Below are 102,822 nucleotides of genomic sequence, written 5' to 3' on the forward strand. Positions count from 1 at the left end.
GAAAAAATGTCTTGGCTGTGGAACCAAACTTCAGTTTTGGACCTGACAACCCTTCCATGCTGATACCTCAGCATGACAAAAAGTGTCTCAGGCAACAAAGGAGAGAATACTTTTGTTGCTGTCCAAATGGATGATTAGCACAATTTTAAAACATAAAGTAGCCATCAAGAGTGCTAATGTCACTAAGGGTGTGAAAGAAACAATGATCACAGGCAATTGAAGAGGCAGAAAACAAAAAGCAGCCAGTGACAGCATTTTGGAGGTAGTGATATGTGGACAAGCTAAGGCTGACCTGAAAGGCACCCTTGGAATGAGGCTAGTAGGGGGTGGTTTGATAAATTTAAGAAGAGAAGTGTTTGTTTATATATTAAACAGTACATTAGACATGTACTGTATATAAAAAAGGTTAAAACAATCATTTGGGGGTCTGGAATGGATTAATTCAATTTGCATTATTTCTAATGGGAAAACATGATTCAGTTTTCAAACAAATCGCTTCTTGAACAGCCTTCCAGAATGAGTTAAGTTCAAGAACTGAGATTCCACTGTAAAGTTGAAAGTTTTTAAAGATAGAATGTGAAAAATAATTATAAAATGTATATGTACATTTTATATGTGAAAGGTGCAATAATAGCCTAGACAATCTGGTGGGGTTTTTTAAATCCTCACCCAAGTATATTTTTTCAGTATATTGCTTTTCAGAGGGAGTGGAAAGGAGAGAGTGTGAGGACCCACCAAGACAGAGGCAGGCCCCTAGGCCCCAGGGCAGGACAAAAGGCATACATGAGTGACTCAGTAAACTGCAGAGGGTGGAGGCAGTTCCAGGAATTAACTTAAATTGGTGGGTTTGACAAATACCGGGTGCACTCAAGCTTCAGGCGCCTGTGCTTGAGAAACATCCTGAGCCCACCCTTCCTAAAGAATTTACAGCCCTTACAAGGACAATGATTGCTTGCTCACTGTAACCCTATAAGCCTGTTGTAAATTTGGATCGGGGTTCGAGTCAGAATTCCACTGCGTTGGATACAACCGAACCCCAGCTAGCTGGAATAAAAGTCCCTTTTGCTGTTACATTATCAGCTCTGGAGTGATTGTCTTTCCGCTGCATAGGGGATCTGATTCTCGGACATAACAAGAGAAAACGAGAGGGAGAAAGAGAAATATCGATGTGAGGGGTGAGACAGACACATGGATTGTTTGTCTCCTGCATGCGCCCCAACCATGGCTGGGGATCAAGCCTGCAACTGAGGTACGTGCCCTTGGCCGGAATCAAACCTGGGACCCTTCAGTCTGCAGGCTGATGCTCTAACCACTGAGACCAACTGCCTAGGGCCAGCCAAGACGGTCTTGCAGAAACAAAAGGCTAGAGGATGGAGAGACCTGCCTTCCTGTGAGTTATGAAGACAAAATTAAACTTTTGTCACTGAGACAAAGTGGTATACACTATAGTTGAAACTTCAAATCAGAATGGAAAAATAATGCTTCAGTAAGTGGTTTTGGAAGGGCTAGCTATCCAAGTGGAATAAAATCTGATTCTTTCCTCCTACCATGCGCACAAATAAGTTCTTGTGTGTAAAGGACCTAAACATTTTTAAAATTATAGAGAAAAATTTAAGAAAAGGAGAGGCCTTTAAAACAGGATTAAATAATATACAAACAAAACCCAACAAAATAATTAGTCCATGTCATAATTTAAATCCTTTGTACATGATACCATAACCAAAATTAAAAGATATGCCATTGACAGCAGCTCCAAAAATGAGCTAATATGAAATGTACTTTACAGGAGAAGAAACAAACCAAACCCTGAAGTATAGGATAAAATGCTCAAACCATTAGTAATTACAACAAAATAAAGACATATCACTACACTATTAGGCTGGCCAAAAAAGGAGCAGGGCGTAGAAATCTAGATGATGGCAAGTGTTTTTGGTCATGTGGGGATACAGGATCCTAATGATGGAGGCTGCTTCCCTCCCTGTTCACAGTCTGAAGGTCTTTGGCCAATCCAAGGTATGTGTTCCAGTAGTACAAATCCATCTAGTGCAGGATCAGGGTCACAATTCTCAGCTCCCCACCTCATCTGTTCTGACCAACACCGTGGTTGCCTTCTGTCAGTCCCTGCAATTGGCAGGGGAGAGGGTAGGTTTACATCCTAATCTCCTTGACTCTGAGAGTATAGCTTTTGAGGTACTAGCTTAGATGCTGTGCATCTCTAGTTGCATGGTCCAGCACCTAGGTGGCTGCAGTGAGTGCCTCAGTCATCTCCCAAAGTGGGTGGGAGCTTGGTGCAGATGGGGTGCCAACCACGAGAGAGAAGTTGTTTTGGGAATTTGAGAAGGTATACATGTTTTGTGTCCCAACTCAGTCCATGCTTTGTACCCGTTACATCCTCCCATTATATACACCTCTACTACACTATGAGGCCTCCTCCACTGAGAATGAAGGCATCCTTACTCTTTACAAGTGTGACCAGAGTCCCAGTTGGTGGCCAGTACTGATATGGCAAGAGTTAGTGACATGAGATAGTCCCTTCTGCTGGATTCCTTTCACTTTAATGCCCCTTTGGACAGTCTGGGCTGTTTGCGTGGTGGGGTAACCTCTGACCTTCATTCCCAATGTGATAGTTGTGGTTGTTTCTGTGCTCACTGAAATGTATTGCTGGCATATCAGTTTAGGGAAACCCCAGTTACTTCTAGGTTCCAGATACAATAGCCTACTACCATTACATACTAGCAATCCTAGTCCCTGATGGTTAGTTATAACCCCAATCATGATAGTTACTTTTCTTTGTCTCTTAGGCCACTGACAAAGAACAAAGAGTAGGCAGGTGGTCATCACAGCTTCCACCTAACAGGAAAATTGCTGTGACTCCTGAAAGAATTGTCTCCACTCCTATCTCCAGGAACTAGGACCTATAATCATTGAGAGCCCAAGGTTATCCAATAAATGAATCAGAGGAGTATTCCTAAGTTTAGTACTTTTTCCTTCAAACTTGAATTTCAAAGAGACCAACCAAAACTTTTTTTAAGTAGTGAGACATTTGAGGTGCAACACCTTGTCCTTCACCTGAGAAGAAATGTCCTGACATGCCCTCGACCTTCTCAGTGCAATGGTTACCCTGGCAAATGGCCATAGATTCCTCTGAGAAAGGATTGGAGAAATACTTACTGTGTACTTTTGTGATGGAGTTACAGGAACTTCACTCTAGTAACTGAAACCCAAGTTTGACTGCCTGCCGCCACAAAAGCCAAACTTGTGAGACAGATGCTGGTAAAAAAGGAAAGAGGTTTATTCAAGTGCAAGTAACCTGAGAAGATGGGGGACTCTTGTCACAAAGCCCATCTTCACATCTCAGAGCAGGGAGAGGTTTTTATAAGGAGGAAGAGGGAAAACAGAACAAAGAAATTAAGGGGAGGGGGTTGAAGAGTTCCCTACATGCAGCTAGTAAGTATCTCAAACTAGTCAAGTGATGGTTTGGTGTGCATCATCCTGGTCTCCGTCATCCTGGTTCTATGGTTGAAAGTCAGCAAATCTCCCAGGACTGGGGTGACTGAAGGTCGGAGTCTGCATCTTCTGAAGTCAGTTCCTTGGATTCTTATACAAACATGCTGTTTATCTACAAGCTGCATTAGTCAGAGTCAGCATTTACAGAAACAATGTCAAAAGAATGGTGGGGTGGGTTACAATTCCCCACAGTTACACTCTAGGGCAGCAATTTTCAACTGGTGTACCACAAGAATTTTTAAAATCTGCAATACCTGACTATATAATCAGTGGCACTAACCTCTTTTCCCTTAGATTGTCAAATTAAAAAAAAAATGACAGCCAATACAACAATAGCTGTCTGGTGTGAATGAATAAAAATTATACCTACTTTTTTTTTTTTTTGTCAGATTGGCAAAAAATATTTTTGGTGTGCTGCAGAATTTTGGTAACTAGTTTATGCGTGCCATAAGATGGAAAAGATTGAAAATCTATGCTCTAGGGAAACTGACCTTCCTTTCAATCAGTGTGCTCTGTATCTGTAAGTTTAAAGCTGGGAACTGGTTGTGAGACCTTAACTTTCCATTGAGGTGGAAGACATCTAGTTAATTAATTCTCAGGTTTTTCTCTGTTTATATAAATAAATCATTTACACCACTGCTAGGGAATCGTGATGTATCAACTATAACCTCAGATCTCTACAGGTCAAAGCACCTTGAACACCACTCCAACCCTGCTGGTCCTTAATTTGCTGGGATAGTAATAATTGTGAGTCAGAGGTGAGTGCCCCATGTCAATAAATGATCTCTCCACTCTTAAATCCTACCTTCCTTAGATAAAGGAAGGTACCTTATCTAAGGAAGGTAGGATTTAAGACATGCTCCCCAGGTCCTATAATTTTTACACATTTTACACATGCTCCCCAGGTCCTATAATTTTTGCTATGTAGGTATTTCTTCCCAAAGTAGGGTCCGCATTTCTCTCTCCAGGCTATGCTGGGACCTGACTCTTGGTATCAGCCTGGAGGCAATGAGAAATAACGAGTGGGCCTGAGGAACAAATATCATCTTATAAGGCATCCCCCTCAGGTAAGTCTAATCCCCCTGGTAATGTGGAGGGGACTGTTTCTGCCATTAGAAAGGGCTCAGGGGAGGTGGGGGTGGAGTAGGGAAGGATTCAAGATTCTCAGACTATCCACTCAGATACCCCAATTCTAAATCCTTGCTCTGTATCTGGGCCTGAATTTTATACCAGACTTTCTGAAGCTGCACATTAGCCCTCTTTGCAGCTCTGCCACTCTTATCAGACAGACCCGGAAGATTTTCAGCAGTCTTCCCTGTGGTGGCAGGAGCTAAGGCTCTCTGGCTTTCAGTGAAAACCTTAAGTTGGAGGATGACTGTCATTTACTTTTTGTAAAATGACACGTTATTGTATTTCATTCAAGTACTAGAGGGAAAATTAATCTCAGATGGGTCACTGACCAAGAGAAAGAAAGAAGCAGAACTAATAGACAGTCTGGGAAGGTGCACAAAGTTTACTTCCCAATATGGACGTCACACCTACAGCTAGAGAATGTATTTTCTTTGCACTTATACAGAGAACATTTACAAAAAAAGAAATATACTTGGAAATAAAAGTCTCAGTAAATGTTGAAGAATTAATATTATTCAAAGTATGTTCTCTGGCCACAGTAAAATTATGTTAGAAATAAATGACAAGAATATAATTAGAATTTTTTAGTTTTTGAAATTAAGAACTACAAAATAACCACATGTCAAAGAATACATTGAAACAGAAATTTGATTATTTTTGAACTAAATGATGAAAATATGTTATGACTCAAACCTGCAGAATGCAGCTAACCCAGTATTAGGTGAAATTTTATAGCCCTGAGTGCCTATACTGGGAAAGAAAAAATGGCTGAAAATGAATGAGCCTCCACCCATCTTAAAATGTTAGAAAAAGAACAGGACATTAATTTAAAATTGAAATGAAATATAAAACTTTTAAGTTTATAAAATAGAAAAATGCGTGATAAAAAGGAACAGTAAAGGTTAAAATTTGGCATTTTGACAAGACTAATAAAATTGACAACTCCCCAGCAAGACTAACAACAAAAAATAAGAGGTTGCACAAAAAACCAACAGTGGGAATGTGAAAGAGGAGAAAAGCAGAGTATTATATGCCAAGAAATTCTTAATTTGGTTGACATAAATTCTTAGGAAAGGATTATTCACCATAAGGAATAGGAAAACTGAATAGTCCTACATTCATTAAAATAGGCTTGAAGAGTTGAGTTTCCCCCAAATTGAACAGAGATCTGTAGATGGCAAAAAAGTATATGAAAAATGTTCAGTATCATTAGTCACTGGGGAATGCAAATTAAAATCATAGTTACTAGTATATGTAAAATTTTAAAGATGAAAAATAACTCTCATGTATTGCTAGTGGGAATGTATATGGTACAGCTAGTATGGAAAATATTTATCGCACATCAATCCTATTTCCATACATTTACCCAAGAGTAATAAAATTTTATGTGTACCATGAGAAAGAAAAGCTCCATTTGGAAAAATGTTCACTGACTGACAGCTTCTAAGCCTAACCCTCTTTGCTCCCCTTCTGCCCCGCATTGGGCAAGCAGACGAGACCAGGCCCCTCCTCCCTTGGTGGTGATGGGAAGTTCCAACCCAGAAACCTCTGCCCATGCTCAGGAGCCCTCACTCTAGCCCAAACGTCAATCACCATAAAAACCTCAAGCTGCCTCCTTTCCTTGATCTTTCAAGCCATTTTGGGGCCTGCTTGGTAGCCATCCTGGTCTCCCTAGAAAGCCTCATTTTGTGAGTAAGAAGTCTTTTCTTGGTGTTTGGGTGGCGTTATCAATCTTGATGTTCAAACCAAACTTGGCAAACCTGCTTCTGCCGGGGGGCCACCATTTCCACAGAAAGGCTGTACATGAATGTTTATAGGAACTTCATTGATAATAGCCAGAAACTAGGAACAACCCAAATGTTCATCAGTTGGTGAGTAGATAAACAAATTGTGGTTTATCTACACAGTGGAACACTACTCAGCAATAAAAAAAAAATAAAATCCTGATACATGTAAAAGCACAGATGAATCTCAGAAGTGTTATTCTGAATGAGAGAAGCCAAGTCACTAAGGCTACATACTGTACGAATCCACTTATAGCACATTATTGAAAATGCAAAACGGAAGAAACAGAAACCAAATCAGCAGTTTTCTGGGCCTGGGAGTAAGGAGAGGTAATTGAACACAAAGGGGCACGAGAGAATTTTTGGGCTGATGGAAATAGCCAGAATCTTGTGGTGGTGGAATATGATGTATATTTTTCAAAATCCACCAAACTGTACACATATAAAAATTTTTCCCCAAAAGAAAACTCTAGGCTTCACTGGTGAGTTCTACTAAATATTTAATAAAACATTAACTCCAAATCTTATAAAAATTTCCAAAGAACAGAAATAAGTGAACACTCTCCAACATCTTATTTTATTTTTATTTAAAATTTTTAAAAAATATATGTTTTTTTATTGATTTCAGAGAGAGGAAGGGAGAGGGAGAGAGAGAGAGAGAAACATCAATGATGAGAGAGTCATTGATTGGCTGCCTCTTGTAGGCCTCCTGCTGGAGATCGAGTCTGCCACCTGGGCATGTGCCCTGACTGGGAATCGAACCAAGGTCTTCTAGGTAATAGGTCAATGCTCAACCGGTAGCCACACCAGCCGGGCCTCTCCAACATTTTATAAGGCTAGCATAAATTGATACTAATACCCGACAAAGACATTAAAAGAATATTAAAGGCCGGTTTCAATTATGAACGTAGGTGGAGAATTTTTTAAAATGTCAGTAAAACAAATCCAGTAATATAAACAATATATCATAGACAATATATCACTGTCAAGATAAGTGTATCGTAAGAATGTAAGGTTGTTATATTAGAAAATCTGTCAAGAGAATTCACCATAGTAGCAGGTTAAAGGATAAAAATCATGATCACTTAAAAGATGCTGAAACATTATTTACTAGACTTCATTATCCATTTATGTTGATAAAAAAATCTTAGCAAACAAGGAATAAAGGGGAACTGTTATTTTTGAGAAATGTATCCATATAAAAGCTACCACAAAGCATTCTTACTTGTACAACACTGAAATATTTCCTTTTATAATCAGGAACAAAACAACCCACCATTACTTCTGCTGTTTTAACATTTTTATTGGAGAACTGGGCCTGAGCAACAAGGTAAATAAAAATAAATTTTATAGTGATTGGGAAGGATGAAACAACAGTCTGTTCTTTTTGGAAATAAGATGTTAATGTATGTAGCAAATCCCAGATAATCTTCAGGTAAACTATTAGCATAAGATATTTTACAACTTGGCTGGATATAAAATGAACAAATTTAAATCCTTTTTTCTATTCTACATGCCAACAATTTACAAAATGAAATAAAAGAGACTGTAATCACAAAGAAATATAAAAGATGCAAGTACCTAGGAATAAATGTAACAAAATGTGTGTACAATGTTTTCAGGTAAAATTATAAATCTTGATTAGAGCATGCAATGGAGTAAAGAGTCTCTTCAATAAATGGTGTTGGGAAAATTGGACAGGTACATGCAAAAGAATTAAACTAGACCACCAACTTACACCATATACAATAATAAATTCACAATGGATGAAAGACTTAAATATAAGTCACGAAACCATAAAAATCCTAGACATCTCATGTAATAGTCTTTTACCAATACATCTCCTAGGGCAAGAAAAACAAAGGAAAAAATAAACAAATGGGACTACATCAAATGGAAAAGCTACACAGCAAAAGAAACCATCAGCAAAATGAAAAGGGGACCCACTGTATGGGAGAACATATATCTGCCAACGATATATCTGATAAAGGGTTAATTTCTAAAATATATAAATAACTCATACAACTCAACAAAAAGAAGACAACCCAATTAAAAAATGGGTAGAGGACCTGAATACACACTTCTCCAAAGAGGACATACAGATGGCCAAGAGACATATGAAAAAATGCTCAATGTCATTAATCATCAGAGCGATGCAAATTCAACTACAATAAGCTATCACCTCACACCTGCCAGAATGGCTCCATCAACAAATCAACAAATATGTGCTGGCGAGGGTGTGGAGAAAGGGGAACCCTGGTACACTGCTGGTGGGAATGCAGACTGGTGCAGCCCCCATGGAAAACAGTGTGGAGGTTCCTCAAAAAATTAAAAATGGAGCTGGCTTTTGACCCAGCGATCCCACAGCTGGGAATATATCCTAAGAATCCTGAAACACTAATTGGAAAGAATATATGTACCCCTGTGTTCGTAGCAGCACAATTTACAATAGCTAAGATCTGGAAACAGCCCAAGTGCCCATCAGTAGATGAGTGGATAAAAAACCGTGGGACATTCACACCGTGGAATACTACGCAGCTGTAAAAAAGAAGGATCTCTTACCCTTTGCGACAGCATGGAAGGACCTGGAGAGTATTATGCTAAGTGAAATAAGCCAGCCAGGCAGAGAAAGACAAGCATCACATAATCTCACTTATATGTGGAATCTAATGAACAAAATAAACTTATGAACAAAATAGGTCCAGAGGCATGGAATAGACTGACAGCTCTCAGAGGAGAGGGGTTTGTGGGAGATGGGAAGAGATTAACCAAAGAACACACATAGATATATGCATAGCCTATGGGCAAAGGCAATAGTGTGGTAAAGACCTGGGGTAGGGTGGAGGCTAGGTGGAGGGGGGCAAAGGTGAGGGGATGGGAGGCATCTGTAAGTCAACAGGAAATAAAAAATTTTCAAAAAGTTCTCTTCAATGAGAAAAAAGCAGGTAAATAATAGAAAATAGGTGATGCTTCATAAATAAAAAGGGCTATATAAAAATTTATTAAAACCATTATTATTCAAGAATGTGCATATTAAACCATGGTGAGAAACCACTGTACACACTCAGATTGGCAAAAAATTTTAAAAGCTCAGAGTTACAAGTGTTGTTGAGGGTGTGCCACAGCAAGTTTCTCAGCCCTGAGGAATATTAGTCTGTTCCTTTAGAAAGAGTCTGTTATTAAATGGTAAATTTGGAGAATTCACATCACCATTCCTAAAATATGTACCTCTGAGAAGCTCTTGGGCATGTGAAACATGACATAAGAACAAGGTTGTTCATAAAAGCATTGTAGTAACCTCAATTTAGAAACATCCTCATCTGAGGGTTTTTTCCCATTGCTTTTCAGAACATCCCAAGTGTTCATAAACGGTAGAATGGATAAATATGTGGAGGTAGAATCATATAAAAAGAATAATAAACCAAGAAGATAAATAGACATTGCAACACCATTGATGTATCTCATAGAGGTTGAACAAGACGACAGAGGAACAGATGTGGTACCACCCCATCTATGTCCAATTCAAAAATAAGCAAAACTAAATTGTATTGTTTACAGATGTACCCATAGGTGGAAAAACCATGAAGCAAAGCAATGAATATCATGAAATTCAAGATTGTGATTACATATAAAGTGGATTAAGAGAATTTTGATCATGAAAGAGCACACACGTTCTTTCTGGGGACCTTTGCTTCAAGAGCTTGCAAAAACTGTCCTCCTGTATAGCTCATTTCTCACCTTTTCTGTTTTTGCTTCACAAATTACATTGGTGTCCATTAATATAGATCTCTAGTCATTTTATGCATTTGTCTTTTAAATCATATAGAAAAAAGGGTAAAGACCAAAAATATGATTATACTGATTTTTGAATTTACCTATGCAGTTATGTTTACCAGTGTTCTTTCTTTGTGTGGCTTCAAGTTACCACCTAGTGTTTTTTCATGTAAACCTGAAGGATGCCCTTTAGCACTTATGAAGAAGGGCATGTCTAGTAGCCATAACCTTCCTCAGCTTTGGTTTATCTTATGTTTATCTAATTTGTCTTCATTTTTGAAGGATAGTTTTGCCAGGTATAGAATTTTTGGTTAACAGTATTTTTTCAGCACTTATTAAATATGCCATCCTTCTATCTTTCTGCCAAGCAATCTTCGACTGAGCAATTGGCTGTTAATCTTAATAAGGATCCCACTTACATGATGAATGACTTCTCTCTCTCTCTTGCTCCCTGTCACTATTTTCAAGATTCTCTCTTTATCTTTAGCTTATATTTTAATTATAATATGCCTTGGTATGGGTCTCTGAGTTTTCCCTATTTGGAGTTCATTGAGCTTTTTGTATTTAAAGACGCATGAATTCTATCAATTCTGGGAATTTTCTGGCCATGATTTATTCATATATTCTTTCTGCCCCTTTCTCCTACCTCCGGGACTCCCATAATGTACTTTTGAATTCTTATTTTTTTATAGATTTTTAATCCTTATCTGAAGATTTTTTCCCATTGCTTTTCAGAGAGACTGGAGGGTGGGGGGAGAGAGACACTGATGCGAGAGAGACACATCAATTGGTTGCCTCTTGCCTCCGGCACATGCCCTGACTGGGGCTGGGGATCGAGCCTGCAACTGGGGTACGTGCCCTTGGCCAGAATCGAACCCAGGACCCTTCAGCCCGAGGACCAAAGCTCTCGCCACTGAGCAAAACTGGCAGGGCACGTTTGAATTCCTCATAGTGTCCCACAGGTCCCATGGGCTCTGTTCACTTTTCTTCATAACTTTTCTATCTGCTCCTCACACTCAATACTTTGAACTGTCCTATTGTCAAGCCCAGTGACTTTCTTCTGTTCAAATCTGCTGTAAAAACCCTTTAGTGGATTTTTCATTCCAGTTATTGTACTTTTCACCTCTAGAATGTCTGTTTAGTTTCTTTATACACTGCTTTATGTTGAAGCATTTTCCTCCACTTGTTTCCTTTAGCTCTTTGTTCACAGTTTCCTTTAGTTCTTTGACTATATTTAAGACAGATGAGCACCTTCTGTCTCAACCACGAGTGTGGTGGGGGCAAAGCAGTTCCTCCAGGAGCTGGAGAGAGAGGCACCGCTTAATGACTGTGTTTCTCATGTGAAGGGGATGAGAGGAGGGGCTCAGGAGGCCAAGGAAGTGGACAGGTTGGGGCTTCAGTTTGCAGCGCTGGTGCTGTTAAAAGGGAGGCCCCCACCTGTAGCTGGCTGGCTGTGTGGGATGTGGACCACCCAGCTCTGACCTGACCCCTCCATTGACCAAACTGGGGAGGAGTGAGTGGCCTCTCTCCTCCCTACTCCCCTAAAGCATTTTTTAATATTTGATGGGGGGGGGGGCAAGAATAGAAGTGTTTGTCTCTCCTGAGTCAGAGGGAGGTGGTCCTACTGCTCACTGATTTATTCCCAATCATCTGCCTGGGTTTGTCTACATTTGGGTGTGTTTTTTCTTTTTTTAACAGTTTGTTGTATCTTTTGGGTTTTTCATCTAACTTCTGTTGACCTCATTGCTCAGAGTGCAGTATTAGGGAAGAAAATTTATACTTCCTGCCCTGGAGAAATGAGGAGTGGCCCCAGTTTTCTTTCCCCATCCATCCCAAGACCATGGTTTTTGTTTGTTTGTTTTTTCACCAAAGTGGCAACTGGGTCAATGTAGGGAGATAAAGCTGGCTTCAGGGGTGGAGGGGCTCCCTCCACCTGCTTCTCCCTGGTTTCAACTGGTGTTAGTGTCCATGAAAAGACAGTATTCTCTCTAAAACAATAAGGGGGTTATGGGCCAGGGGGAAATGTCTGGCTGCTGGCTCCCCTGCTCTCCCTTTCCTCACCCAGTATTTTTCATCATTAGAGGTGTGGGGGGAGAACTGTTGTGATTGAATGTAACTAGCCCCACCCCTGCTGGAGCCAGTGCTGGGGGGTGACACTCTTTCCTTCTCTTCACCTTTCCCCCAGCTAAAGAGAATTTGAACTTAGGGGACCCTTGAGCCTAAAGAGGCCTTAACTCTGAGGAAATGTAGGGGGGGCCCTCTCCCAACCTATCCTCCACCTCCTGAGAGTGCTCAGTGTTTACACCCCCGAAGCTGCCCAGACCAGGGACTCAGGCCCTACTGCTCTCCTTTCCTAGGTCATCTTCCCAGGCCCTAGCTGTCCCCCATGCTTCCCAGGGTTAGGGTGGGTGCAGGGGTCAGTCTATACCCCCTTGTCTGCCTTGTACCTGTAACCTCCCCCACCCCCCACCGTGATTCCCGTTTTAACTGCCCTGTAAATACTCCTCCAATAAAACTTGATGTGTGTTCAAAAAAAAGACAGTTGACTTAAAGTCATTGTCTAGAAATCAGGGTCAAGGTGGCAAAGTAGGTAAATGTGGTACTCACATCCTCCCACAACCACATCAAAACTACAGCTAAACTACAGAAAAACCATCCTGTAGAACACCTACAATCTAGTTGAACAGAGGTCCTATAACTAAGGATATGAAGAAGAACCCATGTCGAGACTGGTAGGAGGAACACAGACTTGGAACAGGCTGGTCCCATACCCACGTGTGGTGGTTAACAATTGGGAGGTATATCTCGGTTGTGGAGGCCCCCGCTGAGGAGCGAGAGGTCCCAATCCCGCACTAGGCCCTCCAGCCCAGGGTTCCAGTACCAGGAAGAGAAGTGCCATAACTTCTGGTTGTGAAAACCAGCCAGGACTGTAGCTGAGTGAGATGGAGGCTACTGGAGTCCCAAGTGTTCCTCTTAAAGGGCTAGTGCACAGACTTACTTCAGACTCACTCCCTCTGAGCTCCAGCACTGGGGCAGCAGCTTGTAAGGCACCAGGGACATTTGGGGAGAGACTGAATTGTCCAGTGAGGGCTTGAGGGGCAGCTTTCTCCCAGACAAAAGTGCTGGCAGCAGCCACTGATCCTTTGCCACTGTCCCTGTCCCCACTGAGCTCTCTCCCCACAGAGCCCACAGGCAGGCACCATATCTGAGTCTCCATCACCCGGCTGACACTGTTTGTCCAGCCTTAATGATCCTTGCAGGCCCACCCAAGCCATTTCCAGTGGTTTTTCCATACAAACAGTCTGTCTTAGCTCTGCTGTGGATTTTCCTAAATTCCCTCAAAGGTTTACAGACCCCAAACCAGCATAGAGCGTCAACATGCCCCATACATCTTCCTAAGTGGCTTCAAGCTTGGCAATAGCAGCAGCCAGCCTTTGTTTATAGCCTGGCCTCTCCTGGGCACCTCCAAGCCCAGAACTAGTAGCAGCCATCTACATATCACTTTGTAGTCATGCCAGGTAACTCCGGGTAGGGCATAGGTGGCAGCTAACCTTGGCCTATGAGGCTGCAGAGCCAGTACACCCAGTAGATGGCTTCAGGCCATGCCAAAGCACCACTGAACCACATCAACAAGTGGTACACTCAAGGGGTGGACTCATCAAGCATGAGAACCTCACAGAAGCAAGTTCTACTCCGTGGGATTGGCCTCTGCACAGCAGATCCTCCACTGTGGTTACAGTTAGTCTTCACAACTGATGGGCCTGGGAGTAAACCTCTCCCATTGACATGCCAATAGCAATCAAGGCTCAACTACAATAGCAGGGTGCACACAGCCAACACAGGGGGGACCCCTGGAGTGTCGAGCTTGGATGACAGGGGAGAATATGCCACTAGGCCCTAAGGGACACCTACTACATAAGGTCACTCTACCAAGCCCAGGATACATAGCACCTCTGCCTAATACATAGAAACAAACACAGGGAGGTAGCCAAATGAGGAAATAGAGAAACATGTCGCAAATGAAAGAACAGAACAAAACTCCATAAAAAGAACTGAACTAGATGGAGACAAGCAACATACTAGATACAGAGTTCAAAACACTGGTTATAAGAAAGCTCAATGACCTTACAGGAAGAGTGGATGAACTTAGTGAGAACTTCAACAAAGAGATTGGAAACATAAAAGTGGAGATAGAAAATATGAAAGAGAACCAGTCAGAAGTGAAGAATACACTAACTGAAATGAAGAATTCATTACAGGAATCAACAGTAGAGTAGATGAAGCAGAGGATCACATCAGCGATTTAATGATATAAAAAAGCATAATAAAGAAATTATATGCATAATAGTATAGGCAGGCCTGGGAGTAGGGCAGATGCAGGGTGGAGAGGATCAGTAGGGGGAAAAAAGGGGGAACATCTGTAATACTTTCAGCAATAAAGATAAAATAAAATAAGCATTAAAAAAAAGCAGAAAACACCCAATCAGAACAGCAAAAAGAAAAAGAACAACAACAAAAAAAGGAGGATATTTTAAGAAACCTCTGGGATGATTTAAAGTGAACCAATGTTTCCTGAAGGAGAAGAGAGCAAGGAAAACCTATTTGGAAAAAAAATGATGAAAAACTCCCCTAACCTGGTGAAGGAAATAGACATCTAAGTCCAGGAAGCACGGAGAGTCCCAAACACGATGAACCCAGAGAGGCCCACACCAAGATACATCATAATTAAAATGCCAAAGGTTATAGACAAAGAAAGAATCTGAAAAGCAGTTAGTTACCTAAAAGGGAGCTCCTATAAGACTGCCAATTTATTCTCAACAGAAACTTGCCAGCCAGATGGGATTGCCATCAATATTCAAAGTGATGAAAAGCAAGGACCTACAACCAAGATGACTCTCTCTACCCAGCAAAGGTATCATTTGGAATTGAAGGAAAGATAAAGAGCTTTCCAGACAGAAAAAAGCTGAAGGAGTTTATCACCAGCAGACCAGCACTACAGGAAATGTTGAAGGGTCTTCTTTAAGAAGATAATGAAAAAAAGAATCTGACAAACTAACTAGATCTAGAGACATTGACGCGTGCAACAGACGATCATATTTCATGGGAAAGAGGGAAGGGGGGTGGAGGGTAAGAAGAGGTTAACCAAAGAAGTTAGAGGCATATATGCATAACTAATGGACACAGTCAATAACAGAGTGAAGGCCTGGAGAGGGGTGGGAGGGAGGTGGAGGGGGTCAATTGGGGGGGAAAATGAGACACATGTAATACTTTCAACAATAAAGATAAATTTTAAAAAAATTTATCGAGGAAATTAATGAGAACAACTAGACACTTAATGGAAAGGTCGAGGAACTTATTGAAAACAGAATAAAAGAGATAAATATCATAAATAAGAACCAGGCAGAAATGAAGAATATGAAATCTGATATCAAGAATATGCCAGAAGGCATTAAAAGTAGGCTCAATGAAGCACAAGATAGAATAAGTGACTTAGAAGATAATGTAGACAATAACCACTCAATTTTCTACCTTCTAACCACTCAATCAGAGCAGCAAAAAGAAAAAAGCACTTAAAAACTATGAGGACAGTCTAAGGGAGATTTGGGACAACATGAGGTGAAACAACATTTGCATCATAGGAATGCCAGAGGGGGAGGAAAGAGCAAGGGATAGAGAAATTGGTGGAGGAAATAATGACAGAAAACTTCCCTATGCTGGTGAGGGCGAAAGCCACACAAGTTCAGAAAGCAAGAGGGTTCCAAACAAGAGGGATCCAAAGAGACTCACTCCAAGACACATCATAATTAAAATGGCAAATGTTAAGGATAAAGGGAGAATATTAGGGCTGCAAGAGAGAGAAAAGCAGTGACCTATAAGGGAACACTCATAAGGCTGACAACATATCTCTCAACAGGAACTCTTTAGGCCAGAAGGGAGTGGCATGAAGTTCTCAAAGTAATGAAAAGCAAGAACCTGCAACCAAGACTGCTTTATCCAGCAAGGTTATCAATTAAAATTGAAGGTGAAATAAAGAGCTTCCCAGACAAAAGAAGGCTAAAGGAATTCAGTACCACCAAACCAGCATTACAAGAAATGCTAAAAGGACTGCTTTAAAAACAGAAGAAATATCAAGAGAAAGGTACATCAGCATAAAGGGGAAAAATGGCATTAAATAAGTATATGTTAGTAGTAACCTTAAATGTAAATGGAATAAATGCTCCAATCAAAAGACAAAGGGTAGCTGAATAAATAAGAAAATAGGACCCAAATATACGCTGTCTACAAGAGACCCACCTGAGAGCAAAAGATTCACAGAGGCTAAAAGTGAAGGGATGGAAAAAAATATTCCAAGCAAAAGGAAATTAAAAAAAAAAAAAAGCTGGAGCAGCAATACTTATTGTGACAAAGTAGACTTCAAATAAAGACTGTAATTAGACACAGATGGTAACTACATAATACTAAAGGGATCAATCCAACAGGAGGAAATAATCCTTATAAATATATATGTACCCATTATAGGAGCAATTCCTATTAAAATACCAACAGCACATTTCACAGAGCTAGAACAAAATTTTCAAAAATTCATATGGAACAATCCCCCCCCCCCAATAGTGGCAGCCATCTTGAGAAAGAAAAACAGTGTGGGAGGAATCACTTAACTGGATATCAAACTGTACTACAAAGCCACTGTAACCAAAACGACCTGGCATTGTACAATAGCAGACATGCAGAGCAATGGAACAGAAGGGACCCCAGAACTAGAGCCACAACATTATGGTCTGTTAATATCTGAAAAAGGAGGCAAGAGAATACAATGGAGTAAAGACAGTCTCTTCAATCAATGGTGCTGGGAAAACTGGACAGGTACATGCAAAAAAAAAAAAAGAAAAAGAAAACTAGACCATGAACTTACACCATATGCAAAAATAAACTCAACATGGATAAAAGTCTTAAATGTAAGCCACAAAATCATAAAAATCATGGAAGAAAACATAGGCAGTAAAGTCACAGACACCTCACATAGCAGAATTTTCACTGATACATCTCTTAGGGCAAGAGAAACAAAAGAAAAAATAACTAGGACTACATCAAAGTAAAAAGCTTCTGCACAGCAAAAGAAATCTGCCTCAAAATACAAAGGAAACCCACGATATGGGAGAACATATTTGCCAAGGATGTATCTGATAAGGGGCTAATTTCCAAAGTGTATAAATTACTCATCAAACTCAACAGAGGAAGACAAGCAATCCAACTAAAAATGGGCAAAATACGTCAATAAACACTTCTCCAAACAGGACATACAGATGACCAAGAGATATATTAAAAAATTCTCAATGTCATTAATCATCAGAAATATGCAAATTAAAGCCACAATGAGGTATCGCTTCACACCAGTCAGAATGGCTACTATCAACAAATCAACAAAAGACTTGTGCAAGCGAAGGTGTAGAGAAAGGGGACCCTAGTGCACTGCTTTTGGGAATGCAGACTGGTGCAGCCACTGTGGAAAACAGTATGGAAGTTCCACAAAAAATTAAAAATGGAACTGCCTTTTGACCCAGTGATCCCACTTCTAGGAATATATCCTAAGAATCCCGAAACACTAATCAGAAAGAATATATGCACCGCTGTGTTCATAGCAGTTTACAATAGCTAAGATCTGGAAACAGCCCAAGTGCCCATCAGTAGATAAGTGGATAAAAAAGCCGTGGTACATTTACACCATGGAATACCATGCAGCTGTAAAAAAGAAGGATCTCATACCATTTTGGACAGTACGAATGGACCTGGAGAATATTATGCTAAGTGAAATAATTCAGGCAGAGAAAGACAAACATTACATGATCTGTGTCCATAGGTCATGTATACATGAATCTAAGTTCTTGATTAATACCCCCCCACTCCCCACCCTACCTTCCCTCTGAAATTTATCCAACTGCTCCATGGTTCTATATCTCTCTATCTATCTTGTTCATCAGTTTAATTTGTTCATTAGATTCCACATACAAGTGAGATCATGTGGTACTTTTCTTCCTCTGCCTGGCTTATTTCATTTTACATAATCTTCTCCAGGTCCCTCCATGCTGTCCCAAAGGGTAAGAGGTCCTTCTTTTTCATAGCTGCATAGTATTCCATGGTGTAAATGTCCCACAGCTTTTTCATCCATCTACTGGTGGGCACTTGGGTTATTTCCAGATCTTAGCTATTGTAAATTGCACTGGTATGAATATAGGGGTGCATATATTCTCTCTAATTGTTGTTTTGGGTTTCTTAAGGTATATTCCTAGAAGCGGAATCACTGGGTCAAATGGCAGTTCCATAGTTAATTTTCTGACAGGTGTGAGGTGATGCTTCATTGTGGTTTTAATTTGCATCTCTCTAATGATTACTGACTTTGAGGATTTTTTCATATGTCTCTTGGCCATCTGTATGTCCTCTTTGGAGAAATGTCTATTAAGGTTCTTTGCCCATTTTTTATATTTATTTATTTATTTATTTATTTATTTATTTATTTATTTATTTATTTTTAAACATATTTTTATTGATTTCAGAGAGAGGAAAGGAAGGGGAGAGAGAGAGATAGAAACATTAAGGATGAGAGAGCCATTGATCAGCTGCCTAGCCCGCAACCCGGGCATGTGCCCTGACCGGGAATCGAACCCCGATCTCCTGGATCCTAGGCCGATGCTCAACCGCTGAGCCATGCCCGGCCGGGCATCTTTGCCCATTTTTTAATCGGATTGTTTGTCTTTTTATTAAGTTGTATGAGTTCCTTATATATTTTGGATATTAACCTCTTATCAGATATGTAATTGGAAAATATGTTCTTCCATACAGTGGGCTCCCTTTTCATTTTGTTTAATGGTTTCTTTCAATGTGCAGAAGCTTTTTTTTTTTTTTTTTTGATGTAGTCCCATTTGTTTATTTTTTCCTTTGTTTCCCTTGACCTAGGGGATGTATTGGCAAACATACTGCTCTGAGAGATGTCAGAGGTTTTGCTGTCTCTGTTTTCTTCCAGGATTTTTGTCATTTCATGACTTACATTTAAGTCTTTTATCCATTTTGAGTTGAATCTTGTGTGGTGTAAGTTGATGGTTTAGTTTATTTATTTATTTATTTTTGCATGTACTTATCCAGTTTTCCCAACACCATTTATTGAAGAGACGTCTTTACTCCATTATATGTTCTTTTTTTTAAAAAAATTATCTTTATTTTTGAAAGTATTACAGGTGTCCCATTCCCCACCCCACCCCCGCCCCGCTTGATCTTTCTCCATCCCCTTTCCACTCTCTCCCTAGGCCTTCACCCCGTTATTGTCCATGTCCATGTGTTATGCATATATTCATATAAGTTCTTTGGTTAATCTCTTCCTACCCTTCCCCTTCCCTCTTCCCTCTGAGATACGACCATCTGTTGCATGCTTCAATGTCTCTGGGTCTATTTTGTTTGTCAGATTCTTTTGTTCATTAGCTCCTTCTTAAAGAAGACCCTTCAACATTTTATGTAATACCGGTTTGGTGGCGATGAACTCCTTTAGCTTTTTCTTATCTGTGAAGCTCTTTATCTGATCTTCAATTCTAAATGATAGTTTTGCTGAGTAGAGTCATCTTGGTTGTGGGTCCTAGCTTTTCATCACTTTAAATATTTCTTGCCACTCCCATTGCATGTTCTTGCTTCCTTTGTCAAACATTAATATACTGTAATGGCTTGGCTCGATTTCTGGGTTCTTTCTTCTGTTCCACTGATCTATACGTCTGTTCTTGTGCCAGTACCAGGCTGTGTTGGTTACAGAGGCTTTGTAGTATAACTTGATATCTGGCATTGTGATCCCTCCAACTTTGTTCTTCTTTCTTAAGATTGCTGCAGCTATTCAGGGTATTTTTTGGTTCCATTTACATTTTTGGAGTATATATTTTAGATCTGCAAGATTCCACGTAGCCCGTGGACTTGGACACACCCACAGTTGAAGCAGCGATGGGCCTCCAGTTGGCCCCACTGCAGGTTCCAGGGAGATTTCAGAGCTCACAGGGCTCAGAGGTGGGGGCAGCCCAGGCTCTGCCGCCCCTGGGAACTTGTTCATCCAAACAAGGACTCAGAAGGCAGGAAGGGCCAGGCTACTGAGGCCAGGCACAGAGACACCCAAGGGCCAGGTGTGAACCTGATGGTGGTGACTGAGGGCCCAGGGCACACAGGGGCGGAGCAAGTAAACTCCCTTCAAACACGACTCCCTCAGTGTTCCTAACAACCCTGGGAGGGGAATGTGTTGCCTCTTTCACCACGAACACCCTGAAAGCTGATAAGTCGCAGCGCTAATTTGCACCATGGAACAAGCGTCCAACCTGTCCGTCACCCACCACATTTGCATCCAGGGCCTGCCACCCTGGGCAGAGACACATCCGGCAGGCATGTGGGTAGGATGCTCACTGAGGAGGGGTGGCAGCTTCTGGACCAGCCCCACAGCACTCGCTGAGTCTGGCACAACGTCTGAGCCCCTCTCTCTGTGTTGAGGCCCAGCGGCACAGGGAGGGGCAGCGGGGGGAAGCGGGGCCAAGGAGAGAAGTCTCCTTCACAAAGCGCGGTGGGTGCTGCCCACCCCACGGGAGGGGGAAGGCAGCAGAGGAGGACCTGTGGGCTGGCCCTGGATTCTGTGGGTGGGGTGAGGGCCTGACATGAGTCTATCCTAGCCCAGCTCTTTATGGGGCCCAGGCCTCTTTTGGGCCTGCAAGGCTTTAGCCCCATCCCACCGCTGCCGCTGGACCACCGCCCTGGGCCTCAGCTTGGTGTCATGGCTGCAGCTGGGGCCGTGCTCAGCGAGCCTCAGCTGTCCCACCCACCCAGAGCCGAGGCAAGGCAACAGCTTAAACTTGGGGAAGAGGCCCTGGCCGGGAGGCAAGGGGGTGAGGGCAGGGCATGGCCACGTGGGAGCAGAGCTGGGACAAGGCAGCTCTGCAGACAGGGGTCCCCTTCCTGCTTCAGCTCCTGTCCCGCACTGTTTGCTCATCTCACTCCTACCTCCGGATCGAGCACTCTGCTCTGATTGTGAGGTCTCCACCAGTGCCCAGAGCAAGGTGACTGGGGACCCCTGCCTCAGCCTGGACCTCCAGCTCCCACCTGCCCTGGGCCCACACACAGCTGGGCCCCACTGCCCCTGCTGGTTGTGCGGGTGAAACTGGGCCACAGTGTGTTAGGAAAAGTTTCCCAGGCGATTGTAAATCTGCGCAGCATCTATTCCCTCAAGGGTCCAGCCATGGTTGGGAGGGAAGATACAGTAGTTGTGGGGTGTCCTTGAAGACTGTGGTCCCTGAGCCCAGTCCCCCAGCCACAGCAGATGGGTCCTACTCCTTCAGTTGGACAAGATTCCACCCCACAGAAATCTCGAAAGGGACTTGGGAACCTCCACACCCACTGTCATTTCCCGTGTACCCACCTTGAACAGGAGTGTCACCATTTCTCTCTTGCAACTTCCTTGTTCCGGCCTCACCCCTCCACCCCCTCCACTTCAATCACCCCACTGACACTAGAGGATGCTTCTCCTGCCAGGAGGCCCAGAGGTAGACAGCCTGTCTTCTGAGGTCAAGCCTTTTCCGCTCCTTTCAGGCCTCAAGCCTCCGGCCTCAGGCCAGCGTTGGGAGCAGAACTGACAGTGGGATCCCTGGGGATTAGACAGCTGTGCACCCCCAGGAGCAGTGGGAAGGAGTCCCTGTCAATCTGGAAGAATGGACTGAAGGTTCAAGGGGCACCCATAGCACCCATGACCTCCCACATCCTTCCTTCCTCTCAGGTCCCCTCTCCAGGGAGCAGCACAGACCCGAGTATGGAGACAGAGGCCCTTAGAGCATTTTCACACAATCCATCTTTATTCATAACAGATACACAATCTCCCAAAGGTGTCGCCCCTACCCCCACCCCCAGGCCCACCCCCACCCTAACCGGCCTTCCCTCCCTCCCTGCCTCCCACCCTCCCATGTCAGTAGAACAGCCAGGATCAGCCCTGGGATGAGAAGGAGCCCTTGACTCCTCTGGGGGACAGCCAGGTCACATCTAGTCTGGGATCCTCCACGGGCTGGCAGAGGGAGGGACTCCCCACTGCTCCATACTGGCTGCAGTGCCGCTTCCTCCAGCTCCCTGTGACAGACTCGTCACACTTTCTCTTTTGAGGCTGTGAGGGGCCAACCAGCCCCAAAGCCACTGTTGGCCTCCCGCAGACCCCGAGGTAGGCCCCTGGCAGGGGGGTCTTCTCAGCACGGGCTGGGCTTCCAGCCAGAGCGCGCTTCCCGGGCTTGGAAGCTGGAGGTGAAGCTCGCGTGAGCCCTAGTGTCTGACAGAACTGGGACTGGGCAGCTCCCCGGGGCCCCCGACCTCCAGGGCGCACAGGGCCCGAGGCAGGGACAGGACTCAGAGAGAGCTGACAGGGCAGCAGGCTCTTAGGAGAGGCCCAGAGGAAGGCCAGGCTGGGGAGGTCCTCCTCATCCGCACTGGACCTGCCCTCTGGCCCCAGAGTCTCGGCAACAAGCGAGGTGTCTCTGGGAATGGAGGCGTCCCTGGGTCCCAGTCCAGAGTAAGCCTGCCCGTGACCCTGGGGAGGAGAGGGGGTGCCTCGAGCAAAGAGTGGTGGGTACTCCTGACGTCCTGAAGAGACAGCAAACGCCTTGGGCCTGGACAGGTGGGCCTCTGCTCGGCAGTGACTTTGACGGTCCTTGAAGTCAGTGTCTGGTGGGCAGGCTTTGTCACTGACCCCGAGCTGGGGGCCATGGTCACGCCTCTGGGCATATTGGCCAGCTGCAGACTCAGAAGGACTTGAGTCCAACAGGGGAGCGCCGTGACTCGGGGGTGCCTGCCCACCCTCCTGCTCCTCCGAGGCCAGGAGTCGCTTCTCTAGCAGCTGGGGGAAGAGAGGGACAGTGACTGGCTCTGCACACAGGTGTGCGAGGAGGAGGAGTGTGGGTGATGGGACAGTGGGATTGGGGGGAAGGGGGCGCCACTGTGATTCAAATACAAAACAGACATGTGGCTCTCCTGCCATCCCCTGGGCCATATTCCCAGCTGAGTGTCCTTCCCTCCCCTTCCTTCCCACCCTCTCTTTCCTGTCACTCTCTTCTCTCCATAGTCCCCTCCTCTTGTGGTCTTGCACTGCACCCACCCCAGGGCTGGCCTCTCAGCGGGCCGTGCCTACAGGCAGGGTGGGGTTGACAGAGTCCAGTGGGCCCTGTTCTGGGTTGCTCCCTGCCTTGGTTTACCTGGGTGCTCCCTGGGGTCCCCCCACCCCTGAACTACCTGGCATCCCTCCCTCACCTAGGGCCTGTCCTTTCCTCAAACTCACCTGGGGTCCCACCTCCCCTGGCTCACCTGGGAAGGAGTCAGTCCTTCCTCCCGATCCAACTCCCCAGCTAGGGCCAGGGGATCCTGCCGCGTGTCTGGGGAAAGCAATTGTTTTACGAATCCGAGGTGAATGACCTCATCCACCTGAGACAGAAGGAAGAGGCAGTGAGCACCCTTGGCAGGGAGTAACCTGTGAGTCAGCAGGACCTGGAGGACAAGCGAGAAAGCAAAGACCCACCCCATCCTCCTGCACACAGTGGGTGTTTTACTCTGTCACAGTCATCAGCCACGCACAGACACACATAGAGACACCACACAGGCAGACACACACACCCATGTACATGCAAAGACAAGGGCACAACCACATACACACAGATAGCACACACCACACAGAGCACACATACAACACACACACATGCGCACACAGACACACACACACTCAGGCACCAAGCTCAGGGACAAAGAAGAGACCTCAGGCCCTGGGTGCTGGAGTCCACCCTCCGGAATCCTATAGACCCCAGAGCTCAGAGCCAGCCCACCTCGGCAACGAAGTCTTGCTGGCAGCACAGCTGGTCCAGGTAGCTCAGGAGACCCTTGTCCGGCAGCAGGTCCTTTCCTCCATCCTCCCATTCTCCACCTGGCTCCCCTGCGGCTGAGTGGCCCAGCCCCAGCAGCTCGTCCATGAGGTCCATGTACTCCTGCACGGCCGCGGGGGGGATCCCATCGGGTGACTCGGTTTCTTGGGGCCACTGGGGTGTGCGGGCTCGCTGGGCCGTGGGTGCAGCCTTCCTGGGAGTGGGAGCTGGGCAGAGAGGGAAGAGGAGGGGGGTGAGGGGATAAGGCTTCCACCTCCTGAGCACTCGATGGTGAGGGCAGTGTTTGGGGGCATTAACATGAGTGTGGCTGGGTCAGGACCACCTGAAGCTGTGTGACCGTGTGAGGGGACAGGGCCCAGGGGAGCATCCAAGAGAGTCCTGTGTGAGGACATGTGGAGCCACCGATTCTCCAAGGGGCCCCCCACCCAGCCCGCCTCTCAGCAGACTTTCTGTTGGGTCCTCTGACAGGGAGGTGGGAGAGGGGTTAAGAAAATTGACCAGGTCCAGACCCCATGTGACAAAGGGCGGCTAAGGCTCTGGCTCTCAGGGCTGTTTCAGTTGAAAGACCAGAGCCCCTTGAAGGAAAAGAACTGATGTGGTGGGACAAGGGCCTGCCCTAGGCCCTGTTGCTTTGGCCAGGGGTCCTGGGGGATCCTGCTGGTGTACCTGGCTGTGGGCCCACCACTGGGGCTCGGGGCCCCCGAGGATCAGGTCTCAGTGGGGCTGGAGGAGGCTGTCCCTGTGCCCCCTTCTTTAACTGCAACTTCTGAAACCGCATTTCCTCCTGCGCCTCGAACTCCATGAACCTGGGGGGTGAGGGGCACGGGCTGAGCTGAGACGGAGGCCGCCGGGGCGCAGCGCAGGCAACAGCTGATGGAGGGAGGGGAGAGCCAGGGCCTTGGGGCTGTCAGGGCCGGGCCACCGAGGACGCAGGAGGCGGGCTGGCGGGGCACTGGGCTGGGCACCTTCGCCCCAGCCTATCTTGGGCCTTCATGTCCAGCCAAAGAAGGGTCAAGATCAGAGGAGGGTGGAGCTCGCGGGGGAGGTAGGACAGAAGCACCTGCGCTCTGAAGGTGAGGGAGAGCCTTCCAGAGGAGAGAAGGGCCTCTGGGCTGGGAGGACGGTGTGCTGGCCGCCAGCCCTCTGCCCAACACCCTCTCTGAGGAGCATCATCACAGCTGGACCCTGCCCTGCAGTGGGCCCACCACCCACTGCAGTCAGCTCCCCTCCCCACAGCTGTTGGGAACAAGGCCCCTGACTCACTTGTCTGCCATCTCGTGATAGATCCTCCTGTCAAAGTTGCTTTTGCCCTGCCACGCGTGCACGGCCCGCCACATTCCCTCCTCCAGCGCCATGGTGGGCTTCAGGCGGGACAGGGACCGGAGCTCTGGGCTGTGTGTAATGCCTCAGGGTCAGTCTGGGGCTACAGCCTGCCCTCCACCCGCCTGACCACCCCAGCTCTGAGGAGCACATGTCCTCAGCCCTCCCAGCATGACTGAGCGCTGGCCGGGGAGGGGGAGGCGTCTGTGTGTGAAAGACAACCCGTCCCGGCTACTGTGGTTCCTGCCTCACATTCGCGCCAGCCATGAACCTGGACTCGAGGCTGACCGTCCACTCCCACCCTATAGCTGGGACACCACCCACAGACCTTCCTGCCAGTATCCCGGGGTCAGCCAGCCTGCACGCCCCTCCCACGTTCCTCGTTGAGGTGAGAGCTCCAGGTGAGCCCTGCGCCCTGCCCAGGGCACTCACATGAGAAAGCAGGAAAGAGCTTCCACATCAGGACTCTGGGGAAGGTGCTCCCGGGCCAGGGCCTTGAAGCACTGCCAACGTCGGAAGTTCACGTACACACTCTTGGGGTTGCAGGAGTCATCTGGCGAGGCCTTGGGCCAGGAGGTGCCCTGGCCACCTTCCCTGGAAGCCCCATGTGGCCGTGCCCCAGGGTTCATCGAGGTCACGATGGGGGCCAGCTGGGCAGCTGGTGGTGGAGCTTGAGCTGGAAGGCTGGGAAGCCAGCCTCCCTCGCTGGCGTAGGTGGCCCCAAAAGTCGACGTGGGCATAATGGTTTCCACCGCAGAGGCCTCCAAGAAGAGGGGTGCAGGACACACAGCACCCTCACAGTGGGCCCCTGGAACATTCCAGTCGAGGGGGGCCTGACTCAGGACAATGATCTGAGTCTGGGGGTTCGGTGGTCGGCCCCCTTCTGACCTGACCTGGTCCATGATGTTGCAGGTTCCAGTCCCAACCGGGCCTTGACCAGCGTCTCCTGCCACGAGAGGTGTCCTGGGCAAAGCCGGCAGCACCGAGGGGTGGCCAGGAGGGAACGACAGGGTCGTGAGTAACTGCAGATGCTGCTCCCAAGATGGCCTGTGTGCAGGGCCAGCACTGGGCGCAGGAAAGGCCTGTGCTGTGAAAGGAGTGGTGGAGGCGCCAGGGTTCAGGGGCACATCCGCTCCCCACACTGCAGATGCTGTTGAGACAAAGGGGATGGGTGAATGGAGCAGGACAGCCAGCCAACGGGACTGAGGCGCTCTGGGTCCCCTTTAGCCACCGGGAATCAGAGCAGTGAGTCTCAACACGAGGGCCATTTGGATGGGGCAAACTGTGGAACTGGCAAATATCCTCCAGTCACTGTCATGCTCTGACCTCCAGGTGAGAATTGTGCCCCTGGAGAGCCTGGTCCCTGACCACTGTCTGTGAGAAGGATCAGCCCAGCCAGCGCTGACTGAGAGCCTCCCTAAGGACTCCCGGGCACCCGGCCCTGCCAGCCTCAGAGACTGTCGCCCAAGACATGGCACTGGGCAGAAATCCACCCTATGGGAAACAACCCTACACTAGCGGTAGCGACCTTGTCCAAGGTTAGTTCTAGGCTCCCAAAGGGCCTTTGAGGATTGTAGGTGTCTGGACACATCCCCGCTCAGAGGCACTCAATGTCCAGGGGAACAAGCTACACACCACATGCCCCTAATTGCTCAGGACAGGCGTCCTTGGACATTCACTAAGGACACAGGGGAGCACCTTCCTGCCTCTGTGCTACTCCCCTCGCCCCCTTTCAAAAGGGAACCGCCTTCACCGACCTTCCAAGGGAAACCAACCACGCTCCACATCCGTTTTGTGTCCCTGAAGCAGGACCTGGACTATGGGCAGAGCCCTCGTCTCAAAGGTAAAAGGCCCGGCAGGGGGTGCGCCCTGAGATACACGACAAGGGGAAGTGGGTCTGAAGAACTGAGCTGCCACAATGCGGGAACAATTGGGGACAACTCGGGGGCACCGAGCCCCATGTTGGTGGAAGTTACCCGCTGCCCTGCCCCTGTGGAATCCGAGACAAGCAGCAGCTCCCTGGGCTGAGAAGTGAGCTCTGGGCTGGAGGCAGTGGAGGAGCCCTGGGCTGCAGCCGGTGGAGGGCCTTCCAGCCCAGCCCTCGGGGAGGTCATTTCATTGTAGACTTGGCCACGGACCGCCCCACTGGACAACTTTCTGGCTAAGACCCCTCTTCTCACTGCCCCCATTGGCTCTAGCACACTCAGCTCGCATCCCTTAGAGAGAGATGGTGGGGCAAGCTCCAGGAGCCTGAAGAACAGCACAGAGGACTAGGCTTTCCTGTGACCCTCCCTGTGCCACCACCACGACAGAGCCCACCACTCCCTCCACACACACATGTCCAAGTGGCTTGTCTCCCTTCTAGAAAGAATCCATGTGCCTGCTGCCGCCCCTTCTCCACACCCAGGAATTTCTCCGGAGTCACCCCTATCCACCTCTGAGGAGCCCTCCTGTCCAGGGCTGTCACAGGTTTCCACTGGCTCCCAGCCTCCCTGGGTGACAGGTCCTTGGAAGCCCAGTGGTGTCTCCTTGCCCTACTTCAGTTCCAACCGTGTTCCCCCAGCGGAAGTGTCACCTTTTAATTCCAAGTTTTGAGGGACAGTTTCAGTTTTTAAATCACTGCCCCCCTCAATCTATAGGCTTACCTCCTACTGAAGCCATCCCCACAGGCTCAGGCGCTGGCCACCGCTGCCTAGGAGCCTCCACAAAGAGAAAATGCTAGCACAGGACCCAGAGAGTGACCTGCTCCAACAGATGCTCAGCATCCAGTGGAGGGAAGGGTTTGGATTTAAACAGCAGAATGTAGGACCCCAGACATTCTACAGCGGGGGAGGGGCAGGGGCAGGTGGGCCTGGGTGGGGGTGGGAGGGGAGACATTCCATGGAGGGTCTGGCAGGTAGGCAAGAACCAGCAGTTCCTTTCAGATTTTACGTGGCTATAGGATTGCTGTGTCTCTTTAGGCAATTTACACAGTGGTGGTTTTAGTTTTATTTAATTTTATTTTTTTAAAAATATACTTTGATTTCAGAGAGAGGACGGGAGAGGGAGAGAGAGAGATGGAAACACCAATGATGAGAGAGTCATTGATCGGCTGCCTCCTGTACCCCCCCACTGGGGATCGAGCCCACATCCGGGGCATGTGCCCTGACCGGGAAATTGAACCTCCATCTCCTGGATCCTAGGTCGATGCTCAAGCGCTGAGCCACATCAACCGGGCTATACTGGTGTTTTTAGATTCACAGCACAAAGGCTTTACTCAATGTGACTTTATTTCAGTTCTTGATCCATTCACCTAGATTTGGGCCCCTCCACCTGCTTCCTACGTGGCTCTCTGCTTACCTCAGCACAGGCTCCACTTTCTGGACAAAATTCAGAACATACTCCTGAGGAAATAATGGGAACTTATGGCCGCAGGGGACCCAGTCCGCAGACCCAGCATGTTGGGTGCTGTGGGCACGTCCTTCTTAAGGAATCAGGTCTGTGCCCCAGGTGCCCTCCAGCGCTGGGGCTCTGCAGGCTGCAGCCGGCCCAGCCTCACCAACGATGCCCTTTGCTCCGGTCCATCAGGGCAGCGCCAGTAGCCTGCACGGCAAGACCAGAATCACTGCTTTCTGCTTCTCAGTATTATGCTGTTCAGTGTTTAATATTTTTACCTTTTGAATGATTTTAATGTAACGTTTTATAGAAATAATGACTTTGCATAGTTCACAAACTGCAAAATGGAAAATGCAGTGATGAGTCTTTCTCCCACCGCTTTCTCCTTTTGCAAATGACCAGGAAGAGGGTCAGATGATTTCTGTTTCCTTGGAACGTATGACAAACTCAGGTCAGGGAGCTGATTCTGCTACTACATATACATGTTCCATTGCCATCTGCAATTCTGCAATATAATATGAAAAAGGAGGGAGGGGAGGGAGAAATTGTTCCCGTGCTACGGGCTATGTCGCTGGAAACTGGCCAGGCTGTCAAGTGTCATAAGCACAGCTCTGCGATGGAAACACCTGTGAATCAGCATTTACTGAAAAGCCGCCCGTCCTAAATAAATGCACCCAGGCAAACACTCCCGCACAGCGAGTGCGCCTGGAAAACCTCCAGGAACGGAGTGAGGCGCAGTCTCTCTCGAGTGTTTCCCGGGTCTAAAGTTCTTGGCCAGAACTGTGTGGTGGAACCCCCAGACTCGCCGGGAGGAAGGCCCCCTCCTTAGACACCAGGGACAGGCAGCGCGGAGGGCCTGGGGCGCTCGCCCGGCGCAGGGCATGGGCTCTGGGCGCGCCCCTCCCAGACCCGGGAGGGCGGCAGCTGAGTGCGCGGGTTGCGCGTTTGCAATTCTGAAATCGCAGGAGCTCGCTGCACGCTCGCTGGTTTGCACGACGGAGAGTCAGGGAGGCTCCGGAGGACCAGGACCTGCCCTCGAAGCTTCCCAGGCGCCCGCCCCCTGCACCTCTCTCCTCTCCGGCAGGGGCGCCTGGGCCTTCCCAGGGCGCCTCGCGCCAGGACGCAGGGGCACGCCCCCTGGGGGCGGGGCTCCGTCCTGAAACGGCTCCCAGCGTCCGTTGCGGCGGTTGGCTGTGGTTGGTGCGCATGCGCTTGCGCGCACCTAGGGTCCCAACGGCTGTCCTGGCCCCGCGGGGCTCCGGGCGCCGGGCCTGGCATGGAGGCCTGCGGAGTCCGTTAGGTGACCATGGAGGTGAGGGGCGCGCGGGCTCTTCACCCCTCAGGCGTCCCCCCTTCGCTGTTGTTCGCCCTGTGGGCTGTTTGTGCCGGGTCTGTGTTCAGGTGACCCCGGGAACTGGCCCCGCGGGCCCCTGGCTGTGCGGGGGGCGGGGCGGGGCCTGCGGGGCGCCGCGGGGCTGACGGGGCCTGCGAGCCGGGCACCTGCGGGCAGTCCGGTGTCCCCTACGTTCTGCCTGAGCGCAGCTCCTGGCATTTCTTCCGAATTTGAAAACCGCCCTGCGCTCAGCAGGCAGCGGCTCCGGCGTCGGACGCGAGAGGAAACGGGCGCGTCCCCGCAGCTGCCCGACGCCGCCTCCGGGGACACAGCCGGCAGGTGCCTTCGGGCTGCGGCTCGTCACCCACAGAGCGACCCGCTGACCCGGGGACGGGCTGCTGTCCCACAGGGCGCTGCGAGCGCGGGGCGGGGCTAGTTCCCGCTCGGTGGGCGTCCGAGATGTGCCCTCAGATGCGTGGGCTCGTCTGTCAGCGGGTCTGTGGTTCGGGGTCGCACCCGTGTTCCCGGGGTGCGGGGCGAGGCTGAGCTGGAGCGCGTCGAGGGGGCGCCTGTGTCCTCGGGGGCTGGCGGGTCGGTGTTGGTCCTTGGTGTTGGGAGGGGTGGGGGCACACTCACCTGTGTCCCCTCCTGTGAATTCGGGGATTTCTCTAGTAGCCTATGAAGGATTCTCTGCATTTGCCGAGGGCAGTGTTAGGAAACGTGCTTGTGCTCATTAGCTCAGGCCTGTGACCTGTTTGTTTTGTATTTGGGGAATGTAGAAGGATCATTGTGTATGCAGGGCATGTTGTATGGTTATGTGTATTTCTTTTTAATTTAATTTAATTTTTAAATTTTTATTTAAAATATTACAACTGTCCCTTTATCTCCCCAATGCCCCTTTCCACCCCGTCCCATCCCCCTCTCCAGTCCCTCTCCCCACCATTGTCCATGTCCTTGGGTTGTGCTTAGATGCATATAAATTCTATGGTTACTCTCTTCCCCTCCACCCCACCCCCCCACATTCCTCAGTCTGATCTATGCTTCTATGTCATTGAATCTATTCTGTTCATCAGTTTATTAAGTTCTTTGGATTCCACATATAAGTGAGATGATGTGATGTTTGTCTTTCTCTGCTTGGCTTATGTCATTTAGCATAATTTTCTCCAGGTCCATCCATACTGTCCCAAAGGGTACAAGAACCTTCTTCTTTACAGCTGTGTTGTATTCCATGCTGTATATGTCTTTTTGTGGTTTTCAGCAGCTGCCTGTGCCTGTTTCATTTGCTGAGGGCAAATCTATGACTATTTTACAGGACAGATGGGTGTTATATATGTTGGTGTTGGGTAGTGTTTGTATGATTTGATGTGGTGTGCTTGTGACTGTGTATTCTGCAAGATGGAAGAGTTAATTCTGTGTGAGAATTTGGGAGTGTGGGGTTATGTATGTGCAGGTAGTGTGGCATTACATGTATATTTGGGACATAGGGTATAGGATGATATATTTGCATATTTGTTGTGTACTGGGGGGTATGTTTGGGGCTTGTGGAGTGTTGTGTGTGTGTTGAGTTTGTGTGTGTATTTGAGGGCTGTGGCTGTTTGGAGGAATATTTGCTGGAGCTACATGTTTGTATTTTTTAATAGGGGCCTCTAAGGCTTACATATTTTGGGAAGTGAGTATGTGTGTATCTGATGGAGAGATGGGTTTCTGTGTTTATACAGGGGAGTGGGAGAATTATATCTGTATGTATGGGAAATGGTTTGATGTGGTTATTTGTTAGCATTTGTGGATGTGAGAGCTGACTCATTACCTAGCGGTAATCTGGTATTTGGAAGTTGTTTCATAGGTGGTTTGCTGGAGATGTTTCTATGTGTCTTGTGCATGTATACTGGTTTGTGTGTATATTATCACCAGGTGCATGGATTGTCAGTTTTTTCATCAGGTATATATGGTTGTTAGGCATATTTAAAGTATATTTTATTTCTTTGGAGAATACTAGAGTGTTTGGTAGTAGGTAGTAAGAGGTGGTCTGCCTATATATTCAGGATGAGGGTAGAAAAAAATGTGTGTGTGTGTATGTATATATATATATATATATATATATGGTGTCATATGTTGGGAGAGGAGAGGAGGTTGTATTCTGGAAGGTGGCATAATGAATAGTGTTTGAGGGATTGCTATATTCAGGGGCTAGGAATATTTGCATGTGTGTGTGTTTGCATGGGTGTGTGAGAATTGTGTATGCATATTAGAGTTTAGAGATTGACAGTGTTTTTGTGTTTTGCCTGTATCTGAGCGTGTGTGGTGTATATTCATGAGTGTCCTGTGGGTGTGTGTATTTGGGATTTGTGAGTGTATCAGGAGGCTTTGGGTCCTCTTTGTGTCTGTTCCAGAATGTAGTGCTTGCAGAATTAGGTGGTGTTGCTTGTATGTGTCTTCTCAGTGTGTGTGAGGTGGACTTATATGTATTTGATAAATATAGGTTGTTTGTGACTGTGTATGTATTTGAGTTACTAGAGCTTTTGATGGGCTGTGTATTCTAGGGAATGTGAGAGTTCACTTTGTGTGTTTGGGAAACGAGACTATAGGTTGTGTGTGTGTGTGTGTGTGTGTGTGTACACGCCTGTGCATGCGCCCACATTCAGGAATCATGGAGAATGCATATTGTAGGGCTGGGGGATTGCCTGTGGATGTTTTTGGGTGGCACAGGAGACAGTTGTGTCCTTGGAGGTTTTAGAGAGTCTGCCTGGGTAGGTATCAGTGTGTACATCTGGGTGGTATGTTTGTTGCACATGTTTGTATTCAGGCCCATGTTGTATGTGTATATATAGCTGTAGGTGTAGCATGTGAGTACACAGAGTAATTAGGGTTTTGTTGGTAAACATTTAGGTAGTAAGAGGTGGTCAGTGTGTATATTCAGTGAAGGTGAGGGTAGAAATATTTGTGTATGTTCATATATATATTCCTTTTAGGTTCTCTGCCTGGGGTGGGAATTGAGGGTCCTACTCAGTGTATAAGCGTATTGTGTGCACATATCATATGAAAAGGGATGGGTGCACTGTCATTAGCTCATCCTAGCCCGGGATTGTTGATGGCACACCTCTCTCCTGGGCTCTGTGTTCAGTGACTTCAGGTAGGTGCTTGAAATGAGTCATGCTGGGAATATTTGTACCAGGTACACACCACACAGAGTGTTCCCTGCAGCCCACTGGCAGGGTTATTGAGCATTCACCAGCACACCACTAGTGAAAGAATTCCCAGGCATCGGTGGGCATCTGTATGGGAGGCTCTATGTGAATTGTGAGCGAGGCATCTGGGGCTGTGGGCCCTTGTATGTGTGCATGAACCCTGGTCATTGTAAATCATTGCATTGCTCTTAATCAGGTCGGTTCACATTTTTAGGGCCAAAGAATTGCCGCAAATGTTGGTGATTTCTGGCCCCTCTTCATGCAGATGGGTTCAGGGGTGTCTTTTCCTTAGGCAGATGGATACTTCTTTAGCATTTGTATGGTCCTGGCATCAGGGACCCTAGGTAGGTGGGCCTGGTAGACGGATAGCCCTGCGGAGCAGAACCTTCACAGGCGTGTTACTGGTGTGACAGTCAGCAGTCAGGAAGTCTTGGAGCTTCCTGGACAGGAGATCAGTTGGCCAAGTGATCCTGCAGGCAAACTCGCTAAGATTCAGCTGGACAGCTACAGGTATTGTGGCCCTTCTAGAGTACGGCTGGTTGGCAACGACACCCTTGACATGGGGTCTAGTTGGTGAAAGTCTAATGAGTTTAACATTTTATATGTATATCTTCTGAAAATATCCAATTTAAAACTAATATTTTTCATTTGTGGGATCATCACTTGATTTTATTTTTCCATAAGTCACTAGACTTTGATGATATTATTATACAATGTCTGTATGCCTTACAACAACCTAGCAGGCTTCTTTGTTTTGTTTTGTTTTAATCAGTTCTTTACAGTTTGGGCACTTGAATGACAATGAATAGGTGCTGAGTCACGTTTTTTTTTTTTTTTTAGTTTTTTTAAATATATCTATATTGATTTCAAAGAGAAGGAGGGAGAGGGAGAGAAAGAGATAGAAACATCAGTGATGAGAGAGTCATTGATTGGCTGCCTCCTGCGTGACCCCAACTGGGGATCAAGCCCGCAACCCAGGCATCTGCCCTGATCAGGAATTGAACCACTATCACCTGGATCATAGATCGATGCTCAACCACTGAGCTACGACGGCCAGGCCTTGTCAAGTATTTCTAAAGCTTCTATTCTTCCACCCAGGTCCTCTGGAGCACCACCTCCTGTTTTTAACATATTTTATCCTAGAACCACACAGGATAGTTAAGTAAATTAATAGACTTTCTTTCTAGGAGGATTAAAATCTCTGCAAAAATTATTGGTGCAGCTTGACTCTAGAAAATTATGTTTGTCATGTAAGGCCAGTTATTAACTGACATGTCCTTTATTTCACAGACGTAACAGAGGAGAAGTCTGGAGAATACTTTAGTCCCATATATAAATCTGGCTTCTTTTTTCTTCCCAGTCATTTCCAAATAAGAGAAAAATCAGAGCTGGCTGCCGTGGTCTCTGAGCTGCACATGAAATGAATAATAGGCCAGCTTTTATATTTATTTATTTTTTATTTTAGTTTTTAAAAATTTATCTTTATTGTTGAAAGTATTAGAGATTTCCCCCTATTTTCCGCATTGATCCCCTCTACGCCGCATCCATCCCCCTGCATGTCTCCACACTATTGTCTGTGTCCATGGGTTATGCATAGAACCCATATGCAATAAGTTCCTTAATTAATCTACTCCCACCAACTTCCCCACCTTCACCTTCCCACTGAGATTCATCAGTCTTTTCCATGCTTCTATGTCCCTGGATCTATCTTGTTCTTCAGTCTATTTTGTTGATTAAATTCCACATATGAGTGAGATCATGTAAAAGTGAATCAGGAAGAATCAGAAAACCTGAATAGCCCAATAACAACTGATGAAATCAAATCAGTAATAAAAAACTCCCAGCAAACAAAAGCCCTGATCCAGACAGATTCACAGGGGAGCTTTCTAATTCTTTAAATTGTAGATAGTTTACTAAAAATTTTTCTTGCCCAGCCTGGCTGGGCGTGGCTCAGCGGTTGAGCGTCGACTTAGGATCCAGGCAATCGGGGTTCGATTCCCGGTCAGGGCACATGCCTGGGTTGCGGGCTCGATCAATGACTCTCTCATCATTGGTGTTTCTATCTCTCTCTCTCCCTCTTCTTCCCTCTCTCTGAAATCAATAAAGATATATTTTTAAAAAAAAATTTTTTTCTTGCCTTTTGCGATTGGTCTGCAGTGCTGTGAACTTCCCTCTTAGGACTGCTTTTGCTGTGTCCCATAGATTTTGGGTTGTTGTGTGTTCATTTTCATGTTTTTCCAGGAAGTTTTTGATTTCTTTCTTGATGTTATTGGTAACTCATTCATTGTTTAATAACATGCTATTCAGCCTCCATGTGTTTGAATGTTTTTGGGTGTTTTTACTGTAGCTGATTTCTAATTTAAGGCCCTTATGATCTCAGATGGTTGATATGATTTCACTAACATGTGGTCTGTCTTTGAGAATGACCCATATGTACGTGAGAGGAATGTATATTCCACAGCTTTGGGATGAAATGTTCTATAAATATTAATTAAACCCATCTGATCTAGTGTGCCATTTAGTCACTGTTAATTTTTTGTCTGGAAGATCTATCCAGTGAAGTCAGTGGGGTCAAGTCCACAACAAGGACTGTATTGCTGTTGATCTCTCCCTTAAAGTCCTTAAGGTTATTATTGATAGGTCCTTATTTATTGCCATTTTAATTCTTTATGCCTATGTTTCTCGATTTCTTCTTATTATAGCAGTCCCTTTAGCATTCTTGCACTGCTTCTATTTCTACTTCTAATTATAGCAGTCCCTATAGCATTTCCTGCAATAATGGTTTGGTGGTGGTAAACTCTTTTAGCCGTTTTTGTTTTGTTTGTTTTTTTTTGGGAAGCTCTTTATTTCAACATCTCTTTTGAAAGATAGCCTTGCTGGGTAGAGTAGTCTTGGTTTCAGATCCTTGTTTTGCATTACCTTGAATACTTCATGCCATTCCCTCCTGGCCTGCAGAGTTTCTGATAAGAAGTCAGCTGATAGCCTTATGGGAGTTCCTTTGTAGGTAACAGATTGCTTTTCTCCTGTTGCCTTTGATATTCTCTCTTTGTCTTGAATTTTTGGCATTTTAATTATGATGTGTCTGGGCGTGGGCCTCTTTGATTTCTTCTTGCTTGGGACTCTCTGTGCCTCCTCAACTTGTGTGACTTTTTCCTTGACCAAGTTAGGGAAGTTTTCTGCCATTATTTCTTCAAACAGATTCTCTAACCCTTGCTTACTTTTGACTTCCTCTAGTACTCCTATGATGCGAATATTGTTATATTTCATGTTGTCCCACAGCTCCCTTTGACTGTCCTCCTGTTTTTTAATTGTTTTTTTCTCTTTGAACCTCTGATTGAGTGATTTTTTTCCTACTGTGTCTTCTAATTCTCTTCTCCGATCCTCAGCTTCCTCTAACGTGCTGTTTATTCCTTCCAATGTATTCTTTATCTCTTAATTTCCTTCATAGTTTCCATATCTTTTTTCATGTTGTTGAGCATCCTTACAATCAGTATTCTGAACTCTATATCCAATAGATTGCTTATAGCCATTTCATTTATCTCTTTTCTGGAGACTTCTCTTGTTCTTTCATTTGACCCTATTTTTTTGCCTCCCCATTTTGACTGCCTATTTTGGGCTTGTTTCTGTGTATTAGGTAGGCCTCCTTGGACTCTCAGTCTTTTTGGACTGTCTCTGGAGCGGGCCAATGTCAGATGCTGTTTGTGGCTGGCCTTGAGTACCCTATTTGGAGCTATCAACAACCCAGGGCTTGAGGTCCCTTCTTTTGGGGCTGGGTGCATTTGGACAGGACCAAGATTCACACCAATGTGTGCTTTTCCAAGGCCCAGGTGCAGAAGCAGATCAGGCAAAGACTCAAAGCACTCTAAGGTCTGCCTCTGCCTGCAGGCTGATTCACTTGATTCTCTTAACAAACCTTAGGCTGTAGAAAATCCAGGTGGTAGTGTAACAGGTTTTTCAGCAGGGTTGGGACAATTGCTTCCTCCTCAGGCAAAAGCTGCTTGGAAGGTAAATGTCTTCCTGAGAAAGATGTCCTCTGCAGTATGGGAGAATGGCTCGGCACAGGAATCCAGAGGGGTGCCCTCTAAGATCTATCTCCAGAGTCCACAACCCTAGATTCTCCTCACATAGTTCTAGTCTACTCTGCCCTCCTTATGCTGGAGCCCAAGATGAGTGGCTGCAACAAAACTTTATGAGTTGGCTCTTTAAGACTGTACCTACATTTCCAGCCATCTCTCCCTGGCAGACACAAACCCTGCTGCTTTCCACGGCCAGATGTTATGTGGGCACCTTTCTCAGTTCTGGTGCTCTTGGCTGGGAAGCCCAGCCTGGTGTTTTGGCCCCAGATTCCTCAGTGGGACCCCCCTCCCCAGCTGAGCTATTCCTCCAGACCTTGAGTTGTTACCCGTGGGAACCCAGCCAGCCTTCTTGTGCCTCCACACTTACTTCCAGTCACTATGTGGTGTCCATTTTTCATCCCTGGTTTTGAGGGTGCTCTCTGGCTCATCTTTAGTCGCTGTTGATTATTCAGGATGGTTCTTCTATATTTTAGTTGTAATTTCAGTTTGGTCCTGGGAGTGTGTCCGTGTAGCTTCCACTCAGTCCACCACCATCTCTAATCTCCTACCCTGTGTCTTTTGATTGGAGCGTTTAAACCAGTTACATTTAAGGTTATTATTGATAAGTTACTTTATTTCCATACTTACTTTGGTCTTTCAAGAGGGTCTTCCTGGGAGCCACCAGCCAGATCAAGTAATAATTCTCCGGGAATGGAGGTTTTAAAAAGCTCCAATGCTGACCTGCTCCTTCCAGTGTGCTGTTTTTCACTGTGACTGGGGTCTGTTATTATTATTTTTTTTAATTTATTTGAGAGAGAGAGAGAGATTTGTTGCTCCACTTATTTATGCATTTATTGGTTGCCTCTTGTATGAGCCCTGAACAGGAATTGAACCCACAACCTTGGTGTATTGGCATGATGATCTAACCAACTGAGCTGTCCAGCCAGGGCTGTTAGTTTTTGAAAGTACCATGCAGCTGGAGAAAGGGGATAGGACTACTGCAAGTTAAAACATAAGGCATTTTGTTCTTACTGATTTTCTGTTGTTTTCCTTGCATAAGCACTCCCCAGCTTTCTGCAGAGTTTTAGCTAATTTCCAGGGTTCTGAGCAAAGATTATTCTGACAATGTTTGCTAATTGTCTTTATAGAGGAGAGTTTTCTGAGTATTTACTCTGTCATTGCCACTGACATAACTCTTCCTGTGCCTTTTGCTATGTTTCCATAATTAATCATGTCCTTATTTTCTAGCACTAGAAAATGTTCCAGCTCATCTATATGTGACCTGGAATCAGCCACTTCTCCAAGGAGACCTAATCCCTATTATTAAGAGTACACACATGCACACACTATAAATAAGCTAAAGATGTCCCTGTATGTTGGCCCCTACATTAGTCACAGCAGGCTGAGACTATTAGTTGAAAGTCTGCCAGTACCAAACTCAAATTTTTACCTCTCCAGTTACTTTAAATACAGCCCAAATAACTATACTTTCAGCCATTTAGAGATTGCCTGCTTGGCAGACCCGATAAAACTGCACCCAACATCTGCTAGCCACAGATAAGACGAATCCTGGGGTATAAAAGACCCCAAGCTGCTGCTGCTCTTTGGAGTGCTCTTGCCCAGAGACTTTCCATCTAACTGCAGAGCAGCAGCATCTAGACGCCTCTCCCACTTCTCCCCCCGGGGTTCCTTTGCCTTCTTCCCTTTCTGGGTGGTGTAGTCCTGTGCTGCTGGCTCTGAAAGGTCTCTTGTTGTGAGGGACTTCCTCCTTCAGGCAGCCTGTCATACTGCTGCCCAAATAAAGCTGTCATGTGCCCCTGCCATCCCATAGTCTTGCCTTCTCCTTGATAATCCCCTCCCCAAGCCCTCAAACTCATTTGAAGTGGCACTGAAAATAGGATTTTGGTTATGATCAAGGAATTGGCGTGGGATCTATTCAGTCAGTAGGACAATCAATTGGCATTTTGTTCCTGAACGGTCTTAAGTAGTTGGGACTCAAAATTTGAAATACCTCTGCGTCATTTTGGATGGCATCACTCTTTTCTTTCAGCACTCTACATTTTCACAGTCTCCTGTGTCTTATTAGCCTGGCCGTTTTCACAGTCTCCTCCTGTGTCTTATTAGCCTGGCCGAGAGGTAGCACCAATTTGAGTGCACCCACACCATTAGGACTGATTATGGGGACTAGAGACACCGAGTCATCTGGGACAGATGGTCATCCTACCTGCCTGGGTCCTCTGGGGACAGGAAGTAGATACTGTAAATCTTATGGAATTGAATAGAAAAAGAGCAGTGCGCCCTTCTGGACTGAGATTGGGCTACATCCTGGCTGTGTATCAGCTATAGCAGGAGGTGCTTTCTGTAGTGGGCTGATGATTTGGGGTGCTCTGAGGTGAAAGGATGCCCTCATCCTGTGGCCTGCTGTGCTGAGTAAAGAAGCAGATAAAGCTGGACGCCAGGTGGGGAGACACCTTTGCAAGTAGCTCCCATGCCTCTGGGGTTGCAACAGGATCATGCTGTTGTGGATGTCGTCTTTCTAGCTCCTCCTCAGTGCTTAGGCTGAGCTGGCCAAAGCAGTACATAAAGTGACTAAAGGCAAGGAAGTTTATGTCCTGTACTTCCCAGGACCCTGAAGGACACAGCCATTTGCTGAACAGCTATTCCAAACCATAGACAAGGTGCATATTGGGACTCGGTTGCTGTTTGTCACCAGCGTACCTGAGAACCTGCCTGAAGAGGAGACAGGAGCCCAAGACTCCCAGAGCAGACCCATCACAGGGGGCACCCTGGGGAGACTGACTAGAACCCTTGAGGGAAAAGACAGCACAGTGTACTCCAATAGTGACAGATAATTTACCCTCTGCTTTGCTGGTTACCACTTGCAAAATAATAGAAAAAAAATGACAGAAGGGAAGGGTTAGGGGAGCATCCTTTTGTTTGGGGGATGAGACCCATCCCTCTTGCCCTAAGGCTCAGTCTATCCTTAAAGACCTCACCCAGAAACCTAAAGAAAAAGGGCCACCTGGTGGGAAAAGGATAACATTTTCCTACCAGTTCGGGTGCTCAGTATGCCACAGGACCGGATAAGGTAAGGCACTGAAGGATTACCTGTCACATGATTTAGGTGAGAAGGGATATTGATTCCCTCACCTCACTTTTAGTTTCCTGGAGTGGTTTGTGCTTAAAGGCATTACTGTGGGTGGAAGCTAACAGCAGACAGAAAGCTGAACAAGGCTGTTCTTGTTAGAGCACCTCTGCCAGATAGCATTACCTTAATGATGACATTCACAACAGCATAGGTAAATAGTTTGGAGCTAACATCTAGTCAGTAAAAATTTTGCAGGAGAATCTGCCACGATTTGCTTTCACCTTTGAGGATCAACAGTACACCTTTATCTGATGACCTTTCAAGTACTTAACCAGCTCTGCAGTAACAGAAGGGATTTCCCAGTGGGACCTGGCTGCCTATTCCAAATCCCACCAGAAACTCAGCTTTTGCATTATATGGATAACATTCTCCTCACTGGACTAAGACCCCCACAGGCCATTACAGCCGTAAGTGAACACCTCACTGAGAAGGATGGAGAGTTGCCCCCTTATGGTACAAGGCCCCTTCTAATCTGTTAAAATGTTGGACTACATTTGCAATTCAGAGGTGTGAATTATTCCCAATCTGGTAAAAGACAGGCTCTTAGCACTCAACTTCCCACATCAGTAAAGGGATCCAATCAACATTTGGTGGGATGCTTGGATTCTGGCTCCAATACATTGGTTCCTCTAGTATTTGCTGACTCCTTTCTATCCATCACCTGTAACTTTTCAGTTGTTAAAACTGAAACCCTTACTGGCACGAAGCCAATTACCTGTGAACTAAGATTCCTATTATGTCCTGGGTAATGGTAAAGTTCCCTATAGAATTGGATCAGCAACAGAGGCCTCCTTGTTAAAATGGAAATGGTATCTACAGCACTGAGTTAAACTCAGCCCTACTAGATTGTCACATCCATGATGAAATAGCCAGACACCCTGCCACCCTGTTTAACTTGCTGGGACCTCCAAAAATGCCTCTGCCCCTTGCCCAATGGGGGTTGGAAGAAGGATGGTTAGCACTTTAAAAACAAGAAGACCCATGGTTGCCCAGCTGGCGTGGCTCAGCAGTTGAGCATCAACCTAGGATCCAGGAGATCACAATTTGATTCCCGGTCAGGGCATATGCTTGAGTTGTGGGCTTGATCCCCAGTAGGGGACGTGCAGGAGGCAGCTGATCAATGACTCATCATTGATATTTCTGTCACTCCCCCTCTCCCTTCCTCTATCTGAAATAATAAAGACATTAAAAACACACACAAAACCAGTGGTGTTTCTTTACCAGTGAAGTGAGCAGGGGACATAAGGGAGGCAGACAATGGACAGTTGCAGCCTATTACCCCTATTCAAATACTCCAATTTCCCCACATGCATTACTCCAAGCAATAGAGCCCACCCTTGACAAACATTTTCCTAGGGCTCCCATTTTCACAGATATGTTCCTGGTTGGTGGCTAATGGGCTAACTACTTGATTGGGACTTTGGTAAAACCAGGGCTGGAAAATACAAGGCAGAGACATCTGGAATAAAGAGATATGGGGAAAAATGAACCAGATTGGCTCCCATTCTACCCATTTGGGTGCATCACATACTTCGACTCCTACAAGACAAGACATGGAAGAGGCAGGATACAATGCCAGAGCTGATAAACTAACCAGTCCACCCAAACAGGAGGGCGAGTCCCAGAGCTTTATCACTTCCACCAGTGGGCACATAATGGGCATCATTGGATAGGGTGGCAAAAACAGATTGTTAATAGGGGAGATGACCCAGCAGACAGACATTTACACAAAGCCATTAGGGACTGTACCACATGCCAGAAACCTAGATTTTAGGCCTATCATATGGGAGAAGAATTTTGCAGAGGGCCACATTAGAACCTGCAGATTGACTTCATCGTGTTGCTCTTAGCAGCAGCAGGAACCACTGACTTTGCCTTAACAATGGTGGTTACCTACACAGGCCTTCTATTGACTTACCCATGCAAGGCACCTACATCTACTGTCAGTGAAGGGTGAACAAAACAGCTTTCACAGCCTTTGAGGGTAAGATCAAGGCTCCCACTTTACTGCAAAACAAATACAGAAATGGGCACTAGAAAATGAGATTACAAATAACCTCGGCAGGTGTCACAGGAATCCATAGTGGATTTTAAAACAGGCCCTATTGAAAGGGTGTGGAGGGCAATGTCAGCAAGTGGTCACAATGCTACTCATTGTCCTGATCTCATTAAATCCACACTCCTTGAGTCCATTAAGTTCATCCACCCTGGGCATAACTACACCATATTTCACAACAACGGAGGGGACTACCAATAGAGATACTGCAACCTCTGCTGGTTATATACACCCACACCAGACAGCAGAATGACCAGTTTCTGTGGGCATGGTCCCCCTGCCATTGCATCTCAGAACAAAGGAACATCCATCGGTACCCTCACCATTCTATTCTCCCTCACAGGAAGTCCAGAGCCTGACCACTCCCCCCTTGATCCTGATAAGGACCTGATGTGAACCACTGTCTTGGGGCCATTCTCAGCCTGAGTTGGCTGATTGTCAGTGTGAGCCAAGTAAACCACCACCTCCACCTGGAGAGGCCACGCACATACTTTGTGGAACCAACATGGACCTGCTCCTGACATCCAGGAGATGGCATTAATCACCCTCATACCGGGTAACAGCAACTGGGTAGTGCTCAGGGGACAATCACCTCCCCTACTCCTGGTTGCAAGTTACATCTGACCTCTGACTAAACCATGCTCTGCTGCTGTGCCACTTCCTTACCTGAGAAGTTTCTACTGACACCTACCCATGTCCACACCAGACAGACGCACTATACAGGTAGGACTGGGAAGATCGAACCACTCCATCATCTCTTGGGGTTGGTGAATCAGGACTGAAGCTAACACGTCTCCTCCTATCTCCACTACTGCCGGCAACACCCTTTCTGGCTAAGCCAGACTCTACCATACCACTTGTGACTCCCAGGTCCCCGCTAAACCCTGTAAGGCCAAATTTTACTTCAAATTAGATGAAATCCACCATTGTTAAATAGTGCCATCAAACAGAGCAATGGGGTGCTACCTATCTAGTTTCATATAAGGAGTATCTAGAGACTGTGTACCCAGTATCACAACAAGGATGCTTATAGTTAGTGCAGTCAAACAAACTCTAATTCAGAGAGAATACCAACAAACCTTATGGGATTACAGAGATAAATTCTGCCTTCCACTAATCCCTGAGATGACAAATATAACTCATGCCAACAATGTATTCTCTTAAAACTCTTGGCCTCTCTTTTCTATTCATTACAATGATCTCTCCCCCTCCAATCTGAGCTTCATTTATAGAGGCAGAGATTGTGTTAACAAAGTCGCCAAAGGCACGCCACCACGGACTACCTCCCTGGATGCTAGTCAGTATATACAAGGAAGGCAATATATACAACATACCATTACCTGGAGTTAGACATCTCTAAGAAATTAGAGATTTTAACTTATAATAATAGAAATTATAAGTGCACCCACGTAAGTTCAAACTTGTGTTGTTCAAAGGTCAACTGTATATACATACTTCAAATCATTATGTTGTGCACCTAAAATTAGTACAATTTTATATGTCAATTATATCTCAACTTGAATAAAATCTACAAATCTCACCTTACAGAAGATAGAAGCAATAATGAAAAGACCAGCAGTGAAGCTAACCTGGGGGAAAATTTATTGGTATAGTCACCACCTCCCAGGGGGCCACCCCTGAGGCTTTGAAAGTCTCCCCTAGCATGGAGACAATGGAGCAGGTGGTCCCACAGTGAAATAGCAACATTGTAATAAACAGGGATAGAAATGGGCCAAATGTAAAGTATATAATCGATGTCCATTTTTGAAATAACTTGGCCACCTGCGAGGATCCTGCGTGTGAGTGCCTCGTAGTTCAGGATCTAATTTGGTGCATGGCTAAATGAACTTTTCCCCCCAAACTGCCTAGAGTCCTTGTGAAACTTATCCCATGCCCATGGAAGCACATCAGTGCTACTTATTATTGACAGTTGGAGGGAAATTCAGTCACTAAGGTACACCAATTTGAGCAAGAAGGAACATACAATTGTCTGCTAAGCCAAACCTGCATATAGCCTTAGCCACAGCAATACCCATCTATACAGATCTAACTTCATGCTGGGATTGATTCCAACAACCTGATTTTAGTACACACAGCATTAAGCCTCTCCCCTGGCCAAACTCTCCCATAAATCTCACTCAGCAAGACGAGTCTATTCCCCTCACCATTGACACCCAACAAGAGCATCAACAATCCAACAAATTTATGTGAGACTAATCACACAAGTGTGTGGGGAGCAGTGGGCTGAGTGCATAACCGATTTAGCTGACCCAGGTACTGAGTGTGCGGTGGAGAACACCCAAGCCCATCTGACTGTAACATTGTACGCTCCTGTTCCCACCACACAGAATTGCACTAGAACCACACAAACGTACCTTTCCTAGGAACAGAGTATACAGGCATCAGAGGGGGCCTGGTGAACCTGAAAGAGAATCAACTTTCCTTCCCTGGATCACAAGCCATCCAACCCTGCAACATATTTCCTGCGCCTGATTTGGCTCAAAATTCTAGTAGGCTTTTTCTCAGCAGTGGACACTCCCCAAACATACTTGTTTCTGCACATTATGCTAGACACAGCTCTCCACTGCCACAAACGAGCTCTTCTAGCAGTCCCCTGGTACTAACCTCTCTAGCTAGGATCACTTATTGTGGGGACAGTAGAAACAGTCTATGTGCAGGACACCTCACATCAACAAAAAGAAACACAGATAACTGTACCCAAGGAATTATCCACAGAAATAAATGGTCCAGGAACTGGAGCTGGAGAGAATCCCAGTGTACTTTAGGGACCATGTGTTATATAACTTCATAGCCCTAGATTACTTATTAGCTGTGAAGTGGAGCTGGGGGTGGGGGGGTGGGGGTGGTTCTATGCACTTGCTCACACATATTGTTGCATGTGGCTCATCAAGTTTTACAGATAGCCTGATTTAGACTTCAGCCTCCAGAACTATTATCAGAGACATGTTATCAAAGGTGCCACAGTGTCAATGTCAATGTCTACCACTAAACAGATTGAACAAGTCAGTCTTCTCCCTTTCTGATCTATTCTCGGGGCTTTCCCCCACTAAGTGGGCCAACTGGCTCCAAATAGGATTTGAAATTCAACTTTGTGTCCTTGTAGGACTTGGGGTCTTTACAATGGTTTATCACTCGCTCCAAACACAGGCATTACAAAGTAACACATTATAAAGCAACACGGAGCCAGGGGACAGGCCCCTATGTAAACAAGCGGAAGATGCCCTGTGTGCTGTCGGTCCTGTGTACTGACCCTTGTGCTGCTTCCTTCTTTACAACAGTCTCAAACCTCTAGCTCAGAGTCTGTTGGTACCAGACTCAAATTTTTATATATCCAATTGCTTTAAATATACTCTAAATCACTCCATTTTTAGTCGTTTAGAATCTGTCTGCTTTGCATACCCTGCGAAATTGTACCAAACATCTGCTAGCCATAGACAAGACCCTTTGCTGTTCATCAGAGCTCTTTGATCAAGAAACTCCTTGTTACGGGCTGAGTCATGTACTCCCCAAATTTGTATGTTGCAGTCCTAACCCCCAGCACCCCAGAATGTGACTGTATTTGGAGATAAGGTCTTTAAAGAGGTAATAAAGGTAAAATGAAGTTGGGTCCTAATCCAACCTGACTGGTGTCTTTTATTTATTTATTTATTTATTTATTTATTTATTTATTTATTTATTTATTATTTATTTTTAAAAAATATATCTTTATTGATTTCAGAGAGAGGAAAGGAGATGGAGAGAGAGAGATAGAAACATCAATGATGAGAGAGTCATTGATCGGCTGCAGCCCACAACCCAGGCATGTGCCCTGACCGGGAATCGAATCCTGATTGCCTGGATCCTAGGTCGATGTTCAACCGCTGAGCCATGCCCAGGTAGGCCTGACTGGTGTCTTTTAAAAAGAGATTAGGACACAGACACACACAGAGGGAAGCCCATGTGAGGACCTGGGGAAAAGACTACCGACAATCTGTAAGCCAAGGAGAGGTGCCTCAGGAGAAGCCAGCCCTGCCGACACCTTGGTTTAGACTTCCAGCCTCCAGAACTGAGAGAGGAATTTTTTATTGTTTATGCTGCCAGGTTTGTGGTACTTTGATACAGCAGCCCAAGCAAACCAATACAGTCCTCATCTTGCTGCTGAGCAACATCATCTAGACACATAAGCCCCCTCTTCGCTCCTCAATCCTCCAGGATTTCCTTTGCCCGGTTTCCTTCTGTGTGGTGGCCCCAGGCCACTGCCTCTGGAAGGTCTGCTGTGAGGGACTTCCCTCTCATGCAACCCATCAAAGTGCCACCCAGATATAGAGCTCATGTGTGCTACGCCATCACCCAGATGTAGAGCTTGTGAGTGCTACTGAGATCTTGCGGTCATGCTTTTTCCTTGATCGGCCTTGAACCCTCAAACTTACCACATTATATCTATCTCTATATCCCCTTTTTGAACACACATACATATTTCTGTTTTGGTGGCTGAGTTCTATCTAAGCAGATCATCTTATCTGAGGTCCCAGAGTGTTGAGAGAGTCCATAAAGTCATTCCTTAGCCCAGAAGCTCCAGTTGTTGCCAGTTCCCCAAAATAATAACCAGAGCAACTGCTTGTAATGAGTTTCTACAGTGTATTAGATGTTGTGCTGATTTTTAATTTTTTTTATTTTTATAGAAATGTATAAGTTTATTTGGGTTCAGAAACAGGTAAAATTAGTAAAGTAGTTTAGTTGTACATGTTGGAAATAAAATTATAAAGGAAGACAAGAGAACTATTAACATAAAATAATGTTTTTTTCCCTTTTTAATGAATTTATTGGGGGAACACTGGTTGACAAAATTATACAGGTTTCAGGTGCACAATTCTACAAATTTATATGTGGTTTACCGGAAGATGTCACAACTGTCTTCTGAGTTAAGTACTATTATTCTCATTGTACAGCTGAAACATCTAAGCAACTTAAGGTACACACAAAGGTATATAAATGTTAACTAACTTGCCTGTTGTATCAAACATCAATATCTGGCCTGATCCATGCCTGTGTGAGTACAGAGCCTAAGTAAATTATAAAGACACGCAACTTAATCCCACAGTCTTTCAAAAAGTGGGTTGTAATGTTCTCTGCACTCACCCAGCAAACATATCATGAGAGGCTGCTAAAAATATATCATACTTGTATAACATGTATCTTTAAACATGAGGTAGGTAGATTAGTCATGGCTAAATAGGAAGAAATACCCAAGCCCCTAAAGTCACCTTGACGTGCATTCTGATTGCTGGAGCCTTTCTCCGTCCTGCAAACGCATTTCAAAGTAGAACTATAAGGTGTTAGTATCAAAGGACTTAAAGCTAGACGGGGCCTTGAAGGTAATCCAGTCCACTTCTCACATAGCTTTGTAAAAACCAAGGCCTAGGAATGGAGACAGACTTCCCTAGAGACCTAGGGTGTTAGTAGAAGAGTTAGGAATAGAACCTAAGCTCCTTACATAGTAATAAAAATGATAATTAAAACAAAATAAATTATAACACTAGCTATTATCACTTTGGGGGTGTCTGCAATATGCCCTGTATAAATATTTTATTTAATCCTTAAAGCAATCTTTTAATATAGGTATTATTGTCTCCATCTTAAAGAAGAGAAAAAATTTATAGGCCCAGGATCACACTGGTAATACATGACAACATCTAGGTTTGAGTCAAGCTCCCCTACAGAGTCATGATTCTACGCTTTCCTACTATTACTTTATCCTAATTTTTGCCCCAAGTTTTATCCATGCTATTAAAACTGTAAAAAGTAATTGAAAATGATACCAATGAGACAAAAGCAGGATTAAGACAAATAGATGTATTTGATGATATCAGAAATATCTCTGCAATAGCTAGGCTTTATTCTTGTCTCAAGGAAAGTCGGAATGGGAATGGTGCCTGTGCGCATGTTACCGCTTCAGGTTGTGAAGACGTGGGATCACCCGGAAGAAACCGATGCCTTATTTTCTCTTTTGATTCTCCTGTTGACGTTCCATTTTATCTTCAGCTGTATCATCTTTTTTTCTTTTTTGACCTGTCCTAGTTGTTATTCTGCTTTCTTAGGTTACATGGAGATAACAGAAGGAGTTGCAGGTGAATTCTGTATTGAAGCTTGTCCATGAACTCTTCACTGTCAGTGGCATTGGTCACCAGAAAGGCTGTCGAGGAAAATAGCCGGTTGTCTTGTGAAGCTTTCCCAAAAAATTCTTCAGAGATGCCTTTTCTTTATCAATCTCTCTGAACCGAATATTTAATGCCTTCTGAAGTTTTTGAATGTGGAGCCTGGTTCTCTTCTCCTCTCCAAGGTTGTTCACAAGGGCCTTCCGCATGTACACAGGGTCTCCTGTCTTCATGGTGCTTTTCTTCATTGTGTAGCCCATTCCACCCATGTTCAAACTTTGGCAGAGGAGGTTCAAGACATGAGAGTGAGGTTGCCTGTAAATGCCTCAGTAAAATGGTTCTCCTGCAGTTTGGAATGTCAGAACCATGGCTCCATGGGAACAGAGGTTCACAGAATCTTGGAGCTGAATGGTATGAGGTTCACTTAGCCCAAACCTTCATATCAATTGATCAGAAGTTTTTAAGCTTGCCTATGTTCTTAGATTAGAAACAGATGAGCATTTTGATAGATCAGAATGGCCATCGGGGTTCCTGTTGCCTTTTTGTGCTTCCACTAAGGTTGAATGGTAAGTCACTTAGGTAAGTGGTAAGTATTTAGGTATTCATAATCAAGTCCAGATTGTTTATGAGTAGAGAGAAATAGAAGTAGGCTCAATAATTCAGTTTAGTTTTAGGAGCTATTCTTCATTCCTGTATGTACTCACTTCAAGCTACTCAATACTTGAGATTTTGTCATTTGTCTAGGTATTAAATTGGACTTAAAGTACTTCCTCATGAGAGCTCTATTTTTCATACAAGAAAGGAAAGGAAACGGGAATGCACATGTTTCTATTCATGTGTGCAAAAAACCCCTCAGGAAATAGAATAAATGAAAAACAAAAGAGATGACAGAGATGGAAGGAGACAAGGGGCAAGGCACATAGGTGGGAAAATGGGAATAGGGCAGAAGGCACGGGAAGAGGGACGCTTCTTTGAGTAGACCTTTCACTTGTTCTTACATTTAGATACGTTAATTTTTCATGTGCTCAAAAATAATTAAAATCAAAAGGGTTGGTGGTACACCCTACTTTTTAATGTGTATTCTAGGGCTGAGGGAGAACTGAATATATTGTGAGTAATGAGAGCCAGGTTCTGTGTGTTGGAGAAAGAAACCATAAATAAATGAAGAAGCTCTAACGCACTCTGTGGTGTTGGCTGGAATTGGAGATTACGGTATGAAACTATGGCTCTGTGCATCAGATGAACTCACAGTTCTAGGAAGCAGTATCAATTCATGTAAAGGATGGCTCACTAGAAACTCTGTCTCCAAATATGCCTTAGGGACTTGGGACTTGGTGTCTCTCTCCAACGTGGTTTGAGCCCCATTTATACTTGGCCACAAAATTCTGGAATGGGTAAACAAGGGCTTTTATGGCCCTCTCTTTGGATTTTAGCTATGACTGTGACCTAAGCTGTGATTATGTTATTTCTTTTAACCTCATTATGAGCAGACACATGTATAATTCTTCCAGTCCTTTTTAACGAGCAGCAGAAAACCTGAGGACTGTAGAATGTTCCTAATAAACAGGAAGGCATGTTTTTCTTCTAACAGGATAACACCACTAATTTTCTGTGTTTTTATTGTGGTATAATTGACATATAACATTATATTAGTTTCAGGTGTGCAACATAATGATTCATTATTTGTATATATTGCAAAACAATCACCACAATGTCTAGTTAATTTCTGTACTCATACATAGGTACAAAATTCTTGTGATGAGAATTTTTAAGATCTACTGTCTTAGCAACTTTCAAATATGCAATACTGTATTATTAACTAAAATCACCATGGTGTATGTTGCAGCCCCATGACTTATTTTATAACTGGAAGTTTGTATCCCTTGACCCCCTCTGCCCATGTTGCACCCTCTCCGCCACCCTCTGGCCCTCTGGCTCTGTCAATCTGTTCTCTGAATCTATGAGCTAACTTTTGTTTTTTAGAATTCATATATAAGTCAGATCATACAGTATATGTCTTTCCCTGTCTGACTTATTTCACTTAGCGTAATGCCTTCAAGGTCCATCCAGTTGTCCCAGTGGCAGGATGTCTTCCCTTTTAACTGGATGAATAATACTCCATCTTATTATTAATACATTTTCTTTATCCATCTGCTGATGGACACTTGTTTCCATTTCCTGGCTATTGTGAACAATGCAGCAATGAACAACAGTGCAGATATCACTTCAAGGCAGTGATTTCATTTCCTTTGGATATATACTCAGATACAGTATTACTGGATTATATGGTAGTTATACTTTTTAATTTTTTGAGGAGCCTCCATACTGTTTTACATAGTGGCTATACCAGTTTATATTCCCAATAGTGCACAAGGGTTCATTTTTCTCCACACCCTGGCCAACACTTATTTCCTGTCTTTTTTATAATAACCATTCTAACAAGTATGAGGTATTAACTCGTGGTTTGACTTGCATTTCCCTGATGATTAGTGGTGTTGTGCACCCTTTCATGTGCTTGTTGGTCATTTTTTTCTTTTTAAATATGTTTTTATTGATTCCAGAGAGAGGAAGGGAGAGGGAGAGAGAGAGAGAAACATCAATGATGAGAGAGAGTTATTGATTGGCTGCCTCCTGCACGCCCCCTGCTGGGGATTGAGCCTGCAACCCGGGCATGTGTCCTGACCGGGAATTGAACCGGATCTCCCGGATCATAGGTCGACGCTCAACCGCTGAGCCATGCCAGCTTGCTGCTTGTTGGTCATTTTTATGTCTTCTTTTGAAAACTGTCTATTCAGGTCTATTTAAAAATCAGATTATTTGTGTTTTGCTATTGAGTTAACCCCTTATTAGATAAATGGTTTGCAAATATCTCCTCCCATTGTGTACGCTGCCATTTCATTTTGTTGTTTCTTTGGCTGTACAAAAGCTTTGATATAGTCCCACTTGTTTATTTTTGCTTTTGTTGCCTTTTCTTTTGGTGTCAAATCACAAAAAGCATCACCAAGACCAATTTCAAGGAGCTTATTATCTGTGCTTTCTTATAAGAATTTTATGGTTTCAGGTCTTACATTTGTCTTTAATCCATTTTGAGTTAAATTTGTGTATGGTGTAGGATAGGGGTCCAGTTTTACTCTTTTGCATAAGACTTCCAACATCATTTATTGAAGAGATTGCCCTTTTCCCATTGTACATTCTTGCAGTCTTTCTCATAAATTGACTATGTATGCATGGGTTTATTTCTGGGCTCCGCTCTGTTCTATTGGTCTATGTGTCTGTTTTATGACAATATCATTCTTTAAAAAAATGTTTTTATTGATTTTAGAGAGAGAGGAAGGGAGAGGGAGAAAGAGATAAACATTGATGTGAGAGAGAAACATTGATCAGTTATCTCCTGTAGGCATCCCAACCAGGGACTGAACCCGAAACCTGGACATGTGCCCTGACCGGGAGTTGAACCAGTAATCTTTTGGTGCATAGGATGATGCAGAACCAACTGAGCCACACCAGCCAGGGCAGTACTATACTGTTTTGATTACTATAGATTTGTAATAAGGTTTGAAATTAGGAAGTGTGAGTTCTCCAGCTTTGTTCTTTTTTCTCAGGATTACTTTGGCTTTTCATGGTCTTTTGTGCTTCCATACAAATTTTATGATTGTTCTTTCTAATTCTGTGGAAAGTGCCACTGCAATTTTGAAGGAGATGGCACTGAATCTATAGATGACTTTGGGTATTATGAAAATTTTAACAATTTAATTCTTTCTGTCCACGAAAATGCAATATCTTCCATTTACTTGTGTCATCCTCAAACCATCAGTGTCATACAGAGCTTTTACCTCCTTGATTAAATTTACCCCAAAGTACTTTCTTGTTTTTGATGCTATTGTACAGAGAATTGTTTTATTCCTTTTTTAGATATTTGGTTCCTTGTGTATGGAAACACAGCTGATTATTGTATTTTGATTTTCTATCCTGAATCTTTACATTTATTAGTTCTAACAGGTCTATTTGGTGGAGTCTTTAGGATTTTCTGCAAAGAAAACCATATCATGTGCAAACAGACAATCTTAGTTCTTCCTTTCTAATTTGGGTGTCTTATATTTCTTTTTCATGCTTAATTGCTCTAGTGAGGACTTCCAGTAATGTGTTGAATAGGAATGGTGAGAGTAGGTACCCTTGTCTTGTCCCCGATCTTAGAGGAAAAGCTTTCAAACTTTCACCCTTGAGGATATTAGCTGTGGGCTTGTCATATATGGCCTTTAGTACTTCTATAACCAATTTGTGGAAAGTTTTTAAACATGAAAGTGTTATTGAAGAAACGCATGGAAAGCCTTTTTTATTGCTAGTGGGAGTGGGGTTCTTGAGGTACTGCTGGAATAAAAATTTCCAGAGGCCCCTCAGGGTAGGATGAGATGTGGTAGAAAGCTTTATTTTCATGGAATTATACCCCTCAGTTTCCAAAGTCCCATTTCCCTTAATCCAATCCTGGAAAATGTGCAGCCAGGGATTCAGCAGAGCTAAAAGCAAAACCAGTGTGAGGAGTTTCCGTTCCATGGTGGAGCTTGGTCTGGTTTAGCATCAGGCTAGTTTCAGTCCATTAGTCCATTGTGTGTGGGGTCCATGTGAGCCATGTGGGCAAATGCAGAAGAGCCAACAGAGCACACTTCCTGCAACAGGAGTCCCAAGAGTCCCACAAGAGCCAAGCAAGCAAGAGGAAGATCTCCTTTGTTTAGGAGATTAAATATCTCATCTTCCTGTGCTTGCAGTGGTCATGCCTGTTCTGACCAATGACCTGTTCCCAGGTATGACTGACAGACAAGTACCTTCCCTATTTCAACCAAACTTTACAGGACATGCATCTATCTCCCCCATGTCCAGTCCCTTCTCCCAGCAACCTGTGGAGAACAGACCGGTGGCTTCCCGGGGAGCGCTGAATTGCAGCTTCCTGGCAAAGCTGTACAAATGACATGCCTATAACATCTAGCCTTCCCTTCGCTCCTTTCCAGTTATTAATAACTGGGTTCATTACAATGATATCAAAAGGATATTGAATTTTGTCAAGGCCTTTTCTGCATCTATTGAAATGAACATTGATTTTATCTTTCATTTTATTAAGGTGGTGTATTGCATTTATTGATTTGCATGTGTTGAACTGATAAAGTACTGTGTTTAATTCATGGTTGGTTGAAACTGCAGATGTGAAATCTATAGATATGAAGGGCCAACTATACTTTTGATGAAAAAATTATTAAATGCAAAAGCTAGTATTACTGTAACTTTTGTTTGTAACTACAAATCTTGTTTTCTACATAATTTAGGGAACTAATGCATTTTAAAAAGTTATTAGTTTATATTTTGGAGCACACAATGTATAAAGATGTAATTTTGTAACATCAACAAATAAAAGGGGTGGAGATGGAACTATAAAGGAGCAGGGTTGTGGTATGTTATTGTAATTAAGATGCTATAAATTAAATTTTATAACTTTATGACATTAAATGTAATCTCCACAGAAACCACAAAGAAAATGTTTCCAGAATATATAAAAAAAATTAAGGAATTTAAATATTTTGCTACAAAAAAATCAACTAAATACAAAAGAAGTCAAGAATGTAGGAAATAAGGAACAAAAAAACTGTAAGGTATATAGAAAACAAATAGCACAAAGCCAGAAGTAAGTTCTTCTTTATCAATAATTACTTTAAATGTAAATGGATTAAACTCTCTAATCAAAAGCAAAGGTTGGATGGAAAATCATCCAATTATAAACTGTCTGCAAAAGACTCACTTGAGATCCAAAGAAGCAAACAGGTTGAAAATGAAAGGACGGAAAAAGATATTCAATGCAAGTGGCAACTAAAAGAGAGCAAAAATGGCTATATTAATATCAAACAAAATTTATTTTAAATTAAAATAGTTTATGAAAGACAACAAAGGATATTACATATTAATAAAAGTTTCAATACAGGAAGACAGTATAACAATCATAAACATTTACACATCTAATGACAGACTAATTGATGTAATTGAAGGGAGAAATAGACATTTCCACAATAGTTTGAGACTTCAGTGGCCCTCTCACAATAAAGGATAGAATAACCATATAGAAGATAAGTAAGGAAATAGAGAACCTAACACAATAAACCAATCAGATCAAACAGATATAAACAAACACTCCTCCCAACAATGCAGCATACACATTCTTCTCAAGTGCACATGGGACATATTTCAGGACAGGCAATATGTTAAGTAACAAATTAAGTCTCAATATTTAAAAAGATAGTTATACAAAATAGCTTCCCTGCCCACAATAGAATGAAGTTAGAAGTTAATAACATAAATAAAACTGGAAAATTCACAAAATCATGGAAATTAAACAATACACCTTTAAAGAAAACACAAGGGAAATTAGAAAATACTCATAGACGAATGAAAATAACATACCAAAACTTATGCAATATAGCAAAAATGGTACTAAGGGGTAAATTTGTAGCTATAAATACTTACATTTAAAAACAAGATCTCAAATCAACAATCTAACTTTACAACTTCAGCACCTAAAAAAAGAACAACAAACTAAATCCAAAGCTAGAAGAAGAAAGGAAATAATAAAATAAAGATTAGAACAGAGTTAAATAAAATAAAGAATAGGAAAACAAGAGAAAATCAGTAAAGCAAAAAATTTGTTCTTTTAAAACACCAACAAATTGAAAAACCTTTAGCTGGGTGAATGAAGGAAAAAAGAAGACTCAAATAGCTAAAATCAGAAATAAAAGTGGGGACAATACTACTGATATTACAGAAATACAAATGATTATAAAAGAGTACTATGAACAATTGTACGTCAACAAATTGGATAACATACATAAAATGGACAAATTCCTAGAAACACAAATCCTACCAAGGCTAAATCACAAAGACAATCTGAATAACTAGGAAGGAGATTGAATCAGTAATCAAAAGTTTCCCAACAAAGAAACCCTAGACCTGATGACTTAACTGGCAAATTTTACTAAACATTTAAAGAAGAATTAATATTAATCCTTCCCAAACTTTTCCAAAAAGTCAGAAAGGAGGAAATACTTCCTAACTCATTCTATGAGACCAACATTACCCTTATACCAAAGCCAAGCAAAACCACTATAAGCAAGGAAAACTATATCCTTTGTTGTGAACATTGATGCAAAAGTCCTCACAAAATATTAGGAAACAGAATTCAGTAGCATATTAAAAGAATTATACAGCACGACCAAGTGGGATTTATTCCTAGCATGCAAGGATGGTTGAACATATAAAAAACAATATGCCACATCAACAAAATGAAGGGAATAAACATGTACATCTGACTTGAGTTAGAAAAAGCATTTGACAAAATTCAGTACCTTTTCATGGTAAAAAATACTCAACAAAGTAAGAATAAAAAGAAAGTACCTCCAAATAATGAAAGCCGTAGCCATACATGGAAAACCCACAGCAAACATAATATGGTGGAAGACAGACAGGTTTCCCTCTAAGATAAGGAACAAGGCAACCGTGCCCACTTTTATCACTTCTTTTGAACATAGTACTGGAAGTTCTAACCAGAGCAATTAGGCAAGAATAAGAAATAAAAGGCATCCTAATTGGAAAGGTAGAAGTAAAGTGATCTGTTTTCAGATTTTATGGCCTCATAGATTACACACACACACACACACACACACACACACACACACAATGTTAGAATAAATACATTTAGCAAAATATAAAGTCAACACTCAACACTCAGATTGGTTGCATTTCTATACAGAAACAATGAACAATCTGAAGAGAAAATTTAAAAAATTTAATTTACAATAGCATCAAAAAGAATAAAATATTTAGGAATTAACTAAGGGAGTGAAAGACTTGTATAACAAAACTACAAAACATGGTTGAAATAAGAGGATATAAATAAATGGGAACATATACCACATTCATGGATTGGAAGACTTAATTAATATTGTTAAAATATTACTCAAAGTGACCTACAGATTCAATGTAATACCTATCAATATCACAATGACATTTTTACAAAAATAGAAAAACCTATCCTAATACCCACATGGACCTCAGAGGACCCTTAATAACCAAAATAATCTTGAAAAAAAATAAAGCTGGAGGACTCACACTTCCTGATTTCAAAGCCTACTACAAAACCACAGTTATTAAAACAGTGTGGTACTGGCATAAAGACAGACACACAGACCAATGAAATCAAATAAAGAAGCCAGAAATAAACCCTCACACACACAAATGATTTTGACAGGAATGCCAAGACCATTTAATGGGGAAATGATAGTCTTTTCAATAAATGGTGCTGTGAAAACTGGATATCCACATACAAAAGAATGAAGTTTGACCCTTACCTAACACCATATACAAAAATTAACTCAAAATGGATCAAGGGCCTAAATGTAAGACTTAATGAAGTAAAAGTATTAGGAGAAAAACAGGACAAAATCTTCAAGACATTGAATTTGGCAATGATTTCTTGGATATGACAAAAAATGCATAGGAAATAAAAGAAAAAAATAGACAAATTGAGCTTACTAAAAATTTCAAATTTTATACATCAAGAGACACTATACACAGAGTATAAATGCAACACACAAAATTGGGGAAAACATGTACATCGTATATACCATAAGGGATTAATATCCAGAATATAGAGAGAATTCCTAAAACTGAACAAAAAAATACACAACCAACCTAATTCAATAATGGGCAAAGGAATTGATAGATATTTCTCTAAAGACATATAAATAGCCAATAAGCACATGAAAAAATTCTCAACATCACCAATTATTAGAGAAATGCAAATGAAAACTACAATGAGAGGGCTTCCAGTCAAGATATTGGCATAGGTAAATGTAGTACTCAAATCCTCCCACAACCACATCAAAAATTCAACTAGCTTAGCTGGTGTGGCTCAGTGGTTGAACGTTGTCCCATGCACCAAGATGTCACCAGTTTGATTCCCAGTCAGGGCACATGCCTGGGTTGGGGGTTTGGTCCCAAGTAGGGTGCTTGCAGGAGTCAGCCAATCACTGATTCTTTCTCATTGATGTTTCTATCTCTCTCTCCCTTTCCCTTCCTCTCTCTGTAAAATCAGTAAAAACATATTTTAAAAAATACAACTAATCTTCAGACCAACCATCATTCAGAACCACCTGAAATATAGCTAAATAGAAGTTCTAGAAGTAGGGAATTAAAGAATAAGCCACATGGAAACTGGTAGGAGGGGTGGAGTCATGGAATGGGTTGGTCCCATACCCATGTGTGGTGTTTTGTAATCAGGAGGGATATCTTTTTTTTTTTTTTTAATATATCTTTATTGATTTCAGAGAGAGGAAAGGAGATGGAGATATAGAAACATCAATGATGAGAGAATCATTGATTGGCTGCAGCCCGCAACCTGGGCATGTGCCCTGACCAGGAATCGAACCCCGATCACCTGGGTCCTAGGTCGACACTCAACTGCTGAGCCATGCCCAGCCAGGCAGGAGGGATATCTTGGCTAGGGAAGTCCCCCTTGAGGAGCAAGGGATCTCAGCCCCACACCAGACCCCCCAGCCCAGGGTTTCAGTGCCAGGAAGAAAAGTCTCCATAACTTCAAGCTGTAAAAACCAGCAGGGATTATGGCAGAGTGACATGAAGGCTTCTGGAGTCCCAGACAGTTCTTCTTAAAGGGCCCATGCACAGACTTACTCAGATTCACTCAGACTCACTCCCTCTGAGCTCCATCACTGGGGCAGCAACTTGAAAGAAATCAAGGACATTCAGGTAGGAACGAAATTGTCTGGCATCAGGGCAAGAGCTGGAGGAACAGCTTTCTCTCAGACAAAAGTGCTGGCAGAGGCCACTGTTCCTTTGCTGAGCCCTCCCCATCACAGAGCTAACAGGCAGGTGCCATATCTGTGTCTTCCATCAACCTGTTTTCCCAGCCCTGGTGATTCCCTGAGACCTCACCCCACCCAACTTGCAGGCTCATCCAGGACATTTCCAGCAGCTTTTCCATACAACTGGCCTCTTTTGCCTCATGCTTCAGATTTTCTTAAAATCTCTTAAACAAGCAGTAGCTGGCCTCATTGTGCCCTCTACCTCTTGCTAAGTGGCCTGAGGCCTGGCAATAGTGGCAGCCCACCTTGGTTCATAGCATGGCCTCCCATAGGCACCTATAAGCCCAAAACAAGTATCCATTTGTAGATCTCTCTGTAGCTCATGCTGGGTGGTAACAGGCAGTGGCTCATTTTGCACCTCCTGGGAGGCTCAAGAGTTAGTGTACCCAGTGGATAGCTTCAGACCATGCTGGATTACATCCTGGCCACCTCCGTGAGTAATATATTCAAGTGGTGGACTTGGTGAGCAACAAAGCCCCACTGAAGCAAGTCCTGCTCCATAGGGTCAACTCCTGCACAGCAGCTCTTATGCTGTAGTCACAGCCAGTCCTCAAAGCCTATTTGCCTGGGGTCAATCCCTCTCAGTGATGCCAAGAGCAATGAAGGCTCAGCTACAACAGGACAGTGCACACAGCCCACATAGGGACACACCTGGAGCACCCAGCTTGGTGACAGGGGAGGCTGTGCCACTGAGCTCTACAGGACACCTGCTACACAAGGCTACTCTACCAAGTCTGTGAGACATACTTAATACATAAACACAGGGAAGCAGCCAAAATTAGGGGACAAAGAAACGTGTTGCAAATAAAAGAACAAGAGAAATCTCCAGAAAAAAACGAAATGAAATAGAAGCAAGCAAAATACCAGATACAGAGTTCAAAACAATGATTATAAGGATGCTCAAGGAGCTTAGAGCTTCAAGGAACTTTGTGAAAACTTCAACAGCATGAAAAAGGACCAAAAAAAAAAAAAATAATAAAAAAAAGTCAGAAATGAAAGGAACACTAACTGAAATTAAGAATAATTTACAGGGAATCAACAGGAGAGTAGAGGATGCCAAGAATCAAATCAGAAATTTGGAATATGAAGAAGCAAAAACACCCAATCAGAACAGCAAAAAGAATACAAAAACATGAATATAGTGTAAGGAACCTCTGGGACATCTTAAAACATGCCAATATTTGCATCATGGGGATACTGGAAGGAGAAGAGAGGGAGCAAGAAATTGAAAACCTATTTGGAAATATAATGACAGAAAACTTCCCTTACCTGGTTAAATAGGCATACAAGTCCAGGAAGTGCAGTGGGTGCAAACAAAATGCATCCAAAGAAGCCCACATCAAGACACATTATAATTAAAATGCAAAAGGTTAAAGACAAAGAGAGACTCTTAAAAGCATCAAGAGAAAAGCAGTTAGTTACTTTCAAGGAAGCTTCCATATGATTGCCAGCTTATTTCTCAACAGAAATTTGCAGGCCAGAAGGGAGTGGCAAGAAATATTCAAAGTGATGACAAGCAAGGACCCACAACCAAGATTACTCTACCCAGGAAAGCTATCATTTGTAATTGAAGAGCTTCCCAGAAAAGAAAGAGGTAAAGGAGTTCATCATCACCAAACCAGTATTACATGAAATGTTAAAGGGTCTTCCTTAAGAACAAGAAAAAAGATAAAAAATATGAATAAAATAGCAATAAGCACATATCTGTCAACAGTTGAATCTAAAATCAAAATAACCAAACAGAACAAAAACAGACTTATAGATACAGAAAATATATTTTTTAAAATTTATATTTATGGTTGAAAGTATTACAGATATCCCCCTTATCCCCCCGATTGATCCCCCCACCATCCTGTATTACCCCCCACCCCAGGCCTTCACCACATTGTCTGTGTCCATGGGTGATGCATATATGCATATAAGTTCTTTGATTAATCTCTCCCCACCCACTTCCCCACTCCCACCTTCCCAAAGAGATTCATCAGTCTGTTCCATGCTTCTGCGTTTCTGGATCTAGTTTGTTTCTGAGTCTGTTCTGTTTATTAGATTCCACATATGAGTGAGATCATGTAAAACTGAATCAGGAAGAATCAGAAAACCTGAATAGACTAATAACAACTGATGAAATCAAAGCAGCAATAAAAATACTCATAGCAAACAAAAGCCCTAGTCCAGATGGCTTCACAGGGAGCTTTCCAATGCTTTAAGTTGTAGGGTTAGTTTATTAAAAAATTTCCTTGCTTTTTGAAGTAGGTCTGCAGTGCTATGAACTTCCCTCTTAGGACTGCTTTTGCTGTGTTCCATAGATTTTGGGTTGTTGTATGTTCATTTTCATTTATTTCCAGGAAGTTTTTTATTTCTTTCTTGATCTTATTGGTAACCCATTCATTGTTTAATAACATGCTATTTAGCTTCCATGTGTTTGAATGTTTTGAGTGTTTTTACTGTAGTTGATTTCTAATTTCATGCTCTTGTGATCTGAGATGCTTGATATGATTTCAATCTTCTTGAACTTGTAGAGACTTGTTTTGTGTCCTAACGTGTGGTCTATCTTTGAGAATGACCCATGTGCACTTGAGGAGAATGTATATTCTGCAGCTTTGGGGTGAAGTGTTCTGTAAATGTCAGTTAAATCCATCTGATCTAGTGTGATTTAGAGTCACTCTTTCTGTATTGACTTTTTGTCTGGAAGATGTATCCAGTGAAGTCAGCGGGGTGTTAAAGTCCCCTACTATGACTATATGGCTGTTGATCTCTCCCTTAAAGTCTTTAAGGTTATAATTGACAGGTCCTTATTTATTGCCATTTTAATTTCTTTATGCATATCTTTTTCTCTATTTCTTCTTCTAGTTACAGCAGTCCCTTTAGCATTTTCTGAAATGCTAGTTTGGTGGTGATAAACTCCTGTAGCCTTTTTTTTTTTTTTGGTCTGGGAAGCTCTTTATTTCAACATCTATCTTGAATGATAGTCTTGCTGGATAGAGTAGTCTTGGTTTCAGATCCTTGCTTTTCATTACCTTGAATACTTCATGCCATTCCCTTCTGGCCTGTAGAGTTTCTGATGAGAAATAGCTTACAGCCTTATGGGAGCTTTTTTGTAGGTAATAGATTACTTTTCTCTTGCTGCCTTTAATATTCTCTCTTTGTCTTGAATTTTTGGCATGTTAATAATGATGTGTCTGGGTATGGGCCTCTTTGGGTTTTTCTTGCTTGGGACTTTTTAAAAAATTTTCTTTATCTTTTTTTAAAAAATATATCTTTATTGATTTCAGAGAGAGGAAAGGAGAGGGAGAGGGAGAGAGATAGAAACATCAATGATGAGAGAGTCATTGACCAAGCCCCCAACCGGGCAAGTGCCCTGACCGGGAATCGAACCCCGATTGCCTGGATCCTAGGTCGACGCTCAACCGCTGAGCCACGCCTGGCCGGGCAAAGTTTCTTTATCTTTATTGTTGAAAATATTACAGATGTCCTCTTTTTACCCCCATTGATCTGCTTGGGACTTTCTGTGCCTCCTGAAATTGTGTGACTTTTTCCTTGACAGGTTAGGGAAGTTTTCTGCCATTATTTCTTCAAACAGGTTCTCTTGCTTACTTTTGACCTGCTCTGGCACTCCTATAATGTGAATATTGTTACATTTCATGTTGTCACATAGCTCTCCTATACTGTCTTCCTGTTTTTTAACCTTTAAAAGATGGCATTTAAAAGACAGCATCATACAAACTCCATATATTTTCCAGGATCAACTGTACAAATAATGGTTTCTTTCCTTTTGCCTGTAAAAAAGAACGTATATACTTAGGTTTCTGAGTATTTAATTGTTTTTTCTTTTTGGGTCTCTGATTGAGTGATTTTTTTCTACCCTGTGTTCTAATTCGCCAATCCAATCAGCTTCCTCTAATCTGCAGTTTATTCCTTCTAATTATTCTTTATTTCTGCTATGTCATTTTTCATTTCTGACTGGTCATTTTTCATAGTTTCTATGTCTTTTCTCATGGTGTTGAGCATCCTTACAATCAGTATTCTTAACTCTATATCTGATAGATTGCTTATCTCCATTTCACTTAGCTCTTTTTCTGGAGGCTCCTCTTGACTTTTCACTTGGGGCTTGTTTTTTTTGTCTCCCCATTTTGGCTGCCTATTTAGGTTGTTTCTATGTATTAGGTAGATCTGCTAGGACTCTCAGTCTTTTTGAAGGGTCTCTGGTGCAGGCCTACATCAGATGCTCTCTGTGACTGGCCTTGAGTGCCCTGTTTGAAGTTTTCTACACTCCACAGCTTGTGGTTCCCTCTGCTGGAGCTGGGTGTGTTTGGGTAGGACCAAGATGCACACCAAGGTCTGCTTTTCCAAGCCCTTGGTCCAGAAGCAAATTAGGCAAAGACTGAAAGCACCTAGAGCCTGTTATTCAGTCTTTATTAGCCTCAAGCTTTAGAAACTCTACTGGGTGGTGTGGCTGATTGCTATCAGTCTCTTAAGGAGCCTCAGGCTATAGAAACTTCACAGGGTGGGGCATTTCTGTCCCAGGAAAAAGCTGCTTGGAAGATAAATGTCTGCCTCAGAAAGATGTCCTCTGCTGTATGAGGGGGATTACACACTCAGCACAGGAATCCAGATGGCTGCTCTCTGAGCTCTACTCTGCCGAGACAGCAATCCTGGAATCTTCTCACAGAGTGGACAACCCTAGTCCACTCTGCCCTCTCTCTGCGAGAGCCCAAAATGAGTGGCAGCACATGGATCTTTGTGCATTGGCCATTTAAGAGGATGCCTGCATTTACAGCAGTCTCTTCTGGCAGACAGAAACTCTGCTACTTTTCGCAGCCAGATGTGGGTAGGCACTTTTCCCAGTTCTGGTGTTCTGAGCTTGGAAGCCCAGCTTGGGGTTTAGATCCCAGTTCTCAGTGGGAACCCCCACAGCTGAGATATCCCTGCAGACCTTCAGCTGCTGCCTGTGGGAGCCCAACCAATCCTCTCGAACCTCTGTACTTCCTACCAGTCTCTGTGCGGTCTCTGCTTTACATCGTTGGTTATGAGGGTGCTCTCCAGCTAATCTTCAGTTGATTATTCAGGATATTTTTTCTCTATCTTAGTTGTAATTCCAGTTTGGTCCTGGGAGAGTGTCAATGTAGTTTCCACTCAATCCGCCAACATCTGTTCATTTAAAAATTAAATTAAAAAATTTTCAATTACAGTTGATATTCAATATTATATTAGTTGCAGGTATAGAGCATAGTGGTTAGACATTTATATAGCTTAGAAAGTCATCCTCCTAGGTAGTCTTGCACCCACCTGATAATATATTTAGTTATTAAATATTATTGACTATATTCCCTAAGCTGTACTTTACATCCCCATGACTGATTTGTTAATGCCAATTTGTGCTTCTTAATCCATTCACCTATTTCATCTACTCCCCCCTTCCCCACCATCTGACAACCATCAGTTTATTCTCCTTATCTATGAGTTAGGACTAGGGTTATTGATAGGTATTTAGTTATTTCCACTTTATTATTCATATTTTTTACTTCTTTTTTTCTTCTTATTATTAAAGAAGTTCCTTTATCATTTATCCTAATATTGGTTTGATGGTGATGAACTCTTTTAGCTTTTTTTTTTATTTGGGAAGCTCTATATCTTTCCTTGGATTCTAAATGTTAGCCTTGGTGGGTAATCTTTTTTTAAATTTTTAATATATCTTTATTGATTTCAGAGAGAGGAAGGGAGAGAGAGAGAGATAGAAACATCAATGATGAGAGTCATTGATTGGCTGCCTCCTGCATGCCCCAGACTGGGGATCGAGCCCACAACCTGAGCATGTGCTCTGACCAGGAATAGAACAGTGATCTCCTGGACCCTAGGCTGATGCACAACCGATGAGTCACACCGGGCAGGACTGGGTAGAGTAATCTTGATTGTAGGTCCTTGCTTTTCATCACATTAAAAATTTTGTGTTGATATCTTCTGGCCTGCAAAGTTTCTGTTGAGAAGTCAGCTGACAGTCTTATGGGAACTTCGTTTTACATAACCAAGTGCTTTTCTTTTGGTGCTTTTCAGATTCTCTGTCTTTAACCTTTGGTGTGCTAATTATGACGTGTCTTGGTGTGGGCCTCTTTGGGTTCATTTTTTCTGGGGGACTCTGCGCTTCCTGGACTTGTATGTCTATTTCCTTCACCAGGTTAGGGAAGTTTTCCATCATTTCTGCAAGTAGGTTTTCAATCTGTTGCTCTCTCTCTTCTCTTTTTTTTTTTACCCTTGTGACGTGAATGTTACACTTAATGTTATCCCAGAGGTCCCTGAAACTACCCACACTTTTTTTTTTTTTTTTTGCTATTCTGATTAGATGTTTCCCAATATTTTGACTTCCAAATCATTGATTTGATCCTCTGCTTGATCTAATCTGCTGTTGATTGACTCTAATGTATTCTTCATTTCCATCATTGTACCCTTTATTTCTGACAGTTCTCATTTATGTTTTCTGTCTCCTCTTTTACATTTCTTAGCTCTTTGTTAAAGTCCTCACTCTGATCATCTACTGTTCCCTGAGCTCATTGAGCATCCTTATGACCAGTGTTTTGAGCTCCGCTCCTCTCTAAGCTGTCTTTCTGGAGTTTTGTCCTTTTATTTAATCTGGGACGTATTTCTTTGTCTTTTCATTTTGGTTGCCAGACTGTGTCTGTTTCTATGTATTAGGTAGATCTGCTATGTCTCCCAGTCTTGGCAGAGTGACCTTATGTATTAAGTGTCCTGTGCTGTGAGGCCCAGTGGCACAATCTCCCTGATTTCCTGAGCAAGTCACCAGGGGTGTCCTGTGTGTGGATTGTATGTGCTCTCCTGTTGTAGTTGAACCCTGATTGCTGTTGGCACGTCAGTCAGTTGGACTGACCCTCAGGGTTACTGGTTGTGAAGACTGGCCATCACTACAGTGGTCAGCTGTAGTGCAGAGCCTGACTCTACTGAGTGGGATTTGTTTTAGCATGGCTCTGGTGCCTGCCATGTAGGTGTTTCCTTTTTGGCAGTAATTGGGTGGTGCTTTGGTGTGGTCCAAAGACAGCCACCAGGTATGTTGGTACTGGGACCTATTGGGAGGGGCTCTGGTGCAAGCTCAGGTAAGCCCCTACCTGTGTCTGACTCAGGGCTACATGGTTGGAGGTATAACGTGAACTGTGGTTGGTAGCTGCCTGTGCTGGGCTTGGAAGCACTTGAGAGTGGTTATGCTGTGAACTGAGGCCAGCTGTCACCAGTGCTGGGCTTATGGCTGCTTAGCAAAAGGTACAGGGGCTGAGGTCTGCTGTTGCTTGTTTGGGATTTATGAACTTTTGATAGATTTTAGAAAACTGCAGTGTGGGCCCAGGTTGATTGCTTGTGTGGATTAACTTGTGAAAGAGATTCTGGCAGGCCCATGAATTGGGTGGGGAGAGGTCTCAGAGAAGCACTGATGTGAGGTGAGAGCTGTGTTATGCCTGTTAATGGAGACTCAGATTTGGCACCAGCCTGCAACTGTGTATATGTGGGGGTGGGAGAGAGGACTCACAAAGGAACAATGGCTCATGCCATCAGTTTTGTACAGGAGAAAGCTGCCCCACCAACTCTGTGCTGAAGCCAGACAATTCAGTTCCTCCCCACATGTCCCTGGTGCTTTTCAAGCACCTGACCCTCCGCTGGAATTTTGGACGAGTTTTTGTGAGCAAGTGAGGCTGTGCTAAGGCCCTTTAAAAGGATGCCCAGGCCTATAGCAGCCCTTCACGTCACCAGGACTGAGTCCCTGCTGATTTTCACAACCAGCCATCATAGGGACTCCTCCTCCTGACACTGGTGTTGTGGGCTGCGGAGCTTGAGTTGGGGCTGAAACCCCTCGATCTTCAGTGGTGTCCTTTACAGCCCGGATATTCCTCCCAATTTTTTTTTTAAAAAAATATCTTTATTGATTTCAGAGAGAGGAAGGGAGAGGGAGAGAGAGAGAGAAACATCAATGATGAGAGAGTCGTCATTGATCGGCTACCTCCTGCATGCCTCCCACTGGGGATCGAGCCCGCAACCCAGGCATGTACCCTGACCCAGAATCGAACCATGATCTCCTGGATCCTAGGTCAATGCTCAACTGCTGAGGCATGCCCGGCAGGCCCCTCCCAATTTTTAACTGCCACACGTGTGTGTGGGACCAGCCGTTGTGTGTCTCTGTCCCTCTTCCCAGTCTCGATGTGGCTTCTTCTTCATATCATTAGTTATAATGGTTTCCAAGGGCAGTTGCTCTATAATTTATTTGCAATACTAATGTAATCATGGGAACAGGCGAGTAAAGTGGTTTCCTGCTCTGTCATCTTGATCAGAAGTACATTATTTATTAAACAGACACATTTCTCACAGTTCTAGAGGCTGGAAGTCCAAGATGAAGGTGCCAGCAGACGCCATGTGCACACGTTTCTCTTTCATATTTTCTGACTCTTTCTTTTCTGTGCTACATTTTATCTGATTTGGTCCATCAACCTTCCATGTCATGAATTTCTTCTTTTGCAGAATTTATCTACTCTTTTCCCATTCACTTTAAAGCACGTATGTGTGGTGTTTGTAAGTTCAATTTCATCATATGTTATCAAATATATTCAATTTCATTAGTCAAGATTTAATAACAAATAATTTTTACTGCTTTATCCAGAACATTCTTTTTTTGTGATTTAAAAAAAATCCTCACTCCAGGATATGTGCCCTGAATGGGAATCAAACCATGACCTATTGGTTCCTAGGTCAACTCCCAACCACTGAGCCACACTGGCCAGGCTTTATTATCAACTGAATTTAACAAGGTCCCATGACTACTCAATGGGGGGAAAATCTAGTCTTTTTTTTGTTATGTCTTTATTGATTTCAAAGAGAGATAGAAACATCAATGATATAGTCATTGATTGACTGCCTCCTGCACACCCCCTACTGGGGATGAAGCCCACAACCTGGGCATGTGCTCTGACCGGGAATAGAAACACAATTTCCTGGATCATAGGTTGTTGCTTAACTGCTGAGCCATGCCGGCCGGGAAAAATCTAGCCTTTTTTTAACGAAGATACGGTGCTGGGTCAAATGGATATCTACTGTTAAAACAAAAACAAAACAAAAAAACTTACACTACACAAAAAATGAATTCAAAATTGATCACAGATCCAAATATAAAACCAACCTTAGAATTTCTCAATGAAAATATAGAAGATAATCTTTATAACATTTTAGATATGACATCAAAAGTACAATTCATACAAGACAAAAATTGATAAATTGGACTTTATCAAAATTAAAAACTTTTGCATTATTAAAAGAATGAAAAGTCAAACCACAGATTGGAGAAAATACTTGCAAATTATGCATCTGGTAAAGAACTTTTATCCAGAATACAATACATAAAGAACTTTTACAATTTAATGAAAAAACAAACAACATACTTTTTGAAATAGGTAAAAGATTTGAACAGATATTTCACAATAGAATATATATGAGTGGTCATTAAGCAGATAAAAACAATCAATGTCAGTCATTAGGGAAATGCAAATTAAAAGTACAAGATACTGTTTCACACCCAATAGAATGCTTATAATAAGAAAGATCCTACCTAGTGTTGGCAATCTGTGGGAAAAGTATAAACCGTATACACTGGGATGGGAATGTAAAATGATACAGACTCTTTGGAAAGCGGTTTGGCAGTTTCTAAAACTTTAAAGATAAACTTACCAGCAGTTTCATTCCTAGGACTCTACCCAAGAGAAACAAAAACATATATCTACGCAAAGATTTGCACAGTAATACTAATAATAGCCCCAAACTGCAAACAATCCAAATGTCTATCAATAGACAATCAAAAGGTGGCACAACCAGACAATGGATTGAAAGGGAAGAAAATGCTAATATGTGCCCGACAGAGATGGACTCCAAAATCATTATGCTAAGTGAAGGAAGCCAGACCTGAAGACCACATACTGTGTGATTCCATTTACACGAAATGTGCAGGAAACACAAATTGAAGGAGACACAAAGCACATCAGTGGCTGTCTGGAGCTGAGGTGGGGACAGAGATTAATGCACATTTGGTGAAGGTTGCACAATTCTAAAAATTAACTGAGTGTCATTAATTTTCCATTGTAACGAGTGAATTTCATAGTATCTAAATTATATCTCAATAAAGTTTCTTAAAGGTTAATAAGACATCTTCTATTTAGTCTTTCACAGCTCACATTTACCACGTGCAGTCCTCAGTCTCTTATAGGTCCCTTTTCCTTATTTGGCTCTTTTGTCTGTTTTTGTCTGGAATTTTCTTCTACACACTCTCTTCTGATGATTTATTTACTACTCTATGGCTTCAACTGTCACCTCAATTCCTAACGTACTGTGTCTCCAAAGAATCTATATCTATATCTCCAACCCAAATACGCTTCCCAAATTCCAAAGTTGCACTTCTAAATGTCTATTGGACAAATGCCATCCAGTATTCCGTGGACTCTTCCATCTTAATTCAATTGATACTGTCCTCAGCACCTTCACCTCACCTTCACTGTCAATCCGATAGTCCCTTTTACTACATTTATGAATTCTTCTTCCTGTCTCTATCTTGGTGTATAAATTCTTCTTAACACCAGTATAATTTTATTAAATCCTAAATATTTAAAAAACTTTATTGAAGTTCAAGTTCTTAACCAATAAGTGAGGCTGTGGTACCCTTGGCTTCTGTTTTCATTAATAAGAATAGTAGTTATTGCCCTGGCTGGTGTGGCACAGTTGGTTGGACATTGTCCTGAGCACCAAAAGGCTATTGGTTCAATTTCAGCGCACATGCCCAGGTTGTGGGCTCAGCCTCCAGTGCAAGAGGCAGCAGGTTGATGCTCAACAGCTGAGCCATGCCCAGCCCAGGCCAGTTTACTAATTTTTTTTTGAGAATATTTACATCTGTTTATCAGGGATATTGGCTTATAATTTATTTTTTATTTTTATTTTTTTTAGTAATGTCTGGTTTGGGAAACAAGGTAGTGCTGGCCTCATAAAATGATCTCGGGAGCTTTCTCTCCTCTTGAAGTTTTGGAATAGTTTGAGAAAGACAGGTATTAGTTCTTCTTTGAATGCTTGATAGAATTTACCTATGAAGCCATCTAGTCCAGACTTTTTACAGTTTTTTATTACTATTTTGATTTTTTAGTAGTTATTGGTCTATTCAGATATTCTGTTTCTTCTTGATTCAGTCTCAGAAGACTGAGTTTGCTAGGAATTTATCCGTTTCTTCCAGATTGCCCAAAGTGTTGGCCTATAATTGTTTGTAGTATTTTCTTATAATTCTTTATATTTCTGTGTTGTCAGTGGTCACTTCTCTTTTATTTCTGATTTTATTTTGGGGGTTCTCTTTCTTGATGAGTCCGATTTAAACTTTATCAGTTTTGGTTATCTTTTCAGAGAACCAGCTCTTGATTTCATTGATGTTTTGTAATGCTTTTTAGAATCTTATTTTGTTTATTTATGCTCTGACCATTATAATTTTCTTCCTTCTACTCACATTGGGCTTTGTTTGTTGTTCTTATTCTAGTTCCTTTAGGTGTAATATTAGATTGTTTATTTGAAAATTTTCTTGTTTCTTGAAACAGGTCTATATTGCTATGAATTTCCCTCTTAGAACTGCTTTTGCTGTGTCCCATAATTTGGGGTCATTGTGTTTTCACTTTCATTTGTCTCAAAGTATCTTTTGATTTCTTCCTTGATCTTTTTGTTTAGTAGTATGTTATTTAGCCTCCATGGGTTTGTGTGTTTTCAGTTTTCTTCTTGTAATTGATTTCTAGTTTCTTACCATTGTGGTTGGAGAAGATGCTTGATATGACTTATATCTTCTTAAATTTATTCGAACACTTTTTTTGTCCTAACATGTGGTCTCTCCTATAAAATATTTTATGTACACTTGAAAAGAATGTATATTTTGCTACTTTGGGGTAAAAACCTCCAAAAATATCAATTAAAGCCATCTGGTCTACTCTGCCATTTAAGGCTGCTGTTTCCTTGTTGATTTTCTGTCTGGATGACCTACACTTTCATGTTAATGAGGCGTTAAAGTCCCCTAGAATTACTGTATCACTGTCTACCTCTCCCTTTATGTCCTTCAATATTTGCTTTATAAATTTAGGAGCTGCAACAGTGCCGCCTCCTCTTCTTTCAGAAATGGAGTATCTTGAGTCATAGAGGGGGAGTGAATTTCCCCACATCACACAGCACCAGACTCCTCCCTGTGAACCTTTCTGCCTGAGATACTGGGGTGAGGTGGAGGGGCACAGACACTTAGAAGCCACAGTCTTGAGCAAGGCATATTGTTACCCAATGTGGGCTATAGTCCTTGATTTTCAGGTGGGTGTAGCATGTGCTATTGAGGGAAATAAGGTCTGTGATGTGCCCAGCCCTTGGCAGGCCCACTCAGGGAGGTCTGTTGCCCAGCCGACGCTGCTGTGGCCACTCTTGTTTCCCCTTGTCTCACCCTACAGGGCTTACTCAGCTATACTCTGCTGCCCAGTCCTTGGCAGCAACCAGTGAAGGCAGAGTCCAGGCAGTCCTGTGATTTTGGCCAGGCCACTGACCTTTCGCCTTGCTTTTTCCATCTGTGAGGTGGAGAAAGGCCTCCCTGGTAGTGGCATTTGGGGTGCCACCAGTGTCTCTATAATAGGCCTGGGGGTTTCTCCACAGTGTGTGGGAAGCCCAAGGTGATGGGGAAGACCTATGGTGGCCAGGACGTGGTGGATGGCCGGTGGCCATGGCAGGCCAGTTTGCTGCACCAAAACGTGCACCTCTGTGGAGCTGTCCTCATCGACTCCTGCTGGCTGGTTTCCATGGCCCACTGCTTTCTCAAGTGAGTCTTCCTTCCAGGACCCAGCAGATGGGCTGGTGGGGGAGGGGATGCAGGGGAAGAGGAATGAAGGGTGACGGGAGTCCCATGTCAGCCCTCTGGGCTTTGCTTGGGCAGCCTGTGGCCTTCAAGCACGTGCCCTTCCTGCACCCCCTCCACCTGGTCTATCTTCCCCACTCACCTACCCAGATACTCATCCTTCACCTCAGCCCAGTGCCCGCCCCCAGGGGACTGGCAGTGTCCATCCAAGCTGCGCACACTGCAGACTGGCTCTTTGCTGCCTCAGACCATGGCTTCTCCTCAATGCCCTCGTATTCCTGAGTGTCAGGCTCCAGGTAGGGACCTGGGGCTGCAAGGACAGGCAGCAGCTAGGCAATTCTCATCACTTCAGCAAAACTGCATGCCTGGGAGAAGCTGTGGTGCCAGGCTCTGTGGGGGGAGGTGGGGCTCTCTGACCTTAGAGAGTGACTCAGAAGTCTTAGCTCCTCTGGCCCTTCTGGGCCTGGCTCGGTGCCCCACTTCTGAAGACACAGGGAAGGGGCCCAAGGAAGCAGAGGCATCACAGCCTAGGTCAGAAGAGTTGGAGTTCGTGCATCAACTGGCTTTGAGAACCCAGTGTCCTATTGGCACCTCTGTGCCACACTCCACATGAGTCCCTCTGTGGCATAGAAGGTAGGAAGACCCAACCTCACCATGCCTTCATTCTGCCAGGAAAGAAAACCCAATATGGGGTGAGAAGGCCGACCCCACGGGAGAGGGAGGGAGGTCAGCTGAGGGCTGTGCTCCAGTGGAGCAGGAGCAGTTTGGGCCTGATAAGAAAGATTTGGGCATGGAGAGCATGGGGAAGGGCTTTGCTGGTGGATGAACCATGTGAACAAAGTCAGAAAGGTGGGAAGTTTTAGCACAGGTTCAGGGAACAAGGTGAGGTTTTGTTTCCTGCAATCATTTGTTCATTTAACACAACTTCTGAGAGTGCCAAGTGAATAAGCAGCCCTTGGGCAGTTAGGTGTATAAAGAAAGGAGGGGCAGGAAAAGTGTTTGGCCAGGAGGTAGGTTGCAGGAGCCGTGGGAAGGGTCAGGTTAGAACTAGGATTAAGCCAGAGCTCCCCTTGTGTACAGTAAAAGGCCCTGATGTGATGGCCTGACCAAGGACACTTCCAGCACTAGGAATCTCTGTTCCTTCAATTCCAAGGTGTGATGGGGAAGCCATGTGTCCTGAGATTGTGAGTAGAATTTCAATCATTCTCAAGAAAGAAGGACTCCTGACAGGGAAGACAAAGCTGCCTGCATCATGTGGGATGGAGGGGTCCACAGGAATGTGGGCAGTTAAGCAAGGATGCAGGGAGAGAGAGCTGGCCCACACACTCAGGATGATGGTGACAGTGGGCCCTTCTCCCTGCAGCAAATCCCATGAACCAGAGGACTACCAGGTTCTTTTAGGAAGCACCCAGCTGTACCAGCACACCCAGCATACCCAGAAGATGTCCATGAGAAGGATTATCGTGTACCCAGACTGTGAGAAGTTCCACCCCTTTGGGAATGACATAGCCATGTTGCAACTGCACCTGCCTGTGAACTTCACCTCCTACATCAGCCCTGCGTGCCTCCCAACCCCTGGAGTGCACCTGTCCAAGCGCTCGTCCTGCTGGATAACCGGCTGGGGAAAGCTCACCGAGGACAGTGAGGGGGTGTGGAAGACGCTGGAGGATGAGAGTGCGCAGGGGGAGGAGGAAGAGAAGGCGGGAGAGGCAGGAAGAAGGGAGAAATAGCTCAGACTGAAGGGTCCCCACACAAAGAGGCCTCTGGTCCTCGGCCCTCTGTGCCTCATTTCCAGAGGCCTGGACCATCCTAGTTCTAGTTCTGAAAAGTGTGTGATTCTAAAGCATCAGAGTTCCCTAAGTCCAAGGCTCTAAAAGTCTGGGAATCATTGACATTTGAAATCAAGAATCTGGGTTCTTAGTCTTCATGGTCCTTGATTCCAAGGTTTTAATCAGCCATGGATCTGAGACAACTTGGTTCAACTTGAAGGTCATGCTGAGGGCCTGGCCCATTCCAGGCCACTGCCCAACACCCTGATTTCCCATTGCCGGAGAAGGTGCTTGGGAAAAGTGGAGAGAAACACATTTATGGCTTCTGATCACTGAGCCTGCATGATCAAGTTTCAATGATCACAACTTAAGAAACCCTCTGAACCTCACTTTGGTAAATTGTCTACTTCATAGGCTTATTAGGTGAACTGAATAACACAGAAAAAAGCTTGTGTTATTTTTTAGATTGAACTGAGAAATATAGGCAAAAACTCATGGACAAGACTGTTTATTAAAGACAGGGGTGTTAATAGTTTGGGGAAATGCTTGTGGTGTAAAGTTAAGGGAAAAATAATATATATTTATAATTATTTGTAGGGTCATCCTTTGGTATGGTCTTTCTCAACAAAGGTGCTACAGGCATTTTGGACAGACCATGTCTTCACTGATGGGAAATGCCAGCATCTCTGGCTCTTGCCTACTAAGTTTCAGAGTTTCAGGAACTCCCTCTAATCATAGGAGAACCATGGCCCCAACATATTCATTCTCCCTCCCTCCCTCCCTCCCCCTCTCCCTCCCTCCCTCCCCCTCTCCCTCCCTCCCTCTCTCTCTCTCTCTCTCTCTCTCTCTCACACACACACACACACACACACACACACACAGACACACACACAGAGGCTGGTTCTTCCTTGAGTGAAGGGACCACATCTTACTTGTTTTAATATCACAATCTGTGCCACAGGGCCTGCCACCTGGTAGGTAATTCACTGCTGCCACTCTGGTTCAATAGATAATCATTTCTTGCCTGAACCTTGAGACTGGTCTCCTAGCTCCCACCCTGTGTTCTCTGCTTTAGTCCCCACACAGCTGACCTTTTCCTTTAAAACATGAGTGATGCCACTTCCCCACTCAGCACCCTAAGTGCTTTGTCATTTGTGCTTAGAAACCAGTGCAAACTCTATACCTTAGCTATCAGCCCCTGCGTGATGCTGGCTCCCCTCCCTCTCTGCCTCATCTCCTACTGCATCCCTCAGGCACGCCGTCCCAGCCACCAGGCCTCCTCCCTGCCTTGAACATGCCAAGGTCACCCTTGCCACAGGGCCTTCACCTTGGCTATCTTCTCTGCCTCACTGGCTCTCCCCAAAATCTTTGCCTGACTCACTTCTCCTTTACATTTACAACCGTTCCGCCTCTGACAGTTTTGCTTAATCCTGTGAGCTAAAACAGATAATCCCTACTATCCACATCTTCCTATTTTATTTCTTTCACACTACTTATTAGATGTAAAAAAATTGTATTTACATCACTTACCTTGTCTCCCCCAGCAAAAATGTTGCCCTGTTTCATTAGTGTCTAGAAGATACAGAGCAGAACGGTAGATGAATCAATGAGGGACTAGATGAGAGTATGGAGGGGGAGGCAGGTGGGAGGATGGGTGGGTAGAAGGGGATGGGTGGGTGGTGGGTGGGCAGGCAGACAGATGGAGTGGACAGATACATTGACAGATGGAGAGGAGGAAGGGCGGGAGAATGAAAGAGGGATGGACGAAATGGGTGACGGGCAAGTAGGTGGAAGGGTGAGTGGATGGACAGGGGCGTGAGGGAAGGTGGGTAGATGGAGGAATTAGTAGACGGAAGTATGGGAAAGGTTCACGACAGTCAAGTGGAGAATGATGGGATGGGCCTGAAAGGGTAGGTGGTTCAGCAAGTGGTTGCTAAGCCCCAGTGAATGGCATGTGTCAGTGGGATCTGCCTTTTTTCTTTGTTGAATAGGAGAGGTATGTTTATTGCTCTGAGAGAGGTGGCGGGAACAGGATGAGTTTGAAAATGTTTGAGAAACAGGAGAGGAGCTGATTGGGGATGGGTAGAGGACTGAAGCCATGTCAAAAGCTCAGCTATGCTGAGAAAACAGCACGTGTAGGGGGCAGTGGTGAGCAGTAGGACAGAGTGGGGTTCAGAGCAGCCTGGCCTCTGCTGGCTGCAGCAAACTTCACTGGTCTCCTTGTCCTCACAGGACAACTGCTCCCACCCTTCCATCTCCAGGAGGGCAAGGTGAGCCTCATGGAGAACAAGTTCTGTAACATGCTATATAGACAGAGACTCAGCAAAGACAAGAACTACTCTGTGTACGAAGAGATGCTATACACCGGGGACTTCTTGACAGGAAAGTCCATCTGCAGTGTGAGTGAGGCCATTTCTCTTCTTCCCTTGCCTGAGCTCAGTGTCTTTCTTGGGTTCCACCCCTCAGCAGTGTCCCCAGGCTAGTCCCTCCCTACGTCCATCCCCTATGATGGCATCTGCTGGAAGGACCCTCAAACAGCATCTATTTTTGAGGCATATTTTAAACTTTTTATTGAAGTATAATGTACATTCAAAAGAGTATATAATTACTAAGTACGTAGTTTAATGAACTTAGTGTCTTAACATTATACCTGTGAGACCATCCAAACATCATCCACGGTTATAGCTGGTTCATTCTCACGGCTCTATAGGACTCTCATATGAATTGAATTCTATGATCAGTTCTGCTCTTGATGGGTATTTTAGTAGTTTCCAAGCTCTTCATTTTATTTCATTTCCAAGTGTTTTGTATATTTCATGTTCTATTCACAGAAGCCCATGAGTAGAATTGTTGGATTCCGAGGTGCGTGGATGTTCAGCTTTGGCAGGTGTCACCAAACATCTCCAAAGTGGTTGCCCCAGTTCTGCTCCCTCCAGCAGTGGATGAGCTTATATCCTTGCCAACACTTGGCACCTTCCATGCTTTCTTATTTTGGTGCTTTCTTATTTTCTTATTTATTGTTGCTTTAATTTGCATTTTCCCAGTGGCTAATTATGTATGTTTTCATGTTTATTGTCATCAGAATAGTCTGTAAAGTCTCCCTTCAAGTTTTTTCCCTCCCATTTTCTGTTGGATTGTCCTGTTCTTTTTGTAGCTCTTGGTATATTTGCATGTTCTGGATACGAGTCCACTGTTGGGCATATGGATTGCGAATATCTGCTTTTGCTCTCTTAATGTCCAATTTTATAGGTGGGCAAAGAGGCCCAGAGAGGGAAAATGGCTAGCCTAAAGAAGGCAGCACAGCCTGACACGGTCTTCTGACCCAAGCCCAAACCTGCCTCCACAGCACCCCCAGGGCCCAGCCTCCTGAGCTGGCATTGGTGCTCTGAGCTCCTGCATGGATGGTGCCATGGATGAGAGGGGGTTGAGGGCTCTGGAGTCAGAGACACTGCTCTACCATGTGTCTCTACCCTGTGACCTTTGGTAGTCTCTGTACCTTCTGATCCAGTGTCCTTCATAGTATAGGATCCTGAGGCTTCCTTCACGGGACTGTTGAAAGGATGGTGTAGAGGGTTGAATAGTGCTTCCCAAATTCATGTCGTTTGGAACCTCAGGATGCAACTTCATTTGGAAATAGGATCTCTGCCGTCTTTATTAGAGAAGAATCTTGAGATGAGACCATTCTGAATTTAGAGCAGGCCCTGAATCGAGTGACTGGTGTTCATAAAGATGGAAAGGCACAGAGACACCTGACTTCAGACTTCTGGCCTCTAGAGCTAGAGAGAATAAATTCTTATTGTTCTTGTAAGTTTGTGGGAATGTGTTGTGGCAGCCCCAGTAAAGGCGGACAGGAGAGATGAGATGCACCTGGGAAGGCTTCATGGACAGCTGTTTTCATTACTGCCCAGTGAGCTGTGGAGCCAGAGGGTGGGAGCTTGGACACCTGCCTTCCTAGTCAAAGGCAGACCCAGGTGTCTTGGTTCCCAGTCCTAGCTAATGGTATGGACCTCTGGCTCTCTGCCCTGGACCATCCTTGTCACAATTAAGTGCACCCAGAGGTGGAGCAGAGGGATCAGCCCCTGAGTCCCCATATGGCTGTCACCCTAGTCTAGACCTTTTCAACCTTGTCCTACACCTGCCCTCTGCTGCAAAGATCATGTGAACGGAGCTCAGGGCTAGCACACTTAGTCTGACCCTTGACCCCACTCCTCCTCTAGTTTCTCTCCCTGCTGAGGACACAAATGAGCTGCACACCTGAGACGCCCTCCCACCTTCCTTAGCCTTTTGGTCACCACAGCCTGTCCTTGAGATTCCACCTGCATTCATCTTCTCTATTAATCTTTTGGACTCATCTTTGCCTGCTCTGGACCCCATCCTCCACCCTGAGCTCCCTTCTCTCCCCTGAAGTGCCCCTCCCCCTACATGGGGCACTCAGAAACAGCTTTGAGGAGAGTTGGGGCCACAGGGGGACTTGGAGCTCAGACTGTGGGGCAGGAGAGACTTGATTCCAGTCTTCCGTCTCTCATATACTGGGTCTGTGACCGTAGCTATGTTTCCTCACCTGTGAAATGGGGTTGCTAATGGCCTCCACTTAGGTTCGCTGCCTGGCATTGAGTAGGTAGTTAACAAGGGCTGGCTTTCATTTTCCTGTCTGGTCAGCCTCCCTTTATCTGGGTTGTACTTTTTCGGGGCTTGTCCACACCTGTGTTCTCAACAAGGGTGGAATTCACTGCCCTGCCCCACTGGAGACACACACACACACACACACACACACACACGGTTTGCTCTGTCTCTATGCTAGTGCAAACTGCAGCTCATTTTCCATGGCATACATGAGTACTGATGTTCCCTCTGCCTTCTGAGAGCTCCCCTGGGGCAGGGGACTGTTGGAGCCTTTGCCATGTCTCCCAGGCTGGTCCAGAATCCATTGTCATTTGGCAATGACATAGCTCATCTGTGTGAATTGCTGAGGCCTAGAGAAGACAGTGACCACTTCCCCAGACAGGGACCAGGCCTTCCCCTGGCCTCAGAGAGCTAGGGGTGCACTGTGGGGAAGGCCAAGGGCACTCCAACTGGGATCACTGAGGGGAAGAGCTGCGGCAATGATGGTGCAGTCCTGCTGTCCAAGGGGAACCCATGTGTCAGTTTCCTGGAGTTGCTTTGACAAATCACCTCAAACAGGGTGATTAAAACAGAAATTTATCATCTTACATTTCTGGAGGTCCAAAGTCTAAAGTCAAGGTGTGGGCATGGCTGGTTCTTTCTGGAGGCTCTGGGGGAGAATGTTTCCTTGGTTTTCCTGGCTTCTAGAGGCTGCACACATTCCTTGGCTCCTGGCTTCTTCCTCCTCAGAAAGCATCACTCCAGCCTCTGCTTCTGTCGTCACATCACCTTCTGTGACTCTGACCTCCTGCCTCCCTCTTTCCTCATGGGGACCTTGGGGTTACATTGGCCCCGCCCAGATGATCCAGGATAATCTTCCTCTTTCCAGATCCCCAGTTCAGCCACCTGCACAGTGTCTTTTGCCCTGTAAGGCATCACAATCACAGGTTCCAGGCATGAGGATGCGCATCATTAGGGGTCATTCTTTGCCAGCCACAGGAACCCTTCTCTCTCCTTCTAGCCATCCTTGCCCAGCCCTGCCTGTCAGCTGGAGATCTTGTTTCTCATTTCACTGAGAGCACTGGAGCAGTCAGACTAGTGCCGGCTCATCTCCCCAGCCCTGCGTCCCACACTCTCCATCCTCCATCTGTGCCGAGCCTCATGTCCAGCTGACCTCTCTGCACACGGGGCGCTCACAGGCTCTCCTGCTCCGTCCTCTGTCTCTCTTCACGACTGCTGAGTGAACTCGTAGCAGCAATCTGTTCCTGCTACTGCCCAGTTTCTCTGCCTCTCTTCCCAAAAGACTTCTCCAGCACCATCGAGTCTCTTTGACGCACTCCACCCAAGTGTGTCCCCACCACGCCACCAAAGCCATGTGGCCAGTGTCTCCACCAGCCTTGGTCTTGTCAGAGAAGGTTGTCCTGAGTCTTCCTCTCACTCGGCACATCGGGAGGTCTCACTCCCATTTCCTGGGCCCCAAACTGGACAGCTGCTCTGCTCTGCTTCTGGTCACCTCCCCACCTACCATGAAATGCTGGTGATCCCAGCATCCCATGCTCAGCCTGCTTCCTTCTCTCTCTGCACCTTCTGCCTGGTTGGTGGGGAAGGCTCAGATTCAGCCGGTCCCGTTGGCTCCTCCTTAAAATACATCCCAAATCTGACTGTTCCTCAGCACCCTGGCCACTCCCCATCAATAATCTCTCACCTCTCTCCTGTGGCTGCCTCTTGCCTGGGCTTTCCTCTCTAACTCATGCTCAGAACTGTCTGTCCTCCACAGGGCACCAGAGTGATCCACCTAGACAGGTCAGGTCATCCCCCGGATTACAGTTCTCCACTGGGGGAAAACTCAAGCCCCCAGGCATAGGCCCTGTGACTCGCATTCTCTCTGCCCCCTGCTCCCTGCAAGACCGGCCTCACTCCTCTTTCTCCCACCCACCTGGCAGGTCCCCTCTTCCCTCCTTTGTGCTTACTGTTCCCTCTGCTCCTGCATCAGAAAGATAAATTGTTTCCTGTTTGGAGTCTCAGCTCTCATGTCGTCACTAGATGAGATACCTTCCCTGTCCCTGTGACTTCCATGGTTTGCTGTCACATTGGACCATCATGGGCTAATGGGCTTGTTTACAAAGCACAGTGAGGGAGAGGCCTTGTTTTCCCACCCTGTGCTCCCAAGTGCAGATTCCGCCGTGAATGCCCCCATGTAGGTTGGATGGGTGGGTGGAAGAGTCACCAAGTGTGGCTGTGGCCCCTGCTCCTGCATCTCCCAAGGATGAGAGCCTCCTTTTGACCAATGATGTGAGAGGACTTCCAACTAGGTGGTCTTTCCCTGATGTCATCTCCGGTCTCCAGTAACTCCCAGCAGCTTTCTGGGGAGCCGTGCCTGCTCCCTTAGCAATGCTGGTCTCCTCCACCAGGCTCCAACCTGAGCATTTTCTAAAGAAGCTGAGAGCAACCCAAAGTCCTCAATGAATGAAGAAGGAAGAGAACCCAGGTGGGGATATGCTACTGCAGCTCAGGGTGTGGCAGGAGCAGGGATCTGTGGAGGCTTCAGCTGCCAGGCTCTGCTCACCGCCCAGCCCTCCTAGGCCCTGTACATGCAGCTGTCTCCTCTTGGCCTGGGGCAGTGCCTTGTCCTGGGACTCTGGGACCTCTCAGGGAGCAGGGGCAGAGGGTGGGGTCCACTCACGTGTTGTTAGATTTAGATCCAGAATCTTCCTCGGGGTCAATCTGAAGCTCTTTGAACTGTGACTCCAGTGCCTACCAGGGTGACTTTGATGGGTGATTTTTACACAGTGTCCCACTGGTGTCTGGACTTTCACAGAGGACCACCAAGTATGGTCTGGACAGCGGAGACTCACAAGCCCCACCTGGCCACTTGGTGTCCCAGTCTCTGACGTCCCACTAACCCTCCTCTCTTTCTTAGGGTGATTCCGGGAGTCCCCTTGTCTGTGACCTCCTCAACACCTGGATTCTGGTAGGGCTGGCCAGCTGGGGCTTGACCTGCCGGCACCCCATCTACCCCAGTGTGTTCACCAATGTCACCTACTTCGCAGACTGGATCAGGGAGACCCAGAGGCTCGCATCTCCTCCTGACCCCACAGCTGCTCTTCCTCAGACCCAATTTCCACACCAGCCTCTGCAGACTGCAGGCTCTCCTGGGCCTGGCACTGCCCTTGTGCCTCCGCAGACCTGGCTCCCGCTGCTGTCTGTGCTCAGGGTCCAGTGGCAGGCCCTGCAGTGACCCCCCGCCCCCACTCCTGCTGTCTGCCTCAGACCCCAGTCTCCATGCCTCCCCTCCCCCAGCCCCACCAGCTCTCTGTGCTTCCTTCTCCTTGGCTTTCCTGTCCCTCAGCAGCCACCCCCCAAACCAAGCCTGAAAAAAGAAAAAGAAATAAAAATAAAAGTTTCATTTGTTTCCAGTATCTGGTCCTCACTTCCCCTCTCCTGCTCCTTAGTACTCACCGTTCCCTTGGGGCCATTCATCTGGTTCCATGGGCAAGGAGATGGGCCTGGCAAGGAGACCGTCCCAGGAGGAAGGCAGGGGTGAAACGCTGAGGGAGCCAGGTCCAGAGCTGGGAGAGAGCAGGGTGTCTGCACTCAGACTCTGCTCCTGTTGGGGGAGCACCCAGGCCTTCAGAGGCAGCGAGTCAGTCAGCGCGGGGGTGATGCTGGTACAAATACCTCGAATAACAGATAAAGGAAACATGGGCAGCTAAACAACAGGAATTTATCGTCTCTCAGTCCTGGAGGCTAGAAGTTCGAGGTCACGGTGTGGGCAGTGTTGGTTTCTCCTGAGACCTCTCTCCTTGACTTGCAAACGGCCCTCTTCTCCCTGTGTCCTCAGGTAATCCTCCCTCTTGTGTGTCTGTGTCCTAATGTCCTCCTCTTATAAGGACACCAGTCAGATTGGATTAGAGCCCACCCTAGTGACCTCATTTGAACTTAATCACCCCATTAAAGACCTTATCATCCAACACAGTCACATTCTGAGGCACTGGGGCTAGGGCTCCAACAGATGGGTTTTAGGGAACACAGTTTGGCCCATAACTGGAAGTAGGACACTTAGCCAGGTGTGTGCAATGCAGGGGAGCAAGGGTCTTCCTGAAAGTAGAGAAACATCCCTTCTAGGCCTTGGAGGAAGACTGATTCCTAGTGCAGGTGGAGGGAAGTTCCCAGAGGGCAACTGAGCTAGACTAGGGTCCATGACCCCAACCATGAGGAAGGGAGTCCAGCCTGTGGTGTAGTGGGCTCTCAGATGTGGGGAGGGCCTGGCAGAGTGAGTCAGAAGCAGATAGAGGAGACCAAATGCCAGACTGAGAGCTGAGGTTCAGGCCAGCAGGCCTCAGACCTCTGCTTCTGCATTGACTCAAGTACCCTCCTCACCTGTCCTCGTGGCCCCACTCTCCTTATCTAAAGGGACCCAACCAACTTCCCACCTCCATGGTCCCAGACCCTGTGTGAAGCTCCCCCTCTATTCAAGGCCCCAGGCTAGCCCGCCTTGAGGTGCCCACACATGTTCCCCAATTGGACCCTGGTGTCACCTGTCTTGCTTAGCTTCCCCAGGACTTAGTGGCCAGGCAATAAGCCTTGACACAATGTCCGAGGTCATTCGTCCTGGCAATCTGCCTGACACAGGGGCTTTGTGCAGCCATCAGGCCCCCAGTAGGCCTCACAGTACACCTAGCCCAGCCTTCAGAATCCCTGAGAAAGTGGGAAAGCTCCTGTTTAGTGCATGTCTAGGGTGGATCAGATGCCATTGGAAAGATCCAGTGCAAATTCTTTCCAATTCAGCCATTTCCCAAATATCCTGACCCTCGCAGGAAGGAGGCGACAAAGAGTTACAAGCCTATTAACATGGAGATCTCACTGGCTTGAGCCAGGAACTTGCAGTGCAACTCTCTTCCCAAGGTAATCTTGGGAGGCCTCGAGAAAGTGTCCGCCCAGTGTCCACCCTGCATGGGCATTTCCAGTTGTCCCGGTCTCTGGCCATCCCTCTGGCTGGAGCTCCACCAGGGTGAGACCACTCTGGGTAGCTGTGTGCCCACCACCAGTGTCAGGCTTTAAGAGCTCCCCTGTTTCTAAAGGAGGTAGGTGAACCTTCTTTCCCTTGGTGGTAAACCCAATTATGGGGTCTCTGGCAGGGTTGCTCACGCGCGTGGATGACAGTGTGGCTCATACACATTCTCCAATTCACATGGAGAAACTTCCAGAGGAGCCGGCAATGTTACATATTTTGATCTAACCTAGGTGGTGGTTGCACAAGGATATAGTCATGTAAAAAGTCACTGAGCTATACACTTAGGATTTGTGAATTTTTCTTTATATAAATTGTACTTCAAATAAGCTATAAAAATTTAAAATAATTTGCATTTGTCTATAACCACTGATGGTTTTATAACATGTCTGCAAATCATCTGATGCTCCTCCCTTGAAAATGCGCAGCTTAATTCCCCCCCCTTGAAGGAAGAGAAGTGATGCTATGTGACTTCTGAGGCTGGGTCCTAAAAAGCATGTAGTTTCCCCCTGGCTCCTGGCTCTCAAAACATTTGCTCTTTGGTAAGCCAGCACCATGTCATGGAGACATTCAAGCAGCCTTGCGGAGAAGCACTCAGAGTAAGGAGCTGAGGCCTCACACCAGCAAACTGTAGCAACTTGCAGGGACATGAGTCAGCCAATGTGTACATAACCCCCTGCCCACGATGCCCTCAGATCCCTGCAGCCATCACCAACACTGACTAAGACTCATAAGAGACCTGGAGCCAGAGCTATGAGGTTAAGCTGCTCCCAAGTCATTGTGCCACAAAAGCTGCCAGCGATACTAAATGTTTCTTGTTGTCATAAGCCAGTAAGTTTGGGGGTAACTTGTTACACAGCAATAGACAAGACCTGTCTTCAGGGTTAGGATTCTTTTTGAGTAGGATACTTCACAACTGTAAATGATTGAAATGTTTGAGGTCCTTTATATTTTAGATTCTAATTTGGAAAACCAGTATTGAGTGCTGTGTATTATTTAAATTAAAACGTATCTGGGTCTAAAAATTATGTGTAAGTAAATTATGTTATTCATTTTCTTGTTATTTCTTTCCATTTTTGGACCCCGAGTGAATACAGCCTGTACGTATTCAGAGTCGGGTTGGACCAAACTGCTGAGGGAGATGAGAGAATCAGTGAGGCCCACTCTGAGGCATTTTCCCACAGCAGCAAACCAAGGCGCCAGGACTGAGGACAGTGTGAGAAAGAACAGAAGGAAACCGCCGCTTCTCTGTGGGCAGTTCTCAGCCCCTAACCATTTGTGCCTTAGAGTTCACGTTTCTGTCAGTCATCTTCTTGTTCGTGCATTCGTAGCATCAAGAAGTCAGGCTGCCACTCGCCCAGTGACGAGTGTCTGGTTGGGCGCGTGTCCCGCCCTCGCAGGTGCCTGCCCCGCCGGCTGCCTGTGCTCAGGGGGCACCTTCAGCTTTGGAAAGGGATGCAGCTTGTTGCTGTTACAAGACGCAAGTCCCCTACACACACTGAATGGTCATACATAGGAAATATGCAGCAACCCTCCTTTGTGCTTGATACTCAGTGACTAAGAGAAGTTTATTCCCAGCACAATGCCAGGCTTGCAGCCTCAGGGCGAGCGGAAGGAAAGCAGCTTCCACCACTGCTTCCACTCAGGTGCTGCTCCTCTCCCTGGGCCCCAGCCTCCCATCCCTCCATGACCTCACCAGCACGTCTGTTTACGAGCCCTTTAAATACATGTTTATGAGTCATTTTCAAAGGAAAATGATTTAAACTGTCAGTGCTAGGAAAGAGCAAGCACCTGATAAAGGATGTGTAGGAATTCTCCCCCAAACAACCATTAGTGTTACTCTCCAACCACTGGGGGTACTTGAGCATCAATTTTCTCTGAAAAAGGAAAACTGACAGGACAAGAATAACTACCTGGACCACCAGGCTGTCCTGTGCCTCTGGAGACTGTTATCTCTGCCCATAGGTGTGTCCTTGATGCCTTTCCCACCCCCGTGGGTCCCTGCATGAAGCCCCAAAACACAGACAACTGAGGGGAAAATAAGCAGCTTTAGGTGGTGAAATGCAGGTGTCAGTGGAAACTATTCTTAAGCTGGCAGAGTTAAGATTCAACAAAAACTATTAATTTATAAGGACACAGAAGAAGACAGTTTTTACTGTCAGGAGAGAAAATAAATACTAAATAATGATGATGATGATGATTTTAAAAATCTTGAAAGTAACATAAACCCTTTTTTCCCAGCTAAACAGCTTGAGTCCTTTTAGAATTAGGTGAAAGGTTGAGAGCACTTAAATAAGATGAAGAAACCTCGAGAAGATTTCTCTTTTAAACAAAGGAACTTTGGAAAACCCAAGAAGGAGGTAGATAGTAAAAGTTGGGAGATGTGTGCATGCACATCTATGTGAGTAAAGCTGAGCTGCCTACATTCTGCTCCAGTTGGAGTTCTGACAGTTGGCATGAAAAGAAATGAGCTGGGGCCCAGGGAAGAGATGGTGAGGGTCACAGGGAACACACCACTGAAGGGAGCACGTGGTACCTTGATGACAGGCACACTGGAGATACAAAAAAGGAAAATCTAATGGGGAGGTGGGAAATGCCAGCCTGAGGGACCTTTGGTTCAGTGGGTTCAAGGCTGGACACAAGCGGTAGTGGCAAGGGGACAGGTGTCAGGGTTTCGTCCATGACCTCATGCAGGCGCCTCCTCAGCCAAGAGCCCACAGGTCTCTGAGCAGGCTCTGACCTTGCAGCCAGAGCATTACGCATTTCATTGTCATTTGAATCCAAGAGATCAGTGTCTTTTCCCCCATATTCTCTGAGAAGAGGGTGGGGGCAGGCAAGATTAGGGAAATCCCGAGGGGCCTAGCCTACCAGAGCCTATGCTCAGAGGCAGAGGGCATCCTAGCTTTCCTCACAAGATCATGACTTTTCCAAAACCAGGGCTGGAAACAGCCCCCAGTGGAGACAGAGCCTGGGGACAGCTCATGGGCCCAGGGCTTTTAGGTTTCTGTGCTGCCAGGCAGTCTAGGTCATCACACAATACCTCCTCTCAGATGTGATGAGCCAGTGAGTCAATACACTCACTGAGTAACCACAGAGCGTGCAAGCAGGTGCCAAGTGTTCTGTCACATTAAAGGGCAAAGAATCACAGGCCACATTTCTTTCTACTTCCCATTGCTTCACCCATGGGGCAAAGTGGCCAGAAGCTCTTGATTTATACCACTTCAGGGATGCTGCTAGAATAGAAGTTGCCCCTAAAAATACTGTGATTAATGACATATGGAGCAAAGTGGAGTAAAGAGAGCAGGGTTTTGGCACCAAGGACTAGCTTGGCTCCTGGTTGAGGGATTTTGCGTGAGCTGCTGACCTCTCTGGGTCTTCCCTTCATCTGTAAAATTTGGATGCTGTTGTTGACGATGATGCTGATCCCTAGCTCCTAGTGTTATGAATAGCACATCGAGTGTGAAGAGCCATGTGAATGTCAGGTGTTCCTGCTGTAACTCAAGGGTAGAGTCCTTGGTCCCATGAAAGCCCAGATGCACCCAGTCGGGCCCATTGCAGGGCTTCCTGGAGTCCACATAACACGTTCTCCATGCATTGGGGGGGTGCAGACACACCTCCAATTCCGGGGAAGCCATCTCTAGGCCCCACTGCCAACCTGGACAGGTGGTTGGGGCTTCTCTGCACACATGGTGGGCAGAATGGAGCTAAGTGCCTTGTAGGCTTATATAAAATGAGCTTGACTTTACACTAGCTTTTTGGAAATTACAAACTGAGTCTGGAGTCAATAATTTTGAAAACTTGATAAATAGAATAAAAGGAAAACATATTATTAAAGATTACCTTTCATGCTCCTACTATGTGCCAAGCAGCCCTCTAGGCCCTGAGTGCTGCCCTCATGGAGATCACAGCCTAGCGAGGGAGACAGATACCAGTCATGTCACTCATGCTGGGTGCTGTGCAGCCAAGGGGATGTGTGAAGGGTGATGGGCCTGGTCTTGGAAGGCTTCCCTAAATGAGTGAATTTTAAGCTGAGATCTGCAGAATGAGTCACACTTTATAGTGAAAAGGTGGTGGGTGCCTGCTTTAAACAGCACAGAGTAAAACTGGAACAAAACAGGGGAAATGAGCATGGCCCTTGTGCAAAGATGACATACAAATTTGTGAAATGTTCCACCTTTTTTCACGATGATATGCGTGCATGTATTTAATGCCACAGAACTGTATATTTAAATGATTATAATGCTAAGTTTTACGTTAGGTAAATTTTGTCACAATAAAATAGAAGAGGGGTGATGTTGGGAAGGGCCTGTTGTAGGCAGAGGGAACAGCAGGTACAAATGTCTTGTGGGGAGAGGGAGCATGGATGAGAGGAAAGCCAGCAGGGCTGCTTTGTCCAGATGTGGGGGTGTTGTATGGCCCAAGATGAGGCAGAGGCCAGACCACACAGAACCTGAATGTTGACCTGTGTCTGCGACTAGTGGGAGATTGTGGAGAGCTTTCATCAGGACAGTGACATAATTTGTGTTTTAAAAAATCTCCCTGGATTAGCATGGAGAGTGGGTGTGTTACCAGCAAGACAAGGAGACCTTGGTTTTTGTCTTCCACAAGGAAAGATTTTAGTCAAGAGACAAAGTGCAGCAAAGCCATCAAGAATTTATGGGCAGCAGCAAAAACACAGTTAGGACAGTGAAACAAGGAAGGGCAAAGAAGTCAGAGTAAAGGGGCTCTTGGAGACAGGTTTAGGGAGTTAGTCCGGGATGAGCTGCCACTGCCCATTGCTCCCATGGCTGCAAGTCTCGTGGGGTCCCTTAGAGTTTAGGAGATTCATGCCTGTGGGGCAAGAAGAGGGAGAAGGGAATGGCATGGGCATCCTCCGTAGAGGGAGCCTGTTCTGGTTCCTTTGTGTTGAGGGTATTTCTTTCTTTCTTGCAGGTGGGGAATCTTAAGGGAGGTCTCAGGGGAGGGTCTCAGTAGAATATCCATCAGCTTTTCAGATGAGCTCTTTCAGGGTCGTGGTCTCTGCTTATTGGTCAGCACCAGGGCAGGGGGTCATTAGTCAATGGAGCTGGTCCTGAGGCAGCCAAGGCATTACTTGCCCAGTTTTGCTGCTTTTCTGGGCCGGGAGCTAAAAGACAACTGAGGCCTAGGAGTTATTGTTAGAGAGGAAAGGTAAGGGCGTCTAAACCTCATGACCAGGGATATGCCAGGGAGGAAAGGTCACCCTGGGGGTGAGGTCCTTGTTTTCCCAGTTTTTGCTTGCCCCTTGCTAGTCATTTGAGGCTTTCTTTTCTGGTGACCTTCTGGACCGGGCCCATTGCCCTTGCTCTGCTTGTGTCTCTCTAACTCCCTATTATAGGTGGAGAGCCAGTGAATGTGGCTGACCAGTTGGGAAGGTGTAGAGTTCTCCAGGAGAGGGGTGAGTGCTACTTTGAGAGTGTTGAGAAAAGTCAGAGGGTAAATGGATGAACTGGTTGAGGGCTTACTCTGGGGGTGACGGAAGGGACCAGTCAAGAAAGATAGCCACGAGTCTGGATAGATGGTGGCCCCAGTGACTGGAACAGGAAACCCAGAGAGGAGGGGTTTGGAGGGTGGATTGTGAGCCTTGTTTTGGACACACTGAGTTTGTGAGCCTCGGGGAGGAGATCCCTGTACAGGGTGTTGGCTCAAGGCTCACTGAGGCCCACACTAATGTCTGGCAGAGTGTCGGTGATGCTACCTGCATCGCAACACAGTGCTGCTCTCCGAGGCCTGTCTGTCATTTAACATGTGAGGACTCAGAACCACCCCCAGGGGAAAACAGATGGAACACCCAGTCAGCCTTATGCAGCAGCCAGGCCTGCTCCCCCGGGCAGCTGGCAAAAACAGCTCCCTCTTCTGAATGGTTGCTCCCAAAGAAGCTTATTGGCTCTGCAACAGACTCTTGACTAAACTGCATGATGTGGTGGTTAAATGGGGTTGGGTGTATCATCCGGTGTCCATCTCTGGTCTCTTAGAGCCAATGCGGGCAGTCTTCAGAGTGCTTCTGAGACGTTGAGGTTAGAGGCAGATCCTGGACACTGGGTGACTGGAGCTAAATTTTATGTCCAGTTACAGGCCTCGTGTCTCTGGAATGGCTGCTTTTTCATTTGATGATTTTGGAAAGTCAAAAACATACACATTTGGGATCCACCTGAGGCAGAAGTAGCTCTGTATTTTTAGACTTCTCACCTCTTTCCCTCTAGCTTCTCTGTCGTCTCTAGGACCACACCAGACTCATTCCGAAGTAACCTCATTCTTTATGCCTCACTGATGAAAGATACATAAAGGATTGAGCTGAACAATCCACTATCAATAAAACAATATTTTAAAAGGCTCTAGCTTTAGGACATATGTCTAGGGAAGTGAGAATGTAATAAATGTAATAAATGATTAGTCACACGTGCCAGAAGAAGTCACACTGGCTGGACTGAGGGGCTATCTTTAATCATGCTCACTGACTGAGTTCCCTCACAGTGTACAAAGGTAGATGGGCCAAATTCTGGGCCAAGTTCAGAACTTTAATGCTCTGGAAGAAGCTGGTCATCACCAATTTAAAAGTGGGTAACAGTATGAATTAACCCTTGAGTTTGATGGTAAATGGACTGAGGGAATTTGTTCATCTAAAAAAATCAACCAAGATGACCTTGATGTGTCCTCAAGAAAATACAATATGATGTAAGGCTACATATAAGTAAATAAATGTTATAAGCATATCTCAGAGAAGCATTATATTATGAAAGCAGAAGGATGGTAGTACAGCTGTAGGAAAAATGGTCAAAAAGTGAGACGGGGGTGTTTCGTCGCTGCTCTGATTCCACAGTCGCCAAGCACCAACATCTTAATAGTTTGGCTCTGATTTTTGACTTTGCCGCTGGTGGAGGAAGAAGTTGGTACAATGATTTTGAATCACCTAATCAAAATATTCTTTAGTGTAGATTGCTACATTGTTTCTTAGATTTGTACAAATTCTTTGATGAGTTTGGTGGGTGCTGGTCAGTTCCATAGCCTCTTATCTGGGTTGATCTTCCTCAGGAGCCCACCATCTGAAGGGTGGTGGTCACTTTAGACTTGCAGTTGACAGCATTTTTCTTTAAACAGAACATTTTGAATTTGAGCATTTGGCCTAAAGTCCCATTTCACATCAGGGCTGGTTTAAATATTCTCTTGGACAATGGTGTAGTCCTAGAGATATCTGCTTTTCTCTTCTACAATATGGTGTCCCAGGGCTTGAAGCTCATATAATAAAAAAACCTGATTGGCCTTTGTCCCTTGTTTCTGGGAGGGAGACTAAATCGTAAGAATTTCCTGAGTATCAGGAGTATATTTGTTATTCATGGGCCCCTTGGATCAGACAAGATGACTCCGAATGGAGGCTGGTCACCAGAAAGACCAGCCCTGTGATTAGAGGGTTGAGGTTTTGAGGCAGCCTAACATCCAGGGAGGGAAGGGGAGCTGGAGATTGAGTTTGGTCTTGTGGCCAATGATTCCATCAGTCATAGAAACATAAAGAAACCCCAGTAAAAAGTCTGGACTGAAGTTGGTGGAGCTTCCTGGTAGTGACGGCATGAATGCGCTGAGAGGGTGATGCATCTTGATTTCATGTGGAGAGGGTATGGAAGCTGTGTGTTCACAACTCTTCCAGACCTTGTCCTATGTACATCTTCATTTGTCTGGTTCTGATTTAAACCCTTTATAGTGAAACTGTTCTTATAAATATAGTTCTTTCCTGAATTCTGTGAGTCATTCTAGTGAATTATCAAAACTAAGAAGGGTCATGGGGACCTCCTGGGCTTGTAGCTATTTGATCAGAAATACAAGTGTCCTGGAAATGCCCAGAATTGTAGCTGTCATCTCAAATGGGGACAATTTTGTTGGGAACCATGCAGTTTAACCTGCGGAGCCTGATGCTACCTTCAGGTGTTTGCATTACCTTTGGGTAACTGTGTTACCACAAACAAAGACTGTACTCAGGGCAGGGGAGGAGGTGTGCCTGCCCTCCCCTGGTGTCCCTAGTATCTTTGTTGGGTCACATCTCCCAGGTAAGATTACCTTCCCTTAACCTCGTATCATTTCATGTACTTTGTCTTTAGTGGCATATGTTTTGTTTCTTAGGAAAGACTTATAAATGGATAAGTTGCATTTTTAGTTACTGTTGAAACAGCTTGCAACTTTTCTGTTTTAAGTAGTCAAAATTTATCAGGAGATCTAAAAAAATCATATTTTAACAACTGGTTTCTGTGCATCCACCATCTGGGCTGTTATCCAGGATGATATTGGGCCAAATGATACTGGTGCCCTCTATGAAAAACTAATTCCAGGATTAAACATTTGAAGGGGATAACAGGGGCTCCTCATGAACACAGAAGCTCCGATGCCTTAACATACAAACGTAGGGAGACAATGTCAGCCTGTGACACAAGATTCCTTGAGCATGGGGTCTGCGGAGGGCATTCCGCTCCACCTCCGGGGCATCTGTCTCCTTGAGAGCAGCAGCTGCTCCTTCGGAAGCAGTTCCGTTCTCCCCGTCCGCACCAGTGCGGGTTCCTCAGCCCTGCCTGCCGGTTAGAATCACCAGGGAGGTTAGATAAAGTGGCCGCAGCTGTCCTTACCTTCGGAAATTCCTGCTGACGTAGGCTAGGGTGTTCTCCTGGGCTCTGCTGGGCATGGCCTCTCAAGGCACTGTGCCCTGTGCTTGTGGCAGCCTGCTGGCTTGGTCAACACCAAGAAAAGGTGTCTCCTTGGCTGCGTGTCCTAATTCACTCTTGGGTCAGGCACATTCTGTCTCACTCTCCGCTTACACAACTAGAAAGAGAGTTGACAGTCTGAAATGCTTCATCTAGTTCTGCAGCTCCCATGAAGCATCTCCAAAACTAATGCTAACAGAGCCAACAACTACCTTATTTAATGAGAACTCACACTGTGCTAAAGGTTTTCCATGCATTTTCTTTTTATTGGCATTTTTAGTGTGAAATAAGACACACACATTCAGAAAGAACTTACAAACCAACAATATACACCTGAGAGAGTTACCACAAAGCAAACACTCATGTAACCAGTGTTTAGCTAAACAGAAATAAAACATAGTTAACACTCCAGGAACCACCCTGTCCTCCTTCTCACTAACCCTCATTCTCCATCAAAGACGGCCTTCACCCTGACACTGAAGGTAATGACATCCCTGTTCTTCTGACTGTCTACCACCAAATATGCATTTCCAAAGCTGGGTTTTATCTTGCAGCTGGTCAACTTCACACACATGGAATCTCACAGGATGGGTTCTTTTGTGCTCAGCTTCTTTTGCTCAATATCACAGCTGTGATTCATCCACATTTTTTTATGTAGCTGTGATTCGTTCATGTTCATTGTTATGTAACATTTCATATCCACTTATCCACTCTTGTTAACATCTGAGCCAATTCCAGATTATGGTCATTGTAACAATGCTGCTACGAACACTTGCATGCATCTCCTGATCCCACAGGGACTGCTGGGCCGTGGCCTCACTCACCCTTCCCTCCAGCAGGCCATGCTGAGCCCTTTTCCAAAGTGGCTGCACCAATTCATGCTCCATTCTCTCACCAACAGTAGTATTGCCAGTTGTCCTTATGCTTGCTGTTTACAAGCCTTCTCTGTTATATGTGACCAAAAAATCCACTCACTCCAAGGCCTGAGTCCTCATTTTCCCAAATGATGTATCCAGATGAACCAACATTCCAATTTTAAAAGAGACCATGTACTTTTTCTCTTGTGGCTCTTCCAAAATTCCTGTGGAGCAGAACTATTGCCACGATCCTGAGGGTGAGCAAACTGATGCATGTAGAGTGTAGCTAACTTGCCTAGTAAGTGTCAGGCGTGAGTTTAGCTCCCAGGTCTGCCTGACTCCAAAGCCCATGGGCTCATGCCCTTAATCCCTAGGCTTACAGTCCCAGCAAGGAACAAATTTATAGATTTCTGTTTCTTTGTTAGTCACTCTCTCGACCACTGTTCCCCACAGGATAGTTGCGCATGAACTGGTTCCTGATAATTATTAAATATTTACTTAAAATGCTGTGACTTCAATCGTGGGAAAAGTCTTGGAAGAGAAATGTTATCCGGCCCCACTTAGTAGAAAGTTATCTCTAGTTAGTCTCTTTTAGTTTTCAACCAAGTTTTAACACCTGCACTCAATCACTTGGCATGGTCCTCCCAATCAGAAGACTGCACAGGGGAAAATCAAACATGAGAATTCAAGTTTCATCTGGGTTCCCATGGCCATTGCACCACAGGGCCCTGCCTGAGCTGCACTTGGGAGCATTTAGTTGACTGCACGTGGCTGACCCGACAGGAAGAAAGGACAAGCATAGTGTCAACTCACAGTGTGTCATACTACTTCAATGTGTCAGACACAGGGCAATGGAAAATAGAGGGACAGAAGGGGAAGACCAACAAGTGCCGACGAAAGAAAGCTGGAGAAGAAATATTAATATGAGAGTAACTCTAATCTCTGTGATTTCTTTGTTGCACGTAACAAACGTTTCCACCCGACCCGCAGCTCCATTGCTCAGTCTTTGGTACTTACTCTGAGGGGCAGTCCTCGTGTTCTGCTTATTTTCAAACAGTCTTATTGGAAAGCTTAAGGTTCTTCTCTTCTGCTTCTGGGTAAAGGAAGGCAGTACTCAGTCATGACCTGAACACTCCTCTAGTGTGAGGTCCACCAGAGAAGGTTCACCTTGACCTCACCTTGAGGTATCACCATTGATTCTGAGATTTTGCATCAAGTCTAGTTTCTCTTGAGCCCTGGCTCTGTTCTCCCCTGCCAGACCTTGTGTGTTAAGTTAAGAGTGAGAGGTGGAGGGGATCAATGGGAGGAAGAAGGGGGGACATCTGGAATACTTTCAACAATAAAGATATATTTTAAAAAATAATTAATTAGTGGCCGAGCGATGGAGCAGCACATGTTGGTTGACCTGGAAAGACATGGATCAGCCTGACATCTCCACCACCAGAGAAGAACAGAAGTTTTCCAGGAGGTGGCGCTTCGGGACTTCTATTACTGGAATCTCCAAGACACAAGGTGCCAGCAAAGAAGTGAACTTTATAGAAAAAATGTTAATTGCTTGGTCTCAAGAAGTTCATCCTGCTTTTCCTCTTCTTCTTATTTAAACTAGAGAAAGAGGTGAAAAAGAGAAGTATAGAAAAAAAATGGAGTCAAGGGAGAGAGGGAGGGAGGGAAGAATCAATGTTTAAAATGCTCCAGGACTCAGCCTCCCCTAGCAGCTCACTCAACTTCCTGAGCTGTGGGGCCCTCCGGGGAGGGGCTCTGTGAGGAGGCCTTCCCCTGCATTGCATTTTTGGTATACAATAGTTTAAATTTTTATCTTACCATGGGTATATGCTATTTAAAATTTTAATATACTGAAATAAACACGCAACTGCCCAACATCTATTTAGTGCTCTAGGGTGACTAGGACACCTTCACACGCATTTTTCAGCTCAGGGCAAGGGGAAACTCCCTTCTTGTCTTCGCTGTGGGTCAGGGGTCCTAAACCCCCACTGTAATACCATTGGTACAAGTTTCTACTTATCTGTGCACCATCTGTCTTATTTGCTTAATATTAAAAAATATGCTCACTTTCTTTTACATAAGTATATGTTTATATTTACTTGTTTATTTTAATTTTAATTTTTTAAAATTGATTTTTAGAGATAAAGGAAAGACAAGAGAGAGAAACATCCATAGGCCATCTTCTACACTCCCCCTACTGGGAATTGAGCCTGAAACTCTGGCATGTGCCCTTACTGGTAATCACTGGTGCACAGCATGCTGCCCGACTAATGGAGTCACACCAGCCAGGAAAAGTAAATCTATATTTAAAAAAACAATCTTTATAGGCCTCGATCAGGTTTTACCAAATATATGAATGTACATTCATATCTATTAAGGATATTTAAAAACCTTTTACCATATTGGTCTGATTGCCACATAGTAGAAGGAACTGGTGGTGAGAAAAGACTGAAGAACTAGTTAACAATTGTGATTAAGTAAAAGACGGGCCCCCCAGCTGGAGGCTTCTGAGAAGCTCCTCCACCTCCCTAGGTATAGATGTAGCTTTTCAGGAGCCAGCCTGTGTTTCTTGCACTAGAGTGGCATTCTGGGCATCAAGGAGGTAGCTGAAGAGTTGAGAATTTTCTGACTGAGAAGAATTATAACATATTTTGATACCAGCCAAAACCAAACAATGTTTAAAATGTTGCAGGTGTGTCTGATATGGACTTGTTGCTAAGAGCATCCCTGTGGGAAGTGTCCAGAGATGCAATGCCATTATAAGCAGCCCACCCTCTTTCCCACCTGCCTCTTCTTCTAGCCCTAGAAAGCAGAATGTGTGGAATCCAGAGTGCTTCATATTTCCATTTACTTCAGTTACTTCCATGTGCACCATTCTAGTCAAAAAATTCATTTTGACTGCCAATGTTTCTGAGACTATGAATTCCAAAGACACACACACACACACACAAAAGCAAAGAAAAAATACTGAACCATAGCCCTGAATGAACAGCCAAGAACGGTGTTCCCCCTGCATGACCTGATACTCGCCCCACCCGGGTGATGCACTGGGACAACATTTTACACATGAAGAGCTCAGTGGGCAATAAAGCCAGTTTAGGAGCCAAAAGTCAAAGTGACCTTGACCCCCAACTGACTCCTTTGATCTCATTGCTTAAACTACACCCTTCCACTGTCGTCTCCTTTCAACCAGCCTCCTGCCAGGTCAGCTAACAGGACAGCATGATCTGCTCACTGCCCTCTGGTGGCTGCACTTGGGGAAAAACCACAAGTACAGAGAGAAAGCAGGGGCTTGCTTTCTGGTCAAGAAGACGAGTCCTCAGATGAGGCAATAAGGGGAGAAATACATTGTAGACTTTAATGCTAACATTTATTGCAGACTTTTGGTGTTTAAGGTGCTGTTCAAGCATTTTGCTTATGTGATCTTCACAGCAGCCCTGAGCTCAGAGAGGGTAGAAGGTGCAGCCCCAGGACTCTCACCTGGCAGCCCAGAGTTCCCCTGCGGGCCCAGACCACATGGGGCCTTTGGAGAGTCCTGATGCATATCAGCCTGCTAATGAATCTGGCAAGTGCACAGCAAACACTTAAAAATGAAGTTGTTTATTGTTCTGCAGTCCAGTTTCTCACACTTAGTTGACAACGAGCCCCCCATCCCCTTTTTGAATGGAGTTCTCCCAAAACAGAAGGAAGTGAGCCAGGCCTCTGTGCACCCCTCTGTGCTGATGTGGGTCTGCTGATGTGCCTGTCTCCCAGCACCGTCTCTGTCCAGCCTGGGATCAGTCGCTGCAGCCAGAGGGCCAGAAGGGATCACTAGCTGCCACCCAGTCAGGGCCCTGGGGTCAGTGCCTGTCTACTGGGGACCAGGCAAGGAAGGACATTTTCTGTTATTCAAAACATTTTTTGATTACAAGAAAAAGACAACTACTGTAAACTAATGGAGGAAAAAAGGAGAGAAATTATGTATATATCTGCTCAAGAAGTCAAAGGATCTGTTCGTGTAGACGGCTAGCTATTAATCAAGGAAGAGCACAGGGGAATCAGGTATTAATAAACGTAATCCCCTGGGGGCCACAGGCCTGCTCCACTAGGAAGCTACAGCTTCGCATGCTCCACAGGCATCCTCTGCCCTTGGACCTGATACCTCAAAGACAGCGGGAGAAAGGCCCCTTCTGGGAGCCTGCACAGAAGAAGCCAAGATGAGGACCACAGAGGCCTGTCAGCCTTGCCTGGAAAGGATGGGATTGGATGAGGGACACAGAACCCGTGATGATCTGGGAAATGGAGGGTGGGCCCAGCACAAGTTCATCGGTGAGTCTGAAGAAACACCTGGTGTGTCCAAGCCTGAGATAATATAATCAGCCCAACAAACAAGCCCTCCCCCCCTTCCTTCCCCTCCCCTCCTCCGCCCTTCTTCTCCCTTCCCTCCCCCCCTCCCCCCTCCCCCTCCTGCACTTGCCCCTTTAGGTGCCATTTTGTAGTAGCCATGGGGCCCTAGCAGCTGCCTGGCGCCCACAGCACACCCCAAGGCCTCCAAAGGACTGAGCTTTAGTGTCTCACAGGATCTCCGGACACTGGCCTTTGCTCCGAGCTTGATGAGCACCAGGCTGGGCTTTTTCCATGGCCGACTGGACGGAGATGAGACGTTGGGTACCTAGCGGCAGCCTTCCATTTCCACCCAAAATCAATCTCACCACGCCACAGTCTCCCATGCATGGGCCCCTGGAATGCTTTCCCTGCGACTCCGTGAAAGAACACGCTTTGCACTGCCAAGAAATCCAGGGGATAAAGCCTGTTCCAGGACCTCTGTGCCCACCCCCTTCTCTCAGCTTTGCCTTCCCCTGAGTTGGCTTCCTCCTTGGGCAGCACTGTCCCCATGGTGACCGAAGCAGTTCCAGGCTCCATCATGACTGCTGGCAGACCCAGAAACTCCTGCTTTCCCCTTCCCTGCAGTTCCAGTCCAGGCCCAGGGCCATCCCTGAGCCAATCTCTGATGGGTCAGGCTGGTCCACAGGCCTGGGGGTGGCTTAGCCCCCTTTACCACAGGAAGGTGAGTTACAGATGGGCATCTTCCCTGCACCCATTTCAGTCTGTTATAAGGGAAGGGGGGTGGGGATTGACACGGGCCAGGCAAAACCAATAGCTCCAATATGAGGGAGGTGCTGTGAGCCAGGAGTTGTCTACTCACCCTTTAAGAGCAGCTCTAGTTCTTAGAATTTATCCTAAGCAGATAATTGGACAGCCATGCAAAATATATATGTATATGTAGGATGTTCATTGAAATGTTGCTTATAATAGTAACTAAAAAGTCTTTAAAAAGAGAATTGTTTAAATAAATTATTGACATCCAAACACTCTGCAACCATCAAGGAGATGATGTGAGTGTATAATCATTAATTTTGAGATGTCCAGACACACTGATGAATGAAAACACAGGTTACGAAAATTATTTGTGGTAACATTACATTTTGAAAAATTATTTATCTTTTTTATTTTACATGAATAAAGAGATGCTCCATAGTTTTCTAAATGCTCTATTAGCAGTGTTTATTGCTGCACAGTGGACTTTGGCTAATTTTTACAAGCTTTTCACTTTCTTGAATTTTTACCACGAACACGTATAATAAATTGGAAAAAGTACAATTATTTATTCTTTTCAAACAGAACTCTAATGTAATGTAAGATTGTCAGCATGGGGATCCTACTTCTGCCTTTAGAAGCTGTATGTTCTCAAGGAGCAAGTTGGCCAGTGGAGGCTGAGGGATGGCCTGGAGCTCCTGGATCCTAATGTACTGTCCCCTGTCCTTGTCCTGGTCATCTGGGGAGACTGGCTTTGTGCCTTGCTTTCCCTTCACCAGTGGTCCCGTGCTCATGGTGTTGGTGAGGTGGCCCAGTGTTGGAAGTCATCCTCCGGTTTTCCCTGCAATCTGTGGGTACTGCCCATCTCCTGGGAATGCCTAGGACAGGAAATCTTCTTTGACCAGTGTCCCCCCCACCCCCTCCCTTCTCTGTGTCTCTTGTAGCAAAGCATCTGTCTCCTGCTCTCCTGGCTGGGCACATACCTTCAGCTTATCTGCACCAGAAGCAGCTGGGGGCTTGGGCATTGGTCTGAATTCTTCTCGATTTTACCATTCAATTGGTGTGTGAAAAAAGACATGTTCTGCTTTCATTCCTTCCATCGCTGCTACTGAATCATTGTCCAAAAGTCAAAAGGCCCTTGGTTGCTACGCGTGGGTCAAACATGAGTAAGCTGTGGTTCAAGTTCAGTAAAGCCTTTCTGAGCAGCTGAGCTCACTTCTCAGTTGGTACATTCCAAGGTTTTGCCATTTTCCAGCCTCCATTTCCCACACGGTTACTAAAGGAAAAGTGCTAATTAAGTTTGAAATAAAAGCTGAAAGTATCGAGGTGTTTACCTTGCATCACAGCATAAGGCACATTTTCCCGTTTCCCCTCGACTCCATCGCCTAGGCCGCCCTCTTGTTTGTCCTGTCGCTCCCCTTGAACAGAGGGGAGGGTCACAGACGGGGCCTGTTTTCCAGTAGGGCTGTCTGGCTAATCGCAGTTTTAGCAAAGACAATCCCTAACATCTGTAGAGTGCATTCTCCACACTGCTGCCAGGGTGGTTTCACTCAGCTACTAAGACCAGATCTTAGCAAGTTACTGCCCTGCTTAGAAACCTTTGATGAGTCTCCATTGCTCCTGTGATAAAGGCCAAAGTCCTTAGCCAGCATTTCAAGGGCTTCCCCATTTAACCCCAACCTGCTCCCCTTTCCTCCCTCCCCTCCCCTCCCCTCCCCTTGCGGACAGCAGGGCTGATTCCTCAGGGATGCTACTGCCCTGCCTCCCAGACCTCACTGTCCCCGTGAGGCCTCCACACCTCCCCCAGCCGGACCCCACAGCAGCACTGTGCTCTTCTTACCACACTGACTCAGTCTCCCCCCTTTATTGAGGTATAATTGACAAATAAAAATTGTATGTATTTAAGGGGTAGAATGTGATGTTTTGATACACATAGACTTTGTGAAATGGGTAACAAAGTCAAGCCAATTAACATTGCCATCACCTCACTTAGTTCCTTTTTTTTGTTTGTCCAGTAAGAACTCCAAAGATCTATTGTCCTACAAATTTCCAGTACACACTACAGTATCATTAATTCCAGTGCTTGCTAGGGGCTGGGGTGAGGGAAGTGGGGGGATGGACAACATTTCATTTGTTCAGAAAGACTAAACTCTAGTGACCAACTCAGTTTTAACTGTTTGTCTTCTCCACTGGAGCCCACACCCTCTGGGGGAGCCCTTCCCAAGTCTGGCTAAGCTTCAAGATCCTCTGGGCAGCTTGATGAAAATACAGAGATTCCTGATCCCCACACCAGGCCGGCAGAATGAGAATCCCTGGGAGTGGAGCCCAGGGCTTCATCCATTGAAAAAAGTTTTCCAGGTGATAGTGGTCAGCAGGCGGGTTTGGTAACCGTGGCCCCAGGATGGGCCATCATTTCCAGTGGGCCCAGCCCAGTACAGGAGGGATGGAAGGAGGCAGAGAGCTGAGGGACCCAGGCCTGGCTTGGGGCCAGGGCCTGCTCTGGGGGCTTTTACCTCTGCTCCTTTCACCTCAGCCACCAGGAGAGACAGAGGATGGTGTGCCCATCGCAGAGGAGGAATCCTCAGCCCAGGTCCCCAGTAACACAACCAGCTTTGCTGCCTCTCTAGGCTCATATTCTTTTTACTTAACCCATGTTAAGTAAATGTTAGTTAAGACAAATTCTCATCTTCTTTTAGGGCCTCCATGCCTTGCTCCCCTACATGCAGTCCCACTGCAAGACCTAGCCACTCTGCTCACACCTCAGAAACGGCCTCCTCAGTCTTTTCTCGCCTCCTCGGGCCTTCCCCCCTCTAACCCATTTCCCAGCTTCAGCCACGTGATCATTTAAACTTGAAATTCTGCCAAAGCCACTCTGCTTATGGTACCTGTTACCACATGCAAGCTTTTCATGGTCACACAGACAGATATGTCTATTTTTCCTTTATAGCCTCTAGGTTTTCAGGCTTAAAATGGATGCCTAGGCAGGCCTTCCTGCCCTCTGCACTCCAACGCAAATGACAATCCAGGGGTTAAGCTTTACAATGTATAAAGAGTTTGTACACACTGACATAGAAAGACCACCTCAGAAAAACGGGCAATAGGTCTCCATAAGCAAATCACAGATGAGGAAATTAAACTAATAAACAAACACATGGAAAGAACCCTCAATCACTCGAGGTCAAAGAACAAAGTGATGTCACTCTCCATCCCTCATCCTGGAAGACATTAAGAACAGCTCATACTTATTGCTGGCAGTGAGGCAGGGAGAGGGGTCCTCTCCTAACTGCTGGTTAAGTGGGGATTCCACCGGCCTTTCTGGAAGGCAGTCCAGTAAGGTGGTGCAAGCAGGCACTGCAACACTTTGTTCTGACTTCCCATTCCTGGGATCTACTTTCCAGAGCAAAACCACTAGTATAAGGTCCTGCGACAAGAGTGTTTACTGCTGAATTCTTCAAGTAGCAAAACCCGGGAAATTGGGTGACTGTCTCTGAAAGAATTGTTGACTTTGTTATGAAGCGTCTGCATCATAGTAAAATATGATCCCGTGAAGTATGTAGTGGAGCTAATTGACCTGAAACATTGACATAAGGTGCAGTTGAGGGAGGAAACCAAGATGCAGCCGCGTGTGACAGGATCCTGTTTTGTAAACGCTTCCACACAAACACACTCACACAGAGCCTTTTAGATGCAGTTAGTATGTGTGAGTGTCAGTGTGAGTGTGTGTGTCTGTAATGGCTACGTGAGCACAGAGAATACTGCCTGAGGGCCCACACTACCTGTTAACGTGGGTTAGGGGGATGCCAGGGTTGCTGGCGGGTAGAGAAGAGACAAAGAAGGGAGGGGTCAAGCCAGGACAGAGCAGGTAAGCTTAATAGTAAACTGTAATAAGTCACACTGGCATGCATGATACGATCACACTTACGCACTTTTATAAATTATATACATGTGTGCACGTGTAGTACAAAATCTAAAAATGTAGAAATTCAAATCCAATCAGCTTGCTCTTCCTAAAACCTCTCAAGGGCCCCCTGTGACCCTGTGGGTCGATCCAGAGTCTCCAGCCTGGGCTCCGCAAGCCCCTGCTCAGCTATCCACCCTCCTTTGAGCAGCTCCCCTCCTCACTGTCATGGGGGCACCTTCCCTGGGACCCTGGTCCCTGCCCTGCAGCCTTCGCTCCTCTTCAGCTCTTCACAGAGGCTGTTCTTCTCTGCCAGGGGCATTCCTCCATTTGTTTTCCCAGATGACTCTTGCTCCCTTTTATAGGTCTCAGCTTAAGCGCCAGTTTCTCAGGGGACTTTTCCTGACCCCCAACCCTGTTATGACATAGGGGGCGGGAAGGGCACTGGGTGCTAGACCTGTGGGGTCACACTGGACTTGGGTTCAGCAGCTTTGGTACTCGGATTGTGGCTAGGAAAGAATTCAGAGCCATGACTACAACTATAAGAAAACATTTATTTAGAAAATCACAGAGGTAAAGGAAGGGCCCTTGGAGCTTGGGAGTGAGGAAGGTAATGGTAAGGCGTGGGGGGGGGGAGGGGGGGAGGGGAGTGGGACGGGAAAAGCGAGGCCCTGCTCTGGGGAGGGAGAGAGAGCTGGGTCCTCAGTCCTAAGGGTGGAGATTTTTTTTAAAATCCTAACCCAAGGAGTGAGGATGTGTTTTTCCATTGATTTTAGAGAAAGTGAAAGGGATAGGAAGGGAGGCAGGGAGAGAGAGAGAGAAACAGGAGGTGAGAGAGACACACTGACTGGTTGCCTCCCCAGGGGCCTACAACCCAGGTACATGCCCTTGACGGGGAATCGAACCTGAGACCTTCTGGTGCATAGGACTACACTCTAACCACTGAGCCACTCCAGCTGGGGCTTAAGGGTGGAGATTTTAGGGGAGGTCCCAGGGGATGATCGCAATAGAATATTCAGCAGTTTTCCAGGTGTGTCCTTTCAGGTTTTGGTCTCCACTGATTGACTGGCTGGCACCAAGGCGGGGGTCATTATTCAATGCAGCTGGTCCTGAGGTCGGCTGTGGCTGGTTTTTTTGCTCTTCTGGGCCTGGAGCTGAAATACAACTGAGACCTAGATGTTACCTCTAGGGAGGAAAGGTCAGAGGGTCAAAACCTGGTGACCAGCAATATGCTAGGGGAGGAAAGACCACCCTGGGGGCAAGGTCCCACCCTTCAGTGGTCCTTTGCTAAGCACCTGGGGCTTTCTGCCCTGGGGACCTACTGTGCCTGGCCCACCATCCTTGCTCTGCTCACGTCTAACTGCC

At 45.2% G+C, this 102,822-nt stretch overlaps 2 protein-coding genes and 1 pseudogene across 2 annotated transcripts; 2 read left to right on the forward strand and 1 right to left on the reverse strand.

Moving 5' to 3' along the window:
- Positions 1-22,182: 22,182 nt before the first annotated feature.
- On the reverse strand, positions 22,183-26,334 carry LOC107544210 (NUT family member 2G-like). The gene is made up of 6 exons (XM_087823146.1): positions 25,865-26,334; positions 25,376-25,504; positions 24,735-24,918; positions 24,056-24,301; positions 23,544-23,660; positions 22,183-23,079 (listed from the first exon to the last, which is right to left on the reverse strand). Exons 1-6 carry the CDS (start codon positions 26,332-26,334, stop codon positions 22,183-22,185), a joined length of 2,043 nt encoding a protein of 680 aa, XP_087679272.1.
- A 3,754-nt stretch (positions 26,335-30,088) lies between these two features.
- LOC107527258 (putative serine protease 47) lies at positions 30,089-81,284 on the forward strand. The gene is made up of 3 exons (XM_087822535.1): positions 30,089-30,119; positions 75,541-75,707; positions 80,831-81,284. Exons 2-3 carry the CDS (start codon positions 75,588-75,590, stop codon positions 81,146-81,148), a joined length of 438 nt encoding a protein of 145 aa, XP_087678661.1. The 5' UTR covers positions 30,089-30,119; positions 75,541-75,587; the 3' UTR covers positions 81,149-81,284.
- A 5,717-nt stretch (positions 81,285-87,001) lies between these two features.
- On the forward strand, positions 87,002-87,101 carry LOC148091758 (U6 spliceosomal RNA; annotated as a pseudogene).
- The last annotated feature ends 15,721 nt before the right edge of the window (positions 87,102-102,822 follow it).

Source organism: Miniopterus natalensis, chromosome 12 (assembly GCF_054644295.1).
Source record: "Miniopterus natalensis isolate mMinNat1 chromosome 12, mMinNat1.hap1, whole genome shotgun sequence".
NCBI lineage: Eukaryota > Metazoa > Chordata > Mammalia > Chiroptera > Miniopteridae > Miniopterus > Miniopterus natalensis.

Bases quoted from the DNA above. Each gene is read 5' to 3' on its own strand.
- LOC107544210 (XM_087823146.1), bottom strand. From the start codon at position 26,334: ATGGACCAGGTCAGGTCAGAAGGGGGCCGACCACCGAACCCCCAGACT. The intron at 24,302-24,734 runs GCCTAGGGCAGG...ACTCCCAGGAAG, and splicing joins CCCCTGGCCAAAGCAACAGG to GCTGCACCCACGGCCCAGCG. The intron at 23,661-24,055 runs GTGGGCTGGCTC...CTTCTGTCTCAG, and splicing joins AGCAAGACTTCGTTGCCGAG to GTGGATGAGGTCATTCACCT.
- LOC107527258 (XM_087822535.1), top strand. From the start codon at position 75,588: ATGGAGAACAAGTTCTGTAACATGCTATATAGACAGAGACTCAGCAAA. The intron at 75,708-80,830 runs GTGAGTGAGGCC...TCTCTTTCTTAG, and splicing joins CAGGAAAGTCCATCTGCAGT to GGTGATTCCGGGAGTCCCCT.